At 39.8% G+C, this 128,522-nt stretch overlaps 3 protein-coding genes and 1 long non-coding RNA gene across 12 annotated transcripts; 2 read left to right on the top strand and 2 right to left on the bottom strand.

Moving 5' to 3' along the window:
- The first annotated feature begins 10,038 nt into the window (after positions 1 to 10,038).
- GAL (galanin and GMAP prepropeptide) lies at positions 10,039 to 19,219 on the top strand. 5 transcript variants are annotated; one of them, XM_067295497.1, is made up of 7 exons: positions 10,039 to 10,180; positions 10,620 to 10,700; positions 11,316 to 11,370; positions 12,419 to 12,490; positions 12,912 to 12,998; positions 16,320 to 16,397; positions 18,938 to 19,219. In XM_067295497.1, the coding sequence occupies exons 2-7, from the start codon at positions 10,620 to 10,622 to the stop codon at positions 18,988 to 18,990; spliced, it is 426 nt and encodes a 141-aa protein (XP_067151598.1). In that variant the 5' UTR covers positions 10,039 to 10,180; the 3' UTR covers positions 18,991 to 19,219. The 5 variants fall into 5 exon arrangements, with proteins under 5 accessions (XP_067151598.1, XP_067151599.1, XP_013795192.1 ...); XM_067295498.1 differs by lacking the exon at positions 10,039 to 10,180 and adding an exon at positions 10,394 to 10,540 and having other exon boundaries at positions 12,918 to 12,998; XM_013939738.2 differs by lacking the exon at positions 10,039 to 10,180 and adding an exon at positions 10,394 to 10,540.
- A 36,625-nt stretch (positions 19,220 to 55,844) lies between these two features.
- On the bottom strand, positions 55,845 to 70,225 carry TESMIN (testis expressed metallothionein like protein). Its single transcript, XM_067295332.1, is given in 11 exon segments — positions 55,845 to 56,037; positions 57,477 to 57,652; positions 58,229 to 58,366; positions 59,871 to 59,973; positions 61,293 to 61,384; positions 62,043 to 62,119; positions 63,566 to 63,686; positions 64,338 to 64,496; positions 65,811 to 65,872; positions 67,719 to 67,836; positions 69,749 to 70,225. Coding segments are annotated over 11 exon segments (1,716 nt in total).
- Positions 70,226 to 72,640: 2,415 nt separating this feature from the next.
- CPT1A (carnitine palmitoyltransferase 1A) lies at positions 72,641 to 117,304 on the bottom strand. Of its 5 annotated transcripts, XR_010884056.1 has the most exons (21): positions 117,249 to 117,304; positions 113,295 to 113,487; positions 103,547 to 103,701; positions 102,202 to 102,341; positions 101,618 to 101,789; positions 97,897 to 97,998; positions 96,930 to 97,067; positions 95,982 to 96,059; positions 95,301 to 95,408; positions 93,095 to 93,182; positions 89,235 to 89,430; positions 87,907 to 88,095; positions 87,564 to 87,669; positions 85,598 to 85,714; positions 84,362 to 84,526; positions 83,046 to 83,180; positions 79,392 to 79,544; positions 78,294 to 78,398; positions 77,107 to 77,199; positions 75,442 to 75,597; positions 72,641 to 73,824 (listed from the first exon to the last, which is right to left on the bottom strand). XR_010884056.1 is itself a non-coding variant. In XM_067295922.1 (20 exons), exons 3-20 carry the CDS (start codon positions 103,685 to 103,687, stop codon positions 75,514 to 75,516), a joined length of 2,310 nt encoding a protein of 769 aa, XP_067152023.1. In that variant the 5' UTR covers positions 103,688 to 103,701; positions 113,295 to 113,487; positions 117,249 to 117,304; the 3' UTR covers positions 72,641 to 75,513. The 5 variants fall into 5 exon arrangements, 4 of the variants coding, with proteins under 4 accessions (XP_067152023.1, XP_067152025.1, XP_067152024.1 ...); XM_067295922.1 differs by having other exon boundaries at positions 72,641 to 75,597; XM_067295924.1 differs by lacking the exon at positions 117,249 to 117,304 and adding an exon at positions 115,852 to 116,022 and having other exon boundaries at positions 72,641 to 75,597.
- Positions 117,305 to 124,360: 7,056 nt separating this feature from the next.
- On the top strand, positions 124,361 to 127,837 carry LOC106482199 (uncharacterized). The gene is made up of 3 exons (XR_010883999.1): positions 124,361 to 124,375; positions 126,993 to 127,145; positions 127,762 to 127,837. It is a non-coding gene; the product is annotated as an uncharacterized lncRNA (long non-coding RNA).
- Positions 127,838 to 128,522: the final 685 nt, after the last annotated feature.

Raw genomic sequence — 128,522 nt, 5'->3', positions numbered from 1 at the left:
AGGCAGAAAAGCAAGAGGAAAGGACAACTGATGAAGTTCAAACGGCATAAGCCAAAGTGCTCAAGAGCTGAGATCAAAGGACTTCTTCCGGTTGTGGTTCCAGATTCAGGTGCCAATTAAGACAAACACTGGCGATTGTTTTTGCAACATCTTGCTTATACAAAAATTGTGATCATCTTTTTGAGATGAAAAGAGGAGTTTCAAGGAGGCTATGGGCTCCGTTTCCTACAAACTCTGTGTCACACAGTACACCAGCAACAACTAAACTTTTCTCTGTGCTGCAACCACGCACAGTTTAGGAGATGCACAGTGATAGGATGAAAGGCAACAGACAGAAGTTGCTATACAGACAATTCCAATTAGATACAAGGAAAAAAAAAAATCACCCTGAGGATGGTCAAACACTGGAGCACAGGCCCACAGAGGTGCAGAAATGTCCGTCTTTGGAGATATTCAGACTGTAACTGCTTAAGGCCCTTTGCAACCTGATCTAGTTGGAGGCTGAACTAGATGACCTCCAGAAGTCCTTCCCAACCTAATCACTGTATGAGTCTATGAAAATAAAAACAAATTCAGTAATTCAGACAGCATTAAAGTTAATGAAACCTAGCTCACTACAGGTTATGCCTTATTGTTAGTGGCATGTTCATTTGAAACTTTTTTCCAAAAGCAAGTGTGGGAAAAGAAGAAAAGGGAAGACAGCAGAATAATACTATATGCTCTGTTTCTTCAGGAAAACAGGCTAAAAAGAGTGGCAATCGAATGAGATAAAGATAGAAAGAATATGAAAAGGAGTAAGATGATCTTACAGCAAAGTACAAGAATGACAAAGAAGTAATAAAGAAGATAAAAAGGGTAAGATGATAACATGTGAGGGAAGCTAGGTAGTAAAGGTGATGAATGCTCTGGGACAGTACCTGAAATTAAAAAGTGAGTTTAGTCACAAAAGTAAAAATCCAGATTATGTCACAGCATAGATAGGTCTGAAATAATTCTAAGAAATGCACTGGCCACTGGTTTTGTTGACACAGACACAAACATAAAGATAGAGGTGAAGAGACCGTCCAGTTGAGGTGCTACTCTTGTGCAGTAGTAAGTGTACTTGCATTATTCCTGACACATTCACTTAATCTGTTCTCCAGAGAAATCCTCCATCATCAGATTGCTTAAGTCAGTCTTTTTCTACCCATAGAATTAGAAATTTTTTTCTAATATCTAACCTCAGTCTTCTTTGCTGCAAAGTAATCCAGCTCCATCCTCTTCTACCCCCACTAGGTATGGAGAACAACTTATCACTGTTTCCTAAAAAATATGTTTATGTTTGAAAGACTGTCACTGGGGTGGAACTGTGTTTGCCTACAGGTAGGCCACATGTCAAAGCTCCCATAATAGCCAATGGATAGCTAGCCAAAAGAGTCACTGCAAGCTAGTCAGCTAACCAAATGTAGGTGCTTACTTAGGTTAACTGGAACTACTCTTGACCATATCCATTCACTCTCCATTGACTGTCATGGGAACTTGATATTTAACTCACATGTAAATACCTACAGTTCAACAAGCTAAATTCAGTCCCATGTGTCTGTCTGTCTTCTTCACTCCCAAGTTTTTCTTTGTCATTAAGTTTGCAAGGTGCAAAACTGGCAGAAACAGATGTCATGCTACATTGGCAATGATATTTGCCTCCAAGTCTGCTGGATACATGAGGATTGGAGCGACCAGGTCATACTCAGTGTGCAAACACACCTTGGGCATTTCATAACCAGGAGCATTTAAGCATCTTATCTCCAACAGTAAGGAGATATGCAGGATAGGAACACTGTCAGCAGAGCGTATGATGGATACTTTTGGACGATGTGGTATATAAATCATACTGCAGTGATTCAAGTCTTCTCCTGCTTCCACAGTCTCAACCCAGCATTTTGGCAGGATTCATCTGTGTATGAGGCTGCTGCAACTGCAGCAGCAGTTGCAGAGACCATGGCAGGGACAATTCAGCTCCTCACAGGTCCTGCTCTCCCTCTCTTTCACACAGCCAGAGGCAGGGGCCAGGACAGGCTGCTGCAAGGCACTGACAGAGATCAGGAGGCTGGCAAGGGGTAAAGCTAAAATTCAAACACATATTTTCTGTGATAGTAAAACCTGGGGAGAGGGGGAGAGGGCTGTAAGCAACTGAAGTGAATTTGCTGGGAATCAACCCCCTCTGCACATCCATGCAAACCACTCGCAGAAAGTTTTGTCTTTCTTTTCCCCTTCCACGTCTCCTTCAGCCTTGCCAGGACTCTTTAGTGATGGCTGGGGAATCTTTTTGTTTGTTTGTCTTTAAAGCTAGCATTTCAACAGACTGTGCAAGCTCTGTCTGCACCTTAACAGCCCTTTATTTGTAGTTTTGGTTAGCCAAGAAACTTTCAGCCTTCTCCTATTGCCCCAAAATGCAAATGACCATATTACTAAGTCCTGCATTGCCTAAAATCCTGGTCTAAATTAAGAGCATGGGCTCCCTCTGTAGTCAGTGGAAAGAATAGGCACTTTAGAGGGCAAAAACCAGTATCCAAGCAGAAAGTAAATGGCTTTTTGTATAGAATTCATGAACATTTCCTTTTCAGCCATACAACACTATTGTATGGGCATCTTATTTAACCTATCTTTTGCAGGACTTTGACATCATTGGCATTTTTATTCTGCAAAGCCATGGAAAAGGTCACATGCAGCATAGACATACTGACATTTCTCCTCCTTATTCCACTGAAAATACTAAAATGTATTAACAAAAGATTTTCAAATACAAAAAAGGCCAATGTGTCCACCTTATATGTCAAAAGTATTGATGGAAGCTAGGATCTTGAAAGCTGTTAAGCACTTCCATTCCCAGGGAGAATCAGAAGTGCTGTGAGTGTTCAGTGCACATCAAGATCCCATCCTACCGAGTATAACAGAAGCTTTGCCTCCATAGGAATCACAGGTGTGAACAAAGATAACTTTAAAATAATTTTTTTGCTTCGCACAATCTCTTTTGGATCATACATCTCAATGCATCATAAAATCCACCATCTCTATCTGAGCTGAAATTCCACATTTGCAAGCTGGACCACTGAGAACTGTTTTAAGCCTGAGATCAAATGGTCTTGTTTTTCTAGAGTTTTTGTTTGCTCATTTTGGGGGTTTTGGGTTTTTTTTTGGAGGGTTTTCCATGGTGTTGGGGAGAACAACTTCGGCTTCAACTAGTGTATTCCTACCATCAGGGCATCAAGTGAAAAGACTTCCAGGAGAGAAGAGAAGAAAGTTATTTCCTTATTTCTACAGGCCTTTTCCCACAGGAAGATATGGGAGAATATGGAGCAATAGCCATTTAGCTGTCACTTTCAGCCTTCCTTGCAAAAGGTCAAATGAGCCCCAAGCCCTTCTGCCTCTGGAACATGATGCAAAACATCAATTTTTTTCCAGCCTGAGTTCCAAATATACAGTTGTCCTATAAAACTAAATAGGTAATTTCTTATCAAAGTAGAAAAAGACTAACTCAGTGCAGCTGCAGGAGGACAATGAAAGCTATGTAATAATATCTTGCTAATTCCATTTGCACTTTAACAAAAACAAAAAACAACAACAAAGATATAAAAATGTATTTCATAACTGAACATCTATCTTTTAACATTCTGCCTAATTATTTTATACTTAAAAAAACTTAATATAAAAGTAGTGACGTAAAGTATTTGATGTAAATATTATTCTGTGGCTCCTTATTGCATTACTTTGAATATGCTTTATGTCTGAGCTGGCTACTGATGAGGCTATCTTTGTATTATAATATTGCAATATACTTCTTAAAGAAGTAACTGGCATTTTCCCCTGTTAAAAAATAAAAGCCATAAAAGCACTGACTTGTTTTTCTATGGGTGAAAGATCTGTTATTTTATTACTCATAAATTGATAACTCACTTTTTTTAATTAAGGAATAATATTTTGAGTGAATTTTGGGGGCTGACCTGCTGGAAAGCAGCTCTGCAGAGAAGGACTTGGGGGTCTTGGTGGACGGCAAGTTGACCAGGAGCCAGCAATGTGCCCTTGTGGCCAAGCAGGCCAATGGTGTCCTGAGCTGCAGTAGGTGGAGCATTGCCAGCAGGTCGAGGGAGGTGATCTTTCCCCTCTCCTCAGCCCTGGTGAGGCCACATCTGGAGTGCTGGGTGCAGTTCTGGGCTCCCCAGTACAAGAGAGACATGCAGCTACTGGAGCGAGTGCAGCGAAGGGCTACTAAGATGATGAAGGGACTGGAGCATCTCTCCTATGAGGAAAGGCTGAAAGAGCGGAGACTCTTCAGCCTGGAGAAGAGAAGACTGAGGGGAGATCTTATCAATGTGTTTAAGTATCCAAAGGGAGGCTGCAAAGAGGATGGAGCCAGACTCTTCTCAGTGGTGCCCAGCAACAGGACGCGAGGCAACAGGCACATACTGAAACACAGGAAATTCCATCTGAACATGAGGAAAAACTTCTTTCCTGTGAGGGTGACAGAGCACGGGAAGGGGTTGCCTGGAGAGGTTGTAGACTCTCCATCCTTGGAGATATTCAAAAGCTGTCTGGACAGGGTCCTGGGCAATGTTCTGTAGGTGACCCTGCTTGAGCGGGGGGGGGTTGGACTAGATGATCTGCAGAGGTCCCTTCCAACCTCAACCACTCTGTGATTCTGTGATAATGTTTAGATTAATCCATTTTAATTTCCATTTTAAAATATAGTTTAAGAAAATGTGTGGTAATTGTTTATATTTGGCAGACTTCTTTCATCTAGGGACACCGAGATAAAGTCCTATGAAAAAATCACAATATCTGCAGAATATTGGTTTCATTCTCATCTAAATGCAAAGCTATAATTTAATAATAGGAACCTTTGCATCATGAGTCATAAGCACATCTTAAGAGCTTTCAAAGCCACTACAGAAATTCCAATTGAGTTATGATGATGTTGTTTTCAAATAAGGAACTAATATTATTTGTAACACAGGCAAGCATTTTTAAAAGCAATCAATCTTCAGATTGTTTAACATTAAAATGCACCAAATATGCAAAAAAGATTACTTTATGTGATGTATAAGAAAAAGGATATCGTATGGCACAATACATCTATATAGTATACCCAAAGAGCTATTCACATGTGTACCCTCAGTAATTAAAATGAGAAACAGCTTGTAATAGATGTATGATTTCACACTGAACAGGAGGTTGAGAAAAAATATTTCAGATCCCTGCTGCCTCTAAATAAGAAAAGCTTCTCAACTTTTGGTGAGCTTAGAACTTGCTCACCAGGAGAGAGGAGGCTGGCAACAGCTGCCTCTCAGATCATTTCTCATCAGTAGGTAGGCAGTATTTCCTCCTGAGATCTTCCAGGAGCAGAAACAGCTGTCTTGCTTTTGGTAGACATAGGTTCTTTCTTAATTTACTGTTCAAAGGAGGAGGAAGTCATTGCTGAGACAGGAATTAAATGGAAACTGGAGGCAAGGACGAACTTTCTACAGGAAAGCATCTGAATTCAGAACTTAAATAAGGAGCTGCTGCATCTGACAGTCCTGAGCCTGCTCGCTGAGTCAGAAGTTCCCAGCTATTGCAGGACTCAACCAGGGCTGCTGCATCCCAAATAGCTAAGCTCTAACCTCAGCAGGAGCTGAGAGCCAATCTCAGCTGCCTCTTACGGAGATGTGATATCACCAAGAGCTGATTTGCCATATTTGATTCTGTAATGGCAGTAGGACGCACAACCTGTACTGATCCACTACTGTGACAACCAGATACCCTGGCATATGGTATTTCTTAGAATATTCCAAACTCTCAGGGCTTTTCTCAGATCATTAGATAAACCTTCATCAAAAGAGCTTCTATTTTAGTCTGACTTTTTTAGGATATGAAGCTCTTGTGACTGTGCTGGCTAGCAACCTGTCCTTAATGGTTTTGAACCTGTTAGCTAATTTAATCAGCTCTTACAGATGTATTACACTCCTTAAGCAAGTTTTACGACACAGGAATCAAGACTTTTTTTAACACTTTTAACAATATTATTGATGTGTAGAGCAATTTACTTTCAGAATTTTCCTCTTTTATTCTATTATTCTTTCCTTTTACTCTATTACTTCTTTTTCATATGAAGTTAGTCTAAAATCAATGTGCTTCTTGAGCCAAAAATCATTTTAAAAAGCTGTAAGATGGTTTAATGTATGGTAGTCACATTTTTGTTGTAATGATATATGTAGTGTGAATAATAGCACTAGCAGCACTCATTGATATAATAACTGGAAATTATTAGTTGATATCAGTGTAATTCAGAAAATAGCCCTTCATTCAGAAGTTATCTGTAATATTTAGCTCTATTTGACACCGAGCTGCAGGTGGTAAAATGGGCAAAAGATTAACTCAGTGAAAATTGCCCACATTTTAGCCATTGGGTTAGATGGGAATTATAAAATGAGAAAATGGGAAGAAAACAATAGCAAAGGCTTTGGAAGGATGAAGAAAATGACCTTTCTCTTATTACTCCTTTTTTTTTTTCGGTAACCATTTGCTCTATTCTGTATCCATTAAAGAGGAAACAGGTTCTATATCTGTGAGGAAAAAAATTATCAAGAGGTTTCTGGAAGACTTAAAGAGCATACTACCTTAAAAGAATGATACAGCTGCAAACTGAAGTTCTATGTCATCTTCAGATCAAATGCAAAAGGTGTCGTCTTCAACTTCTCTCTTCACTGAGATCCGCAGTTCATCAAAGAGCAGTCGTCTGAGACTCAGATCTTGAAGAGGAGGGTAATGCTGTTGGATAGAAAGAAACACTCCAGATAACTTCTCACCTCTGTGACATTGCCCTGATTTGCCACCAGCCCAGCATTAAATCTTTAGATCAGTGAGGCAGTTCACAGCCTTATGGCAACTGGAATTCCTCATTGGTTCTGGATACTCAGATCTGCCAGTTTCTGTATTCTGTTTGAAAGAAATTTGTGCCTTCCCCACTCAGAATTACACTTAGCTACAGAAAACCTCGCACTTGCGATCTCCATGCTCACTTACGGTAAATCTCAGGGTTCAGCGTTAAAACACTGATCTTAAAAACCTACAATTGTTTCAGAGTGCACAAAACCAGTAACACAAGCTGCTGATGGCACAGCACGTCAGTGATCCCTTGACAAATTTTGAATCAGATTCAAACTCTAGAAAGAATCCGTTCTAGTTAGCTGGATGATGACCTCCCCATAGTAAAGCACTACTTTCCATAATGCCAGTGCATCACTGGAATTACTCCTGCATATGGGAGACAATTTTTTCTAGAAACTTTTCTTCCAAGCCTGGACTTTGTTCCCATTACCTACATAATATTAGAGATTTTGTGTACATACATGAACATGGTCTTAAATTGTATGTTTGCACCTGATGTTACCTGGGAGGAAGAAAAAACCTCACTCATTTTTCATGAGAATGGACATCACTCAGTGAATGCAGTACTTCTAATATTTGATTTTAACATTCATTAATCCATTGCTAGACACACACCCTGCTATATAACTTTCACACAGAAATAGCAAAGACCCTTTTTCCTGCTTTGTTATCTTTCAATAAGCTCTGTGGTGAAGTGAGCCACTGCGTCTCCAGACTCTTTCAAAACATACTGCAAAATACACTTTTATTCAGTGTTTTGCCTGAACATCGTACAAAGTAACCATTCCTAATGGTTTATGTTAATTAAAAATAAAATAGGTCCTCTTACTTCATCACCTGTGCATCGGAGAAATTTTTTCCATTAAATATATAGTAGAGACCTTCGGATTTACCACTTATGGGTCCTCAGAATGAAATCACCAGTGACAAAATGCAATTAACATTTTTTTGCCAGAGCCCAATATTTCAATACTCTTGTTTGTTTAATCCATACCATCATTTCCTCAAACATTTATTTGAAGGTTTTACTCTGGCTGAAAAACAGTTTTTTCCCCTGTGTTTTCATTTAATTATTATGAAATGCAGTTACAATCATAGAACAGAGTACGTGTTCTTGTGTCAGACAGACAACAGTGATCCAGTCTCTCATGTATCGATTTAAAGACATCAGAGACAGTTTCATCATCTGTGCTTACTGTACTATTGACTTCAGTAGATTTTACATGAGGTTCCTTGTGAGTTTGTCTGCTGGTGAACTTCTGGTTGAGGACCAGGCATAACCTAAGAGCTTGTGCAAACTGCATTAAGCCTTTCCAACCGAACAATCAACAAATAAATCAAGGGAGGAACTAGCTTGTTGAAGAGTCACCTCAATAAGAAAATGAACCACATAGTCAAATAGATGGCCATTTTTCAAGCTACAATAGGTTTCAGACTAAATTCTAATTCTTCTGTCTGAGCAGTGAGGGTTAGAATTCCTAAGGAATAAAAAAGACTAATAGCATTCTTGACAAGGCAAATCGAGGGAATGAGAACATCAATTGTAGGAATCACTGATAAAATTATTTAATTGACACTAACCTAAAGATAGATTTAGACAAAAAGTATGATGGGCAAGTGATAGATTAAGCCTTTGAGTATACAAAGTGGCTTTCTTTTGCATCTGACTCCAATGAAGATGAAGAGATTATTCTACTCTGTAATTTGACAAGAAGATGCAAGAATTACGTTGGGAAACTGGAATAAAAATTACAGGTTAAATACATTGTTTCAAATACCTTTGATGGGAAATTGAAGAACAAACTGCAGCCAAAGCTAGCAGAATGAACACATTTTTATAATGCTTCTTGAATCCAGGTTTTGACACCTCTTGACAGAATTCTTGTGATTTTATTCAAATAACACAAAGAAAATATTTTTTGTCACAGAGAAGCTTCAAGTTTTTTAAATGACTTTTTGGAAGTTAACAGCTGAATGCTAGGAAATTTCAGCAAGAAGCGCATCAAAAAAATGACACTTTGCAAAAATGATCTTTTTATTTTCCAGATATATCTAGTCTGAATTTTATGGATCAGGTCATGGCTGACAAAACACCCTCAGTAAACGATATGAAGTATCAGACAAAATCTGCAAGTTTATGCTTCTTATTTATGTACCTTAGCTTTTAAGGATTGTATTAAATAAACTTTATTCAAGTAGTTTTATATCAGAGCTCTAATGACATGGAGACTATTTAAACCTTACTGTTCCTGACACAAAAAGAACAAAATGGCAGGTAGGAAACAACCACAAGACACAGCTTGCGTTTCTCGCCTGGATTATGAACATTGTGCTACATTCAAGTAAAACCATTACCTGCTTTTAAACCTGCAAAAGGTAAAGAGTATTGCATTGCTCAGTGGCTGCCTTTGCTCCACGCTCAGTTTCAAACACGCACCCCCTGTAAAAGTGTGCAGGGAAGCTGGAGCAGTTTCAGAAAAAGGAACTGGAAGCCTGGCTTACTCTGTGTAACATCTGTTACGCGTTTCATACTGACAAAGGGATTTGGGGGACCTGCAGCGAATAAACTCATCTGCTGCAGAGAAAATATAATTTGGCAGGGGAAAAAGGGAAACTAACGTCGGAATCGCTGCCTTGTTAATTGTTTTGCACATCCCTAGCTTGCTGTAACCACAACTAAGATAAGCAAAGCCGGTGAAACTTCACTGGCGCAAATTAACATGCTGGGGGCTACTTTAGTCAGCGGGGAGAGCTAAATCTCTACCCTTTTACACAAAAGCTTAAGAAAAAAGAAGTTTTATCTCAGATACAAAACATTGCTGGCTTGCAGCCTGGGCAACAAACAACGAACCAAGCAGGTTGCTAAAGAGCTCCCTCATCTCTTCATGCTTTGAAGCAGCAAGGGAGTAGGCTAACAAGTTTTTCCTCAGCTCGTTTTGCTCCGATACTAGAGCGGAGGGCAGGAGTCGAAGGGATTTTAAGGGAGCACCGGTTCCTGGCCCGCAGGGGAGGGGGATGCCCTCTCTGCTCCCGGACGCTATGCCCAGACACTGTGCTTCTCCTTAGCCAGCATCACAGGGAGACGTTCCTGTCTCGCTCCGCTTCTGCGCCTGAAAGCAACAGGCTACAGGGAGCCGCGTGCAGTTTTCGCCTCCTTGCCCGCCGGCGGAGCCCAGCCCTCCTCGGGCCGCAGCGGACGCCAGGCGGGGGGCCAGGCTGCCCGGCGCGGGGCTCCTCTCGCCGCGGAGCAGCCGGCCCAACGCCGCCCTAATGAGAGGTAATGGCGCGGGCTGTTATCTCCCGGCAGCCTGCGCCGCGCTTCCAAATGCCTCTAATTGAATTGCTGTAATTTCTGCCCTTCCTAATGCAGCGAGGCGGCGAGGGGAAATGACCCGGGTGGGGGTGGGGGGGGGAGGTGGGCGGCTCTCGGCTCCCCCGCGGGCGGGCGGGCGGGCGGCAGCGCATAAAGAGCGCAGGGGCGGCGGGGCGGGCGCGCAGCGCTGCTCCGCTCCCGCTCCGCACCCGCGGCCATGCGCTGAGGGCCCGCGGGAGCAGCCAGCCGCAGCACCGCCCCCCGCCAGCCCGCCCGCCAGCAGCCGCCGCCGGGCGAGGACCGGCCGCCGCGCCCCGGCTCAAGGTACCTGCGGGCCGGGCTCGCCCCCGCCGCCGCGCCCCTCGCCGGCGGCATCCGGCCTCACTGTAGCGTCTCTTTTCAGATGCAGAGGGGCACAAGTTTCCTGTTCCTCTCCTTAATCCTTTGCGCCGCCCTGTCGGAAACATTTGGGCTGGTTCTATCGGTAAGTGCTAACTTCACTGGCGGGGGGGGGGGCGCTTTCCGCAATAAACGGGCTTTTAATTAAGAATATTAGAATATTAATGAATTACGAATATTAGACTCTTGAATACTAGTTCTCGTGTGGGGGGGGGAGGGAAAGAAAGGGTCTGGTCTGCCGCGTAGAACCCAATGGATGTCCTCATCCCACTCGGAGCGGCGGTGAGTATCTGGACCTCTACCTAAGGGAGCAAAGGCTGCCGTGCAAGTGCAAACGGGTATTTAAGAGCAAATACTGCTGTTTGCTGAGATGATTATCGGGAAGTGCCACACACTCCGAGCAGAAAGTGAAATCACTACTTCCAAAGTACAATTCGCAGGCTCATCTGTAGAGAGTGACAGCCACTACACGGACGGCAGCAGCAAAACTACCAGCGAGGTGGGGAGGGGGCAAAAGTCCCCCGATGCGGTCTGCTGCGTTGCCTTTCGCTTTTGCAAAACCCCCTCTACTCTAAGCCTTCAGGAGACAACTGCTGCCCCCAGAAGCCCCCATTTGGGTGCTGCTTGCTTCCTTACCTTCAGCAGGCAGCGTGGCGCTCATCCAACTGTCTACTTGCGTTTCTTTCTTTCTTTCTTTAAGGCAAAAGAAAAAAGAGGCTGGACTTTGAATAGTGCCGGTTACCTACTTGGACCACGTAAGTCAAGCACTCCATTTTGGGGTGTTATTTCAAAACTCAAAGGCTTTTTTTTCTTGCAAAACCCTGTTTGCTAAAGTGTGCTACCCACTCTGTCTGACTAGGTATTTTGTCTAAATCTGTAAGACAGAGGAGAGTCATTTGGGAGAATATTTGTTTAGATATTTATTATAGGTCTTGCACAGGATCAAGTCATTTCAGACAGTAACTTGTCTCTTCTAAAGCAGAGCTGTGCTGTGAGCCAGGTGCATCTGGCCAGTCTTTGCACTACTGCACTGTAATTTTTGCCTAGCGAATGTGTAACTACCCCAAATTTGTACCTTTTGTCTCCATCAGAAATTGGATGAGAATCGGAGAATATCTTCCCTGCGGAAGTGCTGCAAACTTTTAGGGCATTTTAGATGTTAATAGGAAGAATGACAGAATGTGAAACTCTGACACTATTGAAAGTATTTCAGATTTAACATTAAATATATTTGAAAATGCCTTTGCTACCTGGCTTTATTAGACTATTTTGCACCTGGCTTTATTATACTACTTTTAATAAAAGCAAAACAAATTTAAAAAATGCAAAATCAAAGATCATAAATATTAACAATTCGCTATGGGAAAGTATCTAATGCACACTGTGTTTTAAAATATCAGGGCAAACATTGGTTTACTAAGGCTGAGATCCCCAAATACAGATCATAAAAGAACATTGGAAATGCAGCGCTTAGCTGTCTCAAATCTCTCCTTTATTGTTATTTCTTGCTAACTTAATAATACTCATTACCAGTGTTTGCATATTTTCAATCTCAATGATACGTGACAACTCTTACAGATACTTACTGTGACTCTCCATATAAAAACCATTAATATGCCTGTTTTCATTCTTTTTAACTACCCTTAAGGATGCTTGAAAACCAGTTAATGCATCTTAAATGTGTTCCCTGGTTCTGTAAATGTCTGTAAGTATATTTGCCCCAAAGCAGAACTGACTGGGGAAATGTACTGGCCAAGTACCATTTATCTAAGACTGCGTAATAGGCATCATCCTTTGTTGCAGGTCGTATTGATCAGCTTTTGCTGATAAAGGAAATGCCCATTGCAAGGGGGAGAGAAGAGGCACCAGGGGAATGTAAGATAGTTTTTGAAGGTTATTTATGTAAACTAGCGGCAGTTTACTTTTAAGCGAACTCATTGGCAACGTTTTCTAAAAAGCGGGCAAAGAGTAGCGAAAACAACCTGCAAAATTACGCATGAATGTACAAACTTGCATTTCCTGTACAACTCCCATCGCATTCAGTAAGAGTTTTGACTAGTATGTAGCACAGGACTGGGTCCGTGACTGATACAAATCATAAGCCCAATTTTGGAAGAAATGTTACTTTATTTAGTGACATTTTCATTAAAGAAAATGCTTGTCATTTTGTACATAAGCATCGCTCCATTAAAAGCGCCCATCGTATTCTTTTCTTTGAAGTCTGTGAAAAGCAAGCCATGTGGCAGAACTTTGTTAAATCATCTAACTACTCTGATCTCTAATTTTTTTTTGTCAGATGCAGTAGATAACCACAGGTCATTTAATGACAAACATGGTTTCACTGGTAAACGTGAAATACAGCCTGATGAGGATATAAAAGCAGGTAATGAAATTCTGAAAGCCCGTAGAGTTAATTTGTTATATGTAGTAATTTATTTACTGTCCTTGAGTTATTCAGCTGCCTCAACACAAGGTTATGCCTGCACATGGGAACAAAAATCTTACTGAACACAAGTAAGGAAGAAAAATGAAATTAGGCCCATTCAGCCAAGAAGTGTGCTTTTTATACATGGTCAACATTTAAAACACCTTGGTGCCCAGGGAAAAGTACCATAATTATGTTACTTTTAAAGTAACAAGCATATTAGTTTGAATGAACCCATCTACTTATGTTCAAAAAAGTATTTCAAATTTCATCCCAGACACTCAAGTGAGTTCCCCTTCTTTGCTGAAGAAGGGGAAGAGAGATCATAAAGGATTCTATCAGTAGGGAAAGCTATGGCAACTGGCAAGTATTCTATTCTAGACCTGAAGCCTGACATCAAAACTATATGGCATTGGTTTTGTCATATGGTTCTTCAACACTTTAAAAAAAATATATACATATATATATATATATATATATATATATATATAAAAAATATGAGTTAAGTCCCATGATATTTTCTAGGTTGTTTGTGTGTGTGGTGGTGGTTTTGTTTTTTTTTTTAGCAAGTTTTTCATTAAAAGATTGGGAAACCAGTTAAAGTCAAGTAAGTGTATTGTTCCCATTTTTCATGTTCAGGAGTGAATGGCAATTAAAAGGATGCAGTTTAGCTTTCTGCTAGGCTCTCTAGAAATACCTGGTATAGACTTGTCTATCCAAAGCTGGGGCTCTACAGTATATGTCTCAAGCCCCCTGTTATGACCAATGAAGAGAAGCTGGCACTTTTAGGATCTATTTAGGCATCTACTTTAGGATAAGATGTAGTGAGCTCTAGAAACACCTGTTTGTTTGTTTTTCTCCTGATGATAAGAAACCAAACTGCTGCAGATATCTGAAGTGAGAAAGGATGAAGATCATCCTCTGCTTGTCAAAGAGCAGTCAGTTTCCCACTCCAACCAAGGAAAGCAGTAGTTACTTAAGTACTATTATATGTTCATCCCTCCATTAACAGAGGATGAAGTCCCAGCCCAAGAGATCCTACAGTCTATTTTAAATCCAGCCAGCACAATGCAGACATATCTAATATTAAATAAAAGTTCATAAATAAAGGAAACATTATTCATTTCTTCCATGCACATACTTACTCGATAAATAGAAGAGTAACATTAATACATTTCTTAAATGTAGCTAGTTTACTTCTGGTACGTAGTTATGTAGCAAAAAAGAACTATTTCCTCAAATACTGGTATAAAAATAATATTTTGTCAATTGGAAACCACATGAAAGGAAGATAGCATTTGTTATCTAACAGTACAGCTCACAATGCAGCACATTGCCATTTGTGGGCATACTTCTGTAAAGGGGCTGGCAGTATGATCTTTATGTTAAGAGCTATGAAACTGTGAAAAGAATTCCTCACTACTTCTGTGAGGTACTGCTGCATGTCCACAATTATGAATAAACCCATTGAACCTGTCTGGATGAGACCTTAAAAATCATAGATTTGCCTCTCCCTCATTTTAGGCACTGCTCTTTAGCAAAAGTTTGTTCTCAACCTGAAGTTCCTTATCTAGTTCCTATCAAAAGGAAATTTGAATATAAAATTGGATAAGGTATTCAGAATTTTTAAGTTAAAAATTAAATGATTTTCAGTTGAAAATTTTACTGATTCTCAAAAAAAATTGTCTTAAAATGGCAATCTACTTACTATTATTCTAGAAGAATTGATGCAAAGGACTGTACTCTCTTCTTGAAGGAATACTGCAGAATTTACAAGCTCTCCAGACAACCTAGAAGAATTAAGATGTGTTAGCCACATAACACTAGGTCAAAAAATCTACATGCAAAATTAGGAGACTCTTTAGTGATGAAACAGTTATGCTCTTTGAATTTAGAGTCTGTGAATAGCTGGTTATACAGAATAAGGCCAATAGCAGAGTATATAGAAATATGTGTATAATATGCTCATGTCTGCAAAGAAAAATATTTATGTAATATATATCACATTTGTGGTTCATCAACCCACAGATTTATTAATGCTTAATCATACCAATCTGTAACAATGTTTTGATCATAACAAAAATGAGATTAAAAAATGTGAATGAAAATACAAATATAATTGATGTAAGAAATATCAACATGCTTATTTTTTAGCTCAGTGGAAGACAAGACACCAAGATGCAAACTCCCATAGACTTTCTTAGACTCTGACTCTCTGTATATAACCCAGAAATGTCCCTATCCTTTACAGTTCTCCCCATCAAGTTTTCATTTGGGCTTCAGAGCTCAGTCTCCGTTCTGACCTGTATGTCACTACAGACCTAAGTCTTCTCTTCTTCTGCCCTGGAAGAACTCCCCCAAGATTTACCTGCTGCAGAGACCCAACCTTTCAGGCTATTTTCCGAGATGAAACACAGCCCACGGTGATTATCACATCACAAGGCAGAATGCTCCATGGTGTAATGATGGACTGTGAGTCAGGGAACCTGGTACCTGTCTCCTTCGACTATATGCAGAGAACTAAAAACCACAGTGAAACTGCCCACCGTTTGTTCTCTAATATAGAACAATTGTCCATGATGTTGATTAAAAAGTGTGATGCCTCCATTTTTTATAGGCACAGTAAACACACTGCTCAACCTTCCAAGGTGTAACTGAGCTTCCAGGGAGCTTCATAATTTGGGCCATTTGAGAGGCATCAAAGGGCCTGCTTGCACAAGATTAAAGGGGAACATACTGTACTAGATGCACATGCCAAAACATGTGTTACTGAGCCTTTAGTCAAATCCCAGGTCTAGTGGCTGGGACTGCAGCTCAGTTCTGTATCACCCAAGCGATGGATTGGGAACAAAGTCAGACTACACGAGGATCTTTTAACTATTGTAAAGCTGGTGAACTTGCTTGCTAAACTTACCCTTGCCTTCAATACCAGGCTAGAGAACACAAAGGGAGAGCTGAAAACAGAGTACATCTCTTCTACAGTAGTATTCACATGGCCTTAAAAACCATGACCACTAAGGTGACAAAGTAGCTCCTACACAGCAACAATGTACAAAGCTGGGTAACTTTGATTCTGAGAATTACAATTACTTTAGAGTTCCTTTGCTCTTCCATGAAATGTCTCCTTGTATGGGACAAAATACTGCCCTGATGTTTTCCATTAATGATTTTAAGGATTTTTTTTCAGATCAAACTTTTCAAGTGCTTACAAACTTAGCCACAATAGTACATGCATTAAATCTTTATCATGTTAACATTAATAAACAACATGTTTTCTAGGTAATCTTGGAAGACCACTGGCTGATGAAAATATTGTGCGCACAGTAATCGAATTTTTGACTTACTTGCATCTTAAAGGTTAGTGAACACCTTTTTAATCTGGTTACATTTAGCAGAATCACTAAAGATCTTATTCTGTCAGCCTTACCGGTGTAAAAATTATTGAGAAGATAGGACTTTTCTTGAACGTACAAATCTTTCCTCCGGAATTGTGCGTGCAAGACTTCGAAGAGCATCTCTGGAGAGGGACTGTCAATTCCATTTTAGTGCAGTGCAGGTGAATGAAGCTCCAACACAGCAGGCTTCTAATACCATTTGATTCCTCTGGGCACTGTAAAAATAATAACATCTACTACTAAAATTGTATGGACCCAACTTTTAGGAAAGCTGAAAACATAGATTACATACAGTCTGAGTACATGGGAGATAATAAATTATCAAATTGTTTTATGCTAAGCAAAACCTTAGTTTATTGCCAAGAACAGTTGGTAGGAATTCCGAAACATTTATTTTCATGACAAAGATATACATCTCCCCCTTCTGCATGTATTCTACAATAAAGTCACACGTAACATTGTAACAACACTCAGCTTCATGTTAATAAACAGCTCAAAATGCCACTAGTGAAATTCTCTGTGGAGTCATTACAATTGTGACAAGAATTGTAGAACTGAGCTCGCAGCTGATTCTATAAGAATAACTTTATTATAGCATCAAGGGAAGGGGAAACCTGATTTCTTCTGAGGGTTTTTTTTTTTTTTTTAAATCAGTGTATTTAATGTAGTAAAGTGAAATTTGAGAAGTATTAAAACATCTCCACTACGTTATGTTACGAACTTATGAATAAGGTTCTCAAAAAACTTCAGCCAAAGCAAACTGTAAATTTTGTATCTTTTCCAGCCCTTTTAAAGCTCTTGCCTACAAAAAAGTAGTATGTTCTTGCAAAGAAAATAATGAGAAAAAAATATTGTCACTGTAAACATTGGATTGAGATTCTCTGGCTCAGAAAGCAGATAATTCAATAAATCTGTAACTTCTATATTCTTACCTTCATATACAATTATAAGTAATTTTGCAGTAAAAGTATGCTGTGGAATAATACTAAAGAGCTAGTTGTTACATTTGTATTTTATTAATTTCATTATTAAGAAAAAAAATACTCAGACTTATTCATTTTCAACCTATATATCTTGGAAATGAAATTCTAGCCATCTTTGGCATCATTTTCTAAATGATTTGCATCCACCCCCCAAAAAAAATTCTCTCTACAGAAAACATCAACAGAGTGCTTATTTAACCAATTTTGCATATGCTACAGAAACTCTTTATGATTAGTGCACATAAAATATTTGTGAACATGGCTCTTGTATGAAGAGCCTAACATAATTCCAATATATATTTAAAGTAGATTGGTCCTGTATATTCATTGTGGACAAAAAAGAAACTTGGTTATTGTGCCACTACGAGGAAAAAGGAGCCCTAAACACTGAGGGCTATAGAAACATTCGGAGTATAGAAATACCCTGCTGTGTGAGCTCCGGCAGCAAAGCTAGTATCTGGGCCGAATAAGAAAGGGTGTGAGACGTGCTGAGCTTTCCACATGCATGCTCTGATGCGCAGGCTAAGAGCTGCTGAGTCAGGCAAGAAAAAATGCATCTCATAGAAGCACAAGCTACTTCTTCCCCGGCACAAGTGAGCAAAAAAGGCTGCACTGTAACCTGCAGAATGACAAGTCCTTGTTTAGGACAGTAATGACATACAGCTCTTTCTATTCAGAATAAACTGTATTGTTACCATCTGTCTTCAGAATAAATGAAAAAGGAATCTCCAAATTATATAAAATGGCTTTTCCCTGAGATGGTTCTTGTATTCCCAGGTTACAAAAGACACAGAATGTTACAGCATTCCCCCTTAGCAATATTTATTGGCAAGACCTGCTACAAACTCTTACACAGAACTTCTGATTTTCGAGGTGAAAAACCACACCTTACTTTGATAATAGTGTTAATGTAGTAGAGATGTTTTAATACTTCTCAAATTTCACTTTACTACATTAAATACACTGATTCAAATATTTTCCCTTGAAAAAACAATCCTGACAATGGCATTCAGGGAATGGTTATTCCAATTAGACATAAATTTCCACCTGCAAGATAAAGTGAATATTTAAACTGATATCATTATAAGAAATATCTTAGAGATCACTAAAAGCGGCCTTTACCTCTTTCTTTTAAAATGACTCCCTCCAGGTTTAAAAGTTTGCCTGTCTACAGCTAGATGTAGGATGATGGCCCTAACTGGATAACATGAAAACTTTTGAGATGCTGAGATTCAGCTCTCTCAGTTGACGTAATGAAATTGGTAAAATTCATGAGGAAAGTTGTGGCTGTTTCTTAAAAAAGTGAGAACTTGAACAGGGAGAGATCATTAATATTCAAAAGAAAATCCACAGTTTAGAAATGAAACCATGAGAAGTACAAGGATGGCCTCTTACAGTTGAGAGAAGAAACACAAAGATGTACACTACTGAAACTGGATCTTTATTTAATTGCTCAGATTAATATGCATACTTACATATTTGTTAATTCTCAGATTTTTCTTTTTTTTCCTTTTTGCAGAGGCGGGAGCATTCGACAATCTACCTTCACCAGAGGAAACGAACCAATCTTGAAAAAGAATATATTTTTATTTTGTTGTAGTGTAAATTTAGACTGAATTCTAAACAAAAGATCCAAATGACCAAAAGATGAGAATTATTGGTTACATTAATCTGGTAAATGGCAAACAGCATTATGCCTTCTTGGTTTTTCTTTTTTTTTCCTGTGATGTTGCATTGTAAAATTTTGCCTTGGTAAAAATTTTCTGTAGGCAAATGATAAAATAAAAATAAGGAGCAATTACATTTTGATTCATTTCCCTTTAAACAGCATTTTAAAATTAAATGCACAACAGCACACAATACCTAGTATACCAAACCCAAGTGAAATTATTTAGACTATGTTGTATCTATATTAATAAAAATTACAGTGAACTAAAGCAAATACTGCCTATTAAGCACTTAGGTGACTGATTCTGAGAAGCACAAGAGAAGTGACCGCACACCGCTACCGTTGCACAGTCTTTCTATGTCACAGAGATGATCTGTCTGTACTTCTCTGCTCCATGGAAATCTTTCTTCCTGTCCATGTTTTCATTGACATGAAGCAGATTGATGTTCATTTTACATTTCATGTTATTCACCTGTAATAAACCAGCCCCCACACTGTAGCTTAGCTTCAAGGAACACAAATTTAACTGTTCTGCACAAGTTCACACAAATCTTCTTAAACAAAGTGCTAGTTGCACAAGCTGTGCACTTCCTATGCTGTCTACAATATTGCATCTGTGCTCTTTAACGATGAAACTCTACTGCCTGCTCCAAAGCTAAACAAATACTTGATTTTACAAGGGTCTTTAGTCCAGGTCCAGCAAAGCGCTTGAATACATGCTTAGCAAATACTGAAGAGCTTTGATGCACCAGGACCAGAATGCTATGCCCCTATAGAATAAATGTTGCAGAACAAATAAGGAAAGGTTTGAGAAGATGCAAAATTTTATAAAGGTTCTTCACATTTAGATGACTTTCACACTGAGCCTAGTGCAATGAAATACTGTCCTTTCAAAATGTTGCTTACCAGAGCACACAGACTGACAGGAAATTTCGCAGAACAACTATTACATAATCTGTTTTTCACTTTTATCATAGCAGAATATGTTCTAGAAGCCAAGCCATTAGTGGCTAATTTGAAGCCACAAGGCGCCCCTTGTCAATCAGTTTGTGCTGTCCCTTTGATAATCGCTCTGCCTCTGATCTAATGTCCAATGTTATCAGAGTACATTTTCCATCAGATTCAATGGGCTTTCGAGCGAGAGCTTCGGAGGGAGATTTACTGGGGTGTTTTGGAAGGAGTAATGCAAAAAGTACACACTGAAAGTGCTGCAGGACCTACACTATTTGATAAATTAGTGGGATTCCAAAACTTGCAAAATGAATAGAACGAAATTTAACTTGCATACATTACTATAATTCAGTAGTTTCAGACTCTCAATTTCACTAGTAATGTTCAGTTTCTAGACTTGACCAGAGCCCACTAAAATCAAGCGGAATCTTTCCACTGACTTCCATGGACTTTGGTTCTGAATTGCTAAAAAGCAGTATGCATTTGCAGCCCTCAGTCACACGTCATCTTTCTACAAAAAAGCAGTTGAATCTACAATCACATAAAGAGAACATAATCTTAGCATTAAATTTGTTTTCTTTTCACAGAAGATAAGGAACTGAGTTTAAAGTAAACGGTTAATATTATTTAAATCAAATTAGCACACTGTCAACCTCATTAAAGTTAAAATGCGTCCTACATGGTGGTAGATATATTGCATGCAGTCTCGTTGCAATGGTTGCTTGAAATTCTTTACAGTGAAAAACCTCGTGAGACCAAGCTCCTGGGAAGATTTCCAACAGTGTCTAAGCAGGGAGTCCCACAAGCTCTTTACACTGCTCTGTTATATGCATAGATTATAAAAAACACAACGGATCATTTTTATTTAATTGCTGAAGACAGTGCGTACCCTTTCACTCAGTAATTACCACATTGAAGTTCATATTGGTAATAATATTCCAAAATACAGAGCAAGCTACAATTTTTAAAGTTTCTTTATCCTCCACTGCTCTTAACTTTCTAAAATCAAAAGAAAAGCAGTAAAGGGTTTTCTTTTTCCTATGCAGATTTCAGTAACATTCTTATTTTATTAATGTTCTCGTTTTATTTAAAGAATTTCTTACATCTCCATGTCTCAGATCTAAATTCTGCAAATAGTTGGAATATTATCTCCATAATCAGCCTCTCAAACAAATGCTGGATAAAAGATGGCCTTTACACCATAATTTGAAAGCCTCGAGTTTCAACAGAGCAAAGAGAAGATAAAAAGATGCTATAGGTTTCAGCAGAAAATAGAAAAAGAGACTCTTATTTTACTAATTTGTCCATTTCCATAAAACACATCCCACTTCTGTGTAGGACTAGATCAAACATATATCTGCCTTCAAGACAAAAGCTGAAGTCTAAAAAAATGAGTCAAACTTTGCTGTAATGTTTGCCAACGATAGGAAATTACTCAGCGGTCAAACAGAACCGACAATGAAGAGGAGGCTGGCTGATTCTGGGTGCCCAAACAACAGAATGGCAGATGATATTAAATGCTGATACGAGCAAAGGAATACACATGGAGAAAAATAACCTTAATTTACCTACATATAATAGCGGTCTAAATTATCTCAGGAAAAAAAGCTTACACTCACTGTACACGGTCCTCTAAAAACGTTGCTTTAAACCTCAGCAGCAGTTAAAAAGGCAAATGGAATGTTAAGAATTATAATGAAAAAAGCTGAAAACAACCCAGAAAACATCATTATACCTCCAGGCCCAACTTTGACACTGGTTGCAGTTCTGGTTACCTCACTGCAAAAAAAAAAAAAGCGTACTGTAGAGCTAGAAAAGCTATAGAGAAAAGTGTTGAGTACCTTCAGTGACAGGGAGCACCTTTTTACACCCACGGCGATTAAACAGACTGTGACTCTTTAGCTAGAGAATCAGACTCATAAGGAGAGAGTTGACAGTCTGGAACATCATGGAGAACGGGCCGGGGGAATTCACTCCTTGTAACCCAGGAATTCATGAATCACCTGATGGAATGATCAAGAAACCGTTTAGGACCGTACCCCAGAAAAAGTCCTTTTCCATGCACTTCAAAATGAAATCACGGTGCTGATAGGCACGGTGTGTTGTGGAGGTTTCATTGGTTCTGAAAGGAAACAGCTAAATTCATGGAAGAAAAGTCCATCAAAGGCTGTTGGTCCCAGTTGGTTCAATTAGCTCAAGAGGTCCCAGCCTGAACTGTTTCTTACAACACGTTATGGACATTTGTGTGCACAGATTTACAAAACCACCCTCACGACGTGACCCGCAGTTCAAAGTCAATGAAAGGGGGATTCTTCATCTGCCCAGCATCCCATGCCGATTTACAAAGGAAACTTAAAAATTCCAAATTTTTGCCTAACAATTCCGCAGAAATGAATACCACATTTAACCAAAAAAGGGATGGCTTTAAAACAGTGCTCCACCCGCCAGGTAATCTCCCTGGGACTTGTTTACGTGAAGACTGGTTCAGCGTAGAAGAGGCTATTTCCGGGGGCACAGCTGACACCAAACAGCCTATTCAGACGAGGAAGTCATTAGGCAGCTGATAGGATACATGTATTTTCCCACCTGTCTACTCACGGAAAGGTCAGACTGCAAAAATTAGCATACAGAAATTAGGTAGGCACTCAGAATACTGAGAAAGCTTGATACTGGGAGCAACATAAATCTGCTTTCAAGTTTAGTATTACAATAAAAAGGAACTTTTTATTGTATTACAGTACTGTATTTATAGTCCTTTTTGTCTAACGAGCACGCTATCCTCCTAAGATAACGGAGCGTCTCGGGGTAAATTAGTTCACAGAAGGTTCTAGCCACTTCTTAGCTGTTTTTTTGCCTTTCAAACAACATGAGGAGATATGAGATAGTATGTGAAGTAATGCATTAATAACTCACAGGAAAAGCCATGACATTTTTCACATGCTTTCAGAATATGCAATACAAAAAAAAAGTTAGAAATGGACACACAGGAAATAGTATTTTGCAATTAGTACAGGATATTAATTACCTCAGGAGATTTCTGAGGCAGATATGAGGATTAAAGGAAGGATTAGAGCTAAGTGTATTAGTAGAACAAATGAATTTTCACTAATTAATGAAGTGCCTCAATAAACATCAGTACTTTTTCTGTCTGTTTTGTGATCGATCATTTGTTTGTACATTAAAGCAAATACTAGTTCTGATACTTAATTTTGTGAGGATTGAGCAAGGACTGGGGACAACATATAACTTGACCACCGAGAGAAAACAGCAATTCAGATTGCTCTACTACTCGGACTCAGTAGTTGGGTAGATGAATGTCAGTTGCTGATATGAGATACTTAGGGCTCAATATTCAATATTTTGGAGAGTAAGGCATTTCTAACTTTGCGTGCAGCACTAAGCATTTCACAAAACTGAGCTTCGCAAAGTTGGAAGGGAGCTACAGATGAGAATTATTTTATGTCCTTCCTTTTAAAGCACTGCATTCTTCCCAAATATTTATTCTCAGAGCCCTCGAGATTCAGCTCATGTGTTCCATCACTGTGGTATTTCTGATTGACTTGATCTCTACAGATTTTTCACTGATTAAGTACATACAAATCACACAGCTTTTCTGAGTGCTAGGGGACATTCACAGGTCTCATACAGAATGTCTGTCTCAGGGGAAAATCTAAAATACCAAAATATCTTCTATCTCAGATTGGGATAAAATGGTTCTATTCAATTTGTTTAAAATATTTTTGACTTTGTTATGTTATAATTTCTAATGTGAACATTGACTATCACTTACAAACATGGAAATGATTAATTCAAAACGGATTGCTTCCGTAATTTCCCTTTCAGAATGTTTATGAGGTTATAGGTTCTCTTGAAACAGTTCTATTGAGTTGAAAACTGATCCATCAGAGAATACTCCATCAGGTTTAGGTACTCATTACTGAAGGTGATATTTCTCAGACAAGATTTAAAACTGAGACTCTGATCGTTTATGTCAATGTAAGTCCCTATCTCACATTTGTAGACCTAGTATTCTTTGCTTGCTATTTATTCAGATTTCAGTGTAGAGGATTAGTATCCTGCTTTGCAAAGATCCTTCTGCAGTTTCAGGGAGATGTAGTTCTCTATAGTTCTTCCATAATTCCTCTTAATTCCTCTATAATTCCTCTATAATTCCTCTTCTAAGAGAGGGTAGATCTGAGAATCATCAAACTCAATACAGAGGCACTGACAACCCTGAGGTACGGCTATTTATATCAGTTCAGATTTGACCCATCCAGCGGAGCAATGTTATGATAACATTTCAGTTCTGTACATAGCAGGTTTTACATCGAACGTACATTCAGAAAAAAAGGCTATAGTCGCTCTCATGCCGTACACTGTTCTCCTCCTTCCCACCTGCTGCAAAGTACATTACTCATGAAACCCTTCTGTCATTTTATGCCTTCAGAATCCTCCACTGATTCAAAAGGGCCATTACAGAAATGATACTGTTTCTCTTTGTTATTTGGAAATGTCCCGTAATCTGTGAAATCTTAATTAATTTTATGTAGCTCAAACTATAGAAAACTTTTTTCAGAATGATTACATTTTCTCTCTGCCTTTTGTTCCATTTTCATTTGAATTCCTTTCTCACCATATATTATAAACAGTATTTTATCTCTCACCACAGCCCTCAAACATCTGCTTCCAGAACTCTGTTTGACAAAACATAATAGTTTTGTCATGGTAATCATTATTTTAGTATCCTTCTCCCCAGTCTAGCTACCTATTAGCATAATATAGAGTAATTACCAATAACGCACATTTGTGACAGTGTTAGCCAGACAAGTTTTCTTGACTGGGTACAGGGAAGCAGATTTAACATGTTTTGCTTTCTTCACTCTACAGAAGCCATTACGCACAGGTATTATTCCTTTTTTCAGCCAGATAGAAAGGCTGCTTTTCCTTGTGCGAAAACAAACAACCCTTTTTGCCTTGCTACTTTTTATGAATTCAGAGTGGAATCTTATCTGTAGCGGACAGACTTGAGGTACATTTTTCGGAAGAGTCAAGAGAACATAGGATCCTGATCCTCTATTTTCAAAAGTGATTTAAGGCCAGGTTTTTGGAAGCCTTAAGGTATGTGGAGATGCAGACATGCTTGACTGGATTTACAGAAGTGTGCAAGCAGGTCGGGTGTTGAACTCCCAGTGGGAGTCAAAATTTTATTTATATGCTATGCGAAACGTCATTAAAGGAAGAATTTGTGTGCACTTAGGAATCCAGCTTGATCCTAATTTGAATCTCAAGATGTCAAAGTACATTAAAAAATCTGGCCCTTACAGGAGAAAGCCTGGATGACACTACTAACTTGTACTGACAAAAGTTGTTCTTTGTTACCACAGGTTTACATATATCTAACCACAGTTGTGATCTAGCCAGCAAATAAAACCATCTCGCCAGCATCACAAGGCCAAACAAGTGCTAATAAAATGCCAAGGCAAATACATAGCAACGTGTGATTACAGCCCTGGGCTCATACGCAACATGGGCCAGATCTTTTGCTTATGCATCTTGCAGTAAGAACACCCGGCGCTGGCAAACAGTCAAGTCCATGCGCACTATGGGAATGCTGGGGCGCCAGCCGCTGAAAGCTGACAAAAGTTCTGCCAGCTAAAGTTTCTGGTGCAGACATCACCTGAACTTCCCCTGAAAGATAATAAGACTTTGGTACCTTAATGCTTAAAATTGTTCTAGAAAATGGATCTCGCGTCTCCTTCTGAAAACTGTACCGTTCCGCTACACCATCTGGGAAAAATACCTTTTTAGCAGCATCTCTGATTCAGTTCAGGCCCAATAATGACAAAAACAAACAAAACCTTCAGCTGTGGTTTGAGGCAGGCAAGACTGCCCTTTAAATGAAGAAAAATGTAACTCTCAAACTGAACAGTGAATATACATTAACAGTCTGACAAAAGCCTGAAAGCCTCTGCATGCGTGAACCCTTTAGCCTTACCGGTCTCGCGGCACTTCCCTTCCAAGCCTCCTAGTGCCGCTTCCCAGCAAAACCACATTCAGAGGGGACACTTTTCCTGTTTTCCCGGCAGCGATTTCTGTTCTGTCGTGCCAGCTCTGCAGCAGTATGGGTAGGTAGGGTTCTAAGCCAGCCACGATTTGCTCACACAGCATTTGCAGTGCACAGGGTTTTAAAAGCTTTGATGACTGCATATTTTTTGCTGAGTTTCTTAGTTTTTAAATATTATTCATAAAAAAGCTTTATAGCTCAATGCGTCTGTGCTAGAAGGCCAAAGGTTGGACTGCTATAAACCGAAAAAGGTTTGTTGATTTCTGGGACACAAAATGGATTTATACTATTTGGAGAGTTGTCCTGAAGAGGTACCTTAAAAGCAGAGGCGAGTTCAAACAACTGTTAAACAGGAAAACTTCGTGTTACTACCTGGATTATTTGCTACTTGGTTATTTTTCTGAATGGAAGCAAGTCACTGCAGCCGAAAATGAAAGTCACACTATACTGCCAGGATTTTGGGACTCAACAGTATTAGATAGCCATGGCAGCGGTTTCTGGATATTTCTTTCAATGGCAAAGCCACATATAGGCTATACATTGCAGTATTTGGAAGTAAGAGTAGATCAGCAGGGCCTTAATTTTGTGCTGACTTTGGGCCTGACAATTTCTTTTAAGTGAGCAAAGAAGAGATCTTGACGTGAGAGGCTGGTGGTGGAGAGAGGAGAGTTGTAGTGTCTCTACTAAATTTGTGACAAGAGGTGATTTCCATGGCTCTAACCTAAGCAAGAAGATGGCCTCTGGTAATTCTTTCTCCTTGCTCTGTTAGCTGTATCTTTATTAATTTATGCAAGAGAAAAGACAGAAAAAGAATTCTATGGAGAAATACTAGACAACGTATATATTTCTTTCAGAAAGTAGTTCTTACATGACAAGAAATTATTCTTTCATCATATCCTTTCCTAACATAAAGAAGTAAGAAAGCAATCAAGGCAACCAAGCTACTAAGGAAATGCCAGGAATTCCTCACAGACAGAATTCTTTTCCCATTTGCAAATCCAATAATTCTTCAACTCATAAAATCTTTGCACAAAAAAGAAATGCAAGAGCTCATCTAAACTATTCTCCAGTTCACAGAAAGATCAACTACTGCTAAACCATACTTGAGGGGTGCTTGTTTTTAAGCCCTGCAGCGTTAAAGACTCCACAATCCCTCCAAGTAACTAGTCCAGTGCTTCACTGTCCTCTGCTATTGGAAAGTGTTTCCTGATATAGAACTAGAATTTTCTTTCTGCGCCTTTTATACCTAGTACTTTTTTTATTGACTATGGACATGGAAACAGCATGTTGCCTTTGCAGTTACCGATTTTGTGTTTCAAGGCAGTTACTATGCCCTCTCTCATAACCCTTTTGCATTCTCTTCTTTAAGCTAAACAACCACAGTTTGCTAAACTTTGAGGGAAACAAGGTAAAGGGTTTCCAGCAGAAAAGGTTCAAGTATTTGCAGGGTCAAGGTTTATAGCTTTTTTTTTTTTTCTTTTAAATAAATGATTTTAGTTTTAAAAAAATACACAGAACATTTTTTTTATTCTACGTAGAACATTTTTTTTTGTTCTTAGTATTTTAGTTTCCTTTTTTTCCTGTTCAAGTGAAAGTAAGGGGCAACTATAAAGCAGAGAAGGCTGCCAGTTTAGCAGAAGACTTAGCAGTTATTTGAAAGTCTTGTTCCTCTGCGAGTCTAACAGTAGATGGCCTGAACAGCCACAAGGTGGTAATGTTGTTCTACAGAAAAAATCTCAGGGGTGTTTAACACAGAACAGAAATCAATACAAATGTCTAATTTACATAGAGTTGCAATTACAAAGAGCCGTAGTGTGCTTTTACAAACTAGGAAGCAAAAACAACTAATAAAACATTGTGCGCTAGCTAACGGAGAGAAATGCAGTGGCTAAGTGATACCCACCTACTGCAAATTATGCTATTAAAAATTACACCCTGGCATTTGCATGACAAAATCTAAGAACATCACTGCAACAAAGTCAGGTAATAAACAACACAAGAGTCTTGTGCAGTGTTTGTCTGGATGCTTTCCTCATGTTTTAATGAGAAATAATAAAGAGGAAAAATCACTCACAAGTTTTGCAATATGAATGGGGAAGATTCAACCAGTGTTTAGGAGACTGCATAGTCCACCGTTTGGAAAATAGTTTTGTAGAGAAGCAAAATGGCAGCTTTCAAAGCATGTATTCCTCCTAGTGCAAACCCTTCATTGCGGGTAAGTTTCCTTGTTAATCTGTCATCAAGTGATTGCACATGAATATTTCCCTCTCATTAGTTACTTGAGAGAGCTGAAAGGAAGTTACAATACCTTGTTAGCACGAGCACCAGTTTAAACAGGAAAAAGAAATCAGATGGAGGACATGAAAATGATTTCTTTTCTGGATTTGAAAAGTATCACCCTAAGAGACTGTGGTCATTACTAACGGTGAGATGGCCCCAACAGCCTGGAGCTGTAAATACTAGTATCAGTTTGGAGGCACTTGCCCATTAAGAGGGGGGGTTCCCTTGAGACGTCAGCGTAAAATATTACGCGTGGAGCTTTGGCATTCACTTTCATGGGTGCTAGGAAGGAAGATGTCACTGCCCAGCTATATACAACACTCAGGACCGTGCTGCAGCAATATTTCAACAGGGAAATTTCAACACTGAAAATGCATCTTGTTTTTCATTTAGAAAAAGTTTAGTACATGGCAGACAGCAGTCATGATGCTATCCCACCCCAAAGCAGTCACCAGGCATCTCTGGGAAGGAAAGTGAGAACCTGCAGCTACTCTCTGCTTCTGTTTCTCATGATTCACTCAGCTACATTTAATCAGATCTTACTCAGAGCTAAACAATAGCCTATAAACTACTAGTGCCAGCTCCTCTGAACAGCTCCAAGTTCCCTCTTATAAATCCTCTGATTTAGTGAAAAGACACGATGTGACATGAAGACGTTTAGTGAGAAGACACGATGTGACGCAGAGTGCAGGCAGAGCCCAACTAACCAGAGTGAAGAGATAAGGACCATCCTGTCTGCTTACTCACTAAGGTTTATCGTTTTAAAGTCATATACTGGTGACTGTGACTTACCTTGCTTGGAACAAGTACACTGTCGTTCAGGGGCCTCAAATCTGAAATGCAGGATATCAGACACTGGTCACCCAAAAACCTGAGGGATTGAAAAGAAGGAAAGACTTTTGAAAAGCCATTTTTCTATGCTTTCTTAGAATTACAGTCTAATGCCTCCAAGTTGTGGCAGAAGGATGGAATGAATGATGATCAGACATTCATCAGCACTGAGTGAAGCCAATCACAATCAGAGTTTTTGGTAAAAGAGACAGCCAGCCTTATGCGCTACTGTGATTTTTACATGTAAGAAAAGAACATTAACTTGTCTGGAGCAAACTTTTCCCGACTGTCAGATTTCATCCAGGTTGCTAATGCATCTCATCCAAAAGAAAAAGGAATTAAACTGCTGAAAATTAATTGTCATTAAGTGAGATCATTTATGGAGAATCACTCACTCTCATCCAAGGGAGAACCAACCTATCAATTTTACATGTCCACTACATTCACCTGTCCTGGCACGGTAATATCAGCCAGAAGTCTTTGGTTTAAAGCTGCAACGGTATTGCCATATCTTGAGGGGACACCAGTTTTGCCAGATCTTTGGGAAATTATTAGTTTTGTTGTCTCTAGAGTGCTATTTAAAGCTCTGGGTCCTGAAGTCATATAACTACGTGAGAATCTAATCCTTCTTTAATAATACCACATGATAAACCTGTGTAATTTTAGCGGTTGTAGAAAAAAATGCGAGTAAACTCTCTGTGCTCAAAAGCACAAGAAAAACTTCCAAAATTTTTTTATTTTTGATTTTAAGGAGTTTTATTCACTTTGAGAGCTTCAAATCACAAATTTTGACACTGGGTTTGGAGATAGTGCATCAGTCCTAGGAGTAAGTCAACTGTCTGATCATTCAGGGAAATTAGCAGCTCTGAACTGTATAATAAACATTCAGAAACATGTTTCTAGAGCATTGCGTCTCTCTGTGGATTCCAAGAAGACATTGGTGTTAAAGCTGCATGGAAAAAACGAATTTCTGGAAGATGGAAGTGGGTTATATTCATGCAGAATAGAGGCTATGACACATGCAAAGTGAAACTTCATTTTTCATCATGCAGCTCAGCCAATATTATGCGGGGAAGCACTTCTAATATTAGGTTTTACTGACTATAAACTAATACTTGAAAAGCAATATTTTCACAATTTAAAATTTAGTCCAAATCTATGGGAGCAGCTACGTGGGAATTTGGGTCTGTAACTCTCCTCCTATCCTGCTCAGTCACTGCAGGCCATGGCAGACTTTACAGCCTACAGTGCTCTACTTAGGCTGTTCTGAGTGAAACAAAAGGAAAATTATGGATCTGAATTTTACCGTAGTGAATCCAGCTTCTGAGCCTAGTCTTGCAAATCCTCCTCTGTCAAGTCAAGGAACTATTTGTACAATCAGAGATTACCTGCACAAGGAAAAGTATCAGAATCAGGCCTTTTATCCTTGACCAAATGAAGCAGAATGATTGCATCAATTATCTGCCATAATTAGATTATTGAATTATGTGAGTAATAGTTCCTTCAGCTTCCAGCTATCTAATTTGAGGTTAATGAGTGCTCTTCACAGCCTCTTCACCAGAAGGACCCAACTCATAAATCACTGCTTATTCATGTGGGAGTTTACTTCACTACAGTTCTGAAGAAAGAGACTATGTAATGACATTTTGGATATAGCTTGTAATCTCTTCAAAGGTGGCAGGTCAGTGAAAAAAAGATCACACTACCTTGCCCCACAGCACTTTGCTTTTCTCACGGTATAAAGAGATTCTTTCTTAAGCATATAACAGGACAGCAACTAGTCTCCTTTCTCACGAGGCTTTTTTTTCCTCCTGAAAACCAGCTCACATATCCTCTTTCTCTGCAATTATATTTTTCTCTGTTGAGATTTAATTATCATCCTGTAACTTTGTTGCTTCCCTTCTCCTGATCTCATTGACCTATCTAAAGATTTTGGTTTTAATCACTTGAAAGTTTACAGTGAGTCCCTACCTCTTCCTGTGAAAGAGGTAATGGTGCAGCGCCCTTTAGGCAGCCGAACAGGGAAGAACTAGATTGTATATGGGGTGTCCAGCACTTGGATTTGAACTCTGTTAATGATTTTCCGAAGAAACAACTGCCTCTAGCTCTCACTAGAGCCAGTAGCAGCAGGAATAAACAGCTTTCAAATAGTTGAGACAGAATCAGCCATTAATACTGAGCAATTAGCATGCAGAATAGCACGGTGAGTATAAAGGGTTCACGCTCAGGGATTATATAAAACAAGAATCTCCTAAACCATTCAAGCACTGTCCCTTGCTATTGCTGGCAACCAGTTTGTACAGACCTTTCATATATAGCAAAATATCAGATGCTTGTTAATAAGATGGATTTTTTTCTAGCATAGGGGAACACTGTCAGGATGAAGGGCAGGTAAAATCTTCAGTCTTTTTAGGCTTATCTTGCTGCAAAATTATTCACTGTCCAACAACTCTGTGAGCGGGAGCAGCAAGGGCAGGCTAGTCCTCAAGGGCAACCAAGCTAAGAGCTGAGGGTGACAAGAAGGCAGTGACCTTACCAGTAAGGTATCAGTCCCACAGTACCTGAGCAAGAAGGACAGAGCAGCTCCAGTGATAGTAGCCAGGTTCAGCCAACAGTCCAGATCACCAGCAAAGCATGTAGCGATGAAGCAGGTCCGAGATCAAGCCAGGAAGTCAAGTCCACGAGTCAAGGTCAGGGTCCAGATCAACAGGGTACACAGTCAGGCATGGGAATGGCTGCAACAGGGATTAGGCAAGGACCATGTATGAGGAGTTTCAGTTTAAAAGCCACTCCGGAGCATCATATCTAAGCTCTCCTTGAGCCCAGGCAGCCAAACCCTTAGGAGGCGTAGGGAATGTGCTCTGGGCCCTGACACTCTGAGAAGGGCTTGGCATCCTGCCGTACCAAAGGTTCGTCTGCACTATAAAATGAAATGCTGTACAGAGACACTGGTTCCTCACCAGTCACTGGGCCCTGCTTCTCAGCCCAGGGAATTCAGCATGGTCCTGCAGTGCGCTAAGGAGCTCTAAGGAAATTATCTATGCCCCCAGAAATCAGTGCCATAGACTGATGAGTACAGAACCCAGATGGAGAGAGCTGCCCGCATGTTATTTCTCACTGTGGAATACTCAGGGTGGACTACCTGGAAAGGATTAAATCAACCAGCACCTCTGCAGAGTTCATTCGAGATACAACATTTCTGACAGAAATGAAAGGGGCTGTGGATGCTCTCAGCTCTTCCCTTACCAGAGCGTATGCTGCAGAGGCCTAATCAAATGCTACATCTTTCTTCTGTGGAGCGAATACATTTTACCTCACGTTACATTATTAGTGCAATTACGTGGCTTATTGTCCTGAAGGATCATCACAATATGGATGTTCTGAAATAGCTAGTTCACAGAAACCAATCTAGAAAGCTACATCTTCCTTTGTCATAACTCATCTAATGTTCCTTCTGTATTCATCATAGAAAGCTAATCAAAAGCCTTTCAATCCAACACAGAGTATCAAAAGAAGAGGACTAAACTGAACAAGGCAGAAAAAGATTTAAGTGGGTACAAGGGGAAAGCCTGCCAATTCCCTTTAACAATTAAGGCTAGCATTAGTGTGTGGGGTGGACGTAAATGGAATTAAATTCTTAATAGACAATGAAAGCATGACTGAAATGATGTTATGAGAGCTTGCTTGGGCAAATTGTTACAGATTGCTACAGTATGCTCAGGAAAGGATGGGAAAGGAGATAAGGAAGAGTTTTTGGACTCTCTGTATCAACAGTGCACCTACCCCATCCTGAAATTCAGGAGGAGATGAGTGGAAAACTTGTTCAAAGTCTGGCCAGATATCCAGATATACAGAATTCTTCTTCAAGGAGAGGGGGCTTTCTGTAATACCCTGCCGAAGCATTTGAAGGATTGAGAACTATAGCAATGGGGCCTTTACCTGGCCTGGGAAAACAGGATAATAATCCATCCAACACCTTGAGTGCACTGGAGAATAATTTCAAAAAGGAAGAATTTATTTGGGGAGCAGGTGATTTAGATTTAGGCAGTTGGAGATGGACTGTTAGAACATAAGGGTAAAAGCAATCACATCTTCTAATGACAGGAAGGAGTGAGAGCAAGCAGAATAATGGTACAGGACTTGAGTAATCCTTGGGAACTGGTAATTGGGGCTACTTGCGAACATAATCTAAGGCACAAAGGGCACAAGGTAGCAAGCAGGTAGTAACAGATACTGTATTAAATGCTCAAGAGCAAATTAACCCAAGGCGAGGGAAAAGTAGCAATACAGCTACCATTCTTGCTATGTCAGTAGTCCCCTAAGTGCCTGAAATTTGAAAAAGAATTGTTCGAGAAAAGGTCATATAGCTAAAGTGGAGTACAAAGAAAAAACATCAGCATGTAGAGAAGAAAAAAGCACATTACAGTTAATGCAGAGGAAACTATGTGCTATGCTATCTTTCACAGAGTCATTGCCAAACTCAGACAATCAAAAGTTATTGTTTGAGCCACTGCAAATATGAGGGATGCTAAAAAGAAAGGAAATTAAAAAGAAATAAACTGGGTGTGGTATTCTAGATCCTTCATTTTGAAAGAAAACACTGCGTTCCATTTTTCATCTTCTTCTCCACAACTGTGAAAGTTAAAAGCTTACTTTAAAAAATGTATCAAGGATTTTCCACCATCAGATGCTTCCAGCAGACAGGACTTCAAGAAAAATTACAAGAGCTGACCAAACCAGTACCGTCTGCAGATTAGAAGGCTTTATCCAAAGACACTGAGGCCAACAGAAAAACTTGCTGATTTCAGTATGGTCCGAGTCTGACCAGGATGAAAAAAAAAAGGCTGATTTTGACTGGTTGTGGTGCAGCTTTTAGCAAGGCAGCATAGGGACAGCGTGAAACTATTTCACTGATTTCAGAGAGCTACTTGAGTTAACAGAGAGTTAAAATCTTCATGTCTGTAGGTTGACTATAGTTTTAATGACCCAACTCATACTAGATTGATGCAAAAGATTCTCCTGTGTTTTTTGCTATCACATCACCTTACAACACAAGTAACAGCTGCTTCCAAAACTGACATTATTTCTCCATTAAGAAACAGCTGAGTACTTGAACAGCCACCTGCACATCTTCTTTTTATCACCTGTAATATATGAAAGACTTGTCAGAGGCCAGACTTCATCTCATCAAGGACTGGTTGATGAAATATCATCCTGGCTCTGAAAGGGTTTGTTCCATAAAGAAGGAACTGCTCAACAGCCATAATGATCTTCTACGCAATAGAGATGGGCCAGTCTATTTATGTTTATTGTCTATACCCCAGCTGCTGGAACTCTGTAAATCATTCCAGATAGTTCAAATGAATCAAAATTTCCCTTGGGGATGTGATTTTTCCTCATTAGAATTCCCTGAATTCATATTGCCACTAAGCATGGGCAGACTAACTTTGGAAAAAGTATTTTCTTCATCTGTAGAACTGCAGCTAAACAAAACTTTTGGGGTGTTCTTGGGAGACAGATATTTGTGTATTTTCACCATGTTATCTTTCTTACTTACAGGTCTGGTAACAGAGAAGTAAAAACATAAGCTACAGAGAAGTCCGCGTGCAGCAGTTCAGGCACAGAAAGTAATCAAATTTTCACTCTTCGCAGGATGCATATAGCTGTACACAGTGATACTCTGTACATCGGTGTACATCACTGAAACAGGCAAGGGAACGGGTAATTGTACTACATTTTCGATATGATTCACACTAGCGCAGCACAGGTCTCTCGGTAAAGCAAAGGGACAGCTTAAGCTAACCTCTTCAGAGAGAGGCATCCCTCCAGCCTCCTCAAGAAGTGCAATATTTAGCAGTCTGTGAAGCAACGTGCTCACACGTGGGACCCCATATCTCTTGCACTGAATTTTCTTCAGCTGTGCCCTTTAAACATATTAAAATGAAACCTGGAACTTATCCCTTCAAACAAAGAATAAACTTTAGCATATTAAACACAATGTGCATGATCTGATCCTCAGTAAATTGGAAGGTTTTCCCAAAATGCGTTTGTGCGAAGAACTAATGAACATTAAAACCACTGGGTGTTTTTTGTCTAACAACGTCTGCCACATAAATCAATGGAGTGAGACAGACAAATCCTCCAAAGAAGTATTTCTCAAAGTCTGTAACAACTGAAGAAAACATAAGCTAATGCACACAGTCCAAACAAGAAACAGTAGAAGTCTCATGGCTCGAGCAGATTGGCTGATGAGAAAAAATCAAAAGCTTGATTTTCAAAATGGTTTAATTACTTGTAGTTACAAGTTTTGGACAAAACAGAGGCTGTTAAATATTAAAAATCAGACCTCAATTTTTCTGCAATTAAGATCTCCAGATTTCAATATTTGTCTCTGTCTGAATGTTGAAAATAAAACAAAATGAAACAATTCTCTTGGTTGTTCTTTTTTTAAAGTTGAGGAGATCCTTTGCATTGGTAATATACAAATAGCAAACTTCCACCTATAGACTTAATTTTCAGAAAGAAATTTGAGAAGCCCCCAGGAGTGGATTTCTCAATGTGATGCGTATTTGTCCTCTGAAAATCAAAATCCTTTCAAGTGCCTGTATTTACCTACTCAAATCAGTAGTATTGCTTAAAATGTTAAGCTTTGCTTTTCCCTGGCAACTGATGTCTTTAAGAATATATTAATATGCATACTTAAACCGTTTTGTTGTTAAGAAGAGTTCTCACGGGGCATTGGGAATGATTGGGAAAATAATGGAGGAGGAGACAGAAAAATTCTCTGTTGCACCGTGATCATCTCCACTGCACTTACCTTCCAAACACCACGCAGGTTTGGTCACCTCTTCTAGCAAAGGAAACAGTGGAGCAAGAACATGTACAGTGAGGGCAGAGTATGGAACACTTTCCATTAATAGGAAAATGAAATGGAATACATGTCTTCGCCTAGACAGAAGAATGGCCATCAGAATATTAGAATTTGACATGGGTCTACAAAATCACAAATGGGGATAAAAAAAGGTGAATAGGGAATAATTTTTCTTCATTTCTTATAATGGAAAAGTTCCATAGGGAAAGTTAGAAACAAACTGATGGAACTAATTTATCACACAACATGTTACATTGCAGAACGCATCACAAGAGGTGGCAACAAAAGTATAAACAGATTAAAATGCAATTAGACACACTCCATCAGGAGTTAGTAAACACACTTTTCCAGATGTAAGTCTGATGATCTCCAAAGGATTTGAGAGTAGAGGGAAGTCTCACTCCACAAATTTCTTTTTCCTTGCACAGTTATCTGCATTTAGCCATTATAAGTCACACAGTGTTGTGCTAGATTCAGCTTTGGTTTGCCTCAGAATAACTTTTCTTGCACTCTTAGGTCAGCAAAAATTTTGTGTAAGAGAGACTTACGTAAGGACTGGAGAGTTAGGTCCATACTAAATGCTTAAAAAAATAAGAGTAGCTTAAAGTTCAGTAATAATGTGCATATCCTTAAAGTAGCACTTGGAATTACGAAGGAAAACACCTCAATCCACTTATTATTTAAAATTTTTAAATGAGATGTGAAGGCATTAAAGCAATCAGATCTTTTCAAATGAAATCATTCTTACAGAGTAATGAATAGCCGTAAAATTCTACTCATTTGTCTTGGGAAAGTTTTAGTGAGTTATTTAAGAGTTGTTGAACAATTACCTTTTCATTTATCACTCAGTCAATAACAACTATCCGAAGCTTTAGTTGAGCATACACAATAAAGAAAATCATTCGGTTAAAACAAAGCCAAAAAAGCAAGGTGCATATTACATGTAATCACCGCTACACAAGAATAACATCAGCTACGATTTGTCAAAATATTACCAGTTTGAGAACTAAAGAATATTCGTGTCTCACCAGAAGCCATTATACTTAAACACAATTTCTGCTGCACAGGGATGCATTTGCCTGTGTTTTATGGAACTGGCGCAGAGATGAGGAAGTCCAGGAAAGCAGAAAACCAGACAGCTCTACTCCAGATCACAGGAGAGTTTCTGCAGAGGGGTCAAGAACTCCACTGGCTGCTTAGTACAAACTCTGGGGCAGTTTTCTGAGTCCTAGCCAAGTCACTTCAGAAGTGACAAAGGTATGCTAGAGGAGAAACGGGACCAAGACTTGGTCTGTATCAGTTTATATGGACACGCAAGCCACTGACCCAGCTGCACAGGGGCTACTGGACTGCCACATCTCTGCACGCAACTGCAGCGGGAAAAAGATCCAGCATAGTTAGAAATGAATAAAGCCTTGTCTGAGCAGGGAGACGGCTAAATACCATGCACACTGAGATATCATTTACCTTCTCTATATCTAGTCACACGCATGGCAAATCTATAAGGTCACTGGTTAAAAGCGAAATGTTAATTAACCCTTTGTTTCATCTCTCCATTATTAAATCTAGAAATCCGAAAATTAACAGAACAGTATCAAACCCTATGTGATCAATGGGGGCTGTTTTAACAGGCACAAACTACTTTCCTAATGAACACAACCATTAAAATAATCGCTTGTAATTATATTAATATTAAATGTACACAGTCATTGCTACTGCAATCAAGGGATCAAAGGCCTGAAACAGGCATACCAAAAAAGTGCAATAAGAATGTATTTTTATACTATAAGCTAGGAAACAATAAAAACATAAATAATGGCTGTAATGAATCCATTGAAAAATACATGAATGTAAAATAAAATTGTTACAGATCCATGAATGCTATGACACCACATAATTTATGAACAACGGAAAATAAGAAGTATGTGACAAAAATGCACATGGAATAGACTCTGTATATAGAGGAAACGGTTTTCTAATCTTATAGTCAGTTGTTTGTTGTAGTAGAAAGGGGGACTGATGATGAAGATTCCATGTATGCACCACCTACTGAGAATGCTTGACATTTAGTCAACTTTTGTGTTGTGGTTTTTTTTCTTTTGGGTACAGGCTGTTTCCAGATCTCCTGGGGCCAACTGTCATTAGCTCCCCCGGTATAAAAGAGCCTGACACATAATTTTCTTGCTTTAATCACAAAAGAAGGTAAATACTTTATATCTAATTCTCACAAACGAATGTGCATGCATATATTGTTGCCTGTCAGACAGACGGGTGGAAAGAACCATGATCAACTGAACTGAGATTTCTCTATTTTATGATCTTCAGCTACCTGAGCTCTTTACGGGTGAGAGAGTAGCAAACCAACTCTTTGACAGAAATTTGGATAGTACAAGGGAGTGACAGCAGACGTGACAGAATGGTAAGAAGATCATGGCATGTGCATGAAGCTATTCATCATATTCACTGCTCCATTTTGCTAACTGCAGCAGGAAAGCAATAGTAGTTACAAGTATTGTTGTTTTCTTTCAGAAAGCTAGAACTGTTGTGGTTTGTGCCTGTGCCATCTTCATGGCTTTTCTCGTAGTTGAAACCTGGTGTGCTCCAAAGGTAAACAGGGGGTTACAAATGTCCCTATTGAATATTCTGAGAGGGTTCATTTCTGGTGAAACAATACCCACTTTCTTTTTGTAACTTGCAGAGTAAAGCCGTAGCGAGAAATTGGGGCCCACAATCAATGCTGTACCTCAAAGGACGCTGTAAGTTACACTCAAAAGCCTGTCCTGTGAATAATGAAGATATATGCTTATTTGGACTAAAAAATTAAAAACCTATTAATAGATTTTTAAACTACCACAAAAAATCAAAGCTGTCTAATCTGTTAATCAAACCATTTATGATATGAAAGTTGTGCCAAACTGAATTGTGCAGATTAATATACTGTGTTAGGCAATGGCCAAAACAAAGTTCTTGTAAGCAAATTTGTATTATGCAGGAATTGTTTTTAGCAGAAAAAATATTTTTATGCTTATACTACAATAATTTCCTCAGATGTCTATTTATTTTGCATGAGCTTCTCATAGAGGAACTGTCAGATAGTATTTGCAGAATTATAGGATTCTTAATTTTAGTGGTGGTTGGATGGTATATGGCTAAAGTATACCTTTTATCTCATCGTTTTGCTTGTGTCCATCCTTTCAAAAAATAAACAAACATAATGATCTGTCTTTCTACCTGCAAACTGAACCATGCATTTTATTGCAGTGTTTTAAACTCCAGTTCTGGTAATTTTTAAGGCTAGCTAGTAAATAGCTGTTTTGCTTTGCTGATACTCGGAGGAATCCTCGTGGTAAGCAACCATCTCATTATATTAAATAACTGGGAGAAGACAAGTGCTTGTGAGTGACGAGTAAGCGGAAAGCTTGCTTCTGTTTGACAACAGAATGTCACTGAGTAGGTGGCCCCTCTAAAAATATCCTTGAAAACACAGCATTTGAATTAATGAGGTACTTAAAACACAGAAGCTCAGTAGTACACCTACTCAGTATCATCAGATATTATTCAGGCGACATTTACTCTACAGACTCTGGACTACATCTGACCTGCTCTTTTGACTTTAAGGTTTTATGGACAATATTTGGGAACAATATGTTTCCAAAGAGTAATTGATGGCCCAAGAGTTATTACTAAATTACTATACGCCCTCTGGTTCCTAATTTCTGAAGTCTGTCTTGCTTGAAAGTTTTATCCTAGGTTGAGACATTACTAGAACAATCTTGGAGTGGTTCAGCTTGAAATCAAAGTATTTCAGAGGTGCATATGGAATAGTCCTGAGGTGAGTTTGACACATCACAGGATTATTCTTCAAAGCAGGATAATCTCCAGCTAGCACAGAGCCATCATAATGCTATATTCCAGATGCCTCTCTCTCACTGGCACATGGGAAAACAAGATGAGTACAGACAGCCGCTTCCACAGTGATTCCAGGTATCAGACTAGCTCCATGGAATTGATGCAGATTAGAGCTTTTCCAAGCTATTGAAGCTGTGCTGGTCGAAGACTGTTACAGGCCAACAGCAGCTAGTCCATAACCAAAGGAATATAGAGATGGATTAAAAATTACTTTTACTTTCCTACTCCTGGTTTGTATTAGATTTGTAGCTGGACCTCCCAGCATCAGGCTAACTAAAACAAAACTGTGAATGCCCTAAAATGTAAATCCTTGTGATCCTGATGTCTTCAATAAAAACAGTTCATAACCTAAAGAACTAAAATGCTTGAAGAAGTACAACCATATGGACTTTTCTAGCAGTTTTGGCACTATTGCAAAAACAATTTTTGTTAGGGTTCTAAATTCACCAAACCACTTGCAGTGATGTTCATGGAGAGTGTGCTATTGCATCAGCAATTTTTTTTTTCATTTTTCTCCAAAACTTTTCACATATAGGCTTACTGGAAGTTTGTAAATATGGATCAGCTACTAACAAAAGAGAGAAAAAATAAGGAGTATGTTGTTGTTAAGATTCTGTAAGCTAAATTTGGGCTAATACTTTGAAACTTGCAAATATTTTAAAGATTTCAGATGCAAGCCAACAATCTTATCTCCATCTCTTTCTGATACCTAAGATCATAGGTTTATGTATTTCTAAATGACCACTCCTTTTCCTAGTCAAATACCCCCATAAATAGGCTATATTTACATATTAATATACAAACATTGATCATATAAGAGAACCCTGTCAACTAAAAGTTTTGCTTCTCTTGATGATGATGCCTGATGATGATGAAGAATTACTTATCTATTGTCATAAAGGAGCCACATGACAAAGCAAAACAGAGGCTCGGTGCCTGCCTCCAAAGACCTTGCAGCTTAAGTTTTAACTTACTACCTTGCGTAAGATTATATAAGCTACAGACTTTCCTCCCATATACTCTCCCTAGTCAAAGAATCACACATTTTCATGCCTCTGGCCTTAAAAAGATAGCTGATGGTACCTGCTACTCCCTTACAAGGAACTATATCACAAATTCACAAAATCAAGTTAATACTTGAGTATTAAGAGTAAGCTTAAAGCATCTGCCCACTCAGAGCCAGGCACTGTTGTGTCACTCCTTTCCCAACCTGCATTAGTCACGAGATACCCTCACACACATACTGACCTTGATCTCATCTCCAATCCAAATACTGCCAGCAAACCAAGATCCTTCTCCAAAACACATCAGACGAAGAAGTGATCTAACTATTGTACGTTGAAGACGAAAGGGAGGTGGCGGTAAGTAGGTGTCACGGATGTTGTAATTGTTCATTTGTAATTGCTCATTTTAAGACTTTGGGAGACATTCTGGATTATTCAAGGTTGCATCACCTTTACCGTATTTAAATGCATGGCACCTCAAAGGCAAGGAACATGAAACATAAGATAGACACGTTTTAGTTCTAATCATACGAAACCACTGAGCTGACTTTAAGTTCCCAGAACTGATTTTTCTGCAAGGAGTAAATTGAGTTCTCATATTCTCTCCAATCTGTCTATAGTTCTTATAGCTACCGCACAGAATGTGTTTGAAAAGCTCAGGATATCATGGCTTGGCTGAATACACTACACGGAGAAGCTGAGACATGTGAGGTTGCACATAAAACACCCTCCGTTAACAGCAAACCTGATGATACAGTACTACAGTCTGTGCTAAGTACTTTTCACCCTCCAAATGCTTCACAAGCCTTGTTTAAGTAGTTCCAGCCCAACGCCTGGTAAGGGTGCTATTTAGCTGCAATACTGTATGCAGTACTGAGATGGCAGTGGTTCAGGCAGCGGGTGGGATTTATCTTGCCTAAGTTTGGCTAAATACGAGTTAGTCATCGAGCCGAAGCAAGTTGTCCAATTTTCCTCTCAAGGCAGAGGAAAGAGAAGCATCTCCAGCAGACAATTTATCCCATCCTAAGATGAGGACAAACCATCAATGGAGAGAGAGAGAGAGACCTCCAGAAATCCGTTCATCTTCTTTAGAGGTGATTGACTCTCTCTTTTCATTGATACTAGAAAGAGCCTAGACACTTAGCTTGAAGTAGTCTAACTTTACATGTCTAAAGTTAGGCAGGCTAAATCTCACTCTAGAAGCACGAAAAGGTGTATAGGACTACAGTATCTTCTGCCCCATATTGAGGAGCAGACTTCAGGCACCATGTTATTTCTTTATTGAAAACACTGCACTGGAGGAATTTGAGCTATTTAGTCTAGAGCAGTAGTGAAGTTCATGATCTCTCACTCATTTCGAGAAGAAGCTGATGAAGACTTGCTAAACCATGTGACTTTATCCCAGCATGTCATTATAATCTATCAGTTTTAGACAAGTCAGGGCCTAGGCAATGCAAATCTCAGTCCAGGATCATTGCAATAACCTTTAGTTTTGCTGAGACACATAGTACACTTATATCTGTTGCTTTAAACTGAATGCTGTGTTGATGGAACAGTTTTCCTGAACTGTTTGTTTCTTTCTCTCTCTTGTTTATTACTAGATGGCAGAAGATACGCCTCTGACAATGAAGAACAGTATTACAAGCTTAATCTGCAGGACTCCAGTATGCTTTTAAAAATTAATATTTAAAGAAGTATAAACAATTTACCGGTATACTAGCTACAGATATTTCTGTTGTTTTTTAACATATTAAAGGCAAAATCCTTGAGTAGCAGGAAGATTTTTTGCTCGTGTAAATAGTTTTAACTCCCCTGAATTGTTTACACTACAGAGGATCCATGCCTTGCTTAAATCTAGGGAAAAACAGATCAAGGCCAGGATTTTTCAAAGTGGCCAGAATTATTCTGACTCTGCTGTCAGTGACGAACTGAATTCTCTAAGAGCAGAATTAACCCAGCACACAGCACACCCTTCCCTCCAAAACCAGTGGTATTCTAGGAATTCAATTATTTCTTTGGGGGGAAAAAAAAAACAAAACCCACAAAAGTTTGGTGGTCTTCCTGTATATCTGGAGCTGAGAAAAGGCCAGCAGCAGTTCAGTGCGCCTCCCAGGGCCCAAAGAACAGCGACTGCAGCAGGAAGAGAGCAGGGAATAGGAGCAGTCCTAGCAAGAGAAGGATGCAGAGTTTCACTTGTGGTGAGATAGTACCAATGTCACACACAGACAAAATGAGATGGTGCTAGGAGGCAGAAAGAAAGAGCCAGTTCAGGGTTATGGCAAGGAGAATTTCTCCGATGCTTACGACACTAGACTCTCTCCAAGTGAGTACAAAGCAGAGTTACACTGTTGGGAAGGGGCTGTTTGGAGATACAGCACCACCGTGTCGCAACACAACAGCACAATGGGAAGATCACATTTCCCCACATTATCTGGAGTGGGGGATTACCAGACCCATTATTTTAACCGAGCCCACTATGAATCTGGAGTAGTCCTAAAAAAGCAAACAAACAAAAAAAAAGCAGCCAGGAGTCTTTGGTATAATCCCCAATTGCTTCTGAGAAACAATGCTTTCAAGGCCGGATGGGCAAGAACAATATTCCAGCCTTGTGAGATAGACAGATCCTCACCTGCAGCAGCTGTAGAACAGATGAAGGACCCGTAGCCAACGCCTGCTGATGTCAGAGAATAGATCTTGAATTCAGTGGAGCTGGAATAATTTATGACAGTTAACTATAGATACCAAGCTCTGCTTCCTTCTAGAAGACTGCCCAGAAAATACATATATTTTTGTTTTCTCTTTAACTTTAGGCTATTTGAGTTCAACGCCACTGGAATTTCTGAACATCAAAAGAAGATTTACAGCCCCAAACATGGATGTCGAATACTTGGAATAAAACAAAGCTTTCCTTTACTTGCTGCAAACATCTCCTCGTGCCGAAAAACAATAATTAAAAATATGTTAACTGAATGTAACTACTGCAAATGTCACAGCGCAAGTCTCTTTAGAGACTAGAAAATGTTAAATCCGCTTGTTTCAAGAGAATCTTCATTTTATCACATTAAAATTACATTCGAAAGTCATGGAAGCCAGAGGTTTACTAATATGGCTCTTGTTTTTTTCTTACATTATAAGCAAGAAACAACGTAAGTAAAAGAAAAGCTTAGAACTGCCCTTGTAATTTTGGTAAATGTCTATGGGAAGCAGCAGTATTCAAAACATCAGACAAACATTTCTTTGCTCTCCTCAAAGAGGCTCTTTCCAAAACCTGTCATATATAATGAGGCAATATTCATCCAACTTCACATGAATCATATTCGGCTTCTCTTTGTGCCTGGGCCTATCACTCCCACCTGCTAGGTTGCTGAAGAGAATGAGGTGTCTCCCTGTAGACGTAGCCTTCATGATTCTCTGCTCCAGCATAGAAAATGCCAAATATCTTCCATATCACATGTACGTGATGCATCATCTTTAAAACAGGTTAAATAAGAATACAATGTGTTTGTACCTCATTCAGATAACTGCCAGAAACATTAATAAGCAGATAGATGCCTCTTTTGATACTATTTCATATATTTAAATTCAATTAAACTTACAGTGTTTGTTTTCTTCGCCAACTTTGCTACAACAGAGCTCAGGAATCTGAACAGATATTTAATGGATGTCGTAGCCGCCAATTTCATGAACTCTCTTCAAAAAAATGCTGGATTCTTGCCTAAGATATAAAAGAATTAAGAGCATCTCACAAGCAAGGTGCTTCTGAACTTTTCTGTGCAAATGTCAAGTTGTCAAGTTTTGTTTATTACCCACTGAAATGTTGCATCAGCTGCTCACTCATCATACTGACACAGGACAGCTGCTCCATTCACATCCATAAAACAGATCCGTTGATTTATATTGCTATGATCTGGGAAACGGTCACAGTTTGAGTATGGAGATGACTTAAGTTTCAAACACTGACCTGAGCTTGCTCTGTTTTGAGGCATCTCACCATTTCTGTTCCTACACTGCCGACACTAGTTTATAATGTTCTTTAATCAGTTCTCCTTGGTTTAGTTTTTAATTTACCCTGATGGGATTTGCATGGGTTTTACGCCATTAACCAGCAGGAAGAGAGTCCTAACCCATTGCAAGCATCCTAGGCACAACAGCGATATAAATGAACAAAAGGGTAACACAGGTGCTCTCATCTAAGTTTAATATTTTATCATTTTAATAGACAATGATCATTGCCACAATCTCCATATAGTTTACAGTTAAAGAATCACCTAGGATCACATAGGCTGCTGTTCCTGCCTGAAAAATACTACGCTGTTCCTTGGCTGTCAGTTCTGCTGTCGCTGAAGTTTGTTGCACATGACACTTTTACAATACAGCTCTCTAGCCCACACTCCATACTCTGCCCTCTAGCAAAGCTGGAAAAAATTGTGGGATTCGATTTTTCACTGTTCCTTTTAGCAGAGCTGTGTAAGGAAAGGGTGAATGATGCTGCAGAGATACAAGTTTTTATCTCCAAGAGACAGAGCTATGAGTGGGTGAGATGTAAAGGGACAAAGCTCAATATAGGCAAGTCTTTCTAACAGACCACTGTCTTTCACAACTCACTGAAGTCAAGTGAGTTCCACTGATTTCACTAACTGTTGAATCTTGCCCCTGCATCAGACAGGAAAATCTTTCCTTGTTGCCTGTCCCAGTCCTATAATGTAGAAAAAAAAAACATATTCAAGATGGCCCAGGTGGGTATGAAAATCTCACTAGCAGGTCCAATTGCAAGGACAGCTCCCAAGAAAGAAATCTTTTCAATGCCCCATCTCTCTTGCACCAACAGAGGAGTCAGCTGTTACACATGCTCAGGTCCATCTGGAGTGAAGAGAAGGGATGTGTAAGTTTTAAAACCGGAAAAAGCTATTTTAGAAGACAGACCCTCAGTAAAAATGGTATAAGGCTCTGAAAAACCCTTTCTGAAAGAAGCAAAAATGTTAAAACATAGAAGTGAAAAAAAAAAAAAAACCCACAGACATATGCATACTCATTGCCACTAAAGCCAAAACAATGCGATGGATGTGATCCATGCACACTGAGGGAGGCTATTCAGTGCTCAGCTGTCTCTCTCATACTTTCTCTGTAGTACCTCAGTACATAATCCGAAAACTGCAAAAGTGGGTTTCTTAAGGTCACTTTGTGCTGATAAAGCAGCACAGTCTGATACATACGGCTTTAAGCTGAGAAGTCCCCTGAAACTTCAAAAAAGGAAGTTAATTCTGCTTTGGTTTCCCTCTCTAAAAAAATAGATCAAATAACATTTGTGTTTATTTACTTTCCATTTACATCGGTGAGTTAGACTCTGTGCTCTTCACAGAAGGATTTTTCTCTTGCTGCATTAGTGCAATAGTCCCAATTTTGGTGTGCGCTGTTACCTAAGCGCTACTGTGATTCACCCAAATGAAAGAAATAATCAACAACATAAACGTACTCCTAGTGACAGAGCATCAGCACTGCATTCCTCTTCCAAAAAAAAAAGTCAGATAAGCTCAAACACCAATGTTTTTGTTGTCACTCTTCTCATTTTTGCAACTAGTAGTCCCTAACTGAGCTCTATTAACAGTTCAGATATGAGGAATAGACTCTGACAGCACATAACCTATACTTTTTCTATAATTATATCTGCATTAGCATTGACAGCTTCCAAACCACGGCAGACATGCAGCAACCTCTGATGATGATTATTATATTCACTGCAGTCAGAAACTTGATTGAAGACTACTACTTACTGCTTTTGACAGGGTCTACATCTTAATAAGCTTCTTCTAACAAGAGACAAGAGAAAAGATATGCAATGAAGCGGGGTTGGCATTAGTGATAGAAAAATGTAAGAAATACTACAGATATGGATAGCTTCCTACTGAAGTTGCTTTCTGTGGCCCCCAACCCTCTTAGCACGTGTCAGAGAAATACAGTATTTTCATCCATCATTTCCCTTCATACAAAAATGACCTTTTAAAAGTTGTTGCTCTGATCAAATGAGATTTCTGGTTTCTAATCACTTCAAAGGAGCCACTTTATTTGCTGCAAATATTAATAAGAAATGGCAACTATACACGCCATTTTCTAAAATCCTTGCACAAACAGAATTTAGCTTAACTCGACACCTGACTTTCCCATCTCCTGCAATGTTAATTGAACAATCCATGCTCATCCGCAAGGCTTTACCTCTGTAATCAAAGCAATTTTTGGAGCATGATGTTATTCTTACCAGTTTTGTACATCATATATTGCTAGAAACATTCTAGATATGACCATTTTTTCTACTCCTGGGCCATCAGCTTGCACACAGTATTTCAAAGAGACCAAACCTGACACATTAATGCGATAGAAAGTAAAACCTTCAGGGAGTGCTTACATTAGGCAACAGCCTTTCATCTGCCCACATCCAAACACACGCTGCCAGTCCCAAAGGACCTAGTGGCACCCGCTGACTACAAACTCTGACACTGCATAATACCTGTGAAGAGATGGACTTTTCAGTCTCTCTTCTACACTATTTAGGAGTTAATCACTTAGCTAAGCTTACAGGGAACGGGCTTGTCTGTTGTTCCTCAGCTGTTATGCTAAACATCTAATACTGTGTTAAAGAAAATGTGAAATGCCAGGAGATTTTCCCCCAAGACACAAAAGGAGGTGAAAATTAAAATACAAATTAAATTCTGTAGCATGCGGACTAATTAGAAGCTGACCCCAGTATTCAGGAGGTTTGCCGTAAGAACAAATTAATTCCTATTTACTTCAGTTTAATGATAAATCCACACTAGCTGGACAATCCATTTCGAAGGAAAAATGCACATACTACCTTCTGCATAATAAATCTGCTTCAAAGACAGACATCTACCTCTTTCAAAGCACAGAACACAACCTTGTTCAAATATTCCACATACATTTCCTCCATACTGATGGCAAGAAGGAACCTAAACACAAAAGATCTTTTTTTTTCCCCCCTTTGTGGAGTAGGAATTTGTAGTTTTCAGCTATGGTTTTGTTTCCAAGCTCTTGCCAAATGTGTAGACTTCCCCTCCCCCATGCCAATAATATAATTATACCTTAATGTTTCTCCTGTTACAAAGACTTGAAACATTACATTGCCTTTTACCAGCTTCCTTGCTAGCACAGAATACAGAGGGATGTGTTTCTAGCTACAGTAATTACCTTAATTTTGTAGGAACATAAGATTGCTGTGTAACCGACTATTACTAATGCAATTACTCTGAAAAAATGGCTCACAAAGAGATAGTGTCGGGGTGCTTCCACATCAGCACAGATTGTAGTAATTTAATAATGAGTCACATTTGGTCTCTGAAGTGGGTAATACTGAATGGCAAATATCCACACTATAATGAAGATTTATGAAAGCATTATTTTGGGGCATGCTTACAGGATAGCTACTGGGTTTTGCAAATTCACTATACACATCTTCCTCTCCTTAGCTTATTAACAGTATTTCTACAGTTTATATTACAGTAAAGGCCCCAACTGAGATCAGGACCCTGCTGTATTAAGGACATGCTCAGGGTCTGACAGTCTTCTGTCTCAAGGCCTGACTCAGAGCCTACTGAAGCAAGTGGAGAGACTTTGGATGGGTTATGGGTCAAGGCCCAAGTAACCAGCAGACTAAAGGAGAACAAAAAGGGTGGCCTGTTATCCCACTTCACAGAGGGGACAACAAAAGTCCTATTCAAGAAAGCGCTTTACAACATGCTTAACTTTAGGAATCAATGTAGACTTAAATATTTCCTGAATCAAGACCAAAGAAATTCAGTGAATATCTCTATGAGCAGCCAGGAGGCCTGTAGCAGAGCTAAGAACTGAACTCAGGTCTCCCTAATCCCCATTCTGCTCCTTAGCCACAAGCCACACCATTTCTGTAACACAGAGCTTTGTGGTGTGCAATTAATTAGTATGTTTGTTAACTATTAGCACCTCTCAAAATGCCTTTCTGACATAGCTTAATCAAGTATGTCATCACAGCAGGTTGCCATGCTGCCACAGCTGGAATGGAGGTCACCTGGGTAGGACTGCCTATGCCTTATTAATTGATTACAGACTCTCTGCAGAATGAGTCGAGTTGTCATCGCTTCCCCCAGAAGCAGAAATACAAACATGCTCAAAGTGCCAAACATACATACAACCCTTACTGCAACAGGTCTAATAATTCTTTTTTTCCCCTCCTTTGTTCTTTTTACTTCTGCAGCTGAAAAATGTAAATAAAAATCACCTGAAACACAGAGACTGAATGATGACATTATTAGAGTCTTATGATCCTTGTAAGAAAGAACTGCTACCGCTATTGAAGCGGTACAATATAATACAATCAGTATAATCATTTTATATGAGTACAAAGTTCATCACTTCAGTAATAGTCATTAATTGTTGCAGTATGCGTATAGCTGGTCAGACCTGGCCAGGGTTAACCTAACAGGGTAAGGATGTGAGAAACTGCCAGACACGGCAGAAAATGGAAGGGGAAAATCTGATGGCCTGCCTCACCCTGGGGCTAAACTAATAGGACAGTAACAGGAGAAACTTCCAGATATAAAATACTGAAAAGTGAGTATCAGGAATCTCCTTCGGGTGAAGACTGTGAAAGGATAGCGAAAGGGGGTGTGCTGACTTACTGGGGTCACTGATGAAGGCTGAAACTACTAAATAAGGATGTAAAAATCAGTAAAACCAGAGGCAAAGGGGAAAGAGTAAAATGGGGATGGGTTGTTTATTTGCGGGGGCGGGTACAAAGGGACTGTTCAAGGGTCCCTGCTGAACAGCTTTGCGCCTGATCAACACAGCCCGGAGCAGGACAATAAATCTGTTGTTCTGACCATGTTCTCAGGACCCCAAGTGCACCAACGGACTCTGCAACTCTTCCTCCCCTCATAGGGGTTTGGCTGCCTGCGCTCAAGGTCAGCTCTGACATGGCACAGCTGCAACCTTGGATCAGACTTGTGTGAGAAAGAGCTGTAGAACCCTTGATGGGGGCCTCCCCCTTTTAATCAGGAGCTGCATTTAAGCTTAGGCCTTTACTCTTGCCTAAGCTACTTTATAAATATGCTCGTGCTCAGCCATGTACTCTGCTGATCCTGGCCTGCCGATTTGAATTACAGGTTTGACCCGGACTTACCTCATGACTTGTCTGGCAGCAACTGGATTGGAGATGGACCTTGTTACAGTCAGCAGGCCTATTCTGCTCTTCTCCTTCAGGTAGTGTGGCCTTTGTTGCTGTGGTGTTTAGGCCCACATGACCGAATCTTCTGGCCCAGGTCCCTGTTGATCATAAGCAATGTACATGTCCTCTTTAGAATGGTCCTCAGAACATCTACTTCACATTCCCCAAACACTTCCCAGCACTCTTTTGTCCACTTCATATATGGGTCAAATGATTCAAAAGAACATTGTGCCACAGAAGCAGTCAGAGACTGAGGCCATGAACAATGTTCTAGGTCTTTGAATCAGCAGAACGTAAGAAACTCATAGATAATCCTAGATAGACCTACATTATGGAAGACAAGAAAAGTTCCAGTGGTCCATACCTACATGGTTTGGCTGAAAATTCTTTCATGATCCCAAAGTCAGTTTGACCAATTTAGCCCTGAGCATTTCAACAGCGGAATTTAATATCTCTAGGAAATTGAATTCACTCTGTCTGCATCTTGTCTCAGTAGCTGTCAGTGCTCAGAACTTAGTTTTCTAAGAAGGACATATCAAGGAGAAAAGAAGTTTTTGGGGGTGCCACAGGTGGCTAGCAGAAGCCCTGAAGTATGAGATTCATATAATATCAATACAGCAAAAACTATCTATTCTTCTTTCAAACTCCCATGGACATGCCAATATATCAGATACCCAAAGACGCATACCATGGACATTATTTGCTACCCCCAGGAAATCTGTTTTAATTATGCAGCTCTTTCCATAGCTTTACAAAGTTCCATATTTAAACATTCTAAGTTCCTGGCCCACACTATCCTACCTGGAAGAGGATTTTAGAACCTTATTTTTTGAATGGTTAGGAAAACTACTTCTATTTTTCCATTCTAAATTTAAATGATATGTACTGATATTATCCTTAAACAGCTTCTCTCCCTCTTTGATATTTCCCCCCTGAATTTGTCTATAAAGAGCCATCGTACCTCCTCTCAGCCTTTGTTTGCCTAGACTAAATGAGCCAAACTCTTTTGATCTCTCCACCTAAACACAGATATTCCACTTACCTACTTGTCCCAGGGGACTTGCTCTGTACCTCTTCTAAATTAAGTTCATCTTTCTTGAGCACAGATGACCAGAATTTTGTACAGTATTCCAAATGAAGGTTTAGCAGTGTTTTATAAGATGACACTGTTTTCCTATCTCTACTAAAAATATCTTTTCTAATATTCACTACAACAGCATTAGTTTTTTCATAGCTGTGGAACACTGGTAGCTCGGAGTCACCTTTTGATTGACCAGCTAATTCACATCTTTTTTATCTCCCCTCACCTCAAATTGATGCAAAACAAATATGGAAGAATTATAAGCTATTTCTTAAATCTCTCTGCATTGCTCCAGCTGAGATTCTTTCCCAGGTCTCCCTCTCATACCTCCATTTGCTTTCAGGTTCCTCTGCATCCTGCTCTCTATTAAAATTGAGGCTATTTTGACAATTAGCCTTTTTCTTTTGGGTCTATATATGTCAGCTTTTCAAGGATCAAGTGATCTAAAAAGAGAAGATTTTGTTACAAAGCTTTTAACCTGTAAATTGAAAGGGAAACCTTTACTCATTAAGATCCTCAGAACCAGCTGGTTATATTTGATGATACCTGTCATGATCAAATAGGGATAGATATTGCAGGGAGAAATCCCTTTTAAATTAAAAAACCACCTACCTAATGAGGAAGGCACTGGAAAGCAACTTTTAATTTTTATGTAGAGATCTCAAGGAGTGGTTTGTATTGTGACTGACCTCTCTCACCTAATATATAGCCGAGAAATTCAGTTCTCCACATAATTTTTAATCTGTATCAATCCATACCTCTAAATAAGATTTCACATACCATGTTACAACATCCTTCAGCAGACCTTCATGATTATAGGCCACTATCTCGGGTCAAGAGATAGGTCTCATCTTTGAAGGCCTAAATAGTTTTGATTTGCCGATCCCCAGTCTCTGCACTGAAGATCTTGAAAACAGTTTGCCAAGCCTTTAAAGTACTGTCTGATATACCCATAGGAAAAAAAATGAAATAGAAAAAGAAGTTCGGTGAATATGTTTGCTTTAAATAAGTTTGCTATTGTACCCATCAAAAAACTCTAACATTATCCATTTTTAAGATACAAGATTTCTTATTATTTTCAGACCAGACTGACACATCCCCAGATTCAAAAAGGTCTTTGTGCTTTATCTGCAAGGTTAAAATATAAGTAGCTCATGGAGTTACGAATCCATGAGCTTTCTTGTTACTTTTAATTCCTCCTTAATTTTCTCAGAAATGTGAATATCTAATTATTTCTGATATGTCATAATTTTATATTCAGAGATTGAACACATCTGTGAAATACTGTAAAAAGAGAAGATCATTTACCAAGAACAGCACAATAGCTGCTGTAAAGAGAGCTATCCATGCCTCATCTCTGAGCCATCCTTTTTTATTTGTTTAACTGCGGGGGCCAGGATTTCTTTTGCTAGATGAAGCAGCAGCGACATGAGGCAGCTCTTCTTAGTTCCTCTTGTTAACTTAAAGCCATTTGAAGAAGTTTCATTCATTAATATCTAATTTCCAGTATGCTTGTATGAAGCAAAAAGGCAAATTTTGAACTTATTTGAAAAGCTACTTTTTTCCCTAATGGCGTGCACACGTGTTCCCATTCTAATTAGTTGAAGTTTTTTTCTGCATTTTTTCTGTACAACTTTCAACCACCTTGACCTACTCCGGACTGGCTTTATGCCTCTCTTTTCCCTGAGACAACTTTTCTCTTGCAGTATTTGTTATGAAACTGAACCCTTCTTTAGTAGAAAAGGGTTACATTTAGTTACAAGAACTGATACATCTTTCCTACCTGACAGTCTCAGGACTGTGGCTGTGCCCAGGTTGTTTTCAAGTATTTTCATCACTGATTGCAAAATGCTTTACTTATAACCCATTAACAACACAAAGCCAATTTTAGCTTTCTTTTTTGCTTATAAAACCCTCAATAGCAGATTTTTTTAGTCTGTTAACTTTAACAGAAATTGCTTCTGCTAGGCTTGTCCATTCCTTCCTATATTGCCAACTATTGCTCTGCATTTATTTTTTGTTTTTAGAATATAATTTCACTCCTAATCACGATAGAGCCTGGCAATGTTTTTACAGACTGAGTTAAACCTTCTACAATACAAAATATGTTAATTTAAACTGTTTTTACCTCTCTATAATACCAAAAGATAATGAATTTCAGCCTTTTACATCTGGTAGTAGTTTTTTGTTGCTATCACACAAACTCTTATACGTTCTAGTGCCTCATCTTTTATATTAGCTGAAGTTCAAATTTACATTGATTTCATTTTGTCCTTCTCATTTATACAGTCACTTTTCCACCATGATCCTTACTGTTACAGCACTGATTAAGTTTTTTTCAAATTTATGCAGAAAAAATGCAGAAAATGCCTCCCCTAAGTGTTCTTAAATGACATCCTGGGTGGAAGTCTCAGCATTATATTATGTTTATCAGAGCCTGGGAGCCTAGAGGTGTTGCTCAAAGCTGTAGTTCAGGTCTCCTCTCATTCATTTCCCTTATCATGCTATTTGCCTACCTTCCTTTCACTCCGATGCTTTAATTTTAGCTGTAGAATTTTCTTCTCTTTCCCACTTGATTTCCATTTTAATTCTCTGGATTACTTCTTTTACTTTTTCCTTGTGATCTTTTTCTCTTTCTTATTATCTTCCAACCTCATGAATAGCCACGATCTTATGATTTTTCTTCTTATTCTTCTTTTCCTTGTCATTTGAGGTCATCTCTCTTTTAGGTTTAATAATTTGCCACCTTACATCATGGTGGTGTCTCTTGATGCCTGCATCCAAACTGAGATGCATTTGAGGATGAGACTGTATTCTCATTTTTTCAAAGATTCTAACAGTACTTACAATTTATTTCTCTTTTTCCATTCCTTTCAATCATTTTACTTGTATTTTGCAGTTCATTTCCTAATTGTATTTTTAATCCATACTTATGTCACGAGTCCTAACCCTAGTCTCTTTTTTACCGCCTTTAATCCTACTGAACTTCACCTCTACTGGGAATGAATCTAGCAAGCTGATTTCTGAGATTAACTCATCAAGGCATGGTTTAATAATACGGGCAGGTTTCTTCCGCTCTTCTTTGTGTTTTGCTTCCTTTATGGAGAGGCTACTGACTCTATAGCCCTTGTGAACCTCACCGCAACTTTCTCTGGGGACAAATACCTTTTCAGATGATGCCTTTACATAGGTATTCATTCCAAAAGCAAGGGAAATGCTTTCAGGAAGTGAAACAGCCAGGAAGACATGAAGCTTACAGGTGGTGCCATCTCCCTTTTGGAGCACTTCAGGAAGCCATTTTCTCACATGACCTTCAGCAATCCCCAGTAGCAATTATTGAAAACATAGACATAAAATGCAATCCATCCACATATCGACTGCAGCTCATAACCTCCCCTCCCCACCCCCTCACCCCCCCCCCCGACACCTATTACTAAGCAAATGTTTAAAGCAGCCTGCAGTCTTACCTGCTGTCCTGGCAAGAATTTTTCATGAATCAACAAGACATGGAGATCTTTATTCTTTTAAGCACAAATGCTAAAAACAGCTAAGTCCATATTATTAATATATCATAAAATGTCAAAAACAAATACCATTAGCTTTTTTATAATCACTCAAATCATTTTGAGTACACGTTTTTTTTTCTCAGAAATATGGCAGCAAATAGCTTACTCTAGCTAAAGAAAATAAAACTATTAACCTAACAGCAAGAATGACAAGAGGGAAAAAAAATCACAGGGAAAATGTCCACATAAGAAAAATAAAGAATTAAACAAAAGCTATTCTGAGCTTTAAGGCAAACTGGACTGCAAATGTAGGATTCAGCAAATTTCGATCCTATATCCTATATACATAAAAGATTTCCTGTCACATTCTCTTAAAAGACATTTTAAAATAGAAGGAAAAAGGAGGTCAGCTTCCTCCTGTTTTTAGGAGGATCATCCATCTAATAAATCTACTGTTTAACACTGTTGGGGCAGGGGAGTTGTGGCAAGGATATCAGTGTTATTTTTTACATCTTTTTCAACATTAAATACCAAACCATGTTGGTCTAATTTCCCAATAAAGTAAATCTGCAGACAGGAAAAATAAATTGCCAAATTTTGGAAGGCCCAAAGCTCAGCTTAGTAGATTTACCTACTACCACTGGAAATGGAATTTTTTCACAATTCACATAGTAACACAAAAGTTGAAGGTTCTTACTCAGTTTTTACTACATCTCTACTCACATAAACATCCAATAAAGACATTTTAAGTTAAACTTCCTGTTAACAAGAGTCTAGGTAAAGACTGAAGAATTGGACAGAATACCCTAACTACAGATAAAATCTGTTTTAGTAGAAAATATATTAAGCTTAGTCAAACACTGCTACCCTGAAAAATGCTGGGTATGATTCTGATCTCACTCACCCCAGCATAATTCAGAAACAATTCAGCTAAAGTCAATAAAATTAATCCTATGAAAGATTAAAGTAAGATCATCAAATGGCAAAATTATGGAGACTGTGGCAACATATCAAAATTAATACTCATTGGTTTTATAATATATTGAACATTATTCAGCTTTCAGTCCTTTAAATTTAAGTTATGCATATAGTATCTGGGATAAACATCTCCCAAACTCCTCCATGATCATTCGTTCAGCTAGACAGACAGAGTAACATCCTTTTTCTGCCTCTTCAGCCTGCACCAGGAGACAAGCACATGTTGCTTTCACTTCTTCCCAAGATATACATACAGCTGGTTGCCTGACAGGGAAGAAGAAACTAGTATAAAATATCTCCATTTTAAATCCATGAAGTAATTTAAAAGAAAAATTACTGTTTGTATTTAAAACTCTTAAGTAAGAGGTAGAACGCAAAGAGCTAAATCAGAGTAGCTGCACTGTTACTGCAAGATATCTCCCTGTAGGAATCTCACTGTTTTATACTGAATAGTTTTTGCTGCCAGAAGATTGCTTGAGATTTTCTAATTAATCACATGGAAAACTGTATTTACACTACAGAATTAATCCATGCAAATGCTGCCCAATAGGTACAGACATGGAAAGGTGATGCTGTAAGCTGCCTCTTCCTCTGTAAGCAATGGTCAGATTCTACCTCACGTGACAGGAAAAGTGTTAAAAAGGCTTAGTCAGTGCTTAAGCAGGTACTAACGGTAAATTCAGTCTACTGCTGACAAAAGAAACAGTACCTAGTCCCTCAAGGAGTCCCAAAATGGCATCTAAGCTGCCTTGCTTTGAATAAACTCTTGAAGCTACCAGTGGTTGACATCATACTAATTCTGCTACACGATTCAAGCAAGTAAGGGCATAACTTGGCACCATCCACCTAATCAATAAATTACCAGCAGCAGAAAATATTCAGATATTTTCAAAATATATCATCAGAAAGTATTTCTAAATTGGAATTAACAAAATCATTTCTAGGTAATGGTTGATGAAATGAATATGCTGTATACAGGCTGAAAATTTTAGAGCCTGGAGTAAAGTTCACTGAAATCAATTTAGAGGTGCTTTAATTTGAATTATTATTAACAGGTATTTTATTTATTAAACTATTGACTATACCAACCAAAAACAGAGATTGTGCTACAGCTATGTTAGAAAGTATAACAGCATCAGTACACTACAGCCTTCTGCAAAGATTTTATGATCCAAATTGCCTACACAGGTAAAATTGAGAGAAGATGGACCAAAGGAAAAGGACATAGGGTTAGAGGAGGAGGGATATAAACATGCTAATTAACTGAACAACACAAACTTTTATATTATTAATATAAAGTTCTAACTGTATCTTTGGGCAAGGTTTTCTTACAAATTGATACCTAAACACAGGAAAATGAAAGAAAGGAGAAACTGAAGGAAAAGTATATGGTAGATAAAGGATTAAAAAAAAAGAGAGAGACAATGAAATATGTGATAAACACAAAAATAACTGCTGTTTTGTAAACAGAACTAATACATATATCCCTGAACTCTGCATACCATATCCCTAAAGAGTTTCCCTTAAGATAGTTTTGTACCCTCTTGTTTCTATAAATTAAAAATTATGTGAAGTGAAAACCTGTTATACAAGCCATCTGTCATTTTAGTCACTATTTCTTAGATAAATAAGATAACGGTTACATAACAAAATTAACGAAGTCAGATAGACTGATGGATTATGCACTATTTGCAAATATTCACCTGTCTTTCTTCGATTTTGGTAACATTTCAAATGCTGATGTTAAAACTGGGCTATTTCCTTCATTATTTCCAATGTCCATGTAGTTTGGCATATTGAACTGTTTTTTTTGATCTGGACTTTCTTCATAATTTTTGCAACCAATGCATTTGCAAATAGAGGAACACATAATTTTAGCCTGGCAAATATAGAATACTTAGAATAAAAAGCGTATAAATCTTAAATTAAACATACATATGAGTATCCATTGGAGCTATATATCCAGGGACTTATTCTAGATGTGCTGGTCTTGGAAACTCGCAGAGTGAGACCATCAATATCAATACAGTAAGGAAGTGAGTTAGTTTTCTCCAAGGATTCTCTGTGGAGCTGGATGATTCTCCCTTGTCCTGTACATGGGCAAATCACTCCTCCCCTCAATTTGCAGGTATCTTTGCAAGGTAACAAAATACCACAGATGCAAAGAAACTACCAGGATTAGCAGAAAACCATTCCTCGTTTCTTCTGGAGCAAGGAACTGGCTGAGAGTTCCTAAAACCTGATACTGAAAATTTTAGCTGATCAGCTTCAGCCAGATTCAGTTCTTTGGAGTTAGAGCCATATCAAGAAAGAGACTCTGCCCCCTATGTTCAATAAGTTTTATGATGAACAATACAAAGACAAAAGAGAATTAATTATTTTTAGTGACTAATAGTTACAAAAAATAATCCATGTTAAGATCATGACTAATGATAGCAAAATTCACCTGACTGACCTCAAAGCACTCACAATAATTCTTAAGGCATCCTGAGCGCTTGCAATTGCATCCTTTGTTATGGCGAGGTTTAATTTCTCCCAGTTTCCTTTTCCCAATCTTTGGCAGAAAAGCTTCTGGGTTTCTATCAAGACAGGCCTAAAACAGAAAGTATTAGACTATGAGAAATTCAAAGACATGTTTTTAAGCACCTGAATGACTCCTATCCAATGTTTAACAAAGAAATTCTTACTTCCACTGTCATCCTTAGCGGTATGAAGTACATGGATACAGATGTCTTCCAGGGCATGTGAGAGCAGGAATTCATAGACTCTAAAACACTGAGCTGGGAAGCAGCTTACACTGTTTTTATGAAACATCCAAAATGACCTCATCTATAGTTCTCTTAGGACTGCTTTTCTCTCACTGCTGAAGCCACTCTCATCAGAAATAAAAAGTTCTCAGTGAAAAAAGCACCTTTGAATACATTGGTATGCACATCTCAGGAGGTTTAACCCTATCTTGTGTTATTAATGGCCCAACACAAAGCCCATTTACTGAACTCAGCGTTGGACATTCCACTGGAACAGTAGATTTTAATGAGGCCCTAAGACCTCATGATGCCATGATTTGCTAAAAAGCAAGCTAAAAAACTAGTATGTCTTCTATGTACAATATTTACGGATGGCAGAGAAACCGGATGTTCTTTGCAGGGAGAAACAAGATCTGTCTTACTCTAAAGGACGCCCTCTGCACAGTGAAGAGAGTGCTTAGACCACACCAAACCCATCAGCTCAACCACTCTGGAGTGTCTGCTTTGAAAACCAGTTGTTAGAGCTGAAAACCAGTTGATACCAAAAACTGCTCTGGATGTGAATGGTTAGATGTGGCAAAGTTCTAAATCTACTTAGATCAACTTCTCCTACAATCCAGAGATAATGTGAATGACACAAAAGAGTTCTAGAGAGCTGCATACAAGGAGTCCAAAGCTAGTAATACATCCTTATTGTAGAGTATAAGCAGCAGAAGAATATTTTTATGCTCACTTTAAAATTTACAACATAACGTAAGACATAACTAATAGATTAAAGTATTGCCCAGTTTTATATATACACAACAATTAGCCCACGTATTATTCTTTACACCACTATAAAATGAGAGTCTCCCAGTATAGAAGCAACCTGCTTCTCAGCAGAGCAGGGTTCAGCGTTGCTGCCATGGGAGCCTCCCTTCGGACTGCTGCATGGGTCAACCAAAGAGAGCAACACAGACAACTGCAGAAGATCTGTCCAAGGAGAAGAATAATTTGGATAATAATAATTTGGTTTCCTTTAACTACTGTCTGATTTGGGGGCACAATATATTTTCCTTCAAGTGAAAACATTTTCTGAAATTAAATTTGGGTTTGCATACTTCCTTCCAAGAATAAAAATTACCCTTCTGTTAACATACCACTAGTTACAATACAAAGTAGCAGAAGTTCCATAAAGGGAAAGAAAAAAATCCCTAAGCTTGTTCTTTGTAAGAATAATATAGAGGCAACACTTGGCTTTACTTCATTTAGGTTAAAAATAACATATGTCAAATACTGTAACATAAAAAACAATACTGCTGTATTTTTCGTACATGAAGCAAATATCAATGTATACTGTACTTTTATTACCTTAATGGCCTTAAATCGCTCAGTTTCATGAAGTGGATTGTTGTAACAATTATTGCAGTTGCAGTTGTTGCAAAAATCACCATTAGCAAAACAGTCACAGTATCTATGATGAACATATAAAATAACATAAGAAGTGAAAAGATTAACTGGTTTTAAGTTTTATTCTACTTCAAAGCAGAATTTCTGGTTTCTACATATGGAAAATATTCCTTCCTCTGTCATTTAATCCCATATACATGGACAAAGAGCTTTTCTTTCAATTTTACATTTTCTAAAATACATCCACACCATCAATTACTAAAATTTTAACCATCATGTGTGCATCTCTGTATGCATATTATTTATGTGCGAGAGCAGCAGCGAGACAAAGAAATGATTTTCTGTATACAGCACTTACATCATATTTACATCATATGTTTTTTCCACATATACTCTGAGCTATACTGCTTAGCTTCACTTTTTATTTTCCATACCTTGGACTATATGCAATCAACTACATCTCTGCACTAATTTCTGAGCATGTGTGACACTAGTTTTTATCAACTGTAGATCGCTCTAGCTCAGTATTAGATAAGTAACTTTGGATTCATATGTACTGTATTCACTTTAAAACACACATTTTGTATGATTGTCCTGTCATCTATGCACAGTTATTAGCAATTATCAAATGCTGATAAACTATTACTTACAATTTCAGACACTGAGATTTAGTGCAGTTACATGGTTTTTTAGACTTTGTATCTCCTGAGCCAAAATGTAAGCTAGACAGATTGAAAAAGGAAAAAATTAGAAAAAAATATACAAATTCAGTTAGTATGGAAATTAATCATTATTTTATACTTTTGAAAAAATAAATAGTTTTTTTCTTACACCAATATCAGCAGTATTTAACAAGCATGGATTCCCAGGGGTGGGGTAAGGAAAAGAGAAGACTAAGTAACCTGTAATCTCTCTCTGTCCACCAACTGTCATCTCCTGTGGCTGTCAGCTCCCAATCACACAACCCAGGAAGGGCTGTGCAACTGCAAAGCTCTCTCACCTTTCACACTGGAGTTACATCTGCCTCTTATTTAAAAATGATCTCCAATTAAACATTTTTAAAAGAGTTCCAATAGTATTAGAAATACAGGCTAAACACATGGTAGTTAGATTTGGAAACATACCAATTAACTTAGAAAATTAAATGATTTTCCGCCATACGGATAGCGCAATTGCACTGATCCTAAGAAACTGAAGCACATGACATAGTCTTGACTGCCAGCAACTGGCATCCTGACTACTGATATAGATACACAAAGCATTCTTACAGAACTGCATTGTTGTTAGAAGAAGGAAAAAGCTATGTAATACAAAAATGTCTAGAAGTCATTGCCAGTTTAAAATTCAAAAGTAATCGTGGACTAAACGTTTCATGCTTCTTACCCAACTGAAGTCATTTTCACTGGTCCTTGCAGATTTGATTCTGAAAGGTATGTGGCAGTGCTAGCTACTGACTGTAAGGATCCATTTTCAAACTGTTCAAGATAAAATGCACATAACCTGTTTATGTTAAGTTTTAAAAAAGACTCCCTGTAGGTTAGCAGAGAAAATGTAATACGGTGAAAATGCTCCAGGAACAATTTGATTCCCAAGGATACTGACAAAACTTACGAAGGCACAGAGCCATGAAAACCGTATGCATTTCTCTTTGAAACCGCTCAGAACCTGGGGATTCCTGCATCTCCCAGGGCAGAGAACCAAGAACAGCTTTCAATGCTGCACAGTGGTGGCACACTATTTTCAGTTTACTGATAATTCTAGGTTCAGTTACTTTTAATTCCAGTAGTTAACTGGAATTGGCTAGTGAATTGATGATTTATATTAAATTCAGCTGAAATATGGCATGTAAAAGGTTGAAGGCAAAGCAAAACTTTAAAAAAGAACCATCTCACAAGCCAACGGAACAGATCGTAGATCTGTTGGTCTCTTTGACAGGCATCTGATTAATAAGGGCCTTGTTGTGGAGAGAGACCAGGGAAGAAAGGTTATGTTGGGTTTATAGGTAAAAGGAGAGGGCAGTGAATCACTGTAAATCACACTTATTTGAATTGTTGATGAATCTAGCTGACAATCAAGAAGAGGAAAATGAGTTCATATTGTGCTTAATAAATTTAAAGAAAAAGGTTTCTTTACCTGTTTTTCATTCAAATCCAGTTTACCTGGAACTGGCAAAAACTGCCCAAGTACAGCTGCTACAGGGTTGCCCACATCTGAAAAGAAGATATTTATTTGAAGACAGCAGAACTACTCACAGTGTATGAAGTTTCATCTATGCATAATAATTTTTGAATGAAGCATACAGACAAATGGGAAGCTTCAACTTCTTTTATTAAAAAACAAACATTTCCTGAGGCTGTTTGTCTTCTGTCGGCACTTTTTGCTACAATTCAGTTTAGAAAACAAACTTATGCTCTTCCTACAATAAATATTGTCAATGAAGAGCCTAGAATTTCTCTCTCAAACAATGTTTTTCCTATTGCAAAAAACAAAAATAAAAACCTCACCACACACAAATAACTGCCAGAAAAAAACACCAACAATTTGTCAGCTAGGAATTTGAGCGTAGGATGTTTTTACTCTGCAACATCAAATACATCTAAATTCAAATGCCATCGTCCTAAAATATTTTGATGAAAGAAGGAAATGGCAGAAACACTTAAATATGTTTATCCTGAGTTCTAATTTTATGACTTTCCAAAGTCCTGAGAGAGCATCTAGAGTGGAGGTATTGAGCTTATGAAAAAAATTACTAAAAACCCATGGAGAAAACCATAGCTGTAAGTGGGAGTCTTTGCGTAAGTCCTAGTGAAGCAGTGCTTTTAAGTAAATAAGCATCCCAGCCTGCACAGAAAATAAACAAACATCAGGCTTAATAACAAGATGAATCTTACAATTGTACTTATTTCCTAATAAACAGAATCCGTATTTGGAGCATCTATTCAGAGATGCAGTCAGTGCTTGTATGGTGCCTAATATTAAAGGGCCTTGTTTTCACATTGCCATCCATATACACCATTAAGTGTTTCTGTGTTTTACAGTAATAAAAACAAATAATGAAATAAACAATGTTTATAATGTTTCTGAGGAAGCTATATTTAGGAAAAGAAATATTTAAGTTAAAACTAACCTACACTTACATACTGTAGTACTGATCTGATGAAAATGTATTACTCCACTAAACAACTAAATAGGTAAAACAGAAAACACTTTCTTAAAAAACTGATGGAATTTCAAGTTCCCATAAAAATCGGCGACACATACTCCGCAGATTGAGAATCCCAAGGCTAAAGTACAAGCACAGCCTTCAAAGCTGCTCTTCATTTATAGAGAAACAGTGACATATGGTGGCAACTTGGGGTAAACGCAGATGTGTCAGCTGCATATGCGAAACATGCTTCATATGGAAATCTGTCTGTATATTAACAACTTTCATTAAATGCAACATACCTATTACATCATTCCTGTTATTTCATTGAAGTGCCTAGCACTTTTGCAGGTACTACAAAATAAAGTAAAACAGTAAGTGGTGATAGCTACATTAACTTTGGCTCATCTCAGACTGATGTTGCTTAGGAACATAAACGCATGCAATTGCACATTAACAATCTATGATATACTATCTGACATGCTAGAGATAATTTTCATTTTCATTGTACCTGATTGAAGATAATTATGTTGGTCTTGATACTGGGGAATTAAATGAACTGTTTTTAGTTCTCTTGTGCCAGAACTGTTCATACAGAGTATCTGAGTACCTCCATCCAACTGGCATATCACCTGGAATAAATAACTAACGATGAGCTTTCATCTAAGAAACAGTAATTCTATGCATATAGACTCAAAGGTTTTCCTAAGAGTACCATCTGTCTCATAACGCTGCATAATCACAGACTGCAATCTCTGTCTGAGACAAATGGATCATTATGCATTTAGATGTTTGCTTTTTGACCCTTATTTTCCATTTGTTTATTTTTGGAAGCAACTATTGAGCAATAACACTATAGCACCTCAACCCGGGTGAGATGGATTCCTGCTTCTCTGGACTGCTCTGTGGGGTTTTGCAGAACTTATTCTAGTTAGTTTTGTAGCATGCTGGCTTAGGATTCAGTTCCCTGACCAGAACATGCCATTGTAATTGTTCACGTTTCATTTCATTTATTTATGACTGGAAATCAAGATTTTCCCTCTAGATGAAGTAATCTTCATATTACTGTATTTGTTTCTAGCTGTTAAATAGAAAATAATACAAGTTGTAAATAAAATATCACTATCACTAGATACAATTTAAACTGAGTCTGAGGAAGGGACTGCTTTATTATTCTTGGTACACCATCTAGTAAGTGGGACTTTTTGCTGCTAGACTGTTACAAATAAATTAATAACTTCCTTTAGCATATAATTCTGCTATCAGTTTCAGGATGTAATTACCACAGGATTGGAATCATTTCTGTGTGAGCAGCTGGGTTCCTCCAGTACACCATGCAACGCTAATAACTTGCAGCCAGACTCGCCTACATTTGAATTCTGAAAAATGGCTTCATCTTGGTCATTCTCCATAACATTACTAACTGCCTCTCTTACTTCAGCCTGAAAAATAAATACTTTTACATATTAAAAAGCATACTTTAAAAGCTACTTTAAATTCTAATGCAAATACAATTAATATAAATGTTAACTGCATAAATCATGCATATTAAAGCAAAGATTGTTTTCAAATGTAATACTGAGAATAGCTGGTTTGTCAGTGCTCAGACAGAATGATTTTAGCTTAAATTTCAAGTAAATATAACCCTGAAGCATAACAGTGAACAGTAACATACTTCACAGTGACAATGACATTCACCCCTCCATCTTGAAATATCAACTGATTTCTATACTGCCTTGGGGAAGTTAGGCAATAGTAATGGGAAATTACGTAAAACCTATGAATTAATCTTGAATCACGTAACTTGACTGTGGATCGGTGGCATTCAGTCTAAGAAAGCAGCAGTTATTTGAGACTGGACTGCAAATTCTGTTATACCTGTATCAGCTTGTTCCTAAATGAACTTTTGTCATGGTGGTCAGCTGCGGAGTTTCACTGCATTCTTCCACCTCAGATGTGGTGTCGCTTGCACTTGGTGAAAACCATTCACTACCCATCTTGCTGATCCGTGAATTTATTATAGCGTCCTCTGCATAAAAGTCACACTTCCAGATGAAGCCTCGCACCCTTCAGTGCACATACTAAAACACTGAATGGATGGCCTTGAAAAATTTGGCTACAATATCCCAGTAATTTGAAAAATCTCCCTTACACGAAATACCTGAATTTCTTTAGTCTGTTTTTCACAAATCCAAGAAATGATATTTAAAAGGTCAAGCCTTTTAAGAGAACAGTAAAGTTGCAAAGAAAACCTCTAAACAGGCAGGGAATGCTAATGTTAAAATTGGATTTTCATGCTTCGCTCTGTTCCTTTATATATAATGCACATTATATAGACTCAGATACTAATCAGCTGCCCGAGGGTATTTGGCAGCGTTCCAGAAGGGCAAGTGTGTTCAGGTGGCCTTAAACTATCTTGGAACTTAACTGGTCTGAACCGGACCAGAACATGAAAGTGGCAGAGAGGAGTCAACTACACCTGAGCCCATAGGAACAGAAACAGCTGAAAAATCCAGATTTTATTCTCCCTTTCTCTACCGTGTAGCAGTTTATCAAGTCTATGGAGCAGCATTTTTTGTTTCCTCTTTTGTGAACAGATCAGATTTTGAAACAGATCAGTGTTTGAAAGAACTTTTTACCCGCTGGCACTTAGAACAAATTTTGTTTTAAACATTCAAGCCTTCTGCTTTTAAATTAAAAAAAATAAACACCAAATTCTTCCACTACCACTAATAAAATCTTACGTGCGTACTTACAATTTCATCGTAGACAGAAGCACTAGTCTGAGGTAAGCCACAGACACCACTGGAAGATTCTACTATAGAAAACAAAGAATGCTTTACTTACTTAGAGGTCAGTGTTGTATACTAGCAGCCCCCTGATAGTATCAATAAGAGGAAAAGAGGTTTCAATGCCACTACAGCATTGCATTCTTATGAAAGAAATACTCAATATTCTCTTACAAGAGACTTAATTTCAGGACTGTTGGGAAAGAGAGACTTCTGTATGGGTCTGTCTGATGTTTCTCAAAAGGTTCGTTTTGCCTTTCTGCTAAAATTCGCTTAGCAATGACGTTATGTTAGCAAGGCTGATTAATACGTCAGTTGCCATTGTAAAGACTGCGTATTGCTATCACACAAAGGATGTCCGGGAGATCTAATGTATTAAAAAAGATGTACGCCAGAAAGAGAAACCGGCAAACATCTGCTCGATGAGATGGCATCTACCCGAGAGCAGACTCTGTTTATTTGACCCTGGCTCACACACAAGGCTGGTACCCAAACAGGGAGCTCCGAGGCATCATTCTTCAGAGGGATACAATTCCTCCCCTAAGCTCCAGGTCAGCACGGTTGCTCAAGAAACTGAAGGATGATTCCACTACACATGTGGATTGAGCTCTGCATATCCAGTCACATCTTTCTCCCTTCCCAACTCATCCCGAGGTTTCTAGTAAGCAAGGGACATTCTTTACACATTGTGAGCGTGAGTTTGCACTTGAATAAGGGCCAGAAATAATAGATGAAGGCTTCTTTCCCCATCTTTGGCATTTTCCCTGTACCTGCGGGAGAGCCAGGCACAAACTGACCACTACCATAATCCTGGAGAGAAAACAATCCTCACAGATGGAAAGAAAGAAAATGGTAAACTTTATACCTCACTTTTCAAGATAAGTAGCCTACTAAGATAGTATCTTTAAATGCAAAATGTACCAAACCTCTTGTGCTTTCTCATGGATCTGAGCTCAGCATGACAGATACATAGGAGAGAGGTGATACTTCCAAGAAGTAAACCCATAATCTCTCCCTTCAACCTCTACCTAGCAGCACTTCCAGTATATACTTTTTATATTACTCTTTCAAAAAACAAAAAAAAACCACAGTAAAACTTTCTCTGAAGCTCTTGCTCAAAAACCCATTGAATCTGATGGAAAATGTACTTTGACATCATTGGACATTATAAAGCCTGCTTTAATAGCAAGATCAAATTTAAATGAAACCAGAAATCAGAAGAGCAGAACAGTTTAAAGGATTAGTGGCAAAATGCATGCTGCATCTTTACATATTTACAGGATGTGTTTAAAATCTGGACTGATGAAGTGACTGAAAGTAACATTTAATAGCTGTTCAGTAACTTTTATCAAATGAGCTTACGGTAGTTGGTCCTTTCCCATGTAATAAAGTTCAAATTACAAATCCTCACATACAAGTGGTACCCAATGCTAGCAAACTCAGTAGAATAAACAAGGTTTAAAACCTACCAGGACTAAAAAATGCTTTCCTCAGCTAAACTAGCTCTTTCTAGATTAAAGCACAATCCTCAAAATGAAATAAAAACTTTGCTCCTCTCAATCCAAAAGAAAAATAGTGCTGCAGGGAGGAGTACCTTCTTTACAGTCCACGAAGGAATGGGGAAGAGGTATTGGAGGAGGGGAAAAATCAAAAGCAAGACTGAACTACATGGTTGAAGCAACATAAACACATACAAACAGGCAGTGACCCACTCTCAAATCCTCTTAGCTATATTAACATACCAGATAAGTAAAGGCTTATGCTGCAATTTCTCATCTCCAGAAATGTATGTATCTGTATCTTTCTTTAAGCTTACAAGAGGACCCCCCCCAAAAAAAACCCCCAAAACAATACTCAGCCAATTCAGGCACTTACCATTTAAGCAATCTGGCAAGTTTTGTGGCTGCACAGAACTGTTATGGATTCCTTTGAACTGATCATAACAAATACAGTTATTCTCATCTGCAATTGGAGGTATTAATGATCTGAACACCTGAAGAAAAGAACGTTTTATTTGTAACTATTCTATGCAATAAATGTTTGATTTTCAAAAAGCCAAACAAATAAACAAAAAACTGACTTACAGTGACCTTGAAAATTGGAAGTTAATTATATTTTCAGCATGTAATTAGGCATATAAATGTTGCAGCCTATTCAGCATTAGCTGATACTGCTGAAAGCTGAATATGACTGTTTTTTCTGTTTGCTGTATAGTTATGGTTTGGATGGAAGACAGTTATAATAGCATTGTACTTAACATCTACATTTGTATTTTCAAATATAAAAGTTGGGAAAAAAAAACAGAACAAACACAAACCAACAATTTTGTAGTGTCAATTTACAGTCGAGATTGTTCAAAATAGACAATTTGCTCTCTATCTGTATGTGCTCTGCTTCCTCCTAATACAGACAGCAGTTTAGGAGGGTAAGTAAGCAGCATATAAACAGCCAATTAGCTTTCTTTACTTCAGCAAAAGCATGCACAACCTTACTGTAAGTTTGTTCTAAGACCTTCAGGAAACAGGGCAGACTCAGGATTCAGGCAGACTCAACGTGACAAACTGTAAGGACACTAGGAAGACAGCTGGTCAGAAAGATTTTTTCCAAGTCTCATATTTTAGTCCCTTGCACAGAATAGCGGAGCCTAACAAATTCTCATTATCTTCAGTTTGACTTTGAAGAAACCAACTGCTATGCCTTAATCAAATCTTGATTTTCTAGAGGCTTCCACCAGCCTTTGGAATCTCATTAATGGTTCAAAAGACGAAAGATCTAGATTATTAAAGGACTACTGATTATATTGGACACATGTGTAAACAGCCTTCCAAAACAGAGATGCTTTTAAACCAAAACTGTTGTCTCAAATCAGAAAGGAAGCTAAACCACATTAGATAACTGTCACGGTGGACCTCAAGTAGCTGGGGGCACCATGGGCCCCCAAGGGGGGCCGCAGGGCAACCTCAGAGCCCGCTCCCAGCCCAGTCCTTTCTGCCAGTTTGGGGGGTTTTTTTTAATGCTTTTGATTTTTGACTCTCTGAGCAGCAAAGCTTGTCAAACTATTTACGTGGAACAAACGTCAAATGGAAGTTCAATCATTTCAACACAGCTGCTCAGAGGACAGGTGCCCCTGAGAAGCAACCACAGTGCAAAAGCAAAATTTGGGGATTTCTTCAGATACTCTGCAGCTATAAAGGAAAAAAAGCAAGCACACAGAAACATCCTAAATATGAACAGCCTGCATTAAGCACTGATGATGAATTTAGTCCTGTGCAGATTACAAATGTTTCATGCTGCACACCTTTCTAGATAGTAATTTATCCAACATAGAAACTTTAACTTTAAAATAGTCAGAAAAAATTTTTTCATATCTGATAAGCAACAGAAAACCTCTCTTATCAAATTACTTTGCTCATGAGGAGTTAACAATAGAGGCCACAGTTTACTATTGTAAGTAAATTACTTTTTTACTCCTCCAGAATCTAAATTTTAAGATGACAATACATGTCACCTGTGGTACAAAAGAACAAAAGGTAATACCCAATTTGTACTTTGTACAAATGCCTAATAGTTGCTATTGTGGATAATAATATACAAAACTGAAGTGGATATTTTTGAGACACAGTAAGATTTTTTAATAATCAACTAATAACCCAACCATTTCAAAACGTCTCGAAAAACGGACAAAAAAAGAGCAGCAAAAAGCATATGTTCACTGCATGCTATTTTCAGCAATATAACAGAGAAATCTATTTCTGTATTTACTACTAAATTTGTTGTAATATAAAATTTATGACATAAGTTTAAATGTGGTACGGATACCATATAAATGTTAACGTACTAATTTCCTGCACTTAAATCATGAATAAACATCACTACATAAAAAATCCTATTTTCTTTAATCTTACTGGTATCATTCTGACATTCTGACTAACTGTTCCTTCTAGAGAGGAAATGCTTGAAGACGGATCACTGCAATTTTTATGTTGCATCACTACAGAAGAAAGAAAATGGACACCCTTTGAAGGCAGATAAGGTGAATGCATATGTTCAGCTTCTTCTGGGAAATTCAATTCCTTATATTTCTCAAGATCTTCATTGTCACAGCTGCTGTTTCCATGTGGATATATTTCAACTTTTGCTAGTGTATTTTGATTTTCAAAGGTAAGAGGATACTTAAAGTGATCTAACAAAGTCTCTCCCACAGCTACGGTGCATAAGTGATTGTCTTGACTAGATGGCAATCCCTCTTCAATGGGATTATTAATTAATACAGTTTCCAAATTAAAGTTTTCAGAACTAACTGGACTATTTTCACTAAATATTTCAGTTACAAGTCCACCATCTATAAGCGATCTTAAGTCAAGCAGTATCTGGTTCTCCATAGTCACAGACAGACTCTCAGCTGGTTCACAGCTGTTTTTTTCTTTGAAGATAACTAACTTTTCTAGTTCAGTATTCTTCAGAGTAGCTTTTAGATCTAGAAATGAATGAAACAGCCTTAAACCAAACAACACTTACATATAATACTTAATATTAACCTAATTAAAATGAAATGGTGAAACTTAAAAGCATAAAGTTGGAAGAGGTTGCTGGGGTCCTGAGTCTAGCTTTCAAAAATTATAGGCCACACTGACAATACAAACAGCTCCTTATATTGTAAGAAAACCACCTTTGTAACATTTAAACACGTTAACAATTCAAATTTAGATCAGGATTTTGCCGCTTAGTTTTGGGAGATGAAAAAATAATCATATCTGACATAGCACACTGGCAGACCAATAGCTACGTTGTTTTACGTTTGTGTCGCTGCTACCGAATTAGGCACAGAGCAGCACGTCGAAACCAAACGCCGCCCGCTCCCCTCCATCGCTGCCGCCGGATGCAGACGATGCAAGAAAAGGCACCTCGTGCGGCATTAGAAACACGCAGGCCACGGTCCGCTCGCACCACCCCCGCTCCCGTTTCGGGAGCTAGACCACGCCAACACGGGGAGGCTCCAGCCGTCCGCACCCCCCTGACAGGACTGGGGCCCGGCAGCCCCCTGGGGGCGCAGCCTCTCTGCCCCCTCCTCCCTCCAGGCACAGGGGCAGGTGCCACCTCCACCCCGAGGCCCGGCCCTGCCCTTCCTTCCCCCCTCGCCCTTCACCTTCCCCCCCAGCGGGCGGGCGCCCGCCCTTTCCCGCTCTTATGTGAGGGGGGAGGCGAGCACGCGCCCGACCGTTAACGGAAGCCGCGCACGCGCGAGGCACCTCCTCCTCCCCCCCCCCCCCCCCCCGCGCGCCTCCGGTCAGCACGAGGAAAGGAGGAAATTTAAAGTATTATTTCCTGGCAGTTCTACTTAAATTAGAGCGCACGTGTCCCGGGGGAATTTCTTAAACACGGCGAGGCTCAGGTCGCTTTAGGAGGGCAGCACTCCCCCGCCTCCCTTGCCGATACCTTGGGGCTGCAAGCCCCGCACGAACCCGGGCACTAAATAAGGGACAAAGGGGCCGTTGGGTTTGCCGGCTTCGCGGTTGCCGTTTTAATTCGGTTTTGAGGCTTAACACCTGACGCAGAACGCAGCGGGGGGGGGGGGGGGGAAGGCACCTAATCTGGTTCCGAATTCAGTGCCAAAGCTGCAGTTTCAGGTGTTTTGTGGACTAACCCCCCCCCAACACCTGGAACTCAATTTCAAGCCACCTTTTACCCATGAGCAGCCATCATACAATTCACCCAACAAAAGAAGAAAACAGGCACCACCTTTTCCTTATACTTCAGAAACACCTCTCCCCCCCCCCCCCCGGGGCTGCAGCCATGAAAACTGGGCAAACACTTTCCAACAGCCACCACTCTTTTATTGTGGGACTCCAACAGGAGCTCATTAATCCCAACAGGATCTGATTAATCCCATTAATCAGCTGGGCAACTATAGCATGAGAGGCAGCTTACACCTGCCAGCCTTAAAGACAGACACAAGAAAGGGGTGGGTGTGGGGGGAAGTCTATAATGTCCAACGTTATGTGTGAAATAACAAGAAAAAAAATGAGTATCGTAGAGAGAAGGGTGGAAGTGAAGCCACCGTGTTTTTGGAAAGGTTTATTTTCAGCAGCAATTTAAAAAAGAAGCACACAAGTGATCCTTTGGAGGGCCAAAAGCAAGATCCCACTTCAGCTGCCTCAAAGCAGTCCCCAGTCTTAATGCAATTTCAAGGGAGTTTTCAGGTACTAAGAATCTTCAGATGGGAAAAAAAAAAAAAAAAAAGAGTTTAAAGGGTGTTTTAACTTTCTGGCCCTCTACTTTCTCCACTGCTTTGTCTTTCATACTGTGTGGAGTGCACAGGGAGTGCCATGCCTAAAGTTATATTTACTGTAAAGAGCAAACTGGTGCTATTTCCTAGCTCCTAGACAGTTTCACAGCAGCTTTCCAGCAGTGGTTTGTATCTCATGAAAAAGGCAGGTAAGACCTAAGTTGTTTCAGTCTTTGTACTGAAGAACAGTTTGTTAACATGTGCCCCGTTAACCAGCTGTCTATAAATCACTGCTAAAACAAGCAGAATGGTCTCCTGCTACCACTCCTAACAAATTGAATTTAATTGGGTTTAGCAACAATGGCTGCACAAGTCCAGAAACAGCAGCAAGGGAAATGGGAAGAAGATGGAAGGAGACATTAAACATTGTATTAAGTAGTGGTAATTGTGAAATTTTATTTTTTTTATTTTTTAAGTCATAGAAGAGGGTAGAACATAAATATATTTGAGACAAAGTGCCAGATGTAAATAACCAACCATAGAAGTAGAGTAAGTAAACAAGATAAAAAACTAGCTTAAATTAATACATTTTATACAAGAAAGCAACTGGTACAAAGGCTAAATTAGAACCATGATTTTCAAGGTCAGGCACCTACCTCCTTATTCCCTCAAAAACCCAACCAGCAGAGGGTATTTAGTTTGGCATGGTGTTAATCCTGGACAATGGTAGCCTCCAAATGCACCTAAGCTCTCCTCATCTCTCGCATAAAATAGATGAAATGGTAAGAAATTCTGAAAATGCACAGTTGAGGTATTCCATCGGTTCCTCACTGCTATGTAATGAACAGGTCAATTAATTGTCATCCAACCCGACTTTTTCTGCCTACTCAACCTTAACTTTGAGCCCTTAAATCACTAGCTGAGAATGAGTGATTCAAGGCTTTAGTAACAGATAAATCATTTTTCTAAAATACAAACAATTTTACTCTAATATTAAATACACTGTACTAGAAAGTTCATTCAAATCTAAGTAATTTCAGTTACATTCCTATGGCTTTTGAGCAAAAAAGCAAGCAGTTTTACTGTATGTACATAATATTGAGCATCAAGTTTTAAATTAATTATTTATTAATAACCTGCATTTCTAAGATTTACATCCAAAAAGCGTATTTTATTTACATGCTGTTGACATTTTAAAGAAAATGAAATAAAATCCTGTTTTAGGAATTATGATCTACCCCAATTAAAAAAAAGATACATTTAACACTTACCACCCTTTTAAACATTTACAATAAAAACCCACTTCCTGTGCCAATTATACTTACTCTCTCTTTAAGGTAAAATTGCATTGATAACTGCACTAACTACAATTAGACTCGAAACATTTAAAACCTGAGAGTCAAATCTAAACTTTTTTTTTTAAGAAAATCCTACAAACTAATATGCCCTAATGTTATTTTAAGCACAGATTGGTCAGTGGTCAATAAAAACAGTGCATTATTTCTGCAGCTTCAAATGAATAGGTCACTATGGAGATGTAGCAGTAGTTTGATGAACGCCAGGCCTGTCAGCTGCAGCAAGGCTTATTTCAAAGTCTCCTCGCCTGCACACCGTACCCAATCAAATAGTGAGCGTCTTTGACCAATTCCTGTGGGGGTTCCTGCATTCGTGTAAGCATGGATTTGCTTAAGTAAGCATCTGGGATCTTTGTTGAGGTTTCCCACCTCAAAAGTATATAGACTGGCTTTTTAATATCTAGATCAGAGTGAAAAATGTGAAGAGGCATAGAAAGTTAGAAATACTGGCCAGAAAACACCCCAAGGTCTAAGAAGTTTTATATCAACCCCAGAGGGCTTTTAAAGTTAGTATAGCTCTGGAGCAGCATTCACTGTATTACTGAATACCATGTACCTATTTCATAGTCTTTTATATTCCTGAAAGAAAACATTGTTGCCCTGACAGGTTCGTTTTACAGCACGGCACAATCTAAAAAGTAGCTACACCCAAAAAGCTTGGGGAAGAGAAGCATCACGCACAAAGCAACTTCAGTTTTATAGCAGCCACAAGCTATTAGGCTTCTTGGAAAACATTATGCCCCTTTTGACTGAAACAGCTCTTCCTCATCGCATCCTTCAGCGACCATGCCCAGGTTCTGACCTGACCAAGGGCCTCTCCAGGGAGGGCTTCGAGATGGCCGCGACTGCCCACTCTGGGGCGGCATCCTGCCTTCGTGGTTGGCCTTTCTCATGCAGAAGGTTGGCAATGCGGTAGCGGTCCTTCCAGGCTGAAAGCAGGCAAACTTCGATTGTGCAGCACCTGCAGGCAGCCTCGCTCTGCAGGCTACCCAGCAGCTTTGAATTTAATTAAATTTACATTCCCTGGGACCCAGAAACTGTGCGTAAAGATGCAGCTCTTACCTCAGATGACAACTGATACCATACAGCAAAACAAACATTTGAATATCTAGCTCTGAAACAAAGTTACTCCTGCTTTGCACAGGGACCCACTTCCTGCCATTTGAGATAAGAGCATTTCATTACAGCTTTAAACCTAAATGCACCATTCGGAAGCATACTCAGGTCTACTTGTGTCACACCCACCTAAGTTACAATTTGAAAACTAAATCTGCATTTCTACCTCCGCTTGTCCACCACTAAAATAACGCAAAACCAACTCCCAGTGTAAGATTTTTCCCTTGTTTAGGATCTTTGTTTTCTAAGGCACTGGCATGAACAAGCATGCAGGTCCATTTATACAGAGATAAAATAAAGATGTGGCAAATATGCTTGTAAGTAATTAGAAAAATGTGATATCTGCTAATTTAGGTGACACACTTTACTACCTACTGTAGCACATACTTCTTCCCCAAAAGCAAAAGAATTCTACTAGTTGCTGTGTTACACTGGGTCATACCAAGGGTTACCTGTATGTTAAACTACCTTTAAAGAAAAAGTCAATGAAGGTAAACAGCCACAAGTTCTGTCACTCATTGACATAAAGCAGCAGATGCATTAATGAACATTCTGCTATTAATTCATACCAAATCAAACCTTTTCTAGGATTATGAGGTTAAGACTTGATACGTTTCATCCCTTCATTTACAGAATAAAAGTACACTCCAATTTTAAGTAAAAAAAAAGAGCAAGTGTATACAAATTAAGAGGGAACTGCAGCAGTTAGAATATGCACGCCTTGACGCTACGATGCTGTACGTCAACCCTGGGAACATACAAAATGTCAAAAGTTGTCCTCTGTGGAAAGAAACTCTTCCAAACTATTGAGAAATCATGGAACACAAGTTACTGCTAAGGTTTTCATAGATGATTGAGGGGATTGCGACTCAGTTTCTTCTCCAATTATTTCTTGACAAACCTTGCTTTCATGCACTGTTCAGAAGAGTTCTCATTCCAACAACAGGAGTCTACTTGGCACCAGTAAGGCAAATCACTTGGTACAGTTTTTAAGGCTAAATAAAGCCATGATTTCAACCATTGCTTGTCGGATGTTTTTTCCAAAACGATGAGAATCCTAAAAAGAAGAAAAAGCTGTACTGTCAAGTCACCGCTTCTCTTTTAAGCAAAGAAACAAACCTTTTAATGTTTTGTAATTTTGGAACTTACGGAATTAGGGCATTTAAAAGAAAACAAACACATAAAATGAGGAATCTGAAACTACAAAGAAATTCTAATGCAATATAAAATAACCTGGGTTTATGTTACTAATGACTGATGAGTCCTTCCTTCATTATCAATTTACTTTCCTACAGACAGAACTCAAATAATCTCTTACTGAAATCAGATTCGTCCATAGCTTTTTATTGTTACTTAAAAAAAAGGAAAAAAACCTAGTTTATACAAGATGATTTTGCAAAAGCTAGTTTCCATAGGGCCACAGAATGCTGGGAAAGTGTAAGACATGACCCAGAAGTGCCGAAAGACAGAGCAGCATTTTATATTTGAGTTCGCATCTGAATCTTCTATTTTTTGTCAATGAAAAACTGTATGAAGTACTGAAGATAACCAAATCGCAGTGACCCAAAGTGTTAATAAACTGTGAACCTGCTCTATTTCTTGTAAGTGTCAGATGAATGGTACAAGGAAGAAAGATTATAAATGTAAGTTACTAGCAACATTAGATAACCTACTACAGGCAAAGATACCCTAGTAAAATCAAGGCCAGGCACACAAGGACATGCCACCTTCTTTCTGTATGGAACACTGACTTGACTGGTAAAAAAATACAGGGAAATTCAAAGTACAAACTAAAAGGCATCTGAAGAACAATTTAAACTATGCAAGGACAAAGTTGTATTTCCTTATCTTTAATGATTAGCCAAAGGCACCAAGATCTCTCGGGCAATTAAGGTCAAAAGACTAGATGTATGTAATGTGGGCAAAACTCAGTGACTTTATTACAAAGTCATAAAATATGAAGCGGAAGGATGAATCAAAGGTCGCTTAGTGCAGGCCTCCACAGTAGCAGGATATGGAATAGATAATATCTACTAGATCCTAATAGATGAGTTTTATTCCAATAAAGTCTTGATTAATTATTAATGTTTCTCAAGCACTGATCACAGATTACAGGCCAGCTTCTTTCAGTATTATTTAGACCAAGGAGATTTAAAAAAATAGGGAGCAGCATTTTACACTGTCTTTACAACTGGAGCCAGAGCCAAGTCAAAGCAAAACTGCAGTAAATGAAAGTGGGAGGCATCCCATCTGACTGTCTATGCGACAGAGACGCATTACTTCACTCAAGTTCCAGGGAACTGTACATGTTTAAGGATGACCTCGGGCCACATGCTTTATTTCACCTGAAAGCACAAGTGAAACAGAATAATACAGTTTCCTTGCTTCATAAAGCTATTAAATTTATAGGATTTGAGAAAAAAAAATATACAGCAGATATTAAGATAGAAAAAAGAGACACTGTATGTTGCAAGTCCTGCTAAATCTTTAGACAATGAGTAAAATGTTTTTTATAAATAAATATAAAAATGCAATTATTAAGCTACAGGAAAGGATTGTCCCATACCGTCTCAGAACACGAGATTTTGCTGGAGACATGGAAGTGGATGGAATTTTCATCCAAGATAATGTAAGAGACACCATAACCATCATCAGCCACCTGTGGGGAAGAAAAGAAAAATGAGTGCTAAACTCCCCACCCCCTTCAATTTTTAAATACCTCTGATACACAATTACATAGTTATTTTTCTATGAAATTTTTAAAGTCATTTGCAACTTTTTCTCAGCAAAAATAAGCTTCCACATTTAACGTATCATTTCTAGAGAGTGCTGTTACTTAGGGGCAACAGCTCTGGTCTCATCTGAAGTGTATGGAATTAACATTTTCTGGATACAGTCTGTAATATTTCCCCACTTTATTTAAGTAGAATTTGCTCAAAGACCTTTTCCCACCACAGCTTGGTCCTAAACAGCTATATAACTTCAGTCCTTAAATAGAAAGGAATAAAATAGTTTGGTTCTATATACCTAAACATCCTGTTTAGGATGAAGTAGTAAGAAGGGAGGAGACAATGTAGCATCAGCAAAGACAAAAGAAAAAAAAAAAAGGTAGAAATTCCTGCAGCCAAAAAGACTATTTCACTGACAGACCCTCACCTTTTTTGGTTTTTAAGTACTGACTTTAGAATCTGCTGCACAAAGCAGGTTTCTCCTGTACTGAGCAGCATCAAAATAGCTAGGTTTCTCTGATAATGAAATTTAAATTCAGTTCAGATTCTCAAGAAGTACTGGAAGTCATGTCAGAAACACGAATCAAAACAAACCTACACCCCAAGCCCCCAAAACGTTCCAGCTTGAGAAATTAGCCAAAATACATAGTACCCATCACCCCAAATTCTGAGTGGCAAAGTAGCCCTACGATCCCTCTCGTTTAACGGGCTGGAACAAATTTTTCTCGTGTGCATAGGTAATGTGATAAGGGCCCCCAGTTCATCCAGTGTCTCTACTATGGAGCCCCGTAACACATTTGATAGGCATGTATATCCTTAAGAATAATTCATTCTTGTAGTGAGATAGGAGAAAAAGGTGACAGATTTTTCTGAACACATCCACATCATGGGAAAGCATTAAACACATGCTTTCAAAAGCCTTCAAAGTGCAATGGTAAGATATTATGGAACTGAAACTTTTAGATGAGCACATTCAAAACAGAACTGTGTTTAAAAGGGATAGTTTCGTAGTTAGCAAACATACCGGCCCAAATCCTCCACCACAGGATAACATCTCAGGGTTCTTCTTTAGATCAATGTGTTGTTGTGGTGTCTGACTCGTCGACAGTCTCCAAGGCTCCGACAAAACCTGTAATAGATATGAAAGGGATGTAACGAAGCGTAACACTCTTTACTAACATACAGCTTTCTCAATAGCTAGTCACAGTAAGTTAGAAAACATTCAATAAAGCAACAGAAAGAATTAACTCCAGTTCACTTTTCAATGGAGTGAACAATTGAGAAGATTAGAAAGAAAAAGCAGCAAAACACCAGTCTTGATGCGGAAACCATTAACATGGAAGGTCTTGATGTCAATTCAGAGAGAACTGAAATATTTTCAGTAGAAATTCTTTTTGGAAACAGAAGGATCTGGTCTACAGCCCGGTAAAGTCTGCTTAACAGGTCTTTTTTAATCAACAACCACAACCACCATCCACCACAACACCTACCACGTCATCATCAAGGCCATATTCAAATCCTGGTAAACTAACACAGTGAGTCAGAACTCTGTATGATCTCTAACACCGCAGAAGTTTCTTGAAAGTCTAAGGAAGCTGGTAGAAGGGTTTTTTTATTCTTAACTTGGCTGCTACTCACATGTAGGAGGACAAAGAGGCAAATGTGAGTAGTTTCACTTGGAGAAAAGCAAGAATACGTTTTTTATTAATCAGGAAATAAGCAAAGTCATTTTGGCACAATTCCAAACAAACAACAATCCTGAGAGAAAGTTAAAACCCCTGTTGTGCTGCCTTGAAAATATGGTAAAAGCCACAAGCACCCAATATTTGTTTTTTTAATACCCATTACATCTTTCTGTCAATCCTCAGTTACATATATTATACTATAAAATGCACAGAAAGCATTACTATATGTCTATTAATAAAGTGTAAATAAAAAAGGAAAATTATACTACATTTGCAATCTACCAGCAGATGTTACTGTTAACCAACGCTTACCTAAACTCTTACCTTTTTTCTTGGAACAACCAGAGTTCTGCAAGTACGTAAGCAGATCTCGGAAAACATTAAGTAAACAAAGGATTATTTAGTGTAGTTAACAGTTATCAATAAAATCCACTTACTTCCTTAAGAAAAGGAGAATCAACAGCAAGGTATTTGGACACCACATAAAGGCAGAACAGATGACGGTCAATGCCAGCACCGGTCATGGCAAGACGATATAAAAGCTGATGTTTGGCAGTAGCGACCCTCAAGAGCTTGAGCTTGTTTTCATTCTAACAATGAAAAAAAATGCAGAAGATCAGTGACGTGAACTGGGCTGAGGGTAGAACGCAGGAACCAAGTTACAGCAATGGCTCTCAAGCCTATGATGTACAAGGCAAAGCATGCATCTAACACCAAATACCAGGATCCTCTAGTTTTTCAGTCTCTCACATTTCAATTTTGGGTATTAACAGTGTTGACTATTTCCTGTTGTAGACCATGCATAAAGGAAACATTTAAGTGTGACCTAACCACAGAATCAAATAGCGTAAAAACCACATGATTACAATTTGAGTTTACTACTCCCTGGTGAATTTATCTTCTAGAGATAGTGGGCTTAGAAAGCTATAGAAAAGCAAGTCTCAACTTTTAGATTAAAAAAAAAAAAAGCAAAGAAAAAAAAGAAAGCTGGAACTGCAAGAGCCATTTCAGAAGGTGGGCTGACAACACTGCATAAATGCACTGCAAGTGCCAAAAGAAAAAAACATCGCTGTCCAAAACTCACTTCTAGATAGCCATTTCATTAGATTTTATAATGTGGAATGGCAACTGAGTATATAGTACCCTGTCGCTTCCTACCTCCAATATCACTATTTTATGCTGTCTCTTTGGGAAACGGTAAGCAGCCTATTTGCTTTCAGCGTGAGAAGCTGGTAAATTACTGGTAGTCACGCTAAGCGTGCCTATCACTGGCATTCAGGAGCAAAGCTCTGTGGGAAGAGAACAGTCCACGGAGGATATCAAGTGCTACAGAAAAATTCTAAAGGTGAGGCAAAAAGAAGAAAAAAAAAGTTGAAGAAAGCAGTGAAGGCAGGGTTGTTCTCCCACCCCCCCCTTTTTTTTTTTTTTTTTTTTTAAAAAAAAGTCCTCTCTGTCTCCCCACCCCCAAAGGAAAATCAGAAGCATGTCTGATCCAGTAATACAGGATACCACCAGTCTGAAACTTTTCAGCAACGATAATACAATCTTTGTTTTTCTCCAATTACCAGAGTAAGATTACCATCTCGGTTATAAGCTCAAAAATTAAGCAGCCTTAGAAGAAAAAGCAACGAGTATTTAAAAGAAGGAGAACTAGAATGATTTACAGATCTGGCGTCAAACATGTAGGTCTGTTCAAACCAACTACTCTCAACAGCTCAGAACAGCCTCTGAATTAAAATTTGAGTATATTGGCAAGGTGCCTGCCTATTTAGCTTTCCAGACTATTGGTGCATGCAGTCATTCAAAAAAAAAAAAAAAAAAAAAATCACACACCCAGAAGATGCCTTCTCTGTTTTAGCAGAATGTGCCCACATTTTGATAAAACCAACACCAGCTGCATAGCTTCATAACCAGGATTTCGACCTCTCATTAAGTACCATGTTAAAACATCTAAAATGTTTTAGGATTTACTTAAAATTTTATTTTAAGATCTCACTCAGCCCTGGCCTAAACTCTGAATAAAGCCTATTGTTCGGATTTAACACAGACAAGCAACCTTCCTCCCCATAAAGCTCCTACATGGGAATTAAGGGTTCAGTTTCATAGGGAGGCCACAGTTGTCTGAAAAACGATTAGCGGAAATGCAAAGATGTAAGAAGTCTTTGCAATAAGTGCTCACACATATGCTTATATCTAATGCTCATTAAACTGTAAAGAGCCCAGACTGTTTCATTTCCCTCTTAGAGAGGGTAAGTAACTACTATGCAACTGGCCACATGTAGATAAGCGAAGAGTGGATGGCTGATACTAACCTAGAAATTCTACATAAATAAAGAACTCAAAAATAATAATAAAAGTTTTCTTTCTATTTTAAAGGAATAGTTGGACATTTGAGATCAATAGCCAGCATCATTATTTTTAAACGCTGCTCCCCAGTGACAATAGTTGGCAGTTTTTCGTGAATTTTATAATGAAATGGTAAAAGACCTCAGCACTTTTCTCTTTTGCCTGTGCGGTCTGGCACACCAAATGACACAGATACGACATCAGCCAAATTCAGTTGTTATCAATGCTCACAAGGGAGCATAACAGTCACTTCCAAATATTTACTTCTAAGATGCACACAGCAGCCAAAAATCAAAAATAAGCCAACAGAAATATAATACTTTCTTGCAGTAAACGTTTATTCATATAATCACAGGGCTGGAAAAAGCCTCAACTGATCATTTATTTAGATATTTTTCTCTGCCCTAAGGTCAGATCAATCAAAAAATCTTGCTTGAAGGACAATTCCATAAACCAGTCTTAAAGATTTTCAAAGAAAAGCTACACAACTTCCCCAAGGAATCCTTTTCAGGCTTCCCACTGTTTACTTCCCTACTCATCACCTTTACTACCAGAAAAGGTTTTCCTAATGTATGTTTCTCGTTGAAATTTAAGTCCATCACTTCTTGGGACAGAGAGCAGACAGTTGCCCTCATCTTTGCATCAGCCTTTTTATCTACTTGAAGACAAGCAGATAAAACTGCCAACAATCGGTTCAGCCTTTCCTCACAGATCCTGTTTGTAGGCTTCTCACCATCCCTGTTGCTCACCTTTGGATGCTCTCCAGTGGGTCCTTACCTGCCTTCAAAGCGCGGTGCCAAAAGCTGGACCCAGCACTCCAGCTAAGGCTCTACTAGAGAGGAACGCAAGGAGGGAAACGACTAAAGAGCGCAAGACAAACCAGACTGCTCAGGACTGCCTTTTCCACGATGGCATAGCACTGGGTCAGCACGCTATATCAGTGCTCACTTACTGATTATAGTCCTAGATTTAGGGTTTTTTATTAGAATTTCTACCCGTGAAGATGTTACTCACGCCTGGGTTGCAACACCTTTCATACATCCCTATTTAACAGCATCTTCTTTTTCAGGCCAAATTTCTATCTACTCCAAAGAACTGGAAATTCCATTTGACTTAAGTCATTGCATTGGCAGGTTTTGTTATCGCATCAACTTCATCAATGGCAATAATGACTAGCAGTGGATTCAAGACAGACTGTCCTCAAGACAACTGTCTGCCACCAGACAGACAGTCTTTAACCTGATGATACATTCTTCCATTTTGACAGCAAACCTTTTAATCAGTACTGTCTAATTTTTCCAAACCAAGAGGCTTTCACTTAGGCTGCAATTCCTTTGTTTGTTGACTGGAGCTTCAAAGTAAAAAGTCCACTGAACTCAACATATGAAAGCAACTGTTTCTTTTCTAAGAGTAATATTTGCTTCCATGTCAGAGATGAAAGCTTAACTGATATGATTTACTTTTTACAAATCTACATTCAAAGTTTCACAAATCAAAAATTTCACGAGTCATTTCAGTCTTCTGAGCTGTAAAAATCAGTGTATCTGGTTAAGTTACTGCTGTTCTCTTTTGTTGTAGCCTTGAGGTCCTGTCCTTATTGACAGAGGATGTAGACAAGTATCTTATGCTGCAGTTAACTGCTCACAACAAATGCATCCATTTAAGAACTATCTGGGAAAAATGGCGATCCAGTGATAACGCATATGCCTCACGCATCATATTAGGAAATAATGTAGTGCACTTACGCTTTCAGTTGGGTCTTCCATGGCTCGAACAAAATTACAGGATTCAACAGTACATGAGCGAACAGTTTCAGTCCTGCCTTCTCTGAACAAGCGGGTCATCGAGGCTTCATACGTTAAAGAAAATTTTCCCATGTCCTTGAAAGAGGAAAAATAACAACCTAAGAAGTTTACCCAGACTTTGCTCCTCTTTCTTAAGAAAGAGTTCAAGGTAAGCATACAGGATATGAATCATTTCACAAATTAAACTCGACAACACACACTTTCAGCAGGCCACTATTAGCAATCTTACCTAAAGACAATAAAGACAAAGTAAGATTAATAATGGCAATTTGATAAGTGTTATCAGAAAAACCAAACTAACAAGGATTACTTTACACATCTGCATTCAGTCTTCTTTAGCTTCTGAACCCCATCCAAACACTATCAAAAACCCATCAGGAAGCTCAGTGGCTTCCTAAATTAACACAGCTGTGGTGAGAAGTCTAGAAAACTATGATGCCCTTAAGGGTATTTTCACAACCAAAAGTTTTATAGCATGGAGAGGCATGACAGCATGGAGATTTTCAAGCATGAGAGAACCGATAATGGTCTGCTAGCCCAAAAAGCATGGCTTCCATATTTCCTGCAGACACACATGATCTACAGATTAAGGTCTGCTAAATGATACGAGTTTATAAATCAAACTATTTGCCATGTAGCCACCCTAACCAATGGCAGCAACGATTAAGTGGTGAGAGCAACCAGGAGATCTACACGTTTTGATATTCCATTTGTAATTACATAGCAGAAATAGAGCAAGACAGCATCTCAACAATGACAGCCAGAAAGCAAAGACAGCAGAAATCTAATACACAGGTGTTGTCTAAAAGCATGTTATAGAAAAGGCAAAGGCAAACTAAGAAAAATCACAGGCAGTAATCTCGCCATTAATCTTGTTAGGGAGTGTCCATGATTATTGAACTAAAGGAAACCCCAAAATAAAAATAAATTGAATATGGTTTAGACTGTAAAGTTAGTAACACACCTACTTGAATTTTTGTACCTACTGCTTTCAAGTCCAAAATAACTAGTTGATCTGTCTCTAAGCAGAAGAAAAAAATCTGCCTAAGGGTCAAAAAGCCAACCTTTGGACAATGAATTCCCAGCTAGTAATCTATTTAGGGCTTGTTCCAGCTTCCACTAAGTGTCTTTAATAACCTTGCACAGACTCAGGGCCTATGTACTTTACACAGCCATATATTTTTTAATCACAAGTACACAAAGGTACTACATCCAGTTTAATGAGGTTCTATAAGCTCAAAACAGTCTGTTCTTACCCGATAGTGAGCAAGCTGCAGGGCAAGTTGCACAAAGGCATCAGGGCTGATTTTTGCTTTCTTGATTAGCCCCTTCCCAAAGGCATCAAAGAAAAATGAATGGAAGTCTACATCATCTGCCAGAGCTGTGGCAGTGCTCAGAGACCTCTCAATCACTTCTTGGCACTAAAAAAAAAAAGAAAAAAAAAGAAAAATTTATATATACACACATACATGAATATAGTTTTAAGTATAATGTACTTTATATATTACATATTATACATAATATAAATAAAATATATTAATGTTGTGTAAATATTAACTTTCATATAAAATACACAAATGTGCAAATACACACATATGCATACATTCAATGGCACCTGAAAGAACTGACGAAAAAGTACAAATATATTTTTAATTGATAAATAAGATATCTTGCTATTACGCACGCCCGTCAACATCATTGTCTACATACTCTTTTTTTTGGAGGGGAAGAGGGAGTTTTTTCAATCGCCTGACAATTAAGATTCAAGTAGCCAAAAAAGACACTCTGGGCTTTCATTTTTCAGATAGAATAGTTAAGCTTGTACATATATATATTTGGAGTCCAACAGAATTTCACATCCCCCCCCCCCCCCAATATTAAGACTTTTCAGATCACTAGAACATAGAAAAGTGACACGTAGATATGGAATGGCAATGATTGTGTGGCTTCTGATCTGCCATACATGCCTAATTAAACATATCGCCAAACCACTACCATTTTATTTAAAGTTAAAATCCAAATAGGGTTAGGACAGTTTGTCCTGAACTCAGGCAAAAAACAAACTTTTAGATATGCAGACAGAATTCTGGACACAAAAAAAAAGACAGTCTCAGGGAAACCTTGCACTCAAGAGCATCTGTTGTGACAACAGCAACGAAACCTCAGCCACTTAAACCTCGCTGTAGTACAGTAACCATTTAAAATGGGCGGCCACTTATTTTTGACATGTTACCAAGAAGAAAGATCTCTAGCAAAAACTTGACGTTCCCTAGCCAGAAGTTTGAAAGTGGCATAAAACAAAACAAAAAACCCTGAACACCTTACTACGGTTTTTAGCAAACAACTGATTAATGTCCGTGTATGTAGAATACGCATCTTATGGGACTTTCAAGAAGTTAAAGCACCATATCAATAAGGTAACTACTGAAGGGATACGACTGCTCAGGAAAAGAGCAACTGCTTCCCCGACCCATTAGTTGTTCTGTACTCACTTCTTCTGGAATCTCCCACTGTAGTTTGGTAGGAATAGGAATATTTTGATTGCTATCTCCTCTGCAATGTCCATCTTCCGAATAGCCCAGTTCAAGATACTCTGTTGTCATTACGTTCTGCAAAGAACGGAACATCTTTTGAATTACAACACATTACATGCAGCTGTCAGATTAGGATTTCACCGTTAAATTGGTACACTCCATTTTCAATACACAGTGAAATACAATATACAATAATTTTCAAACTCTGAAAACAGCTGCAAGCAAAGCCCTCTGTTCTACCTCTTATTTTAAGACATTTTTACTTCTGTTACGAGTGGGAGAACACCAAACATGCACAGAAATGCCCACACAACTACACCAGTGCCTTCTGTTAGATGTTACTGACATAATTAAAATGTTTCAATTAAAAAAACACCCTAAAGTTGTCAGTATTAAGAGCGAGTCTTAGATTTCACAAGCGTTGTTCAATTTAGATTCTGAAGAGATTCTACAGGTTTGTTACCTGTTAAGACTTGGGCATCAAGAAACATTTCACAGTAAGTGCATACCCCTGCAAGAATTTAATAAGGAACACTTCGTCCTTTTGAAAATTTACATCCTACCTAATATTGCAGCATATTTCATACGTGCTTTAGAGCTTTTGGGTGGGGAAGTGGAATGTTTTCAAGATGACCAATAGGGCAAAGTACAGAAAAGAAAAAAAAAAAGGCTCTGTCCTACAAGTTTCCAAACAGCATTCTTCATATAAAAGTCAACTGATCTGCTCAACATGGAAAGGAGAAACTTGCCGAAAGCCTATTACACATTCTACATACGTATTTCTAATCGCTAGTTTAATTTAGCTTTCTCACTTAGCAGACAGAACATGCCACCCATGAAATAAAATCTAATTCACTGTAATTTTTTCTAAAAATAGACAAGCTATAAACAGCTAACCACAGGTAATTTTCTAGGAAATGAAATTCTATTTAGTTTATTTTAGGCTTTTTAATTCTTAGCAGGAAATGCGGCAACTAATAGTAATTCTCAAGCACAGAGACATGAACTGAAGTGTACCAACCATTCTCTAGAAGAAGATAAAAACAACTCCTTTCCACTGAGCAGAATAGTTAGTCAAAGCTAGACTGTCAGGCTAATCTCAAATCAGATTTGTCGTCTTTCTTCCCTGGCTAGTGATTATAATTAGGATTTTTTTTTTTTTACGCAAATGGATACTCTCAGACAACAAAATTAGGAAGTGACTTGGGGCACCAGTCAGGCCTGAGACCCATTTGCACAAATGCATAATGAAATCAGAATTAGTTAATGCTTATGAAAGAGTTTTGAGAGATGCAGTCACATAATTTGTTTAAACTTCAAAAGGAAAAAACACAAACAAAAAAGGATTTCAAGCAATAAGCTATGCTCATGATGAACGAACCTGACAAAAGTGCACCGATTCCATTCACTGAAAATAAATACAACTGCCAATTTAAAGATCGTATCAATCTGAAGCTCATGATGCAATGGCTTAAGAGGAACAGTTAAACTCAGTACCATTTCTTTAAGTTTTGCATGCAAGTGTGGGGTTTGGGGGTTGTTGTTTTTTTTTTCCTTTTTTTTTTTTCTTCTTTTTTAGAGCTCAGTTCTTCAGGAGCATGTACGCATGCAAAATAAAATGTCCTATCACAGAGGCAACCACCCATTGACTTAGACAAGTTAGCTGAGGGTTTTTACCAGCTTCCCATGAACACACCAATGTTCATTAAGTTACAGTTATGACCATTAAATTAAGGCAACGCAATCTGTTTTTAGCAAGCTCCTTTAAATTCTACAGTCACTCTAAGAGTCAGACAGAAGCAGTCCCGTAATCACTTATCAGCAACAAACACACACGACTTAAAGGGACCTCGTGATCTTCAGGACTGTTGCGTGGACAACATCAGGTGACCTTCTGCATTAGCTGCCTGTAGAAAACACTTACCTCCCAAAGGTGTCCGACAATAGGAGCATCTGCCCAAGAGTGCTCTGCATTCAGGCCAATTCTGCCATTCTTGAACACAACAAGAGTGAATGTTTTATCAAACCACCTAAAAAAGAAATTGGGAATGTTTCTAGGGTTTTGTGGCTTTTAAAAACATTTTTACACCGCAAGAGAAACGTCATCTCTCTCATACAAAGTCACCTACCAATGAGCAAATTTCTATGTTTTAAATAAACAGGCATAATTTTATCAGCTTGTAAGACATTGATTCGTATGTATTGGATACGTGAATCAGTACCGTTATATCAAAGAGAAGGGATTTTCCACAAAGTGAACACTGTACCTGTCATAACATCTGCCATGTATTAGGGACTTTGCATACATATCCAGTGATGTCACCGGGTCTTCCTTCCTGTACCCTTGCTCGATGTCATCCAGTGTCACAAAAAATGCTGCTTTTTCAATGGCATCTAGGGACTGCTTGTTCTTTCCACGGCTAAAATAAGCCTGCCGAGCTTTAGCCCATGGTACTCTGTAGAAAGAATTTGGTTTATAGCCAGCTTACATAAATTAGTCAATGTTTTAGCAATGTTAAGATCACTAGAAGACAATCTGTGTATATTTTTAATCAAATTTAAAGCATCTACTTTCACTGCATTGAAACTATACTATCAGGGAAAAGTTCCAGAAGTACACGTACAGCGGAATCCTAGGAACTAACTCACATATCACACTGATTTGAAGCTTATTTTTCCAAAATTCAGCATCTTGCCTGCACGCAAGATGCATAGCCCGTATCATCTACATTTGTAATTGAATAAAAGAAAGCATCTATTACACAGGAGAAAAAAAAATAAAAAAATCAAATAGTATTAAGTCATGAAAACAATCCACAGATATTAACATCCATTCTTGTAACATCTAAACATAAGAGCCTGGGTAAATCTCCATGAAAAGATCTACGATAAATGCCCCAAACATATCTGAAGTTAAAGCAGTCCTGAACGTTCACAATGAAATTTCTGTATAGTTGTGCCACATTTACTTATACATTCAAATGCTTTTCCAACTAAAAATTTATCTCTAAAAGCAAGTGTGAAAAAAGGAACACCACTGAGTAGGAAAGTGCATTAAAATTCAAGACTCCTCCTCTCCCCAGTGTCCAGAAGAAACCAGACAAATTGAGCTGTAAGCCTGTCAACAATTTAACTGAATTCAACTACCTTGCATCTAGAACCAACTGGTTAAGTACTGCTTTATTTTGCAGGTTCAAATCACGGATATGTGATAGTAGTTACTGAGTTCACATTCTCAGTCTTAAATTTAAGATACTCTTTAAGATACAAATTGAACCCAGAACAGATTTAAAATTTAAGTATGCTCCGCACTGGGAAGCTTCTAGTTACTACCCTTACAATAAAAATTTTGCACAATTTGAGCAAACTTTTGAGTTCCAAGAAGTATAGGGAGTCTGCGCATAGGGTGGCCATCACCAAGTTACTTTTAACTCCAGTTGAGCTGATCAGCTGTTACACGTCAGCAATGGATGAAATCAGTGGTCATGATATAATTCTGACTGCAGACGGTTTTAAAAGTTCCAAAGCCAACGCTTAACTAGTACATTATGCAACCGGCTCCAAGTATTAGAATTAATATGAAAAATAATCCTACCTATCTCCTGCAGTGAGAGCTGCTAGCTTCTGCTCCCCAGCCTGAGGCTCTGAAGTGTCGTCAAGAATTCTTTGCATCTGCTGTTCGATTTCTCGGGGTTTCAGCAGTCTACCATCGTGGTACAGCCACACTTTGAAGTAACGCCCCTTATGATACACTACAATGTGTTTGCTGTCTTTCACATGCTGGAGAGTATCTGGAATTACAATCGGTTACGTGAAAACAAAGCTGAAGTCTCAAAACGTTAATACACTAAACATTTGGCATTAAATAACATCAAATGCGCACCGCATACAGTATACTACTAGTTAGCCTAGCCTATTTATTTTTTAACAAGTAGCAAGTACAGCGTAGAATTAACAGTATTGGTAGCCCACATTATTTCAGGATTTCAGCACACAAAGAATGCTGCATGAAAGTGTCAGATACCCAGATGTGATAATTATTTGCATGTGTAACACCAACAGTTTCCATACTAGATGCCAGTATTAAGCAACTAATTCTGTATTTCAGTAACTGCAAAGTGAGCCCTGAGTCTGTAGTTTGATTAGGCAGTCAGCAAAAGAATGCTAAATGAGTCTATGTGAAGGTACTTTTAAACCACCAGAGTTCAAGGGCTAGACAGCTCTTGGAGCAAGCTGGGGGAAATCCACAAGAGAGCCCAAATTAAGTCCTATGAGCTTCTGTTCACATTTATCCTGGCAGATACAGAGCAGAGTACTCCATGTATGGCCATAAAGTGCAACGTTATGGTAATCAGCAAAGGAGAAACTTAGGCCACAAGTTTCTCTTAACTTTATTTACAAAAATGAGGACCAAGTCTCAGAAAAGAAGTCACAAGTCTGACAAATTTGAGAAACACAGTACCATTGAAATGCTTTATACTTTGGGTGCTCTCAACTAGCCATAATGTTTTGTCAGATAAGCTCCATCTGTTGATCAGAAGCAGTTATATGTTTGAGCCTTTGACTATCCTCCTGGCACTGCCTAAGCACCACTCTCCAACTGTCAAATTTCCAAATCTGTTAATATAGTGAGCTATGAACTGAGGAGAAATGACACAGTTGCTTCTTCTGCTCCTGCACTGGAGACAGTAGCCCACAGAAGGGCGAAAAAAGCAGCAGAGCCATCATCTAGTGAGGTAGCTTTCTCCATCATCCCAACCAGAGTCAGGAAAGCATCTGTGGTCATGTCATGTACATGATGCATCCATGCAAAAGGACAACTCTTAAGTCCAAATGCAAAAAAAAAAAAAAGCATGCAACATGTTGCACAGGTTTCCTATGGTTAATGGGAATGGAAAGACATAAAGGCTCTTCTCTGCTTAAAATAAACAGCTTACTCCACCATGTACCTAGCTATAAGACATGAAAATTAAACAATTGTGCAATTGTCAGATATAACGTCTATTAAGATTATCAGCAACCACATGAAAGCATTAAAACAAAAAAGAGATGCTGCTCCTGTAGCAACCTTAACATACTCAAAAGATCATTTAAAGCAGGCAGCAAGAAATCAAGCTACTTTTCAGAATTTGGGGAAAATATATTTTTCAGTAAGTATTTGAAAAACAAAGATAAGTCACTTGTGCACAGGCAGAATGAGATAAGTCTTTTCTTTTAGAAAAAGAAAAATATGAAAAACTGAAAAAGCAGAATGGGAAGTGAAAAGCACTTAGGAAAAGAAGTTAACTTTACAAAGCTGACTGTATTTCTATTTGACATACTTTAAGCCTGAAGCAGGAGAAGTTAGGGGGAAGTATAAACAGGTACAGGATGTATTTTAATAGGTGTTATAATTAGAACATGCTGATTTTATAGCTTTTTGGCAAAACTCAGTTCAGACTGACAGAACCCCAAATTCAAAGTTATACGCAAACAGTTCATACCTTTTTTTTTGGGGGGGGGGGGGCAACACAAAGGCAAGTGCTTTCAGTACCTGAAGTATTCCAACTGAGAATAGCTCATACACTACAGCTGCCTAAAAGGCAGATTTTTAAAACGTGCTAGTATCTAGGATTATAAAGACCACAGTTAATGTCAGAGTTCATGATCATGGGTTTCCACAGTAGGGAGGTACCTTTCTGTCAGTTTTGCAGATAAGGAAACTGAGGCATAGCTGGGAAATAATTTCTCAGTAATCTACCGAAAGACCAGCAGCTGAACCGGGAGTAAAATCCTTATCTCCGATACAGGCCCATGGCTTTGTTTATTGGATAACACCTCCCCCCACAAAAAACGTATTCGATACAGGACAGCAAATGCCAGCAATCCTGCATGCGCTGCACGTAGGCAGGGAAAAGAGAAGCAGACATATACCTGCGTCTGTTTAGAAACTCTTAAGCTTATTATTCAGCAGCTGAGAGGGAACTAATGCACTCAAAGGCAAGTGGGAACATAAGAGGGGATTACACATCTCGAAGAAACTGTAGGTATGGGAAGAAAAAAAAACAACAAAACAAAAACCACAATCTCTCATCTTCAAGCCACAGTCTGTATGTGCACTCCCAGCGTAGGTGACTAACCAACAACCCCTTGCGTTCCAAATTACCAGCAACTCTTTCACGCTATTCGTGACTGTAAGGATAACTTGGACAGATGCCATACTCCATTCTGGAGGCTGCCACAATGGCATGGTGCTAGGTAAACGCGTGAATTCAATTCCCAGAGGCTGTTCAGCAGATATCCACAGCAGAGAGGCCTATGGTATAGCTCAAGGTCTTATAGAAAGCACTCCAACAGCAAAAGAAGCTCAGCTGTGAGAATATTAGCTGAGAATAAAGCTGCAAAAGCTTGAAGCTCTTCAGAACTTCCAGGACAGCTGGATGCAGGAATTTTAAAGCTCCAATCCACTACAGAATACACACCAAAGTGCAAGTCAAGTGTACCTTGACCAAACCAGCATACTAGTTAAGCCCGAGATATAACCGTTCAGTACGGCAGGCACCAACATTTACACCAGCGAATGAGTTTCCGGAGAAGTCGATGGAAAGTCTGGAACACGTACCCAGAAAAACCATGCATCTTACAGAGGTCTGTCTATTATTAAAGAGCGCCACTCTTACTTGGGATGAGCAATCAAACTCTAATACGGATAAGCGATAGGATCCTTGCCATGCGATGGAAGGCAGTTAAAAAAAAGGAGATGGAATATCCCAGAATTACATGGTTAACTGCCTCCCTTTATTCAGCATTAAAATGTAAAAACTTAAGTTACCCACAACTTAGGATAATCAATCCATAACTGGCAGTTGGGGCAGCGCAGAAGCTACGAAAAAACAAGTATACACTTTTCTTAGCGTGGCTGATATTTTATAATGCATTCAAATGGTCACGGTTAACGGTGGGGTTGAAATCTTTGACAGGACTAAGACTGTACCTGTCTCTAAGCCATGTAAACAACTTGTGTTCATACTGAGAAGAACACATTGAGATGGTATTGTGAATCAGAAGCTGAAAGGAAAAAAGCAAAGTCAAGCAAACAAAAGACGACAGACTTTAAAATGGCTGAGATAAGAGAACACTGCTTTCACAAAGATAACATGGATACCAAAGGAGCCTGAAGAAGCAGAATGGAAAAAAGTAAAGGTTACATATAAAACACAGGGCAGACAACAGTTTGCTGAAGTCAGCTTTTAAATAAAGGAAGAGACAGAAAACACTGAAGTTCCAAAGTCACTCTAAAAGGAAAAATATTTATGCACTCTGTAGTGATTCACTGAATTCTGAGAAACAACTACAATGGTGACCTTTACATCTTTCAGATCCTTACCTGGGAAAAGGAGATTTTAGCAGAAAATACCTCCCAAACCCATCTGAATTCCCTGAAGGTGTTCCTTCTCCTTGGCTGGTCCTGCTTACCTGTTTCCTCTCCCGGGATACGGGAGGTATTAAACATCCGCTCCCACTGAGCTGAGCAGAGTGGAACAGTAGATCCCAGCAGAAGAATCTATGCCGCAAACAGATTAAAATTGTAATTTTATATATATGTGTATATATATATAGGCAGCAATTTTAAAGGAAAGTAAAAACAAAGTCTGGTTAAAGAGAGGCTGTAGAACAGAAGATTTAAAATGCATCAACTGAAATTTGTTCCTTGTCTTCCCTTGAACTACGCATGGAAGATTGCACTGACATTCCAGTAGCTGCAATTCTTTCTCTTCTTTTTTTTTTCCCCCCTCCCTATTAAAAACTCCCCCTTCAGAAGGGACGACTGAAGCAAGCTATCAACTGAAATCCAAGGAGCTCTCAGTGGCCAGACTGGGTGCAAAACATACACATGGAGCAGGCATTATCTCTTAATTTCTTATCTTTTGTTCCTATGGATCCACAAATAAGTTTAAAAGTTCAAATTCTCGCATTTTCAGTTATATACAAGTAATCACATCCCTGCCATGACCACCAACAGAGCTACTTCATTCTCTAGTGAGCATTTGCTCACTGTGCAGTGAAGTGGGGAGAAGAAAAAAACCACAAAGAAACCCCCACACACTCACCCAAGCGCAAGCATTGGTGTCAAAGCAAAACTACCACCCAGCTGTATGAATACTTGGGCTAACAAGAAGAGGACACTTCTTCCCTGGCAGTGGTGACAGCACTTTTGTCACATAACTAAGAGCTGGTGAGAGATCTACCACCATAACACATTATGAGAGAGGAAATCCTACATTCAAAATACAAATCAAAGACCACAGAAACACCACTGGGATAGCATTACCCATGAATAAAGCCAGGTAAAACTCAGTACTACGAGATACTAAACATTTAGTAATACCTAGCAATACCTTCTTCACTGAAGCCAGTGTGTAAGAGAAATCACAATATGACAGAGAAGCGCAAGGGCGACCTGTGCTGAAAGTTCCTTATAAAGCAGTATTAGCGACTACTCAGCTGCACTCTTTCTTTTCAGACAGATTTTCTTACAGTCACAAAATCCAAATCAGGATCTAATTTTCTCTGAAGTCTGGAGCTTTTCAAATGCAGTTTTGCCTGCCTAATACGATTTCTTAGACACACTGTATTTGTTCCAATCATCTGGGTAACATGTATATAAACAAAACAGGAGAGGAATTTCTCTAGGACATCTGCTTTGAAGAGCACAACCGTTCAGAAACCAGTTTCTTCATGTTTCTTTGGGTGTATGACACTAGGTGCATACTGCATCCATTTCAGTGTCATAGAATGAGTATGCAGGCTGGGGTTTTGTTTAAATAAAATATGGAATAGAAATAAATCTAACACTTGATTGTTGCCTGCTTGAAGGATACTGAAGCTTTCAGGAAGCCCAGTGTCCTGAGGTGATATGAGGTAAGTACTTTGAGTAAATCATGAAATTGCTTACATTTCATTTCAGAGATTTTTTTTTTAATTCACCTTTTTTTAAAAAATAGCCTAGCTTCAGGGTTACATCCTGTTAAGAAAAGATTAAATCCCAGCAACAATCATATTTTAATTTCCACCTTGATAAACCAAGTCAACTGATTTTTCCCGTTTGGGACGTTTACTTAAGCTAGGCAACTATACAAGGAAATCTGAAAGAGACGCATAAATATGTCCTGCTTGCTTTCAAGTATAGTTTAAAGTTCAGCGTACAATACAGCCTATTTCATATGATCCACCTGCTGCTATTGCAAAGATTATTTAAAATTCTCCCTTAAGAATGGTTTTAGCAGCAAATATGTCAACATGTTTTCCTGCTGGGAAATTAGGATTTCAGCAGCTGCTTAGTGCATACCAGTAACTTCCATTAGATGGAATACTTAAATAGAAGTACAAACCTCTATTTGTCTTTTGGACAAATACATATGTTAATTTTAAATACTGCTAATACAGCAGAGGATTTTTTCAGCTGACATGAGAGGCCTGTATTTTTGATAGTTGGTAGTTTCCATCCATGCGCAGCTTAGCTGACAGCCCAGACATTTGAGTCCACAAATTTAGTTACATTTTACGTGCAGTTCTGACACAAGACATTCCCCGCTCCCCTCCTCAGAGATTTTAAAAAAGGATCTACTTCTTACAGACTGTGCTGGAAAAGATCAGCAACCATTTAAACTGTTATACATACTGGCTTGATTTCTTGTCTGTCCAGTTTCTTCCTGTAGAGCAGGATGGCATGGATAACATTACCAGCTCTAGCTGCCTGCAGGGTAGTGGGAGCTAAATAAAGGAAGTCCTGTAAAGTACACAGGAATCAGAAATTAATACGAGTACCACATTATATAGAGAAAAGTACTTGTGTACTTCTCACGCACTTTTTCCCTTGAAGTTTATTCTGATGACGTTACAGAAAAGGCTTTAAAATATACAAAGCGCACTACTGTGGTGACTTGATGGCTTCAAACTTGACTGCTGCATTTTGTATTTTTGGTTTTCATATCAGGGCCTTTTACATTTTCACTTCTAGAAGAGATACTTGTTAATGAGCACAACACCCCACTGAACTGCGTTATCGACAACATTTTACATGGAGCTTTTGCAAGGTGGGGCAATGCTTACTGCAGTAAGCAAATAACTATAAAAAGTCATTACTGCATGAGTCTGTAATTGGCAGACGTGCTAAGTCTCCATTATAAATTACCTCTATACTTTAAGACCTGGGCTGCATCTTATATTAGAAGGAAGAAAAACAAAGGTCACATGCGTAATGGCAATGGAGTTCCAGAAGGAAGATACCAAGAAGTAAGATTCCCAGCAGAACTTTTATAGTGCCTCTTTGCCACGTGAGGTGTTTATAGTATTTACTTACCATTGCAAAATAGTTACTATTAACCATAATTGGTCCACGTCCTCTAAGGTAGATATATTCTTCCCACCAATCACTAACCTGCAATATGAAGGGGGGGGGGGGGGGGAAGAAAAGAAAAAAGAAGTAAAATCTCGATGTTTCCCTGGTTTCTGCTAGGTTAATAATGCCACAACCCTGTGCAATATAATACTTAAAACAAGAACCACCCCCTCCACACACACATGCACACTCTTTGTGTTAATATTTAGGGAAATTAGTTAAAGAGCCAGACAACTAAAATCAAAGTTTCAGCTGCAACTCTCCGATAATATGCTTTTGAAGAAGTTATCTTCTTCAGCTAACATTTAAAATGCATCAGATCTCCTGAATGTTATTCAGCCTAAGCCAGGGTAACTGTGTACAGCTAAGTGTTAGTTAATAGTTCAGAAAAGAATTACATTACACATCTCTCACTGTGGTATTGGGTTTCCTTTCTGGTAAGGAACATACATTGTTCTGATTCTTGCCTATGTTTCTCTTCTATATGCTTCGGCAGCTCTAAACAGAAACGCTGACCTAAATCACTCTTGTAAACTATCTGGGCAGCCAGGCCCAGTGCTAAGTTATAAATTAGCTTAACAAACAAATAAGCAGAACTCAAAAGCTACCATAGACAGCAGCAAAGGTAAGCAGCCTGCTCCAGAATAACGAACACAAGACTAGGATTCCTGCATTCAAGTTCTACTCACTGCATTGCCCGTTTACCATGTTATCCACATCAACTTATTTCTGTCCAAATTAAGTGGTCTCAAATGCACTTTATAAAACATCAGGCTGGTTTTTTTTTTGTTTTGGTTTTTTTTGGCCTTCTTTTAAGTTTCAGAAAGAATGAAAATTAAGGCAAAAATGCATCATGGAACAAATTAAATTATGTCAGTTAAACAGTACATCTCTTATTTATCTACTTACATAGTTTGTGGCCCACCAAGATTTTAGCTTCAAATACCACTGAAGCCTTGGTCCCAAATTAAATGCAAAATCTTTGGCCAGACCCTCCATTCTTCTGAATTCTCCATCATTCATAAGCGGCCGAACTGATTCCAGATACTAGAAAAGAAGAAAAGAATCAGTGTCAGTGCAGTCTCTGATCTGCGGCTTGCTGTCATTTCTTCACAAAGCATTTGAACAGTAGACAAAGAGCACTCAGACTCAATTCACAGGGTTGCAAGTATTATGTTGGTAAAATACGGGTATAACCTCCTGTACTGAGTGCACGCTTTCAAACTATAGAAACAAATCTTTTCCAGGCATTTGTCAGCAAATCACACATGAAAAAGGTGACTTTTCTAAAGATATATTTTCCTCTCAAGAGGCAAGATGTTTTACATAAAGAATTCAGTACTTCGGCTTTAAATTATCTCTTTTTCCCCTTTGCTATAGCAAGCTGGCAGCTTCTGGAATTGTTTTTGTTGCTTAAGTCAATTGATACTGCTTCTTGAAGATCAGGCAGAAGGAGTTTTAAGCCTCTAGAAATGAAGCCTTCAGTTTCTGTGACATACTGTCTTACTTGCACACTTTGCTATAAGATTGTGTGTCATAAGACACACACTGTATGTTCAAGCTGCGAAAGATAAAAACAGATCTGTCAGAGACTAATAAATACCCCCGGAAGTCATACTTCATTACATAGTGCCGCATCGACTGATATCGTATGATCCAGTAATAAACTAACATGCCACCTTTGGCTTCAAATTATCATTGGTTTCAGTGGTCTCTTGTAGCCTTTATTTTAATTTCTGTGCAGAAGTGTTAATCTGGTAGACCATATTAATTACCACCGTATAGTGATTATATAAGGCACGGAAAAAGACCACGAGGACATCTATATATGGATTCAATGTTACCAAAAAAAGTGAGTTAAATTCTTTCAACATACCCTATTGACTGTGTCTTTCACGGATGGAACCGGCAACCGTGGTAAAGATGTCTGGAAGCTGTATAACATGGGCTTATGTCCTGAGAAGAGTTTCACGAGTGCCTGAAAAAAGACAAAACCAAAATACATGCCTCAAATTATTAGGCTCAACAAAGGAGCATGGTGGAGTAAAAGAGTAATGTAACTCAGTTCTTTTAATCAGTAAATGATATTGCACTAAACTTTCACAGACCGATATCCTTATCACTGCTTCACAAAGAAAACAAGGCACTGGCAATCCAGCTTCCTAAAGGTTAAACCTTCCTAAAGTTCAGTTCCTAAAGTCCAGTAGAATAGAGGGGCATTGAGACCTCCCGACTTCTCACACAATGCTCTCGTCACTAAGCAAAACTGCTCTTTATGTACTGCATACCTTAATCTCAATCCAAAATAAAGACAGAGTTACGCAATGCTTTTTTTGTCTGTGAAGATTTAAAAAGCAAGTCTACATGTTGATCTTTTACTTATATAGCAGACACTACAAAATATCTATACTGTGCTTCAAAACAGGATTATCATCAAGCCTCTCGCTCAGCTAAGAATCCTAGATAATTATAGCCATCATAAAATATTATAATTAAGCTTGGGAATCACGGTCCAGTATTTTCCAAAATTATAGCTCAACAGCAGTAATAGTATTGCTGTTACAGGGTTTCTCTTCAAGCACGAGTCTGTCTCCAGTAGTCGCCTGCAGGATTTGAACACACCAAGTTGTGCAAGCATGCCAGTGTTACACTCGGTACTTTCTATTACAAAGAGAACAGCCAAAGCAAACCAGCTCCCATCTCAGCTTTAAGTTTTACAGCACCCCTATTTTCCACAGGGCACAGAAGCAGCATTTCCATCTATGACCTCTCCTCAGCTGCAACATGCACGAGGCTGAACGTCTAGGTCATGCAGCTTCTGGGCTACACGTGGAAGGATCCCGACATATCACCCCACTTCAGCATCAAAGCAAATATTACACCAACAATCCAGTGGAAGCTTCTTTGTGAAGCCCAGTATTTAAACTGGGGACGAAAAAAAATAGACCACAAAGTTTCATTACTAAACTCCCAGAGCTTGGCCCAGAAAACAAGATTTTCAGCAACTGACAGAACTATTTCTTAGACTATAGCTTTTTCTCCTCTCCTTTTCCTTGGTCAGCACAGCTACAGGAGGCTGCTTCAGGCAGCACAACTGTGAAAAACTGCAGTGTTACCAAGGAACAAAGACCTCCCTGCAAAGGGATTTGCATCAGAGAGATGTTAGACATACATGCATGTGCTTGGCGATCAGCTCAATGAAATCCAGTTGCGCTTCATGACAAGACAAGTTTAAAGCCAGGTCGGAAAGATAGCTCAGACTGTCAGAAGAAAAGCTGCTTTCCACCCTTGTTCATGCAGAAACGAAACAGTTTTACACCAAAACTCTTAAGCCATGCAAGGCTGAAATTTTATCAGAGAGAAAGAGGGTACCTGCTCAGCTGACGTTAACAGCAAACATATTCCAAGGTATTTATCTCTTAAGTAAACTTATACTAGACAATTTTTAACAGTTTGAGACCAACAAGGTGATCTGAAACACAGACATACTTAACTTCCCTGATTTCATATCCAGACACAACAAGTGATCTCATTCTAGCGGGCTTTGCATCTGTTTGCAGATTTGTTTTTTAACTGCAGCCACTACTTGGATTTTTCCCCTAATACTGCTACAGGAAATTTAACTTATTAGGAAGATTAAACATTTTCCTTAAAAGCTGCACCAGATTTCCAGCTAGCTTGGGAAACCCTTTGCCCTGTGACTGAGCTCAAAGCCCCGTTTTTCTAGATGCTTGACTATTTGAACAGAGGACAGCAAATTCACAGTAACAGTTCTTCATGCTTTTAATCAGAAAAACAGCTAAGGAAAAAAAATTGGAAAACCTCTCCAACAAATTACAGAATATCACGAGGTAATAAACATCTAGAAAGCTAAGGCAGTTAGTACTCTCACTAGGGAAAACCAGTCTTCCCTTTGGTGGGAAATAATTAAAGAGCAAACAAGGGATTCAAATAAAACTTCATATTAAGCAGAAGTGAGACACTGGTGGGTATGCACCTTTATAGCAATCTGCATTTTAAACCGAGAACAGAAAGAGCTTCTTAAGAAGCCAGAAACATAATATACAGCAGAGCATGGTAAGTAGCACTACAGTTCACACTGTTTAAGGCTGGTATTATAATGGAAATTAACAGCTTTAAAATATCCATTTGCTAGGACATGCTGAAAACCCAGACAGTGAGAACTTCAAGCAGCTGACAGCAAGCCTTACCATTCAGAGCCTGCACTGTACAAATTCAAGTCAGGAGGCTCTCGATACCACTTCCAGGAGAAACTATCAATTAGAAATTTCATTTGTAACAGATGAATATTCAACTCAATTATTTTAGTGCATCATTTTTGTATGCTTGTTACCGAACACCTCCCATAAGAAATCACCACATTTTGTTAGTCTAACATATCAGTTAAACTTCGAGGCTGCAGAGACTAATTTTATCTTAGTTATTTCTACAACACTGGAGAAGGAGTTGAAACAGTTGTTTGAATAACAAAAAACTTGCTTCATCCTTAGGAGAACCAGTATGTATACTCCCTCACTTCACCCCTACCACATCCTTTGAGGGAAAGGACAGCCTCTTAAACCCTTTTCCAAAGCACCGTAATTATCAACAGGAGCCAGATCTGTTTAATCTCATCCTGACAAGAAACAGATTACCATCTCTGTCACTGTTCCTACATAAATTGGGGGGGGGGGGGGGGGGGAGGCATAACAATCCACCTACCTCGCGCATTCATCTCCAATACATTTTGGAAACATACTGCTAAATGGATTGAAAGGACATTCAATGCTATTTTCTTTCAACATAAAATAAAAGTTACCATAAACAAACAAATGCAGCATACAACTCTGGTTAGTTGTTCGGCATAATACACCTGAAGTCACGCATTTTCAATAAGAAGGATATCAGTTACTAGACTGAAAAGATTTCAAGTACAACATCGCTAAAGAAGATTAATCACAGGAGCGAAATTATGAAGAACTTCAATTCAAACTGCTTGGTAGATGCAGTCTAATACCAGTCTTTCAAAACAGTCCTCTTGGACTCTAAGAGGAAAGCATAAAATATTTGAGTCCACCACCAACTCCTTTAGGTCAAGCATATCCAAGCTCCACTGAACTGAAAGCCACATTACCAGAAGCTGTAGTTACTTTACTTTAAAGGTGAAAAGATTACACTCATTCTCAAAAATAACGGTGCATGGAGTGGACGACTAGAAATCCCAACATTTCAACTTCAACAAAGAATGAGGGTGGCACTTTCTGGGGAAGACCGTCATTGTGGCTGCAGCCCACATTCATTTAACTGTATTTGCGCGTAGAGAAAAAGTAGGTATTTGAGTCATACGGTCCCAAGGTGTTGGCAAATTTAGAAGTTATTCTTCAAGTGATCTTCCTTCTACAAGGCTATTCCAAGTAGTTTAATTATAGCATCAAAAGTAAGACAGTAATTACCAGAATCTCTACCTAGCAGCTTCCCATTCCATCCTATGGAAAGAACAAGCAAGAAGGGAAAAAAAAAAAAGTTGTCCCTTTTAAGGCTTTGAATACAGATCAGATAGAAATTAAGGTACAAACAAAAAGGCAATGTATCCTTACCATCCAGAATCTGGTGCCTGCAGAAAGTTTGCCATGTTCGGCGAACATCCAACCGTGATAAGAAAGCAGCATTTTTAGAGAGTAGCGCATTGTGACAATAAGGGCCACCCAAAGCCCTGTGCCAAAAAGTATTCCGCTCACGATATTCTGCGTTTGGTTCGACATATAGCCTCTATGTAAAACAAAAGCCAGCGGGTGCCAGTTAATGTCAGTTTATGTTTTAATGAGAACTTAACAGTGCCATCCTAAGCCCCGCCATACTGCAGAGGTAGACATTACACAAGCTTCATGTCAGTTTGTCCCCTTTTAATACATTTCTTCCAAACATCCTCTTGCCTAGCCAGAACAAAGGCAACAGAAGTTGCCAACTGTGCTACACAAATGCTCATTAAAAAAAAATGCAGTAATACTGGTATAACAGCCTACACATTTTATACCTCTTAAACCTTTCGCTTATTAAGTTTACTCTGTCACAAACATGCTGTTCAAATATTGACTGCACTTCAATGGGGTTTACATGAAGAGTAGTTACAAATCAAACTGATTCAGTTTAGAGGAATAATGTAAGATGCCAATCTACTTACGTTGTATCAAGGGTTCGGTTGATTTTAGCTATTATTCCTAAAGAAGGATCAATTTTGGCATACATTGTTGACATCACACCCACAACTACAATAAGCCAGCTAGATGGGCTAGCAGGATAAACGCCTGTGATAATTCCATTCTGGAAAGAAAAGCCTTCACATAATTTTTTCATACCAAAGCGGTTGACTTCATATTACCATGGAAAGAAACAAAAAAAATCAACACATTCAAGTCATTCAGTTTTAAACAAGAAGTTAGGATTTTCCAACATTTTCTTCTATATGTTTAACTCATAAGGTAGGGAATGGATATAGTTAAGTTGGACTACTGGAGGAATAAAAAAAAGCTATGCTGCAGAAAATTGTCACAACAACATCAGGAATGAAAGGAACTTGAAGTTCTTTGCAGACAATACTGATCCTGCCCGTAAGTCTTTCCTAAAAATACTGAAATTAGTAAGCTTCTGTAGAACAAGTGACACCTCAGCAGTTCCCACTTGCACCAAGTCAGGCCTTTTTGCCATGTAGAATATCCATTTAAAAATATTCTGCTGGACAAGACACTGAAAATCAGAATCAAGTTTTTCTATGCCATTTAAACATTCCCCTCTCATAGCTTTATAAGATTTTTTTTTTTTATTAAGACTACATTTTAGAAGTATGCATTTGAAAGAGATAATTAAGTTAGCCTGCAGTTTACCTAGGTTACTATTAATAAAACAGATAGTGCCATTTATGGCCCCATGAACAAAACTGGATAAACACCAAACAACCTAGATCAAATACCTCAGACAGCTGCATTTATACCCATAACACACAGCAGAAACATTACTACTTAGCATAATTTATAAGACAGATGTTCAAAAAATCACCTGAAAATATGGAACACTTCTCCCTAATTTCAAACCTTAATTCTGGTAAAGAGTACATATATAAAGAGGTACAAGACCCTTAGTCTATGTGATGTGGCTCATCTCTCACTCCCACTCCCTCCCCAAAAAGTTGCATTTCTGACTTAAGCTAAAAGATAATTTAATTAGATGACCTACTGTGAAAAGAACGAAGTAAATTAAAACCATAGTTAACTGACATCTGTATCATATTGGTTCCATAGAACGGACCAAAAAGACACATCCTTTCAGCCTTCGCATTGTAATTTTAGCACAGCATCACCCAGTGCTACCTTTCTCAGTATGCCCTGTCTTCACTAAAGCCCACACAAGTCTTTCACAATAAGGATATTTATTTGCCATATAGACACAAAGAGTTCTACTTAAACAAGACTTCAATAAAACGTTAAATAAACATCAAGTATGATAGACTTGACTGTGCCAGTCTTAAATACCTTGAATCTGATGAACTTTTTCTTCCAGGAATGGACACCAGATAGGTATATTTGTTTGAGTGCCTCATGGCTCATGCGCAGGTCGATCCCATCTGGAGTTACTGTAAATTGAAATGCTACCGCTTGATGGGCTTCTGCCATTTTGAGAGAGAGCTCTGTCAAAAAAATAAAAAATAAAAAACAAAAAAATTTAGACTTTTTCCTTTTCATTCAAAGGAACTAGAAGCTACCATTTTCCAGTAAAATATCTTCAATGCACTCAGTCATTACAGGAAACATCTCAAAATATACCAAAGTTATGTATAGCACTACCCTCTTCCTCACAGACTACGCTCGCACTTCAGCCTGGCCTCCAGCAGATTAATTAAATTGCCTCTTCTAACCTGAACTGCTGAAAATGGAACTAAAATTTTCTCAGGTAACGTAAGCCTTTTTGGCAGGATTGCAGCCAGTTGAATATTGGGCATACATGCAGTTTACAAGAGCTCAGAATAGAGCAAAAGATTAAAGTTATATTTAGAAAAAGTGCATATCAGGTGGTTAGCTTCTCATTCTGCAGCAATAAAGGAGATACTAAAAAAGCATTTTCTGTCTTTTTTTAGTCATAGTCTTACTAGCAAATTAGAGCAAAACCAAAGCTGAGCAGATCTGAGGAAATGAAATCGCAACTGTCAGAAAAATGACCTTCCCATAAACAAATCTGAAGTTGAACGAAGAGGAAATTCAATAGAACTTCAGCTCGATTTACCTACGCAAACAAAGAAAAATCAACAATAGTGCTAACACAGAGAAAAGACCATCATAATGGGCAGGCACAGCAGTCAGGCTCAAACAGAAAGCACTAGCAGTTAAAACAGAAATGCAACTGCCATCCAGTTTGCCTAGATATGTCTCAAATCAGTTTAAAGATGTAGTCAACTTGAAGTGAACTTTAAGCTCCTCTTTATCCCCCTCATCTTCGTAGCTGACTTTCCTTCTATAATCAGTACTTCCCCATAAATATCCTAAAAGTTATTTCTGCTCATTATTAATTCATAGAAATGTCGTTTGAGTGCCTACAATCAGAACACAGAAAACAGATTTGTGTAGATAGGCTGTAAGTATAATATTGGAAAGGTTCAATCCACATATTCCAGGAGACCGTGATTCTAAAGTCTTTTGTCCATATGAATTTATTAGCTTAGTGAAACTTCTATGCATAATCCAAAAACAGCATCCTCTTGGAAATACGTCAAGGAGGCCATAAACCCATCTGTAGGTCACGATTCAAGTGCACGTTTTAATTTCACATTTTAGTGGTACAAAACACAATGCCGCCTACACATCTACATTCTAAGATGACGCCGGCATTTTCATTTACTTTTTAGCAAAATCAAAATTAAGTATGACTAGTTTGTGCCTTTTGAGGCCAAGGGCTCAAATTTAGATTTATTTTTGCCAACCTGAAGGTTAGATTTTTTTAAATGAAACTTAAATTCTGGTATTTTCTTCTTTTAAACAGCAGGTGAGAGCATGCAGCCAACTGCAGTTTCCAGCTGGGCACTTCAAAAACAGTCTGTTGTGACTGCCATCCTGCTCCTCTATGCTGTAAATATCCTACTGTGTCAAAATCCCCTGGAGCAGAGAAGGGTTGCAAAAGCGCACAAGTAGGCAGTTAGGAAACGTAAGAACCAGGAATGTTGCAGTAATAGTAGATCTAGGAAATAAATAGGGAACATAGGAAGAGAAAGAGCATTAGGCAGAAGTGAATAGGTTAAGTGATGTTGCACAGTACCTAATAAGGGAGTTTAGCAACAGGAAGTGACTGCCTGTGATACCCCAAGTGCCTGTCCCTAGATCAGCCTCAATGATCAACCTCTGCAATACACCTGCTGCTTACAGTGGCTGGTGGCAATTCACTAATCTCCAAAATCCATCAGCCATCGCTTAGGTTTTTGAAGCCAACAGTCCTGGTCTTCTGGGTTTCCAGAAAAGCAGCTAAAGCTCACAACAACCTACAGGTAATCTGCAATTTGATCTGTGCATATACAGGGTCCGATGAGGATATCAGAGGAACCAAAGCGGCTTTGAAGGCAAGCCTCAAAAGCTTTAAGATAGCCCTGTATGCCCTAGTGGCAATCACAGTTTGCAGTACTTAGTGACTCAGTCATTAATGACAGCTTATTCATAGGGGCTCTGCTGCAGACCAGTATCAGGAAGTCAAAGTCTGCTGTCTACCCATTCATTTGAATTATGCATCACTAGTTCTAACTTCAGATCAAAACTATAAAACAGCAGTAAAACAGACAGGCAGCAGTATCACATGGTACAACCCGGATTCAGCAGGGTTTGCAACAGGAGAGAGCACTTCAATTATAAATTCATTATATGTTTAGGGGTACTACTAAGACAAGGATTGGGATGCAAAAACAAAACAAAAGAAAAAAACCCATATCCCTATAAGGATAGTCAAGCTCCCATATTTGTCTCCAGAATGGCCAACTGGTTCTCCAGCTCACTCATGAAATTTTACATGCTGGGATGCCAGGGCTTTTTAAGTACTGCATCAACTAGTTTCTATTATCCTTCAACTCCCCTGTGGCTTCTCAGCCTGAGGATTTGTAACTATCATCTTCTCTGCTTCTGAAGAGAAGGAATGAAATTCTTCTCTCTTTTGCACATGCATTTCTATTGTCTAAGATAGAAAAAAAATTAAAAATAGTATTAATCAAAGCCCAAACACTGATATACTCAAACTGAAGTTTTAATGAATTCAAGTTTAACCTGATCATACAATTAAATGAGCTTCCATAAGGAATGTATTCCTCATTCCCCAGAGTACAAAATAAAGAGTATTCATCCAGTAAGAATTAATCATGAATCAAATAAACAAGCCCTGAAAACAAAGGCAAGTCTAGTCCTAGCAGTGTATTACTTCACCCTGAAAGATACAGGAGAGAAAAATAAAAACAAAAACACAACCATACACATATGGCTTGCTCCTTTTCCTTTTCAAAGGAAAATAGCAGTCTTTGAGCTGAGACTACTGTTTATCCAAATTACAAAGGCTGAGCAGCAAAAAGACTTCCTGGAGTCCCTTTCTTTGGCCACTTCTTTTGCTCTTAAAGGCCAATTTAATCATAAGCTGCTGTACACTTCCCTTCCGCTGCATTCCTCCACAGTCACGTGCTTGCTAGCGAAGTAGGTAAAAGGGCACAGGCCCCAGGCGCATGCGTGGGATTTACGAACTTGACTTGCCAAGTTGGTAAGGCAGCACCCACATCAATCAGCTAACCACCACCGAAACAGTAACTCCTTTTAACTTCAGGCATTTTGGTCAGCAAAAATATTTCTACACAGCATGTGCTAATTAACCTCGTTTCCAACAGTGAGCCATGAACAAGAGCTTACGACTTTCTTAGCAATTTAGCCAAGGCTTTAAAATAAATAAATAAAGCACAATTTCGAGAAGTCACTTGAAATGGTCATTTTCATGACTAAGTGTTCTTTCAAAATATTCATGTATTTAAAAAAGAAACCACACAAATCCGCCCCTTAAGTTGCTTTTTTGTTTTGCTTTTTTAAAAGCTGTCAGTTCCTTATTCTTTTCTGGTTTTAGCCTTACTCAAACATGCTGTAACAGCTGCAGATGCTGCTCCTCCTCCCTTTTGGCCCCTCTGCTCAAGCCAATCAAAACTTACCACGATTTTTTCCATTGTTACAAATAAAAGTACTACTAGGGTGGAATTCAGGCTTCGGACAAGAAAACACACAGCATACTGGAGCCTAAGCCCTGATACAAAGGTCCAAAAAAACCACGTTGCTCTGTCTACTATGCATAAAGCTTCCTAGGTGCCCTATTTGCAACTTTAGAATATTTACATTATAAAGACCAAGGTTCAACTTTTTAGGTTCTCGTGCCTGGTGCTCCACAGACCTTATGATTTCAAGGTATAAATGCAGAACAGTCAACTCTGCAACAGGCCCTACGCGTTCTTCATCCACTCAAAGATACGACAGCCTCAGCTCTGGGAAATCCGAAGCCACAAGAAACACCACATGCAGAACCTTTCCAGAACCCTTCCATTTAATCAGGCATGTAAAAAGTCACTTGTCATTGGGAACGTCTCCCTGAAGTATGTAATACAGAACACAACATTTAAGAGACAGAAAATTTACCATGTATATCTTAAAAAGTACCAGGCCACCATACACATGCTACATGTTATGTATTACAGAGTGCATCTCATAAAACTAGATACTAATTGCTGAAACAGTTACTTTTGGAAATACTGTTGAGTATGAAGCTTTTACGTGTTTCTACAGATTTCATAAGCTTTATACAGATAAATTGATACAGTGAGATAATGAAATGATCAAATAATAATAGAAAAGAGTTAGACAAAGTCATCACCTCCACCTCACAAAAAGCAACTCATCTCCCTTTAAATGGGTCTCCCTGTCACCTCTTTTCTCAGAACTAATTTTAGTCACTTGCTTCCCATACATTGCTTGACTAATCAGATACATTTTTCTCTTGTTTACTATCTCTTTTGGAATAGGGCAAGCCTTGCCACTTCTCACTAATAAGAGTCCAAATGTCCACTGGAAAGAGACATCCATAGCTACTTTTCCTGCAAAGAAAGCAAGTTAATAAATGCAGAGAAAAAACTGAAGAGAAATTTTACTTACGTGGCCCAGAGGAGCTAAAACCTTGGTGAAGGACAATTCTATGACTATCACTTACAAGCCAGCTGACCAATTTAGTTTGAAGTTGTCTTCGTGGTACTTTAACATCTATTTACATATTAGCATTTATGTACTGGGCATACATCCATCAGTAATCAAACGAAGTTCACAAAACAAGTCTCCCCAATTATTTTGCTTTGACGACCAAAGGTTAACAGATTTCTTGGAAAAGCAGTGACTGTTGCACGCAGTTTCTCTGAAAACATTGCCACGTACCGCCCCACGCTAAGTTTGAAGGCTGCCAGAGCCTTCAAATAGACATCCCCGGCACCCAAACCACATACAGGCTGCTGAAAGATGGTAGGCATGCTTGCAGTAGTATGCGATTCAATGCTGCGAGCTGGAAAACATCACATCTTAAAGTATGATGGCACCTTCTGTTCTGGGTTCAGAAGTACCTGGAAGCCTTTACCTCATGCAGACGCAAGGTACCACAAAAACAGCAATGAGAAACATCTTGTGCTAGAGGTAGTGTCTTCTGCCTCCTGCCAGATTCCTAACAGCAAGCTTAACCTCTAACTTAAAGGCAAAGGCAATGAGATCCTAACCTTAAAACATTTCTTGCTTCTTTCTTAAAATCCACTTACAATTTTAAAATTCAGAGGGGTGCTGAAGCTGCAAATAGGGACACAGACAGGTGAGGAAAAAGTGATACTAATCATTTACAGTTGCATTGTTTAAGGATGTTTTCCAGGTGGGAAGCAGAGAGGAATAACAGTTGAAAGTACATTCAATCCAATTTTAGTTAGGAAGCAGACCACGCCCTAACACTTAGAGCCATATTAAGCTTGCCATTTAAAGCTAGACATCTTGAACTCGGAAGGTCTTGGGAAACCAAGCGATTGGCTCAATGCCTTTGAAATAAAACTGCTTCAGAAGAGGCAAAGAGAAAAGAAAAAAACATCCATTTCTATCAACAAGTAAAGAAGTAAGTTACTGTTTGAATGTTACAAGAAGCCATACATAATGGGGGGGGGGGGGAAATCAAGAGCTCTCACGAGTTCTCTTAACAGATTCCAACTCTGAGAATTATTAAAAGTTGAAAACCTTCAGAAAGTTCTGTCCAGTATTTCCTCATCCACACATTCCTTCTAAGGAATGGAACCAATTAAATCTCTCTCTTCAGGAACTGACCTTGCTACAGCTTTTGGAAGGAAACAAATGCAGAAACCTCATTTCTTTTTTCTCCTAACAAGCCATTAGGATCTTCACTTGTTAGCATATTTTGGCATCTTAGAACACATTACTGAATTCCAAGAGCCTGAGGACAGACTTAGTGAAATCAGAGACAGTATGAAAAACACTAAAACACTTCTGCTGCATCTGTGTAGAAGACAGTGACCAAGTATTTCTTCTTGCCTGTTTTGTAACTTCTTATTACTAAAGAAATCTGCATTTTCTACTTTTGTAGAAAGCCAAACTATGCATGAATAGCAGTTTGTTTATATGAATAAACAAAAAATTGTTTAATGCTCAAATCTGTTGTTTTCATACCAGAACTAAATTAAAAGCAAGATAATTCCAAAGACTGAGGTGTCTATGACTCTTCATGGATTGTGCCAAATTTCTCTCTAGATTTCTGTTATTGATGCTCCTCTCTCAGTCCAAACTTTCAGCGCAACCTACACAAAGTATACAAACGATGTCACTCCATGGCAGCTGACTTTGCCTAGACAGTCTGCTGGCAATGAAGCGACATGTTCTGAAGCACAAAGCCAGTGCCAGCATCCAAAAATAACTTCCTAGTATGATAGCTTACTTCCACTTTGACACCAGCTACAGTTTAATAGTAACGTAATGCTCCAGAAAGCCATCCCAGAAGTGGATGTAAATCTAAGGAGTAAAGGTTTAAGACTTGCACAGCGAGGTTCGCCAAAGCAAAAAGTATCAAAAGTAACTCACCGAGCAGCAGGAACTCTTCTTACCCAAATGTAAAGGGTTAGAGGAGAACAAAAGTTTGCTTTAAGTGTAGTTTCATGTGCAACATTCATCAAGTATGTCTTCACCTGCCAGACTCAAATCCCTGGTAGAATTCAATCAGTCTGACACCCTCACAGATGTTCTGTGCAAAAGTAGTAGCTACAAACTTAGTTCAAAGCTTGGGGACAGAGAAGGAAAAAATAAAATAGCCCAACCTGCAGATGGATTTACAACTACAGGGTCTGTTGGAAAATAGCAAAAAAAACCCACATATCCCTTTTAGTAAAGGAAAACCTGGTGTTAAAATAGCTGAAGTCCTGCAACCGGTGAGAAGAAAACAAGCACCACATACACAACAGAAGGCCTTCCTTAGAGTGAACATATTTTCTTTTCACTGTATTTTTACACTCCCATATACCAGGCATATCATTTCAGCAGAAAAGAAACAAAGTTAAAACAAGCAATGGAAGAACACTTTTGAAGATGCAGAAAAAATTATAGTTCAATATTTCAATACTGGCTTCAGAAGAAAAATCAATATAGAAAAGGAATGCAAAATTCTGAATCAAGTCATGCAAAGGTTTTTGTTTCCTTGATGATGTTTAGAATTTTGGGATTGCCCAAATACAACAGACATTCACTCCATTTGTCAGTACTTGTAAAAACATCTTGTTTACAGCCAGATCTGTACCTACTGCAGAATAAAACTCCCAATTCATGATTAGCACTGCTCATGTTGCACATAAATACAAAAAACATTTCCAAAAAGCATAGTTTTAATTGTAATCCTATCAAGAGAGACTCTTCTTGTAATTTAATGCAAGAGATATTATAATAGAACTGCTTCAAAAAATATAAACTTAGTGAATGAGGAAAACCTGTGCATAAACAGTACAATGCTTTAAGTGAACAGCACAGCTTGGAAGTCAAATTCGTAGCAGTCAAACATTCAAGAAAAGTAAGTTTTTGGGGACCAACAATAACCTACTATTAGCTTGGAGGATAAAGGAATTAAGATTTTGCAGTAAGATTTTGCCAGTTCTCCTGGTTTTTTTCAACATTGCTGCAATAACTTTGCCCTCACTGAAAGCACCAGCGCATCGGGACACAAGGGTGGGTGGGTGTGCGTGCACGCGCACATGTGTGCATTTTAAGCACTACGTTGTCCAACGAGAGTCAGCTAGTCTTAAGGCAGCAGGTAGATTTCTAGAGCTAGCCTGAAGTGCCACTTACACTGCTATGCCCAATGATAAAAAAAGAGGGAAACAGTACAGTTCCTATCAAAATGAGAGCCCGTATTATCAATAACAAAACCAATGTGATTTCAGTAGCATTTTCACCATTTGCTATGAATACAATAGATTCGCTCACTACAGTATATGCTGTACAGCAATGTTCAGCACCGACTCAGTAACTCGTCTCACCTGCTCTTATGTGAGTGCTACCCCACTTCTATCTGATATAGTCTACCCTTTAGCACAACAGCAGAATTTTCATTTCCAAGTAAGATAGCTAATCCACCCATCTTTTATTCACATGCACCTGGTGCTACTTTGATGCATATCTGAACAAAATTAAAACCAAAGCTAAAGTAAAATCATTCAATTTAACAGAAATCCCAACAAAGATCAAAGCTGTCTACAGTTTCATATATTCACATATAACTTTCCAAAGAGGTCACACTATGCCTCCCAAAGGAAATTGAGGTTTTGATCTATAAAGTCTTCAGAAAACAGTATGAAATATACAGTTCAAGCACTTAAACAGATGCCCAGAAAGACATCTGTTGGGTGGTTATTCTACTAGCTAATATGACTTTCTTGCAATGTATACTAGATTTCTTCAAAAAGGTAACAAGACACTAGAACCTCAGAAAGAGTAGATGGCTTATTCACAGGTCATGTGATATTCTCTAAGTAGCTGACTTCTGAACTTACTATAAAGATTAACCAGACACTGCTATTCTCTGAAGAATTCCTATTGCAAAATAGCTTCCTCACATGCTAACCTTCAATAATATCTAATCATGCTATTCAACATATAAAGAGACAGGCAGATACTTGCTGCTCTCAAGTCTTACAATAACTCACTTACTTTACAATGATTAACTATATTCTAATAAGACTACAGACACACAAAATCATTACGAGAAGCCTGAGAGAACTGAAGTCAAGTCATTCCTATGCAGTAAACACTCAAGTGGATGAGAATTTAAATTCACTCAAAATGCTTCTCAGGTGAACCTATGGCTATGGTACAAACATTGAACAAAATGATCATTCTCCTTTAAAATTTGAATTAATGTAACATTCAACCAACCATCATTTGATCTAGATGAAAACCAAATTAAACTGACAGGTTCTCTCATGCCACTTTAGCTGCAATGGAAAACATAATAATAGGTTTCAGTTCCCCAAAACATGCATTTGATTCTTATGTGAGAGTTGTCTCTCAGACAGTCCTCAAGGTCAGATTAGTAATCCATGCTCAGAGTTGCTTAAGCAAAGTGTTGAAGGAGACAGGAGCCTCCCCTTCTCTCCATCATTCAACATTTCAATTTTAAGTTCTCATTTTTGGTGATTACTAATCCTTGGCTCCAGTTCTTCCCCACACTCAGAACTAAATTCCCCTACAGCTGACAGCAGTGGTCCCTTGGAAGTACAGTATTTTAAAGTCACTCTGTCTAAAAATGAGTAAGCGCCGTGGCTCAAGACAAGCTGAAGAACAGAATAAATGCATTTCCCCAGGTACAGCAACAGTGGGACCTACTACAAACCTCACCCGCAGCAGGCAGCCTGATGTCAGAACAGCTAGGCAGCTTGCAGTGACTCACTGTCCCACTGACAAAGCCATAGGCACATGCTATCAGCTTGCGTCCTGTCCTCAGCAGCTTTCCAAGATCACGTGAGGGTGCGTATTAGCTACCTGCTGCAGGGTTTTCCTTTGGAATCTTTGCCCCATTTCTTTATCCCCTTCCCAAGTGGTAAACTGGGGAGACAGGCATATCAGGAGAGGAAGAGATTAAAACAGAAAACCCACACCCTCACACAAACATCCCACAGACAGATAGACAGAAAGAGTTAATGCAACATAAGCATACCTTTACAGCTCTGTCTTCCTCAAAAGAGCGCTTAAGATGTACTTGTCACACAGAAATCGTCTCCCCTTAAGCTCACTCACTGCAGCTGGGATCTTGAACTTCAGCTTAAGACAGTAAAAGGCAGACTCATTCCAATGCTATTAGCTGCTGATATCCATTAAACTACAGCAACGGGAAACAGTCTACTGCAGCTCTGAAATAAAAAGTCAAGAGAAAACAGTCTGAGCTTTGATTCACACACAGCTTTCAACTGTTGAGAGGGACTGGATCAGAGACTGGAACAGTTTCAGAAAAACTGATGCCAGAGAATAGTCACAAAGTAGTTCTGAAACAGTATTTTCCATTACACTGGATGAATGTACCATCTGGACTGGTCTGTCTTCACTTAACAGGTCAGAGACAGTAAAAATGGGGTAAATAAAAGTTCATCTACTTCCCTCTCAGTTTTTTCTGAGGGCTCAAACTACCGATTGCTAGCTAGAGCGGTAAGCAAGGGCATCTTAGGAGCTAGGTATCACAGCTAGTTTCAGGTTGCAGTTTAAGACATTTAAATACAAGTCTTGGCCTGCAGGCTTTAAGCTTCCATGCAGTCAACACAGATCCCATCAAGATTTCTTGCTGGAGAGTTGTTCACACAACAGACTGCTTTCACTGGCACCTCGGGCAGAAAGGCTATGGATAGCAAGCTACCTTCCCACCATCTGATCAGACTGGAAACTCCAGGCAAAGAAAGGCTGTAGAAAGGACTGGCTACAGCAGACCATTAACTACTGGCTTAACAATAAGGAATATTAACCTCTAAAACACTGACATGCTCCTCGGCTGTCATCAAAAAAGCAACTTTTACAATTGTCATATTACTTACCAGTTTTCTTTTTAAACACAGAGTAGGACATACTGTATTCCTCCTAGATTTTTTAGAACATTATTCTAGCCTGTATTGCAATACATGTCAAACGGTACAGATCCATGCAAGAGCCACCTTTTCTGACCTTCTAGAAATTCAGAACAATCCTGCTGAGTAAGAGACAAGCACACAAAACCAAAGCACTGCACAGCTATCGTACTGTGCAGGAAAAAAAAAAGCCCCCAAATTAGGCTCTAGTTTTTTGGGTTTTTTTAATGCTATTATAAAAAGACACAGCCGGGGCACTGAGATTCTAGTAATTTTACCCATTTTCTCTCCCTCTGCACTAATTAGCATCTATATATGCTGATGCAGCAAAGCAGAATTACAATATTTACCTTTTCTGTGGTAACATTTCTAGAAAGGCAGCACTTTTACCGGACATGTCAGCTGCCCATCTTCCTGGGCCTCAACAGTCCTAAAACACTGACTGCAATGTTTGGTGACCAAAGGCAAGCAAAAGGCATGGTTCTTGCGGTAACGCTCAATGATTATTTACTGTACAAATATGTCAGGTTGGAAAACTGAAGAACCAGGTGCAAACGTTTTACCAGCATTTAAACAGACCATTCAAAATGCAGTTAATCCAGAAGGGGGAAAGAGAGCTGCCTTTCAACTGTTTAGATCTTGTTTTCCTCAATGTCTGGAGTTTCGGGCTAGGACACAGCCCGCCACAGCACAAAGGCAACGGGTTTACGAAGCATAAGGAAAACAGAGGTTTGCACGCCGTTTTTACGCAATCATTTTAAACGAGGTTCCACCTAGGTCACCTTTCAACCCAAGGTTTCCCAAACACACGCCGCTGCGGTCGCGGTATGCGGCATGCCGATCCTCCCTCGGCACACGGCGGGAGGCGGGCGGCCTTCCTGCCAAGAGCGCAGCTACCCGCCGGTGGCTCCAGAGAAAAAATAAACAAATAAAAAGGAAAAAAAATGTAAAAAAAAAAAATGAGATAAATAAATAAAGCACCAAACACGCGCTTTGCTGCCTCCTTTCTCCCCGACTCCCCCTGCAAAACCCTTGGAGAAGGAGGGTGGGGGGAGGGGAGGGGACACCTGTTCTCTGAAGGGCGCGTCCGCCCGCCCGCCCCGCCCTTTCCAACGGCCGGCGGGGCGCGCGCCGCGCCCGCTGCGCCCGCTGCCCGCGCGGGGGCGCGCGCGCCGCCACGTGACCGCCCCGGAGAAGTAGGGGAAAGGTCGCGCCGCCGCAGCGCAGCGCGCCGCGCCAGGACAACAAAAGGCCGCTCCGCCCCGCCCCCCCCCCGCCGCGAGGCAGCGGCTTCCGCAGCGACGGGAGGGAGGGAGGGGGGGGGACGGGGGGGGCTCACTCAGAGCCGAGGCGGGGGCAGAAAAGGGACAGGCCCTCAGTTACTCTTGCAACATACTTTCCTATTACAGCTTCCACTCATTAAAAAAAGAAAAGTCTTAGTTTCCTTTTTTTTTGTTTTAAATAATGTTTTCTGTCAGGAAGAGGCTCTTGAATCAAGCGCATAACGCTCCAAAAAAAAAAAAAAATCTTAAAGAGCCTTCAGCACAGCCAGCCGGTAAGTCAAGCCACTTGATTTGACATCTGCCACCACACAGGCCCGGTATCTGTGTAATCACATCAGGTTACCTTGCCTCAGCCCATGGAGACCCACGTCATACTTACCTACAATGTCATCTGTAATACTGCAAGTTGGGAATTAATTTACATCGACCTGATCGCCACAGGAGAAGAGCCTACTGATTCCCACTGAGGACTGCAATACTTTTCTTTTTTTTTTTTTTTCCTCATAACATCAGTAAACCTTATTTTCTGGCCATTCATCGTGATCAGAAAGCACATGACCATCCAATTAGAATAAAATAGCTCGTAGATCTGGAAATTCAAGAGGCCAGGCACTCAGGAAGACAATTGTTTTACAAAAGGATAGGTATGAAGGCATTAGGCAGATCTTCCCCATTCTCCATGCTGCACCCTTAACAAACGTGATAAGGAAGTGAGCAGTTTTCTATAATCTCTAGACTGCAGAGTTTCAAAAGGATTGTCCTCCAAATGCTGGTAAACTGCCAGACAAAAGAAAGAATGAAGTATTTGTCTTGATCCTACTTTGCACTTTTCCCTTCCCAAAGATGCCCTTCCTGCTGCAGCTCCGCCAACACTGCTGCAGAACTGTGTTGGACTGGGTTATAAATGAATGAAGTAATATTGCAGGTTGATTTTTCCGTCTAAACCCGAAAAACGTAACTTTCAAAATATGAAAGTTGCGTGAAAAATGAGGCAAGAATACCCCGAATGCCGCAAAACCTTAACAACCTACCTTCTGCAACAAGTCTAATTAGTATTCTCAACTGGTAAACCGGCCTTCCCAGGGCAGTGTCACGAACAAAATACAGACAAGGGAAGTTCTCAATATCTCGGATGCACCTTACAGTAACTGCGGTTTTTAGAAGCTCCGCAACCGCCAATCACATAAGCATATGAACCAGTCACCCCCCCCAAAAAAATAAAATAAATAAATAAATAAAATGTATATAATTCACAAAACTCTTAGGCACGCACACTTTAAAGCCCACTCTCCCGATATTAAGCCGTGCGCGCGCTTCCAGGGAGCTCGAGCTCATCCTGCTGATGGCTCGGAGCAGCTCCACCAACCTGCAAAACTGCAGGTCACTGGTTTTCTTCAGCACTTGGTGCAGGGTGTTGAAGACTCAGGGAATGACCGCTTATAGCGCGGTACCATTCCCCCCCCGCCCCACACCACACACCGCTCCCCCAACGCCGAAGCCCGGGCCAAACGCGAGCGGGATGCCGAGGAGACCTCGCCTTGCCGCTGCCCCTCCCGCGCCCCCCGCCGCCGCCTTGCCCCCGGCGCACTTGCGCCCTTGACCCGCACCTTCGCGCCGGCCCGATACACCGATAATTAAAGGAAAAGAGACCAACGGCTTCCTCCCCCCTCCCCACCCCGCGCCCCCTCAGCCCAGCCCGGCGCGGGGAGGCGGCGCGCTGCCCCCTCCACCCCCCCGCCGGCCGCCGGCGCAGGGGAGGCGGTTGCCGCCGCTCACCGGCTCCAGCGCGCGACGAGACGGCGGCGGCGCGAGCAGGATCCGAGTGCGGCGGCCCGTCGCTCCCCGCGCACACCCTGCGCGAGAGCCGCGCTTGCCGCCCGCGCCCCCATTGGCTGCCGGCGGCGAGGGGGCGGGGCCGGCGGCGCGCCGCCCGAGGGGGCGGTGGGGGTGTGGGTGTGGAGGAGGAGGAAGGAGAGAGGCGGGGGCGGGGCGGAGGCGGGAAGGGAGGCGGGCGCCCATAGGCTAGGGGCGGGGAGGGGGCCGTGCGATTGGTGGGAAGCGCGGGGGGCGGAGCTAAGGAGAGGCCTCGCGGCGACGTGCAGGGGAGGCCTGAGGGGAGGCCTGAGGGGAGGCCTGAGGGGAGGCGGGGGCGGGTGTGGCGCCATGGCGGAGCACAGCACCTTTGGGCTCAGCTGCCCTAGGGGGGGACGGGCGCGGCTGTTCCTGGGGAAGGGAGCTGCAGGGGTGGCGAGGAGAGGCCCCGGGAGGTGCAAAGGCGCGAGGGAAAAGGTGCACCTCGGGGCAGCGCTCCGCATGCAGGACGCGTGCTGGGCGCAGCCGGGGTGCCAAGATGGCCTCCCCGGGCGGGGCCCTGCAGCCGCCCTCCCCCGGCACGTACAGGGGGGTTGAAGGAATTGTGTAAACACAACACTTTCCAGCAAAAGTAATCGCATTCTTTGCAAAGTGCCAAATCTTGAAAAGTAATCCAAACAAAAGCCTACACGTCTGCCTCGGGCAGAGCAGAATGGCCCAATAATTTGATTAAATTTCAGGTTCGTAATGGGGCAATTGCTTTTTACTTTGCAGAGCTCGGGGCCTGGCTATCTCTGATGGTCTTTCATTCCAGTGTAACGGCAGGAGGGCTGCTCCTTCTAAGGGAGGTCACCATTTCCAGGATGTGGCTGAAGACTCCACAGGCAGCACATGCACAAACATATGACCAAATCCAGAAGCACGGGTGCTACAGATGGAGCCTCTCCCTTACCCATAAGATGATGCAGTGTCAATAAGAAAAGCTACTGCTGGTCAGAAATCGCCCTTCTAATGTTCCTTGCCTAATGGTGCAATTATAAGAAGATGTTGTTCTTTCAGAAGGAACCATAAAGCCCAGAAGAAAGCAAGGGGAGGAGGGGAGAAAGAAGTATTAGCAGGGAAAGAAAAAAACAAAAAGACTAAATAACACAAACCTAATTACGCCCCCAGATTCAGCAGCATCCATCTTTATGTATTTTTAGCCTTAACAGGTATGACTGTAATTTGGACAGTTAGAGGAAGGACTGCAGCTCTTGGAATGCAGTGAATAACCTTTTTCCCCTTGGCCTACTTGTGTTCTACAAGTAGTTTAAAAAGAAAAAGTCATCTGCATGTTTTTCGTGTTGCACAAAGACATCCTAAAAGGTCTTGTTATGGTTTTTTACCTTCTAGGTGCTTTTTACCTTCGAAATATTTTTTCCAATAATTGTCATACTTCTGATTTCTAAAGACTGACGAGTACCATCAGGAAAGACCATACATGCCTAGCTCTGTAAGGATGTGGCTGAGCCCCTAGGAATTCATTCTGATCCTTGCAGTCCAAAGAAATCAAAATAATCAGTGAAAGGCCACTTTTATCTGTGCCTGGGCAGACTGAAATAATTCTAGCTTGCTTTGATGTTTATGTAGCCCTTGAATTAACCACATCTGGTCAGCTTCTCCCAGTCCTTCAAGACTTCTTGGCTTCTGTACATGCAGCATGCCTTCTTTGTAGCAGCCTTTCTTATCTAGTACACCTTTTTTTTTGTTGTTTTTACTATTGTCTATTTTTGGACGGATTTTAACAATGTCAAAGCACTAGACCTTAAGTCTGGCTCTAATTTAGAAACCTAACTATCCCCCATGCGATTTTGTGGTGTTCTGTTTTTTGTTTTTGTTTTTTTCCCCCTGAATTAATTCAGTTTCTCATGTAACTTGAATCAAGCTGTTTTAATATAGATGAGCTTTTCTCTTTGATGTCTTGAAACCGAATTATTCTGCTTATTGAAACTGGATCGTTCAAGGCCTTCAGAGTACAAAATTACTGAGTGCAGTCTCAGTTGCTTGAGCAGATGTTTTCCCAGTTTGCTGGCTAGTCGGAATACCACTGCCATTTCATTTGAAACAGAACCAAGACCATTCATTTTTCTCCATCATGTTATCTTCATATATCTGAAAATGAAAGAATCCATTTCATAGTTAGGACATAAACACTAGTAACTCAGTGCCCCACTGCAACTTAGCCAACCCTGAGTGGCAAAACAAATTGGTAGCAGCTGAGGGAGTGCTCCAAAATTGGGGAGAAAAGCATTGGGAAGACAAAATTGGGACAAAAAGCGAGGCAGGCAGGGCAATGCCCTCACCGGCACAGGCGCAGCCCCACGGCACCTGAGCACAGTGAGCAGAGCAGGTCCGGTGATGGTAACTGGGACAGCCGGATCAGCAGATAAGGCTATGGCCATGAGGCGAGTCCGAAGCCAAGCCGGAAAGTCAAGGCAGTAAGTCAGGGTCAGGGTCCAGATCAACAGGGACCGTGGCCAAGCAGGGGCACGGCTGCACGGCCACTGCAGCATCGCTCAGGGGGTCGAGGACGAGAACAGTGGCGTGAAAACTACTCCCAAGCGAAGCGGCAAGCCTTGCTGAGGCTCCTTGGCAGAGCTTCTTCCAGCTGCTTTCTGCAAGACCAGACATCTGGACTATGTTGGAGGGGTTGTGGGGGTTGCGCATAGGGCCCTGACAGTGTGCACACACACGCGTGCACACACACACACGCACACTCGCCAAATGGCCACATTTACCCTTCTGTGAGACGATGGGGTAGACGTGGTGGCCCATACAAAACGCACTATCCAAAAGGATGCAGGATTTTATGTCGAAGCACAAACACGGTGCAGTTGCAACACTGCGTACTTCACCTTACCAACTACGGGAAGTCACTGAGTGAATTCACATACCATTAATAGTGTCTGCCTCTTGCGACATGCTCCTCTTCTTATGTGTGTCAGACCACTCCTGCCTCCCAAGCCCTTACTGCTCTCTGAGTCAACCGTTTCAGCTGCTGTCATTAGTGCTGATGAGTAACACCAAACTCCGCCAGCTCTGTAGTGCCTCAGGAAAGCGAAACTTGGATCTGACTTGATCTTTCTTCATTCTTAAATATGTTCCCATGAGGATACGGTAGAAACTCAACCAGTATTTAAGCAGGGAAAGGTGAGTTACCGTGTTTTGCCCTGCTTTTCTTTTTAGCCAGCTAAAATGTGCACTGCTAACTTGGCTTGACTACCTTGTCAACAGGGTTAGCAGCCCATCCTGCGCCGTCAGACCTAGCAGAGGACATATGATGTGCATCTCTGACTGCAGCAGGGGAAGGGGTTTGGGGGAGAATAAATATACCCCTCTTCTCTTAAACAATACCCTTTCAAAATCTGATTATTCACTTTTAGTGCATTAATTTGTCTGGAGTGAGGTGAGCATGTTGCAGGTTTTGCTTAGAGTTTATAGGTCAAAATAAAACAAATGCACCTTCCCAGCACCCCAGGCCCATGCTTTAGGCCATCAGACTAGCTAGGCTTTAAAGCCTCCTTGGGAAGTGAACACTTGTAGATGCCACTTAACCGGTAAGGAGTACGTTATCGAATTAGAAAAGGCACAGTGACGACTTTTCAGGGGGCGAAAACCCACCTGACTTCCCCAAACCGGATCCAAGGATTCTCCGTGGTCAGGGTTCTGCCCCCAGTATCTGAACTTATTATTTTGAGCATCTCGGATAGTCTTACCTATTGCAACATTACCCACGGAGGGACCACCCGAACCCAGCGGGCACAAACACTAATCGATGTCCACTTTGCAGCCTGCACGAAACTCTAAAGCACTACAGACCATAAGCTGTGGGTGTAATATGCTGCTGACCAAAATGTCCATAACAACTTCTGCTGTTTCAGTTCTTTTCCCTTACGCTGGGTTATTTATGACCTTTGGCTTCGCAGTCACACGGGGTGAGGAATATGGATCTCCTGATACTATCCCAGATGCCAGAAGATGGACCACGTCCCAGGTATGAAGGGCAACACTTCCAGCCTCACAGCGTGCACCTAAGGATATATTGGCAGGAGCAAAATGGAGCCTGGCCAAGCTTTGAGAGGAAAGTGTGCAGCGGGAGGTTTTCTAAGGTAAGGGAACAAGGGAAAAATACAACATTGAAGGACCCTGCATCGTGGCAAAAGCTATAGTGAATGTTGCAACCGGAGAACTGACAGCGGTTGTGCTCCTGACTCTCCCTAAACTCTGCAAGGCTTTGATGGAAAGAAATCTCTCTGGCCTGAAAATGCACACCATCATTTCTAATAAAGAGAAGAGGCCGCGTTTATTCAGATTGAAGGAACAGACAGATACTTTTGGAAAGACGTTGTTATGTCCACGTGTAAACATTTCAAATAATCCACCTTCCTGTCACTCAGAGACTCATGTTTACTCACAAACTGATAGCGTAATTTTCTTTTACAGTTTCAGATGCTAGGCAAAATTAGAAGGGCTTGTGCTGCAGGGTTTTTTGCCCATGGGGCGATAAATATGGTGTGTACGGGTTCTTACTGTGAACTAGTGGAAGGAAGCAGAACCGTTTAGATGTTTGTCACCCACACAGGTCCGCAAGGACAATGGCATTAGCTATTTGTGAATATTTGTTTGGTTTCTAACACACCTATTAACTGCCTTACAGTAATTCCCAGGGACCATAGAAGATTGATGGGCTGTTTAGAGTCCAAGCCTAAGACAAAGAAAGTCTGAGTTCAATTCCTTGCTGCATTGCAGATTTTGGGGACGAGGCATATCAGCCTAGATCCTCGATGGCGTTCATAACTCCAGCTAAGCAGAGCCCATGGGAAGGCCATGCAAAAACAATTTGTGCAGATGTGGGTGGGGAGGAGAGACTTTTATTTCACATGATTTTGCAATTTGAGACAGTATGAAAAATGCACAAAATAAGACAACTTGCCTCCAGCTGAATGAATCGAAAGATTCTACTTTCTTCATAGTTTTTGTACAAATAAAACAAAATCCCAAAGCATTGCAACACCCCGTAGGACTGTTATTGTTGGGTCTGTTACGCAGCGATGCTGCATTAGTTCCCTCCAAATGGCAGCAGTTCACCCATAGGTGATCAAAGCACATCCATACTTCATTAGGGCATTTTCCTTATTAATTATCGTGCTCACCCAGAAATGCCTTGCACAGTGATGAGTACAGCGGGGTGAGGACATACTCTGCTCTTCTGCCTGGTTCTTTGTGATTTTCTTGCTCTACATTTCAGAACACCTCCTGGCAACCCCAGGAAATCTGGATCAAACCAAAACTGCCCATCAAGCTTCTCTTGGCATCTATTACTAATGCCAGTCCTATTTCCAAACTGAGCCAAAGAAAGTATGTAGTACTGAACACCATAATTGCAGCAGTCTAAGATTCGCAGTGCTGCTATTTACAGGCTGTTCCACAACTACTGATTCTGGAAAGAAAAGGATATTCCAAGTATGCAAAGTCCCGAAAGAGAGCTCCTTTTCATTATAATATTCATGCCAAAGTAAGAACTATCTGTGCTTTAGTTGCTCTTACTGCGCCAGTAGCTTTCCATAAACAGGCTGCAAAAGGAACTAAATTCCACAGACTCGGTTTCAAATGCATAATGCATAAACAAGAGATTTTTAAGGACCTGTAGCTAGATTTGCACTGTTTGCAGGTCTCATCTTCAGTAAAAGCTGAGCGCACACATACAATTACGATCTACCTTTGTACCTTTGCTGTTGAATTTCCTTATCTTCCTATATCTGCAGCCGTAATAAAAGGCAATTTAGTTGCAATGTGTTTCCTCTAACTTTGTAGCACCACCATCTCAAGCAAAGCGGAGCGCTGAGTGGGTAAGAAGAGGGAAAAAACTCGCAGTAAGTGGAACAGGACGGAAGAAAGCTCATGACAGGCAACAAGTGCGGCCAGTGACGGCAAGGTATCGCACAGCAGAGCCGCGAGCTTTTCGTTTTCGAGGCAAGCGCCGCTGAAAGTCCCAGCAGGGAGAGGCCTGCGGTGACTGGAAGCGGACAGATGGAAACTCTGGCTAAGCTAAGCCCAGGCAGTGTTTGCGCTGGAAGAAAAGCAGTTTCATATCTCGAATCTTCGTATTTATTCTCCTCCTTGCATGAGGAAGCCCCTTCCAGAAAGAACAGTTTGTCCTGCTGTTCTTTCTTCCTCACTTAATCGGAAAAACGCATTACCTTTATGTTTTTATAATTCAGTATTTCCTGAACACATTGGTCTATCTACATAATACAAGCCAAGCAAGGCTGGAAAAATGGCTTATGCTTGGAGCGGAAAGCAGTGAAGTTTGTGGTACCCATCACCCAGTTACAGACACGTAAAAGATTGGCTTTTGGGGTAAATATCCCCATAATATTGTTATGATTTCTGGAGAAATTGAAGTATTCAGGCATGTTTAACTGTCTCCTTGTGTTTAGCAAAAACGATTACAGCCAGAAAGCAAAACGTTTTCCTGACCTATTTACCAACATTGACTCTGGCCCCTATCAAGATGGGCAGCAGAAGGTAAACCAAGCTGGGCACCAGTACTTCTGCGCTGTTTGGCTGACTTCTGTAAGTGACGTTAGCGTCCAGTGGACTTTGGCCGTGTTTGTGACTGAATAGTTAGTTCGGCGTAATCCTGCCCGGTTCTGTGGCCGTGCACCGAGCACAAATTCTACCCGTACGTATCTAAAACACACGTCCAAAGCGCAGGAAGAACGGAGAGCAGATAAGGAAAGGTGAATGGGAGCGCGGATCGACCAGGTGTTTTGCAACGCCGTTTTGCACTCCCTAGGGAAAAACGATAGACATGACTTTGTAGGCGGCTGACTGATCTATAGGCAGGTCGGCTTCCTAGCTAAGCCGGATCTGACAGGTTGCTTCTTAAAATGCTGTGAGCCGGGGATTTGCTTTTGCAAAACCCCATGCTCTGCACCCTGGAGCCTTTGCGCACGCATTAGTCTTGCTTGCATTTGTGCCAGGGAAGCTAATGGGTTTAAGAACGGCGCAGATGACCTGCTGGAGGACCAGAATATCACCACGCATAAGTATGTTCTTGCAGCTTAATGAGGGAACGGAAATGTCAAGGGAAGAATTGGCTAAGATTAGCAAGCCATCAGTATGTGGAATTATTAAAAGCACGTGGTGCCAAGAAGTCTCAGCGCTCTCTCACGTGACAGTACATGGAATCGGAGAAGGGACTCGGGTGGCACCTCCCCTCCAAAAACAATACCTCTCAGAATGGTTTAAAATGATGGATAGCGGAGAAAAGCAATATTCCCAGACATCACACAATGCGGGATGTTTCCACCGTCTACCAGTGAGGTCCATGCAAACAGCAGAGCAGTGTTTCTCAGGATATCTTTTTTTCTCAGGATACCTGCATGCAAACATCAGCTCTGCGTGTTATATTGAACAAGTGTTTGGGGAAACTTGTTCAGAACCTCAGGGGAAAATATCTCCTTCAGTAAGAAACAGGACTTACTGCCCTCGTGTGGCTATTGCTAAAAAAGGCCTTGGAAGTCTTAACGCTTCAGGATTTAATCCAACATAACCACACAGACCGCACGTTTCTGCTCATAGTGAAACTTTCTGATCTTGCCTTTGAAGCAGCTGTGACTTGTCAAGAGCCGGGCATTTGCCTAGATTACTCAGTGATCTCATAGAGTCGGGCAATTTCTGTGCTCCTCTGAATTCGGGGAGGTACTTCAGCTCTTCTGTCTGGAGACGGGAAAGCAAATTATGGATTCTTTTTTAATCTTATGAGCTCTGCAAGTGATCTCCTGTTATTTGTCACTTGCTCGTGAGCGTGGGGCTGCCTGCATGGAGCTCGACGTTTTAAAAACCCAGCCTGAAATTTGTTTAAATAGTTTCTGCTTTCGCAAAGTTAGCTTAGCGCAGAGCTAAGGGGGGAGCTCTGCTCCCACCCTTGTTCAGTGGTCACTTCTGCTAGGTCCCTTTGAAAACTTAAGGCTTTTTAGCTAACGTCTGTCACCTCGCTTCATTGTCAGCCTTTACAGTAGGGCTCCTGGTGCACCCGTCGCTATTTTTGAGCAGCTCTGCTAATAACACAGCGCGGACCAGCTTGCACAACCTCTGGGTCTTGACGGGGCACTTCATAATCCTTCTCCAGTACCTGGTGCAGTTGCACTGATAACGCTATTAGCCCTGGGACCTCACCCCTGACTTTCCGGCATGGTAATTGCAGCCTCTGAGGGAATATGCCACCCCGTGATGTAAGGAGATAGCAGTGTTGCACGGGTGGCTGTTACCAGGGAGGCTGCCCTTGCCTGGGATTGCACATGTGGGATGTTGCCGGTTGTCCACGCACCGTACCTGAACCAGGTGTGTTGAGAAGCACGTACAGCATGCGCAGGTATCGGACAACTATACACGTGGCACACGTAAGGCAGGTATATGCAAATGGTAAACATCAAGTATATGGCAGCATAACCTGACTTATTGGGAAAATTTAGGCAGAGTTTCCCATTCCTTCCCCTCCTTCCCAGCCAGTGTTTTGCTTGCCGCGGTCAAGAGACCTTCGAGACTGCCTTTAAAGCGAGATGGTGGGGACAAATAGGTGGAGGGAGTCTTTCTCATCCAGGCTGTGCTTTCGAAAGAAAAACACCGTCACAAAAGCGCTGGGCACCCTTGGCCGAAATGGACTCTTGAACTGCATGAGGCACGTGCTTTGAGCTTTAGCAACATGTTTATCTCTCCCTGTGTAACTAGCAGTGCTAGTACCCTGTCACCGGTCTGGTGTTTACACGCCATCCTGTTGACAGGCAGGGCGGACGAGCGTGCCATCATCGCATCTTTTTTCGGCGGGATCCCGCAAAATACCAACCGCTGGGAAGATGGAGGTGGTTTGACACCCGTTCAGGCTGTTCACGCGAGTCAAAAGAAGAAGAAAACCGAGCAGCAGGCTCAGGGAAGCAGAAAGCGTCCCTGCTGGTGCCCCAGCTCGGGGGCTTCCCAGGATAAAGCAGGGTTTCCCCGTGGCCTCAGATCCCCCGGTTGCGCTGGTGAGCCGTGGCGACGCAATCTCGTCCAGGTAGCCAGAGCATGGGCCGGCAGCATTGCCATCCGCCTCCAGGACTAGGAGGGGAGCCTGCAACGCTCTTACACCTGGCTAATCCTTAGAGACTCAAGATTAAGTGCGGTGGATCCTCCCCGCAAGCGCAATGGTCCGGTGTTGCGGTGTAGGACTGGGAGTTGGGGATCTGCTTTCCCTACTCTGCTGTCCCTGATCTTTGGTCTCAAGGGTTTTATAGTTGATGTTTGTTTACGGCCAAAGACTGGTTGCCTACCTACACCGATGTCCACTGTACTGTGGACTAGTGGCTAGTGGACCAGCTAGCCCCATTTCTTCCAATGCAAGTGAAGTGTTAGGTTCTGCGAGTTAGAGCTACCAAGCTGGACCTCTGGCTATGATCTTTGCTATATCTATATAGCTAACGGAGCAGTGAAATATTTAATGGGAAAAGGAAGTGATGTGAAACATTAACTTTGCAACAAAACATTTCACCTTATTGAAGCAAGAAAGTTGTGATGGCGCATTTTAGCTTCATTAAAACGCGTTAAAATGACAGGGCTTCCCGAGGATTGCCTCTGCCTTGATGGAGTCTCCTTTGAAATCCAACCTGACTCTCGCTTTTTTCTCAGCTACAGCCTGAAGCTGGCACCACCTGGGAGCCTGGGGTGAACCTTCTGCACGAGGCGCTATCAGCTCTCCTGCCCTCTGCTCTGCTGTCTGCTGCTGCCAGACTCTCTCTTCCCCTGGTGCACCGGCCGGTCCAACAACCGTTGCGGGAGGAGGTAGGTTTTGATACAGCCGCCCCGCTCTGTTGTCACCCAGCCACTTCTGTCACCGTGCTACCTGCTGCCTGTCATTCGTTATATGCTGTTTTCGGAAGCTACAGTGTTTTGTTAAAATTTCTAGTCACACCTACTGCACCTGCATCCTGGTTACACTTGAATAAACATAGCACTGCCTGACTTTTGGGGCAGCGCCGTATCATTTATAACGATGGACCCTTATCAAGAGAAAGGGCAAAGTCCGCGGCAGATCCTTCCTCTTCCCACACTAAAGAGGGTTCGGTTCTGTGAGATGCCGAGTCCCTGGCTCCGGCCCAGCAGAGCACTTAGGCCACTTCAATGTGCCTTCAGTGACAGTGCTCGCGTGCTTAAAGATGAACCTGCAATCTGGTGGTGGCACCAAGTCCTTAGCACACTGTGAAATCCATAACACCCAGAGCAGCATTAATGCAAAGTGCTGTATTGGAACTTCCTACTATTTAAGATTTTCAGACCTTCCATCCAAGTGGTAGTTCCCAAATTTACCAACGTGAAAACAGACAACTTATTGTTCTAACAACTACGCTCAGCGGTGACTTTTTTTTTCTTTTAATCTACTTCTATTTTTGCAATCTAGCTGGTTCCACAACCACAAAGAAAAAGCATCCAGGCTGGACTTCCACGACCACCGACCCTGCTAGCAGGAGTGACAGGTAGGAAATAATCCAAGGCTGTGATTTTTGGTGCATCGCTAATATTTGAAATACGCTTCTCCGCTAGATGTCACCACCAGTTAATTTTCAGAAAACCACCTTCACAAAAATATGTCGAGTGAAGGTGCGGGGATAGGAGATAACACAGTGGGAGTTACAGAACAGGCAGGTGGGAGCCACACAGACCTGGTACAACAGGGCAAAGCATAAATCTGGCAAACTTCAGAGAAGGGGGAAACGGGACCGGCCTGTGAATCAGACCTCTAGAGCCTGCTCCTGTGGCAGTCTCAAGGTACTGTAACATATTTTTTGCACGCCTAGTTTGTCCTCACCAGCGTCACAAGCGTTCGGTGGTTTCTATTCAATGGCTTTGCTCTAGGAAACGCTGAGACCTCTGGCCTCCTGAATACAACCAATTTCTTACTAACTCGGCTTCTGGAAATGGTAGTCAAAGGTGACTCTTCATTGCAGTGGGGATTTTAATGTGCCCTCTGAAGAAGGGACTGCGTGGGACCTGCCATGCCAAAAACCCATCGCTCCTGGGCTGCCCAGACCCGGAGGCAGGTCTTGGGACATTCCTCACTTGCCTTTTTTGCGCTTACCTTATATTTTGGTGTGAAGCAGCAGGCGATCAAGTCGGAGGATATTCAGGGCACGAGTCACCGCTCTCCAGCGCAGACCTTGA

The sequence above is a fragment of the Apteryx mantelli genome, chromosome 4, assembly GCF_036417845.1.
Source record: "Apteryx mantelli isolate bAptMan1 chromosome 4, bAptMan1.hap1, whole genome shotgun sequence".
NCBI lineage: Eukaryota > Metazoa > Chordata > Aves > Apterygiformes > Apterygidae > Apteryx > Apteryx mantelli.
The sequence above is the reverse complement of the archived record's forward strand: the minus strand, read 5'-3'. Positions and strand labels throughout refer to the sequence as shown.

Bases quoted from the DNA above. Each gene is read 5' to 3' on its own strand.
- GAL (XM_067295497.1), top strand. From the start codon at position 10,620: ATGCAGAGGGGCACAAGTTTCCTGTTCCTCTCCTTAATCCTTTGCGCC. The intron at 11,371-12,418 runs GTAAGTCAAGCA...CCTTTGTTGCAG, and splicing joins CGGTTACCTACTTGGACCAC to GTCGTATTGATCAGCTTTTG. The intron at 12,491-12,911 runs GTAAGATAGTTT...TTTTTTTGTCAG, and splicing joins AGAAGAGGCACCAGGGGAAT to ATGCAGTAGATAACCACAGG.
- CPT1A (XM_067295922.1), bottom strand. From the start codon at position 103,687: ATGGCAGAAGCCCATCAAGCGGTAGCATTTCAATTTACAGTAACTCCA. The intron at 97,068-97,896 runs GTATGTTGAAAG...CTTCTTTTCTAG, and splicing joins TGAAAGACACAGTCAATAGG to TATCTGGAATCAGTTCGGCC. The intron at 78,399-79,391 runs GTAAGTGGATTT...TATCTATTACAG, and splicing joins ATTCTCCTTTTCTTAAGGAA to GTTTTGTCGGAGCCTTGGAG.